The 111,632-nt window shown below is 40.3% G+C and overlaps 8 protein-coding genes and 1 pseudogene across 10 annotated transcripts; 5 read left to right on the plus strand and 4 right to left on the minus strand.

Annotated features, from left to right (window-relative positions):
* Positions 1-398: 398 nt before the first annotated feature.
* On the minus strand, positions 399-9,372 carry stradb (STE20 related adaptor beta). Its single transcript, XM_084921081.1, has 12 exons — positions 9,132-9,372; positions 8,433-8,754; positions 7,781-7,861; positions 5,144-5,246; positions 4,929-5,050; positions 4,728-4,836; positions 4,449-4,572; positions 4,157-4,328; positions 2,885-2,989; positions 2,525-2,781; positions 2,368-2,410; positions 399-2,235 (listed from the first exon to the last, which is right to left on the minus strand). The coding sequence occupies exons 2-12, from the start codon at positions 8,442-8,444 to the stop codon at positions 2,074-2,076; spliced, it is 1,290 nt and encodes a 429-aa protein (XP_084777207.1). The 5' UTR covers positions 8,445-8,754; positions 9,132-9,372; the 3' UTR covers positions 399-2,073.
* A 12-nt stretch (positions 9,373-9,384) lies between these two features.
* trak2 (trafficking protein, kinesin binding 2) lies at positions 9,385-27,266 on the plus strand. 2 transcript variants are annotated; one of them, XM_084921078.1, is made up of 17 exons: positions 9,385-9,513; positions 13,895-14,096; positions 15,240-15,428; positions 18,239-18,298; positions 18,954-19,030; positions 19,129-19,245; positions 20,095-20,310; positions 20,409-20,487; positions 20,595-20,725; positions 20,816-20,890; positions 21,399-21,536; positions 22,185-22,264; positions 22,415-22,555; positions 22,632-22,924; positions 23,145-23,636; positions 23,723-23,822; positions 23,902-27,266. In XM_084921078.1, exons 2-17 carry the CDS (start codon positions 14,042-14,044, stop codon positions 24,680-24,682), a joined length of 3,024 nt encoding a protein of 1,007 aa, XP_084777204.1. In that variant the 5' UTR covers positions 9,385-9,513; positions 13,895-14,041; the 3' UTR covers positions 24,683-27,266. The 2 variants fall into 2 exon arrangements, with proteins under 2 accessions (XP_084777204.1, XP_084777205.1); XM_084921079.1 differs by lacking the exons at positions 9,385-9,513; positions 13,895-14,096; positions 15,240-15,428; positions 18,239-18,298 and adding an exon at positions 15,462-18,022.
* A 1,163-nt stretch (positions 27,267-28,429) lies between these two features.
* On the minus strand, positions 28,430-37,902 carry trim25l (tripartite motif containing 25, like). The gene is made up of 17 exons (XM_084921080.1): positions 37,805-37,902; positions 35,878-36,481; positions 35,384-35,479; positions 34,978-35,211; positions 34,395-34,554; positions 34,282-34,314; positions 34,120-34,155; positions 33,983-34,027; positions 33,812-33,865; positions 33,690-33,737; positions 33,515-33,577; positions 31,874-32,104; positions 31,658-31,771; positions 30,686-30,721; positions 30,494-30,562; positions 30,296-30,361; positions 28,430-29,539 (listed from the first exon to the last, which is right to left on the minus strand). The coding sequence occupies exons 2-17, from the start codon at positions 36,475-36,477 to the stop codon at positions 28,980-28,982; spliced, it is 2,445 nt and encodes an 814-aa protein (XP_084777206.1). The 5' UTR covers positions 36,478-36,481; positions 37,805-37,902; the 3' UTR covers positions 28,430-28,979.
* Positions 37,903-39,427: 1,525 nt separating this feature from the next.
* nudt15 (nudix (nucleoside diphosphate linked moiety X)-type motif 15) lies at positions 39,428-41,084 on the plus strand. Its single transcript, XM_084922301.1, has 3 exons — positions 39,428-39,720; positions 40,498-40,691; positions 40,798-41,084. The coding sequence occupies exons 1-3, from the start codon at positions 39,572-39,574 to the stop codon at positions 40,905-40,907; spliced, it is 453 nt and encodes a 150-aa protein (XP_084778427.1). The 5' UTR covers positions 39,428-39,571; the 3' UTR covers positions 40,908-41,084.
* Positions 41,085-41,155: 71 nt separating this feature from the next.
* cpo (carboxypeptidase O) lies at positions 41,156-49,459 on the minus strand. Its single transcript, XM_084922302.1, has 7 exons — positions 49,359-49,459; positions 49,174-49,278; positions 48,605-48,721; positions 48,158-48,251; positions 44,526-44,728; positions 41,931-42,015; positions 41,156-41,814 (listed from the first exon to the last, which is right to left on the minus strand). Exons 1-7 carry the CDS (start codon positions 49,446-49,448, stop codon positions 41,549-41,551), a joined length of 960 nt encoding a protein of 319 aa, XP_084778428.1. The 5' UTR covers positions 49,449-49,459; the 3' UTR covers positions 41,156-41,548.
* A 7,012-nt stretch (positions 49,460-56,471) lies between these two features.
* Positions 56,472-86,110, plus strand: LOC146360986 (carboxypeptidase O-like). Its single transcript, XM_084922542.1, has 9 exons — positions 56,472-56,603; positions 81,027-81,066; positions 82,706-82,807; positions 82,888-82,992; positions 83,433-83,549; positions 83,837-83,930; positions 84,847-85,049; positions 85,624-85,708; positions 85,801-86,110. The coding sequence occupies exons 1-9, from the start codon at positions 56,536-56,538 to the stop codon at positions 86,064-86,066; spliced, it is 1,080 nt and encodes a 359-aa protein (XP_084778668.1). The 5' UTR covers positions 56,472-56,535; the 3' UTR covers positions 86,067-86,110.
* LOC146360987 (uncharacterized) lies at positions 58,506-59,498 on the plus strand (annotated as a pseudogene). Its single transcript, XR_014799419.1, has 2 exons — positions 58,506-58,558; positions 58,797-59,498. The product of XR_014799419.1 is annotated as an uncharacterized LOC146360987 (transcript).
* LOC146360988 (uncharacterized) lies at positions 61,228-64,089 on the plus strand. The gene is made up of 6 exons (XM_084922040.1): positions 61,228-61,235; positions 61,328-61,373; positions 61,799-61,890; positions 62,261-62,371; positions 62,493-62,769; positions 63,645-64,089. Exons 3-6 carry the CDS (start codon positions 61,802-61,804, stop codon positions 63,852-63,854), a joined length of 687 nt encoding a protein of 228 aa, XP_084778166.1. The 5' UTR covers positions 61,228-61,235; positions 61,328-61,373; positions 61,799-61,801; the 3' UTR covers positions 63,855-64,089.
* Positions 64,175-71,022, minus strand: LOC146360989 (uncharacterized). Its single transcript, XM_084922041.1, has 14 exons — positions 70,780-71,022; positions 68,801-68,946; positions 68,466-68,697; positions 68,297-68,372; positions 67,938-68,215; positions 67,730-67,807; positions 67,566-67,642; positions 67,405-67,470; positions 67,114-67,319; positions 65,994-66,331; positions 65,814-65,917; positions 65,580-65,724; positions 64,648-64,768; positions 64,175-64,479 (listed from the first exon to the last, which is right to left on the minus strand). Exons 1-14 carry the CDS (start codon positions 70,819-70,821, stop codon positions 64,175-64,177), a joined length of 2,214 nt encoding a protein of 737 aa, XP_084778167.1. The 5' UTR covers positions 70,822-71,022.
* Positions 86,111-111,632: the final 25,522 nt, after the last annotated feature.

Here is a 111,632-nt window from a genome sequence, read left to right on the forward strand (position 1 = left end):
CAATTTTCTTGAAGTTCGAAAAATAACCAGCTAAATTTATTTGTTAGTATTAAATATGTCTCTCACAACGTAACGCAGCGTACTCACATTCAGAGTGTCGCATTCACCATACATTCATACAGTGCTTTATTCTACGACTTAAAGCACTTTATCTACTTAACATACACATAACATATTTTATAATCACCACTTAACCTAAGATGCATGTCTTTGGACTGTGGAAAGAAGCTGGAGTACTAAAAGAAAGCCATGCAGGCACAGGGAGAACATGCAGACTCCACACAGAAAGGCCGCAGCTGGTAGGTTTGACCCACCTGGGACCTTGTTGCTGTGAGGCAACAGTGCCAACCATCACACCACCAAAAGACAAAAACTGCAAAAAGATTCATGACCACAAGTTGGCAAAACATTCGGTATCATTTTATAACACGTGTATATATAAGGCTCATACAGCTACCATATTTGATATGTACTGTAAGTCACAGTTTTCATACACAGTACACTTAATCACAGTTACAGAGAGATCACTGTATTCTAAATGCACGGTTCAGTAAAACAGAAAGGCATTATTGGAGAAGTGGTCATAGAGCACAGTAGAAATCTTCTTTCCATGATCGGGACAGGAAACTTTGTTTTTCTATTTCTACCTGTGGTTTCTAACTACTACATGGAACACTAGATATATTCTATTGCTCATGTATTCTATTGTTCATAGCACAGTTTGCCCCCCCCCCTCCCCCTCCCGATGTATGACAGGTTTTAAGGATACTATACAGGAACTCTATGTGCATATATGTTCAAGCCTACAGCAGGAATGTATTTACACAGCTGATTGTGGATGTGTTGTTTTGTTGTTCTGTTCTTTAAACAATGTAACTTGTGGTAAAACCAAAGAGTTTAATTTTTGAATATAAAAAAATAAGTATATGTCAACAATATATATATATAATTTTAGGGAATAACCAAGGCCTCAATTTAACTTTTCTTAAAATTTGGTGTCAACAAAACATTTAATAAAGAGTTGCCATGAAACAAACTAGCTCGCTACAGGCAAGCTAACTGGTATGCAGACTAACCTTTTTTTGGCTGTACAGTATTTTTTACGCTTTGGCAAAACAACCGTTAAAAGCTTGCCGGATTAGATATTAGCAGTGTCTGTTTGCATGAGTATAAAGGCAACTTCTACTGCCTTACTTTGTCACTGAAGAAAACTTGAACATTTCTAACACAGATGAATATATATGCACATATGTTTAAATCTCACGTAGTGTACCTTTCACTATTCACAGTCTAAAAACACAGTGCCTTAAAGTGGACCTATTTTGTTTTTTTCTATTCTTGGATTTGTATCATGTTAAAGTAATACCGTCATCTCAGGTTGTGAACACAGAGGAGTTAACGAAGGGCAGCCAGTCAGAACAAAATAGGCTTATGTAGAATGGAAATGGTCAATTTTAGACACAACATGAACAGAGGAGTAGCACAAAAGCCCAGGATGAGACAAATAAGGGAGACTTTGAACTATGAATCATGCAGAGGAACTCTATGGAGCTGTAAAAGAGCATAATAGGTCCACTTTAAAGAAAATTCAACACAAACATGATATCTTACAAAAAGTGGTTACTATTAAGAAATAACTTCTTGGTTGTACCAGAGTCACCCACCTGAAAGAAAAAATGCAAACATGGATATAACATTTTAAAAACAACAAAATGCGCACAAACATATGCACAACTGTTTACAGGGGGGCTTTTATCTCAGAGGAAGTGCGTGATTATTAGCAAGTAACTTGTTTTTTTTCTTATTCCTTTCGCTCGCTGACGGCCCATTATTATCGTTACTATAAAATCAGAGCAGCTTCTTTGTTCCAGCACTTTCACAATTGCCTCACCACTCTGTGACCCAAAAAGTCACCTTCAAAAAGCATAAAAAAAAGCTACAAAAACAATTTAAAAAGGCTCAGAGAGTTGGGTTAATAATAAAAATTAAAAGCACAGTAGAATTTGGCCTCATTGCTTTGCTTTGATTGTCTCGTGTTTGGCTTGCTAGTCAATGGAAGTGTAGATGCTGCAGTTAGGAGAAATCCCAAATGGCCTCGGTGGAGTCGGCGGTGGCTGACGCTGGAGTGTGACAGAAAGGGGTGGGGGGGCTGGATACTGGAGGGTCCTCAGGACTGGCGAGGGGCACTGCTGGGTACATGAGACTGAGGAAGGAGTCACTGGTGTGCCTCTTCACCTGTAACAGAACAGAAAGTCCCTGTTCAAACATCAAGTTTTCAAAATAAAAGCCTACTCTTTTAAATTTATTGCTTTTGTTCTGTTTTTGGAGTTTTTCCTTCAAAGAAGACGTCCGACTGAAGAAACCCACCTGCTTGAAGAAGGCGTGGGTCAGCAGCTCAGATGCTGATGGCCTGTGGAAGACAAACAGAACCAACACCAGCATTAAAGTCGGTGTGTCTGTGCTGTAGGTGAATGTGGTTGTATTTCTTTTTAATTCCATCTGACTGCTGATTCACTGAAATCACCTGCGCTCAGGCTGCTGCTGCAGACACAGCTGGACCAGGTTGTGGAGGGTGGCAGAGTGGTTTTTGGGTCCGGGGCTTTGAGGTCGGTCCGTGGGAGCAGCGGTGGTGCTGTGCGTCAGGCTCCCCGTGGCCACACTCTCCCCAATGCCGGAGTCCACCCCAGAGCGCGACACCTTCAAACCCCCCAGCTCTCCAAGCGGGAAGGGAGCCACGTCCAGCAGGCAGCAGTGGGAACCGCGCAGCTTCTGAAGCAGCATCTGAGTGGCAAGATTCACACACTGACACAAACTATAGACAACGATGTCAACATTTGTGTGTAGCTACACATTCTTCTAGAGCAGTTTGGGTATAGCTGATTACCTGAGTGGGTGGCATGTCCTGGAAAGGCACCCTGCCGCTGACTAGCTCACAGGCCACAATGCCCAAACTGTAGATGTCTGACTTCACTCCATAACCGTGCAGGTCCTACTGAGGACAACACCAAAGAGGAGACGTATAACAGGCTAAATTTTAGTTTAAAAAAAAACAAACAAAACAAAAGCGAAAGAAAAAACAAACAAACATAATTTTTGATGATTTTTTTGATCCAGTGTTTGGTCCTCTAAATACTGTCATCTAACACAGAACCTTCAACCATCCTACTGATCAGCCAATAGGAACAAAACTCGGCTTAAATGGAGATGGAATTAAAAAAAGAGCATGTGTGTAGGGTGAGGAGCCCTCTTACACACACATACACGTTTGTTTGGCTATTGTTGTGTGGACTTTATATGTAGCCACTTTGACGTTGACCACTGGACTATCTTGGTGTTTAGAAAACTGATGTAACAAGCGAGGAGCTCACTGATGAAGTGGCATGCTCACCTGTCCTTTTTAGGGAACATCTGTAACTTTTAGCTACTAAAACATGTGTTTACACTCTTCCCAAAGTGCTGCACTAGTAAGATCTGATCTGATATCCTTGTGTTGGTGTTGTCTCTGCATCATCATTGGTCATTTTAACTGACCAATCATGTTGTCTGACTATTCAGTTAGGATTAGCCAAGAAGTTAGCTAATGCTATTAAAAACCCAACCGCTCGTGGCAGATGGCCCCGCCCCTCCCTGAGCCTGGTTCTGCTGGAGGTTTCTTCCTGTTAAAAGGGAGTTTTTCCTTCCCACTGTCACCAAAGTGCTTGCTCACAGGGGTCATATGATTGTTGGGTTTTTCTCTGTATGTATTATTGTAGGGTCTACCTTACAATATAAAGCGCCCTGAGGCGACTGTTGTTGTAAGTTGGCACTGTATAAATAAAATTGAACTGAATTGAAAAGCCATCATTAGCAAACCTACATGAATAACCTAAATTTGGCTAACAGGAACCTAACTTGATAATATTTGTATCATATTGTATAAACTAATAAAGAAAACACCAGAAATCATTTGTTCCAGAAGAGAATTTTCTATAAACAAAGGCTCCATACAATCTGATTGGTCAGATGCAACGTTGCAACAACACCAACATAGACACATGAGATAGTCTCACTGACTATTGCATTATTTTAAAGTATGAATCATGCAAGGTATGGCAGAGCAAAAATCTGGAGCTGGGGATGTGCAGAATTCACTTTGAAGCGGAAGCATGACACCGACCTGTCGCAGTAGTTCAGGGCTGAGCCAGGGCAGCAGTGCCGGGCTGTGGTGGGGCATGTCGAACACGGTCCTCATCCTCTTGCCCTCACGCATCATACTGTAAACACTGTGGAGCCCTGAGAGGTAAACACGCCCCTCCCCTGACAGCAAGATATGACTGGCCTTCACCCCTCTGAGAGGACAGATACAGGTGTAAAAAATACACATTACAAAAGATACAAATACTCTTCCCCTTCTAACACATATGTTGTCTTATAGCTTAGCTTTATAGTGTCTTGTACATTCCACTGACCGGTGAATGTAGCCCATCCGGTGCAGGTATTCCAATGCTTTGAGCACACCGTACAGCAGGTACGCTATCAAGGATTCACTCATTCCATCTGGGAAATATGTCCTCAGTAAAGTATCTGCAGAACCTGCACAGCAAAGCAGAGGGAAGAGACCAGTCGAACAGCTGATTATGGAGCTAGTGCTAGAATTATAAAAATCACAGCACAGGAAAAATAACAAAAAAAGCCATGAAAGCTTCTACATTAGGATAAAAAGCTGTGGATGTGTGGTTGTGGCTGACCGTAGGCCATGAGCGGTGTCAGGACCCACAGCTGGCAGCAGGAGCTGAAAACCAGGCGAGAAGTCAGCAGGTTGGGGTGACGGAAGAGACGGGACAGCAGTACCTCATTCTGGGATTTAATATAGAAATATCCAGTGGATAAAGACACGTGTACAACCGCGTATATCTCAAATACATGACAGCATGTAGGGCTCCAATCACCATGAGCTGCAGCAGCTCCTCCTCGGTGCACTCGTCCAGGTTGGTCTGTTTGACGGCCACCAGCTGGCCAGTAGGGATGTGGCGAGCCATGTTCACCTGGCTCAGATTATTGAAGCCCCGTCCTGTGACACGGTGAGTCGGCATGAAGTGAATTGCACTGCTATTTTTTTTTAAAGATCTTTAACTCATTTTTATGCTTGGATGTGTGTCCTTACCCAGCTCTGACAGTAGCTGGTAGTGGGCCGGCTCGGCCGACAACCCTGTGATGTCATCGCCACCTGCTGGGCCCTGCAGAGTGTACTCAGAACCGTCACAGCTCTGCAGAGACGTACACACAAACAAGGCCAGCAGAACAGAAAACAAACATGATTCAGGAGAGAGCATACACAGATTAAAATGTACAGGAAATCATCTGCGACCTTCATCAGTCCTGACTGTCTTCATATTTGGCTCCTCACTCTCAACACTATATGCTGTTTCTGTCATAACTCGTGCAAAGTCTAAGGTTTTTTTTGGCAAATGGCTTTTCAAATAGTGCAGAGGTGCCACTATGTATTTAAGAGGTTAAGAAAAGTCATGCAATACACAATTTCCCCAAATAAATCATTAGTGTTTATAAGCACAAATGTGTATATGTTGCTAACAAAATTAGTTTGTTGAAGATTTTATAAACTTGCGAGTCTTATTAACCTTACGGACATGTAATCGACACAGACTGTATCCTGTTCTCTGGGGCTTATGAAGCAGTGTTGGTGCTGAAATGTGGAACAAGCCTGATGGAAAGACTAAAAAGCTTTTTGACCGAACCATTTTATCCTGAGAAGTCTGACTTTGGGTGTCTCTTCATATCTAAGGTATTTAAATCACTGTGATAGTCCAACAATATACAAAAACAGCAGACTAAAATACTAAAGAGAGGAATCCCTGGAAGTATGTCTGTTCTGTTTCAGATGACATCAGAGTTTAAGCACTGAATAAAATCTACCTTTGTTGATACTAGCATGCCTAAACAGCTATGCGTGAGAAGATAAATAACGCACGCGGGTGTAAAGTCTCTGAATAACAACAGAAGTGTATGAGGTCAGCAGGGACGGAACAATGGTTTATCCAGAAACACCACAGCTAAAGACATCAAGTACATGTTGTGTAGTAAAAAATGCAATAATTGCTTTGAAAAAAATAGAGCAAATCAAAGTCAGTCTTCACAATTTATAACATTCACTACTTTGTACTATTTTTGAATGCATCTCTTCTGCAAAAAAGAATCATCATTATTCTGTTATTTTCACTTTTTCCTAATTATTTCATTTAAATGTAATTTAAATGCAATGATTGCCTGATTCAAGCAATCCCATCTTTGCATACAACTAAATATCTGTAAGGTTTTAAAGGGAATGCAGTCGAGCCCAGAGCAGAAGGAAACATTCATTTACATATCTGACAAGTCTCAAATATGTTTACCGTGAACACAGCACCGATGTGTTCACCGAACATTTTCCCACTAATTTCTGTACTGACTGCACTGAAATTGTTCCAGTTGTGTTCGCAAACTGGAAGCAAGCAGCTAATGTAAAATAATACCAATGGGCAGGATTTCCTCCTGTCCTCCTCCATTTGTTGAGCCACCAGCTGCCACTTAACCCTACAATCTTCTCCATCTACAACCTCAAAGGAGCTGAAGTGTCACAGTGACATTGGGTTTCTATTTTGCTCCACACTGTGTGAGGTGGCTGCCAGCAGGTGGCGCTGTGACACAGAGAGGAACAAAGGGGAGGGAGTGAGGGGAGGATGCTTGGGAGTATTAGTGATGCAGAGGCTTTCTGGGGATGTCTGTTTCACAGAGACACTTGCATATGTCTTGGACTGATTTCAGGGATACACACTCCACCCCGGGATTTACTCTGCATCAGCAAGAGGAAGTGACATCACACATTAGCTGTACATTCATAATTATTATTAAGTTGCTAATAATGCATATTAAATATAAAGTACTCAATATAGAAGAAAGCATCTAGACTGGAAAATGTAAATGTTTTTGGTGAAGGGGTGGGGGTAGGAGCTTTGGAGTAAAGTCTGATGATGTCATAGTAACGCCCCAAAACCTGAGGGTATATTATAGCAGAGCATTCAAAATGTAACAAAAAAAAGTTGCATCATGGGAATCGTAGGATGCTAATTTATTGGAGCCTCAGGTATTATTATTAGAGTTAAAGGGAACCTTTTAAGCTACATATTGATTCACCAATGAATGACCACATTAAATACGGTCTAATGAAGTTTCTAATAATGTGGTGAGTGCATGTACACTTATCAGTGTATTTTTGGCCGTCTAGGAGGCAAAAATCTTCAGACTGATGTAAATGCTGAATAAGAATTTAAGTCAATCATATGTAAATTTAGGCTGTTATAAACATGGCATAATTACTAGCTTGGTATACAAATATTTGAAAGTTGTATAACGTGGTGTAGGGACTTGTACTGCACACTTGTACTGTTCTGCAGGTCTAGTCAGTCTAAATATATTAATGTAGTCATGAGCAACCTCAGTTGCCTACCAGTCCTAAGGCAACATATATATATATATATATATATATTCTACAAAGATAATTACATTGAGACCTAATTTTTCTAATCTAATCTTTCATTTTAATTTCAAACTTCAAAGAGAAAAAAAACGAGGTTAGAAATTAGCATAATAGGTCATCTTTAAAATGATTTCATTCTCTTTTAAAACTGTCTTTAACAAGACTGAGTAAGTAATAAGCAGCTCCAGACAGGTGACAAATGATAATACGATGAAAGAGCATCAGTGTGACGCCTGTCTCCATGCTGACAGAGTCTTGGCTACTGACCAGGAACTGGTGGCTGATGTCCTCATAGCGCTCCTCTATGTCCATGGGCTGGACCTGAGTGTGGGAGATGCAGGAACAGTCCTAGTGAAGGAGGGGGAGGAGGAGCACATGTGAGACATGCTCTAAAGGAAGAGGAGGAGGAGGGGGGTGGAAAGTGTAGGGTGATGTGCTGCCAGGCAGCGCGGGGGATTGAATAGGGTCAGAGTGAAATGAGGCAGAGAAGCAAGCACAGGGGAAGTAGAGGCCGTGGAGGCACTCTCACCGGGGCTTTTATCGGAAATGGTGAATGGAGAAAGAGAGTTAGAGTGATGGTAACAGGCAGCAAAGAGGCAGCTTATGTGTCCCAAAAGAGTGAGAGAAGAGCTGCATACATAATCAGATGCACCATTTAGATGTGAGGGATGTGCACAGGTAGCCGGTATTAATATCTAACCTACTGCTCGTGTTACTCACAAACTAACAAAAAACTGATTTGAAATCGGCTGATGCCAAATGCATTTCTGAATATCTATACAGAAGACTGATTGAACTCAGAATGTCCCAGCACCGGCTTGAGACAACTGATTCGTGACTATACAAGTAACAAGTCACCCATTCAGCTACACCAGAGGGCATCAACCAAGCAAAACCACATGCGGAGCGATAATCTTACCAAGAAAGACATGGAGTCCTTTTGGCGATGGCAAAACCACAGACTTGGGCATTCATCCGCTCGCAGGCTGCAGGAGACCGATCGCGATGGAGGGAGCGCAGCAATGTAATGTGAGACACACCGAGAATCTCCCCCCACCACCTCACACCTCCACTAGACTAGAAAGCAGCCAGCAGCAGCAGCATTACATCCAGCCTCGGCCATTCATCCATCCAGGCTGCAGCGTACCTGGCTGCATCAGCGGATGGAAATGGAAAGAGTGTCCCCGTTCAGGAGAGTCGCTGTTTTAGCTTTGGGGAAAACTGAGGGCTGGGGGGTGATCCTGGAAAACAGAGTGCTCTGTTATTAACGTCTTTGTTTATAGTTCTTTCTTTCTTTCTTTTTTAAAGGTCGTCCTTACGTCATATTTCGCAATCAAATTCATCCCCACTTCAAGGTTACATTCACTGCAGCCATTTCAGTAAAAGCAGTGGATGATTATTATTCTGTTGTCGTCCATTAATTAATATCCCTGTTAAGCTAACTGTCATATTTTAGCTAGATAATTAGTTGTTGCACGGATTAAATATTAAAAATCAGGACATTTATAGGAGCTTTTGTTTTGGTAGCGAAGAACATTCATACAATATATATATTTGGCTGGTTGAGCATTAAAGTAAAACCTGTCAGTTATATGAGGAAAGAAAAGGAGCAGCTTACCTTCACCCCACAGCAGCTCCGCGCTTTCACATAAACAAAGCAAAAACACCAAGGACAACCCGCTATGCTGAAAGACTTAGCGTTTACAGCTCACACCGCTCCTTCATTTTGTATTACTTTATGGGAAAAGTAACGAGTTTTACTGTCAATGACAAACCGCAAAATAAGCCACAGCGAAAATGTTTTGAGAGGACTTTTAATTTGACACAGACTGCTGACGCTGAATAAAGACGTCATTAGGCTTTCTGTCGCCACTTGATGACCGCTTGTTGCCCTCCCTCCTCTCGCTTCCCCTCCATTGTTTGAGGCTTTGGTGAAGGGATTGACAGACACCGCATGTATTGCTGGAACTGCCCATGATTTGGAATATTACTGATATAGGGTAAGCCTCATTGTAACTAATAAAATGTGTTTTAAGCTGTATAATGTATAACGGTCAACGCGGGAGGGATGCTGATTGTTTAAGCTCGCGGTTGTTGGCTAACGCGATATGAGCAACAGTGAAGCTGTCAGCCAGCCACAGGATGGTTAAGCTAGCTAACGTATTTACAGTTTTTTTTGGTTGTTAGTTTTTTTGTTAGCCGATATGCAAAACATTTTGTTAACTTTAGTTTGCATCTATTTATATAAATCTCTTATAACGTTCTTACTAGCCTTTATTACAAAAGTATAACTAAAGAACGGAGTGAGTAAATTTTAGCTAATGGTCAGCTCAACAAACAGACAGGTGTGCAACATCTTACGGTTCATTCGCTAGCTTAACATTTTTTTTTTTCATGTGTCTGGATCCTCTGGAGAGTTCAGCCGATAAAGGTTCCAAGAAAAAGTACTTGATATCAGGAAAGCTTGGGCTAGCAAGAGTTTCATGTCTGCAGTGGCTGAACTAACTATCCCAGCAACTCCCTGTTAAATGCTATCAGCTGAATGAATGATGCCAAATTGAAGAATACCGTAGCTTTTTCATATTTATTTATGTGGTTAAACATTTTAATACTACTAATACTAATACTGTTATTAATAATAATAATAATAATTCAAATTCATGTAGCACCTTGTGTAACACATAATCCGTGGGGTTGTAGGGGAGGCAGTCTGTGCTGTTACTAAACAGCAAAACATTTCAAATTAAAGGTTATTTTCAAACTAAGTTCTGCTTAGTTAACGTGTTCATGGTGAATCATTGGATACTGAGTTTGTTTGGGGTCATAGTGAACTGGATTTATATGAGTTTATCGATGTTTTATGGTATTAAAAGAATCTGAACCTGATATATGCAAAAAAAAGTTTACATATATATCCATAACCTTTGTTCGAGAATGCACTGACAAGGCTGTTTGTGGGGTCGTTGTTAAAAATTTTCTGCATTATTTTACACTGCTTGACTGCTTGCTGTGATTGTGGTGAGGTTTTTATGATCTCGCTCTGCTCCGTGTGGTGCAGACAGTGCTGATAACATCGCATCGTAAACAACGGATGTGGAGCCACTCAGTGAGAAAAAAAAAAAAACTCTCTAGATAATCCCAAGCATCTTTTCATGCATGTTGTTGTGGTTAAGATAATATAATCTTTTAACTGCGTATTGGATGACATACGTTTTGCCAGTATCAGCCAATGAGTATATCTGTCCAGATCTAGATTATAGTTGACAGTCAGATCAGATCAGATTAGTATTTCATGATGCTGTATGTGACTTGGTTTAATTCCTTTTGGCCAGTCATGACAAGGAATGCTGATGTTCCTGTGAGGGATTTCTGGTTATGCATCTAAAGCCCCTGGTGCAGTCAATCAAATGCGCTGCCTCCCCTGTGCACATGCCCTCTCTAGTTTGTCCGCTCTATCACGGGCTCAGTGCAGATGCTGTGATTAAAAAGCAAGGCCAATAACCGGTAAGGGAAAATGTCAAAAGAGATATCATTCTAAGCTAACTTCAACAAAGTCAGGTTGAGCATTGAGCTGAAAGTGTAGATCAGACATGAAGGGGGGTGACGCCTGCGAAAGGCTGATGTAAGCAGACAGTCCCTGTGGAAGAGCTCGGAGAGACTCGTGCTGTGTGTAGTGATGCGGTGATGAGTCTGTTTAAGTGTTACTTTCAGGGCTGCTTCCTTACTGCTGTGGATTTTACATCTTTATACCGTCGCCTCTCTTAAGTAGCAGTGGTCACAGTGAAGCCAGAGAGTGTTGTGTTTGTGTGTATGAGCCTAGCCAATGAACCATAAATTTCCATTTAATTTCTGAGTGCTTAGTCAGGAAGCTGTCTGCCTGTGACAGTTATGAAGTGACTCAGAGGCACTTGGACACCATCAGTCCTGGCATTTTAAATGGGAGAGAAAATAAGAAGCATTTGTTTGATAGAGATTCATATTAATGATTGACACATGCAATATTCTGTGCTTAAAATTGCTCCACGGCCTAATGTGATCATTTGAACCCTAGGATGAGTCAACTGGTCATTAATGGGTAGGTCCAGTATATCTACCAGGTGTTTAGTGGTAAGCAGCATGTTTAGGCTGTAGCGTTGCATGCATCTCATCTCCTTTAATCTCCTCTATTATGGAGATGATTGTTTAAGCGTCACTGTTATGTAAGGAGTGTATGAATGTTGCCCAAGGATTCTGTCCTTCCACAGGCATGCTCTCTGATAAACACCCACATAGAGTTTGTGTGCCTCTGCATGCACAGGCTGCTGATGCAAAAGGTACTCAGCCTATTCCTAGCATGTCTCTTTCACAGACTGTATATGAAAGATAGAAGAAACCCCTGGATCTGAAAAGTTAGGCAATGTGCAATTTCTTTAAACCTAGATTCTTTCTAATTCCTTGTCATGTTGAAAACTACTAAGATAGCAATGCTGAAAACACGCTTCTTGACCTATCTTCTAACCAATGTACTTCTCCACTTTTACACATGTGGATCACTTGACTGGACAGAAGTGCTGCTCAGTTCCTGGAAAGAGTTGTATAACATCTCCTTTGTCCACTGTAGAGGGCTAGAGTCCACAGAAATAACCCTGATGACGTCATAGTCATATTGTTAACAGAGATCCTGTGTTCACATTTTAGAGCTCGAATTTGTGTTCATCTTTTATATAACGTCTATATAAATCAAGCAAACTGGATCATGGGAAATGTAGTCTGGCAAACTGAAAAACTTTTGACTTTTTTATGTTTTTCATGACTCCAACAGCAGCCAGTTAATTGAGATTAAAGATGTGTGTAAGCAAATAAGAATATATCTAGAATAGGGCTGCCACAAACGATTATTTTGATAGTCGACTAGTCACCGATTATTTTTGCGATTAGTCGACTAATCAGATCATGCATCCATTGGACGTACAGCTTATTGCACCAGCATGCATCTGCTCTTATATAACTATCATTAGCTTACAGCTTTAAGTGTTTAAGGTATGTGCTAACTAAAAATAAAGACAAGATGATAGTTTATTAAATTTTAATAAAATTTGCAGATTGTTTCAGTGAAGTTTAATAAACTCCTTGCTATCTAAAATATAACGGGACACCGGAGTATATTCTCGAGCATCTCACACTTCTGATAATCAGTTGTCTGCTTGATGTTTATTCAGCTGTGTAAAAACTTTAATCTTAGCCAAACCGATCGACTCAGGAACAAATAAAATACTAAAAAAAAGTCAAACAATAACATTTGTAAGTTATCTAAGTGACTTATATATGTTTAACCTGAGTAGCGAAAGACAGCGGTGGGTTTGAAAACGATTTGCCGGGAGTCCGGTGTTCTCACGGGCTCTAGTGAGCCTTGCCCCCGGCTCGCTATCGAGCTAGTGGGTAACAGACGTCTCCGAAAACGTCGGAGCGCTTTTGAAAATATGTGGTGTCTTGATAAACCGAGCAGATATTTGAGGTTTACACAGCTACATTCTCGCCTGAAAATATGCTAAACGTTTATTTTGTGACCCAGAAAGAATAATAAGAGTAATATTAAAACTAACTAGCTGCCGCCATTGTTGGAAACTGAGCTGGGCTGCGCTATGAATTCTGGGACACAGCTTCTTCTTCGGGGTTTAACGGCAGCTGGCATCCTGGTACATACAGTGCTGCCATCTTCTGTTTCAGTCCGTTATTACACTCTTAAATCCTACTACTTATTCCTGCGTCTTTTGTGATCTTACAAAGCTTCAAACGACGTGTCGACTATTAAATCAGTCGTCGACGATTTTGATAGTCGACGTAATCGTGACTAGTCGAGTAATCGTGGCAGCCCTAATCTAGAAGCACATGTCCCATCCCTTTAAGACAGCACATCCTGTCTCATTCCTTCGGTTAGGGCTGTGCCATATGACCAAAATCTCATATCCCCATATAAGACATCTATCGTCCTGATAACGATATAAATCACAAAAATTTAACATTTTCTGTAAATTCTGTGAATCTCGGGCAGCTCGACTTGCGGGAAGTGTTTCCAGCTGGGCGTCATGTAGCTGGAGTTGAGTGTTTTAACCGATGCATGAAACAACACATTTTTAGACATAAGCTGTAACGGCCGCCGTTTTCTTTGTGTGCATTTATTACATGGCGTGCTGCGGGGAAAAGCCTGTTCTAACGTTTGAGTCTAAGGTTTATTTTTTAGCACCTGGCGGCTCTTTTTTGCTTCTCATCCGTAAATACTACGTCTGCTTTATTACCAGCTGCACACATTACCTGGACATGTATATTGCCCCTCATTCAGCCTCTGCGGAGGTCACATGTCTTTATCTGTGAGACCACTAACACTTGTTTCTTCTGTTTCAGGTAGCGGTGTGTGTGGGCACACCGCCCTGTCAGCACAGGAACAGGATGTGATGTCATGCCAGTAGCAGCTCCTGTGTTCTGTCCAGCTTTGTCTTTTCACGAGTGGGAGAGCCTCCCCTCCCCACTCCCCCTTTCCAAAGACGGGATATGTTTGAAGTCAAACCCCGGGCGGTGGAGAAGAAAGAGTCGAGCACGGAGACAGGTGAGATGGTCTTCTGTATAAATATCATATATCAAAAGCTGCAGTACGGCCACCGATATGCTTTGTGCACATTTTTAAATGCTGCTTTGTGAGTATCAGGTCTCCCTGAGGTACAGTATGTGGTGCCTTTAAGCCTGATGCTATAGTTAGCTCTGTTTGTCCTAGTAAACCACATATTTGTTCGAGTGGAAGGACATCGGCTTGTACAGTGCCTGAGCCAAGACAATATACACACACACACACACACACACACACACACACACACTGTTCATCAGCCCACACGCAAATCTCACTGGAGCTGCACAGCTTTGCCAAAATAAAAGCTTCCCTCTTCATTTATCAACTTAATGGAATGCCATTGTGCCATGATAATACCTCAGCCCACACACTTTTTGTCTGTTTTTGTGGCAAATAATTGATTTTTCAAATGCTTTGTGGGAAATAAATAACTAAACAGCATAATCAGTATATCTGCACCATCTTAGAGAGCGGTTAGTGACATTGAACATCTCTCTAGTTCAAATCGGAGATCTATCTAGGGCTAAAGGGGATCTGCAGTCCCAGTTGGTACAGTTGGAGTACATCCAACTCACTGGAAATCCACTGGAGAAGCAGTTAGTTGGTATCGAGAACTGCTACAAGGGCAGGCTGGCCAGTGAGCCAGGTGTTAGGGAAAACACAAGATGGGAAGGGCTGCTTGACTCCACACTGCCATCTGCTATTTGTTCTGCACGCACTGCCAGGAGTGCTGTGAACTTCTGCTGGCCCGTCAATGGACTCATACTATTTCTAAATCAGCCTAAGCACCTTGTTGTGATAGAGCAGCTCTTTTGTTTGACTTTTTTATTGTTTAATTCTCAAAAAGTAAGGAATTCATCATATGCCTGCTATTATGGACAATTTTAGACTAGAAGATTATCCATCCATCCACCTTCCATTTATCCAATTCAAGGGCCCGGAGGTGCTGAAGCCTGTCCCAGTTGTCATAGGAGACACAGAGACTTAGTCAACTATTATTGACTAGAAGATTAATAAAAAAAAACCCAAAACAAACAGCAACATTAAAACCCCTCCAACAATAATGACAGTAATGGTTGCTCCACCAGCTGTTGGTGATGAGTTTTTTTGTCTGTCTTCCTCCAGACGAGGGGCTGGGCAGCAGCGGGAGGAATTATGGCTCCGGCTCACTGGGCTCCGGTTCGGTCGGCTCTGGCTCCGTGTACCTGTCGGACAGTCAGGACTGGGTGGTTTCCCCGAGCTGCTCCCCAGACGAAGGTCCCGGGAACAGCGCCATCTCCCCCATGCTGGCCGAGGAGACTTTCCGCTACATGAGTAAGTGTGTACATTTTGGTATATATTTGCAAAGCTGCTTCCTTTTGCAGACTTCCTTTTGATTGGTTAAGCCTTGTACAACAGAACCGAGCAGATGGTGTGTGTGTGTGAGTGCATTAGGCACGTGAGGGATTCTTTTTATGTGGCGCCGTTCAATTAAAGTCGCAGGGATTTAGTGTGGACATTATTTCGCGCAGTGTTCGTCATTGTGTCTGTTTGTCTTTGCTTGTGTGACTGTGGCACTGTGTGTGTGTGTGTGTGTGTGAGAGAGAGAGAGAGAGAGAGAGAGAGAGAGAGAGAGAAAGATCCAGCACAGTTAAGTGCAGCTGAGTTCAAAACCAAAGCCAGAGTGAGTCACGGGACAGTAACCAGAGAGGCGGTGTGGATAGATAGAGGATGAAGACAAGAGAGCACAGAGAGGAGACACAACATGCCAGTGTTAAACATCCACAATGAGGAGGCGTACGATAAGTTTGCTGTGGAAGGTGAGCATGGGCTCAGTCCTCAGTACATGTCTGAAAGACAGAAAGAGAGAGAGACAGGCATGCAGCTTCAGTAAGCATGTCAGCAAGGTCAGGCAAAACGTGACAGCGTAGAGGGCAAAGTGTCTGTGTGTGTGTTACTAGAAAGGAAGTGGGCAAATCTGGTGGTGTGTTTACATTTAAACAGGTTGCAGTATGCTGGAACGAGACAGGATAAACTTCCTGTTTTTCTCATAATTGCCAACGCTTTGTTTCCTGCGTTTGACGATTATTTGATTTAATGTGAGCAGATCTTGATTGTTTCAGTTCACTGAATGTTTTGTGATTTCCTTTTATTAATGTTTGATCTGTATACCTGCTTCAGAATACAACAGTTTGAAAGTCATGCACAAAAAGGGTAAAAGAAAAATAATAACAAACCAACAATTTGAGCATTTCTCAAATAAATAGTAACTTAAAAAAAAAACAAGTAATGAATGAAGTGTTTTAGTTGCACATGTGAGGAAATTGGACATTGGAGGAGTCTCAGTTTAATGGTGCCGTTTGCTCCACTGCAAAGTTAAACACAGCCTATTAATAACATGTGCTGGGGCATGGCATGTTAAGATGTGTGAAAACACTTAGAAAGGTCTGATTTTGACATTCATATTTAGACCTTGTAGTTGATGCTGAAATATTTCAGTACTCCACTATGGTTATACGAGTATCAAGTATCGTGGTTTTAGTGTCATGTTGTGAAATTTGAAGAGTTTATACTGTAATTTAATGGCTGCTGAGGATCTTGTCATTTGGCTCGACGAGATGATGTCCCATCTCTTTTTCAAAGCCTGACAACAAGAGCTGAGAGTGTTTTTACGCTCCAGGATTTGAGTCGTAAAACTTTCTTGTCTGGGAAAAGACAAAGTTGTGAATAAAGGGTACTTATTATGCTCAATTCCAGTAGCTTTGCATGAGTTATTAACTCGAGTTATTAACCTGTGCATTTCTGCTGGCTCATGACGGAGCAAACATAGAGCGACCTAGAATTGATTTGAAAGAGATAAGCTTTTTGAGTTTGATCCAGGTGTCATATTGGTGCGTCCATATGATTGTACCATTTATTCCTCACACTGCATTTTGAAGTTGAGTTTGTTGTATAATCACGTGTTGAGTTTATTGATGCCAAAGGTTCAAGCAGCCATGACTCTGGAGATTCATGTTACTTAACAAGTAACACATTGACCACCCATTGGCCTGTTGTGTGTCTGTAGTTCATGAATTTATGTCAAAATGAAATAGAGGTTGGACTTTGCTGTTATGAAATTTATTGCGGCCAGAGTTCAGTTACTGCCTTGTATAAGTCAATACAACCTGCACTGCTTTCCCACCCTGCGATCAGCATGTGGTGTAAACAGTTTCATTTATTTATGCAGCATCTGATTATGATCAAGCCAGACTATGGACATACATAACCCATACAATGATGGCATGCTTTCAGCAGCAGGTAAAGGTATTAGTGTATGTTTTTGTCTGTGAGTTTGTGTGTGTGGAACAGTAACTTGAGACATTATATGCATTATGTATGCACTGTAACTGTAACAAGGATAGCCGTGCTGGGCAGAGGTTATTTTTACCCGCTGGTTGTTGGAGTGCAGTGTCCAGATTCAGAGGTCATTGTAGGCTTCAGATTACTGGATGGATGCTCTCATCCATTTGAGCAGCTGCCTAGCTCAGCTTGTTACTTTTAATCCCTGCTGAAACGGTTTTATTACACTACATTTATTCAGAAAAAAAGATAGTGAGTCTGATGTGAATCTGTGCAATGCTGTGTCATAGAAAGCAATCGCTCTTTAGGTTAGATTATCGTTAACAGTACTTGGATTACACTTTGTTATTGTAGTTGTAGGTGTTTGTACAGTAAGCAGTAAACTGGGATTGCACAAAGAAGTTGTAATAAGGTTGTAAGTTTTTGATCAAACCAACAGAAGTAAATATTCTAAATGAGTGTTGGGGACACGCATCACTCTGTTAAAGGGCTTCTAGCTGAAACCAGTTGGCTCATTGATTAGGGTTGCCACTTTTCTTTGAACAGGTGGAACGCTGAACTGTGCAGCGCTGGTGACACCCACTCAGGTGCTAAAAGCGGACCAGACTAATCGATGTGTAGATTCTCTGACTCAACAAACTAATGTCTCTACATGATGTTGGTTTATTGAAACTTTCATTTTTCTGCCAGTGTTTGTCTCTTTCCTTTTCCTTTTCTTTTTCCATCTGTCTTAAAACTGGCTGGTTTACTTCTACACCATCTGAACTTCCCCTCTTTTTCTCTCTCTGCATCTCTCTCACTAGCATATCTTGCTTTGGAACCCCCTTCTTATTCCCACCCAGGCTCTCAGAGCCTCTCCAAAGGTATCCTACTCTTCCTACCTGCCTGTTCTTCTCTGGAACTTCATTTAACTCAAGTGTGAGAGAGGGGCTTCTGTCAAAAGTGTGGCCACCGATGGCTTTACTTAAACTTGATCTAGGATCCGTTCCTAGGCCACTGATTGGGAGCCCCTCTCCACTTTTTGCATGTAAACAATAAGACAAGAGACTTGCATAGTAAAGGTCTTCTGCTTCCTACTGTAGTACTGTACTGTGTACTGTAGTCAGCTTGTAGTACAGTTATTAATTTCACTGTAAAGCTAGTGTTCTTTTTAAATTCAGACCACTAGCACGTGTTGCATAATTATTGCTCCAGCAATAATCATTTAGCAATTTAGTAGACATAATTTGGACCACGCGTCCATAATCAGATGCTAAAAAGTGTAAAGAATGGTGATGTTATGTGACTATAATAGCCAAGTAGCTCCTAATGTTGCTTGTGGTCAGAATTCTTTATAATGTAGTAGACCATGCATGTTAAAGACGTGTCCAGTAATTGATTTTATTTTCATGTTTGTGTGGAGTTGCTTGGATGCACAGTGTGCATGCCAGAGTGTGGATTCTAGATTTTTTTAGATGTGTGTGTGTGTGTGTTTTTGCTTGTTTGCTGCCTAAAAGTTAACGTTTTCCCTCTGGCCAGTCCTCAGTGCTGATCGAGTGGAACAGATGACCAAGACGTACAATGACATTGAAGTGGTCACACACCTTTTGGCTGAGGTAGGGCGTTGACCTCATTTGTGATCATTTTTTTCAGCTAAGAAAACAACAGCCAGTTAACTGATTAACCCTGGGTGCCTTGTGTTCTCTTTGAACAGCGGGACAGAGATTTGGAGTTGGCAGCTCGGATTGGTCAGTCACTTCTACAGAGGAACCACCTGCTACAGGAGCGAAATGAGGCCTTAGAGGAGCAGATAGCACAGTCTGTAGATCAGGTAACTGTTTTTATTCACTTTAAAATGTGTAAATAATGTTTTGTGCTACATAAAGAGAGGGTGATAGTATGATCATTTAAATTAGGGGTGAGGGAACTCCAGGCCTCAAGAGCATGGTGTCCTGCAGGTTTCAGATGTGTCCTTGATCCAACACAGCTGATTTAAAGGCTAAATTACCTCCTCAACATGTCTGCATGATCTAGTGATATTGTTGCAATAGGTTTTTAAAAGAGAAATAGAATAAAGCATTTAGACATTTGAATAATAAAAAGGGGCTCTAAAATAGATCCCTGTGGTACACCTTTTCCTAATAGTTAGTTAGCTAGTTAATAGTTGCGGCAGATGGCTGCCCCTCCCTGAGCCTGGTTCTGACAGAGGTTTCTTCCTCTTAAAAGGGAGTTTTCCCTTCCCACTGTTGCCAAGTGCTTTCTTATAGGGGTCTTCTGATTGTTGCGGTTTCTCTGTATTGTTGTAGGGTCTTTACCGAACTATATAAAGCGGCTCGAGGTGACTGTTGCTGTGATTTAGGACTATATAAATAAAATTGAATTGAATTGAATATCTCATGGACCAAAAAATGCTTGATATACATTAATAATGTACTATTTTTTTAAATGCATCTGCAGCCAAAATAACATACCATTTTATTTCAATAAAATGGTATTTCTGCCACAAGTCATGCATGTTTGCTGTATACATACAAATATTCCATTCACTTTCCAGCTTTAAACTAAACTTCAACCAAAAAAAATGAAAGTTAGATTTTTGTATCTCTAGAAAAAGAGAGCTTTAAAATGTTAAAATCCTGTAAACACTAATCACTTTTCCTAAACTGTCCACATCGGTCAGGTTCATCAGCTGCAACATGAGCTCAGTAAGAAGGATGAATTGCTGCGGATGGTGGCCAGCGCCTCTGAGGAGAGCGAGACCGATTCCAGCGTGTCGACCCCACTGCGGCAACCTCAGCTGCTGGGGGGAACCGCCGCTGCTGCACTTAGTCAGCTGGAGTCCCTGCAGAGTAAGCTACAGGATCTAGAGGAACAAAATCTGGCACTGAGAACCGAGGTATGTCGTTCTTTGGGAAGCAAATTTGTGGCACTTGATCAGAAGCAGATGTTGAAGTATAATCTCTGCTGCAAACTGAGCTTTTTTGACTTATCCAGGCTTGTCAACTCAAAAGAGACACCATCACCTATGAGGAGAAGGAGCAGCAGCTAGTGAGCGACTGTGTCAAAGAGCTCCGTGAGTTTTTCTTGAAGTTTGCAAACTTATGTTCAAAAGGAACTTTTACAGATCAGGCATCTGAATGTAATCTTTGGTGTGTTTGTGTATATCACACGTGGGGTCAGGCGAGTCCAACAGCCAGATGGTTTCGTTGACTGAAGAGCTGTCTCAGAAGAACGAGGAGCTGCTCAGACACCAGGAGGAAATTGCTCAGCTGCTTTCCCAAATAGTCGAGCTGCAACACAGAGTGAAGGAGGTGGGCAAGCTTAACTGCTAGCACTGATTACCTACTGTATGTGCTGGCACAGTGTGTGAACGCTCTTGGTGTGATGCTGTTTATCTCCAGCTGGCTCTGGAGAAAGAGGAGCTCAGGATCCACCTGCAGGCCTCCAAAGATGCTCAGAGACAGCTCACAGCAGAGGTACAGTCTCATACGAGTGTTCAAGTTCCTTTTTAGAGCAAGACCAGTTTAATTATTCTATAAAGATGCAAATGTGATCATATAATGTAGATTTTCATTCCTAACATCATTCCTAATACAAGGGAAAATGATGTGTTTCCCTAAAAACTGTGTCCTAAAAGCATAAACATAAAATTTAGCATAAACAGTAAATTTAGGTCAGAGTATTGAGAAATATCACAAACTAACCACCTCCTATTCCCAGTTTTATTTTACTTTTTTTAATAAATTCATATAAATATACAAACTTGTGAGTAATTTTTTGCCCGAGCCTACACTTTGGGAATTACTGCCATGCATACATCTACCAACCTGCCTACTGAGAGAAATTACCATTTCATCAGTAATTATACTAATTCTATAAATCCAGTAATCCAGTAAAATACGCTCTGAACACATCATTCATTTTAATTACTCTTGAAATAATTTCTTTGCTTAATTAATTATTATTTGCACGTGTCTGCTGCAGCTCAACGAGCTGGCCGAGAGGAATGCTGAGTGTGTAGAGATGCTCCATGAGTCGCAGGAGGAGATCAAAGAGCTGCGCAGTAAAAACAGCCCCTCAGCTGGGATGCGCCGGCACCTTCCCTACGGCCTCTACCCCATGGTGAGAGAAACGCACCCTTGAACTTTTATTTGGAGCACACAGAGGAAGATACAGACCCTGGCACATGTGTTCACAAGACATCATACAGCTGCTATTAACCCTTTAACACCCAGTGTGTTGTATTTGTTACATAAAGTTTTTTGTGACTTTTTGAGTTCTACAACATTACCCTTGAAAAACCTAAATAAACTGCACAACACATTTCATATTTCAGGCTTTAAGGGTTTAAGGAGGTAACCGTATCTGGCTTTAGACATGTTCTTTAAAGTTTTTGTTAAGTATAATGTGGGAGTCTGTAGGATATTGGTAAATGTAAATGGTAAATGGCCTGTATTTGTAAAGCGCTTTACTTAGTCCCTATGGACCCCAAAGCGCTTTACACTACATTCAGTCATCCACCCATTCACACACACATTCACACACTGGTGATGGCAAGCTACACTGTAGCCACAGCTGCCCTGGGGCGCACTGATATTGGCTTGCTTTTGGGAGCCAGCCCGAAGTGGCCACTTGAGGAGCTGCAGTTTTTGGCCTGTGTGCATTTATTTTTTAGGCTTGGATGAATTAAGCTGAACAGTGACTGTAAACATTACTTTTGTTGAATCCACAGCATACTTTTAATCCTCCGTATGTGTCCTGTTTTTACAGGAATCCTTGGCAGCAGAGATTGAGGGAACTATGAGGAAGGAGCTGAGTATAGAGGAGGAGACCGCCTTTCAGGACCAAAGGTTAAAAGCTGCAGAATGTGTTTGCTGCTGAGGATGACAGTTGGTGTTGGAGAACTCGTACTTTTTTCCAGACTTTTCATGGGCTCTAGTTTAGGAGTCTGCATTATATTTTAGGTCTAGTCTCTGACCTTTCACCTCATTTTCCTATAGAATTTCCCAGAAGCGAGTCTTCCAAACAGTCCGCTCCGTTAATGCCTCAGTACTACGATCAGCTTCAGCAAACCCACCAATCCCTGGCTCCGGACAGAGCTCGCTGGTGATGACAGCGCAGCCGTTTCAGTCCACACAGGGGTAAGTTTCAAAGAGCATTTTCTGTTTTGGAAGAGATTTATGCTCGATTTCAGGTCATAACATGCATGTTTTGCAGGGAGGAGGGCCGAGTGGGCCAGCCTGGTTGTCCGGGAGGAAACGACCTCACTAGAGCACTCCACCGCCTGTCATTGCGCCGTCAGAACTTCCTGTCTGAGCGACAGTTCTTCCAGGCGGAGCGGGAAAAGAAGGTGCAGGCCCTGGCGGAAGTGGAAGGGGAAGGCAGTTGCTGCAGCTCACCAATGGGCAGTGCGGTCTCGTCTTTCTCCAACCTGTCGGATCTCTCCATCACCTCCACTGTTTTTAAGACTTTCCTGCCTGAGAAGCTCCAGATTGTCAAACCCATGGAAGGTAATGTTTAAGGTTATCCTTTACTACAAGGTGATGTAATCCAATTAAAGAAACCTCCAGCAGAACCAGGCTCAGGGAGAGGTGGCCATCTGCTGGGGTTGGTTGGGGTGAGGGGGGGAAGACAGGACAAGGACATGCAGTGGAAGAGAGCCAGAGATTATTAATAACTAATAATTAAATGCAGAGTATGCAGTAACACATGCTGACATTTCTTTCTCAGGCTCGCTGACACTGCACCACTGGCAGCAGCTGGCCAAACCTCACCTGGGAACCATCCTGGACCCACACCCTGGAGTAGTGACTAAAGGTTTTCGCCCATTGGCTCAGGACGCTGTGTACCACCTGTCTGACATGGAGGAGGATGAAGAAGATGAAGAAAACAGAAGGAATGGTATCCTGGAGAAAGGAGCAGCAGAGCGGAGTAAGGAGGAGGAAGATGAGGAGGAGGAAGGCGGAATCACCTTTAACGTGCGCTGCTCATCTACACCCGAGGAGAAAAAGGACAGAAAGCATGCGGTATCATCTGTCCCCTTGCCGCCTCTCTCCTCTGGGAGTCCAGCTGCTTCCTCCTCCATCAGGTTAGACTTCTGCCCTACACCCCTTCATGCCACAGAGAAACCCGGCCAATCGCCTCAGCCCATTCCAGGAGCCTCTGAAGCAGGACTCCAATCACAAAGCCAAACCTTGACATCGACAGCAGTATCTTCCTCTGGTAAAAATCACTTTTTGTAGCTTGTTATTGCTCATCATTTCCAATGTGCGCGTGTTTGGTTTTCTGAAGTTTTCTTGTTTGTTCAGTCCAAAACCCAGGGAAGTGTCAGAGCTCCACCTTTTCCACCTACACCTTCACTACCTGTCGCATTCTGCACCCGTGTGACATCACACAGGTCACCCCAAGGTGAGTCCTCTTCAAGAAAATAAGCATCCCATAAACACTGTTATTGTTCTAACACAGACTCTCCTTTTCTTACTTTCAGTTCTCAGTCATCCCACATGGCGAACACGCCTAGCTCCATGAGGACGGGTCCCAGCACCCCTGTGACTCCCTGCAGACTCAGTCTGGGTGACTCTTTCCCCCCTCGACGTCTGCCTGCACCCCCCAGTGGCCTGACCAAGCTGGTCCTAGAGAGGGGTATTTCTGCACAAGTCTCCAACCCTCCTCCAACCCAGAGACCCGCCCCCTGGCAGCCCCTCTTCCAGCTTCTGCCAAGCACACCCCCCAACTCCCCCTCCCACTCTCCTGCCCCTTCCCCAGTGCCTACAGAGCCCCGCCAACACCCAGCTGACAATTTCCTGGCCTCGCGGCCCGCAGAGCTTTTTCTCCAAGACGTTTACGGGTTAAACCTGGGCCGCGCTCCGCATCCTGACCTACCAAGCCCATCCCAAGAAACCCCAGCCCTCATCTCATCCGCCAAATCAGGCAGATCCAGGCCCGACCCGGCCAGCGTTGGTTTGGTGGAGAAGCTCCGGCAGCTGGGATTCACTAAGGTGTTGCATGGTTCTGAGTCTGATGCTTCAATGCCACGCCAGGATTCTGCCACATTTGTGTCAGCAGGTGGAGGGAGCCTTTTAGATGGCCTGAGGCGCAACCAGAGCCTCCCGGCTATGATTGGTGCCCGAGCTGGAAAGTCAGCCGGTCACTCAGCTCCTCCTCCTCACCCCAGGACCCTGGCTATCCCCCCACCTCCATGGGGGAACCTAAAAGAAAGACGGCGGCATCTTGCCTCTATCTCCTACCCAAGTTCGGCCAAACGTTGAACTTAACAGAACATCAGTCCCCTCCTTTATTCCTCCACCACATCTCTCCTCCTTTCTGCCTTTGGAGAGAGAAGTCAGGGCAGAACAATCCGTCCTTTTTTGGAACTTAATTTTAAAGCACAATTTAATGATACTGACTGATTTTAGCCACCCTGCATTTTCTGTGTATGTGGATGTCTGCCATGCTGATAGTTAAAAAGGCCTTAGCTTGCGTCTGAGTGGGTCATCCTCTTCTCAGTCTTATATTAAATAGACTCAGTAGTTCTCCAGTGAGGCTCTAGATGTTAGGCACGGGTAGAGGAGGGCAAGAAAGGAAAATGTAAGTGTACGAAGGTTTGTGGAAGTTGATTAGAGAAAAGTAAAGGAAGAAGTGAAAGAAGGGCGAAAAGGGTGTCAGTATGTTTATGTCAGAAGACAGGGTTTCCGCCATATCAGTTAACATAAGGGGTTCAAGCAGCCCAGGCTGGAAAGAAGGCATTTTTCTCTCACAATTGTCATAGAAAGTGTTCAGAAAATTTATATTGTTGTAATAAATGTATAACTGTACAAACTTCGTAATTGATAACTTTTGGTTAACGAACCATTAGCATACACTAGAAGAATGCTATGGGCAAAATTAGCTTTACTGTAAAAAAACAAAACAAAAAGTCATAAATTTGTTCAGTTTGATTCAGTTTGTACATATTAACAATATTGTGTGCAAAGGTTTAAACATACATGTACATATTTTTGACTACAAACAATTATTTTGGCATTACCTGCATTCATTCCTATTCATTGAGGACTGTGCCATGAGCGCCCCCTGCTGCAGCCGTAGTTGAATTGCAAGCACTTTGTGTACAGTAGGATTAAAAGGAAACACACCGTCTCCCATTGACCAGCTGTGACACACCTGTGCACACAACAGGTAACGAGAGACTGTAGAGTTTATTTTTGGCTTTCCAGCTTTTAAAAGCGAGAGCACCAATCATGCTAAACATCATTTGCATACAGTAAAAAAGCCTAGCGGTTCTGTTATTAGTGGACATAAGTGGATGGATATCAACTAGAAAGTAAAACTATTCAATTTGAACAACTTTTTTCAGGCTGGTCTTATGTGTGTAAAGTGGTTAACAGTAACAGTAGGCTAATGACGTATTAGCTAAATTAATATATATAGCTATTGTGTAAAAACAAAAATATCTGGTGTTTAAGGAGCTTGTAATACACTGGCGGAAACCCTAAAAGATGAAAGAAGAAGAAAATGAGGGGGTAGGGGGGCTTCTGGAGTCTTGCTGTTTTAAGGGCTTCTCAGTTATAGAACAACATCCTGCTAGCTCATAGCATAGCAGTTGCTTTCTTGACTTCAAAGAAGAGTGCAAGCGATCTAACTTCATACTTGAGGACAAGCTTAGAGACTTCAACCACTCGCTGGTTTAGCAGCTGAACATGCCAGTATTATTGTAACAGTTTTACAGTGTTGCACGGATGTCCAGTGACCGTCCATGCGCCATGCCCAACGCCTGCATGAACACCACCTTGTCTGCTGGTCCCAGCATGCACCTGTTGGCAGACAGGTAGGATGAAGGAAAAGAGAAAACCAAATGGGACATCAGGCAAAAAAACAAATAGGGTGAAAGTTTTCCTTCAGGTCTTTGTGTTTTGCGTGTGCGTGCGTGTTTATGTTTGTGTGTTTTTAATGGTATGAGGCCATATGTGGAAACTAGCACTGCTCTAGTTTGAGTTCCTTTTTTAAGCTGTATTTGGACATGAGTTGCACTTAGTGGGATTAAGAGGTTTAAGGGTCACTGCTTGCTTTGACAATAGATGTTCAGGTTTGGGCTGTAAAGAGGGAATAAAATCACTCACTTATTATTTTAGCTGTTAACCTAATTCAGATTTGATCAAGAGTTCTTTGCTTTAAAAATATGTTTCTCCTTTATCTCATGGATGTATAGTTTGTGTATCGGCCAGCAGGTGGTAGTGTTCTGTAGGAAAACATCTGACATCATTCTGTACATGTGACACGCTATAGCATTAAAAATAAGGAAACTTAGAGCTTTGTGCTTTATCCCTGTGACCCTTCAGTGCTATTGTTCCCAACCACACCTTGCCCCGCCCCCCATCTCCAGTAACTGCACTTTTAGTTTTTTGTATTTAACCTTTATTTTATTGATGAAAGAGTTTGATCTACATAAATAAGAGACATTTAGCATAATTGTGAATGTTGTAACAATATCAGCTAACATTTTGCCATAAAAATTTGGATAAGTAGCATTTTGTTGTGCTTTTCACATGAAGGGAATCCAAACTCAGTATTATTTTTAATTTTGAATATTCTGGCTTATACATGTGTTTGTGATGCATTTAGCAGCTAATTAACAATAATGCTTTAAAGGGCAACAAGAGCTTCAGCTGAATGTTTAATAGGAGAGCAGGACTGCAGAGAGGAAGGAAGGTACATTCATAAAGTTGGATAACTTCCATCCCCTTGAAGCAGGAGGTTCTCTGGCTATAAGAGAAAATGTCCTGCGATTCCTTCATGTCTCATGCCTATTATTCATGTCTGTCTTTTTAAATAAATAAAAAAAATATATTGCCCGTCTCACTGTTTTGTTATGATTTGATGGAAGAGGTTGACCTAAATTCCAGACAAATGGTTTGCAGTTGGGTGTAAATTCAGTCCACTGTATGCAATACACTAATTCTAAAATGCAAATTTCGTGACAATCCCTCTGTTAGTTATGGGATATTAAAAGTTTGGGACTAAAATGTTTTATTTTTATTATTTTTTTTTAAAGACTGCCATCTAGCTTCAGTGGATTCCATAGACTGTACATAAAAGATAGTTGGGTTAATGGCCGTATTTGGAAGAGAGACTAAAGTGCTAAGCTAATGCTAACTTGCTTAGTTAACACCTCACCATCTGACACAACTGGCAGATGGTGAGGTGAGGGAGACGGACTGTGGAAGGGAGCCAGAGTAATAATACATATTGAGTAAATGCAGAGCTAAATGAGGATTCATGGTGACCTTATCCAGTGCTAACTTTATGCTTTATTAAAACAATGTTTTTAAAAAGTCTTATAAGTAAAGAAAGCATCTGTCTCCCAAATCCAAACTGGGAGCTGGCTCCACAGAAGAAAGGCCTGAAAGCTGAAGGCTCTGCCTCCCATTCTAGTTTTAAATACTCTGCAAACCACAAGTTAGCTAGCTGTCTGAGAACAAAGTGCTGATATGGTAGAACAAGGTTTTTAATATAAGATGGGACCTGATTATACAAGACTTTGTATGTGAGGAGAAGGATTTAAAATTTGATTCTGGATAAACAGGAAGCCAATGAAGAAAAGCCAATATGGGATAAATATGGCACCTGATTCTCTTTCACCAGTAATTCAAAGCAACCACGCCCCTAACTCCAAGCCTTAGTATTTCCCAAATGGAAGAGTTATATTTAAAAAACAAACAAACAATCAAATTGGGACATTTTAACATGAATGTACGTGTGGACTGACTTACTTTTGAAACCAGTCTTAAGTGGCCATTAGAAGAACTGCAATAGTAGTAACCAACATGCCTTAAAAAACAAACAAACAACCCAAAACACAAAAGGTCATACACCAGGAGGAGATGGCTGACTACATTAGATAAACTACTTTTTGCATGCTTGAAGTGCAGTTGGTACTTTGTTAACAGGCAGCACCGTGTCCTGTGCCAGATATCCACATATGCACATATCAGTGGCATTTGGTCATCACACTTCAGTCAAGCATTATTATTACTTTCTTTATTAGGCACAACATTGAAATACCATCTTTTAAAAAATATTTTAGCCCTTATACACTTTGCTGATGCTTTTTACATTCTGATAATGACATTTACTCATTTGATATCTCAGTCATAACCACCACCTGCACCCATCTGGTTACCCAAACATCTTGATCCCCCCCAAGAAACAAAACAAAACTAAATACAAAAGTGGAATAAATAAAGTTAAAGATTATTTTCTCTTTCTATAGAAGACATGGCATCAGCTCCATGATAACTATGCAGTCTGATATTGTGACAGCCTTAACCCAAAATCTGTGGCATTGAAATCTCCTGTTTGCTAAAAGCAGTGCACTCTTTGTTTTTTGTGAATAGTAGAAGCTAACTAAGTGCATTTAAGCTATGTACACATATACACACATACATATATTTATAGATGACTTTGCAAATAATTTCAGTCAGTGTGTCATTCTAACAATCAGCAGGAACACTTGTGTTTTTCCTGTGTTCAGCTCTGAAGTCAGTCAGTGAATTACCAACTCTCTGGTCTTCACAGGGGGCAGATCTTGATGCTCTCAGAACTTGAACTGAAGTCTAGCCCAACCCCGATTCCGCTCCCCACCCAGAAGGTGGCATAAAGCGGCTGCGTAAAGTTGGCTCGGAAGGTGTGGAGGTGGGTCATGCTCTCTGCGACGCTGTAGAACGACAGCGTTCCCGCGGACAGGTCCAGGTAAATGCCCACACGGGGGCAGTACACGACCGGAATGTCCTTTTTCTGATTGTCATGCATGGCTGTGCAGCAGGTGTCCGACAGCTCCAGGGTCCAGGACTGGGCATTGTATCCGAGGCCTGACCTGGCGTCCGAGCCCTTCCTGGCCATCGCCCCGTAAGCTATGCCGGTTGAGGAGCCCCGGCCTCTCCACTCCACCTCCCAGTAGCAGCGTTGGGCATACAGCGGGCTGTCACACATCACCTGGGTCCAGCCATCAAAACGCTGGGGGCTGTCGGGGTGAAGCTGGGCTGTCCCTTGCAGGGCGGCTTTAGTGTTGTTCTCAGAGAGCGTCAGCTGCCTGTGGGCCGTGTTGGAGTCGAGGGTCAAGCTCACTGAGTCTAGGAAAGACATTTCAAGGACAAAATATTTTGACAACTTATCATGACATCATGGCCAATTCTGTACGTCAACATCTATGTTCTGATACACTACAGTGGAACAAGATGCCCTCCGAGAGCACAAACCTCCTCCAAGCTGGCTCACTCTCTGGGCAGTGTTAATTTTAAGGTAGCATGACAGATGTTTAATAAAATAATGGTAATGGATACTAAATAACTATACATGAATACCTTGAGTTTATTATATAATATGATACTACAGTATATTTCTCACTAACAGCACCCTAAGCAGCTCATTGTCTTTAAAAATGCTTCAATGTTGTGACTGATCACAAATTAACCTGGTAACATGCTCATTATATTAAAGGAAAAACATCACAGTCATTAGGAGTTCTTCATCTATGTGACTACAGTTCACTTATATACAAAACAAAAGATTTTTATATGAGAACAAAAATGTGTAACTGAGTTTTGGCCTTCAATGAATGCTCGAGAAATATGTTTTTGAAGGTTTCATGTAAGAATATTGTTTATCTGCTTGTTGTTGTCATTACTTTTTTCCCCCTCTTCTTGGAACATATGGTACTTTTAATGATATGAACCCAGGCCAGACCTATATATGAGCATCTGATCCTATATTATTTGTATGGTCTGTGTAGTATGTGGTGACTGAATGAATAAACTGACTGAATGGTTAAAAAGTGACAGTTTGTGGTCCCAGTTTGTGCTTAGATCTGTCATTTTGTACAGACTTACACTGCAGGAACTCCTCTCTAGTCCTCGGCTCCGGGGCCTGAATACTGTCAAGGCTGATTTCTCTCACTGTAAAAAAACAACAACAACAAAAAATTAAATGCATCTTTATTTTTTTTTCACTGTACATCATAATAGTTTGATTTCCATTTATGTTTCTTCTCTCAATACGAAAATGACTGTAAAGCTTGAATGACTCACAGGCGGGGAAAGCCGGAGCATGATTCATGGAGTCCGGAGTGGGCGTATCCAAAAAGAGACCGGGGTTAACTGACCAATGAGAAAACAGCATTAGTGACATCACTGAAACGCATATTGCTTAACTTATTCAACCGGTTGAACTGTTGATGGGACAATACATTCATGTTATATATAGAAGGGCAATCTTCTTACTTTCTGTGGGAGTTTCAGACAGCTCAGCCATGCCCCCTGTTGAATGCAGAGACAGAGTGATTGCTTCTGTTAATGTCACTAATTGCTCTTGAGTGCTTCAGTCAGTAAACACTTCAACTAGAAGTCAAAGCTGTCTATTTAAATGTAAAACCATCTAATAACTTATAAATATCTAGCACTTAGCCAACTTCTCATTCATCATCATCATCATCTTGTTTCCCACAAAAGCAAAGGCAGAAAAATAACCATAAAACAGCAAGATTCTCTCTCCCCCCTTATTACTGGTACTGAGTTTCGGATCTTTCAACATCAACAGATGTTTCAACTTCTTTAATCTCTCAATGACAATAAAAAAATGCTTTCACTGCTTACATGCTAAACAATATTCATACCGTCATTCCAACACCTCACACCTCGACTTCAAAACATTTCAGGCTCCCTCCTTTGAACAACACTTGCTCCAACTTTCAGTTTTTACACATCAACTGACACTTCCATTCACTGTCCTGTAAAGTACACAGCGATCTGTAACTCCTTTTCTTCCTCTCATCCAGCTTGTTTTATTCTCTACACTTCAATGTCACTGCAACTCCTTTGAAGTCTATTTAAATGATCGACTTTTTCAGCACTTTTACTTCAGCTGATTCCCAGCTTCACTTGTTGCTTGCACTTTTTTCTAACTCAAACTGACACTTCAGCGTTATTCAGCACTGACATTTATGTCTTCCTTCATTTTCATGATCAACACCAAAACCTATCAAAGCCTAAACTGAAACGAAGCGTCATTTAAACTGACACTTGAACTACTTTTACTTTGATTTGAACCTCTTTTATAAAAAGTGAACTTTTTAATGTAGCCATGTTAACCACTTTTTCATCTTTTCTTCAGAAACATCCCATCTACTAGTCACTTAATGGTTTGGTTACTGAGATTCCAAAGAGAGTATGAGTGTTGTTGGAGTCAGGTCCTACATGGATTTCCTCCTGCGGACGGTGTGTTGCTGGCCTGTGTGGCTGGAGTAGCCTGGCTGGTGCCACGGCGATTGGAGCGGAAGATGCTGCTGATCGACGCCATTCGACTAAAATCTGAGAATACCATGAATCAGATGTCAAATCCATGTCATAGTGTTTGTCAAAGCTGTATTAATATTATTAATTTTTGAAAACTTATTTTATAACCAAACATACGTCCAGTAGATGCCCGTGCTGGAGCAGGAGCAGGAGCAGGCGTAGGAGCAGGAGTCAGGCTGGCTGGGACTGGAGTAGGAGTTGTGGCCTGGCTCTGGCTAGACCTACTCCAGAGTGACTGAGATTCTCTGCGGCTGGGGGTGGGGCTAGCTCTGGGGCTCAGTCTGTGGCTGATGCTGGACCCGATGCTGATGTTGGATCTGGTGCTGGCTCTGGGGTTAGGCTCCCTCACTTTTTGGAAGACACATGTAATAAAATTGAGTTTAATTTATCGAAGCCATACGAAAATTAAGTGTTTACATAAACTTTAAATCAAAATTTAAAGTGTCTATGGCAAATATAAGTGATTGGTGACAACATCAGTATGGTATCAGAACGTCATCTGCTTTTATCGGTTATCTATGGTACTTCATGCACAACCGATTTAGCGTCACTTCAAATATGTTCACAGTGGTCACAGAGTCCAGAGTTTACACTGAGATTTACTATTAGCCACTAGTGCTTCTTTGTTATAAAAAACGTCTTATCTTAGAATGTCACTTAAAGGTGACCATTATACCTTTCCCTGTTTTCTGTTTGTTATGATGGGGTATGGTCATATTAAACATGGACAAAGTTTCAAAGTTTTGTATGAGCAAAAAGACTATGAGAGCTGATATCGCTGACATGGCCATTTAAGGCCCCCAATTTAAAAAAGGGGATAGGAATGAAAGCTAAAAGAGTGTCATTAGGCAGTGGATACAATGAATGTCAACACAAAGGACAAAAAAAAAAAAAAAAAGACTTTTAGGAATCTAAAAATCACGCAAATGATTATAGTTCAAGAATAAAAACTGACATTGAAAATGAAAAAAAAGAAAAGACTGAAGTAAAGGTACGTGTAATAATATATATATATATATATATATATATATATAAAAAACGCAATTGAATAGTTCTGTTTGAGTTTCAACAATATTTTTGTGTCTTTCAACAGCAGAAGGCCCTCCTCACAATCACTAACGCGTTCATGGTGCAACATGAACTAGATTTTCATGTGTTACGATGAGAATACCAACACACTGATGTTTATCCGATGTACTCTGTTCACCAGATTTACACCGGTTTACTGTATTAGCGTATGAATGTCTTCCTGTTAGCAACAAAGGCAGCTAAAAAGTCATACCTGACATCCAAGTCACTGTGGATGAGGCTTAATGGAAATGGACTGGCATTTAGTATAATGCTTTTCCAGTCTAATAAGAAAGTGCTCCCTGTGTAATAAGTATGTATAATTGAGTGTCATCTGCATAGGTCTGTGTGTGGCAATCGCAATGCGTACACGCTATCGGCTTTAGCATAGAACAGGTGCAGATGACGGTGTGCTGCTAGCAAGATTAAGCAGCAGAAGAACCACCACCCAGGACTGACCTGTAGACAGCCACCCTCTGCCTAAGTGAGAATACTGTTAGCCCAATGACTCTAATAAAGAGAAACTGAGCCACAGAAAATGCAAATGTCGAGTAACTCTGCCACACAATGTGCCTTGACTAAAAAATAAGGAAGAACTGTCATTTAAGCAGAAAAAACACCTTGCAGTAGGAAGTAAAAGCCAGATTATTATCATGAAGGGTGATGATATTAATGCCAGTGCCAACTCACATGCATCTCTGTCTTCTCTCCTCTGTCTGTCCCGCAGTCTGGGTGAGCTTGTGTTAGCTCTGTCTAAAAACCAAGGAAGAAACTGACTTTTGAAACAAACTTTTCTCTACTTTATCCCTGCTGTGAGTGAAATTTAAATTAATGCTTAAACAGCGGCACAAATACAAACTCTCACCTCGTGCTGTGTCTCTGCTCCTCACATCTTGAGTCCTGAGTCCTACACCTGAATAAAAAAAAGTGACAATGTCAGGGAAATCCTTTGTCAAATGAAGCTTAACAATCATCAGAGTACAGTACCAAGTCCTCGTTTGCCTGTACTTCGCCCTCCAATTGAGATAGTGGGTGTAGAAGCTGTAGAAAAAGAATGAAATTACAAATTATTTCAAATATTTATACAAGATTGGACGACAAGATGTAAATATGCAGTCATGGTAGACAAAATGTGGTCAGAAAAAACACCAAACATACCCTGTGGACAGGCATTTGTGTTGCGGGCACTGAGACCAGAAAACACTAGAGAAAAAGGAAAATCGGTATCTTTCTACCATCATCATGCAAAATGTGAAAACGTTTATTTGGATTTAATAAGAAAATTCAAACCTTACATTTTAAAATCCCTCCTTTCTGTCCGCTTCGGTTGGCTAAATAAGATTAGAAGAAGTTCAATTAAAAAAAAAAAAAAACAACAAAACCCACTAAACTTGAATGCATTAATAATTATGCTGGAAAAAAACAAAAACGAACTACAAACAATGCCTGGAACTTACAGTCTCCCAGAGCGAACAGTGTTGTGTCATTCACTTTAAAAGAACACAGATAATTACATTAAATGAGGAACAAAATAAGACAGAATAAGAACAAAAGGCCTCTTTGGACAGACCTTGTTTAGTGATCTTGCCCAGCTCCTGGTTGCATAGATCTTCCACTCGCTCCCTGAGACCCAGGATGGCATCTCGTACAGGCTCAAAGGAAGCCTCGTGATTGACTTTCACAGCTGGCAGATCCCCAGACTCAAGAGGACTGCACATAGACTCATACGTCTGAGGAAACATGGCAGTTAGTTAAAAAACAAAACAAAAATTATTTAATCAGGATATCAGGAGTCTTGAGATTCAGAAAAAAATGACTGTATATCCTCCTCTGAGGTCTTCCTCTTTTCCACCTGCCTCAAACTCTCCATTTAACATCCTTCAAAATATCCACTGTCGCCTTTGCACCTTAACCATGTCGCTCCAATTTTGTCTCCAAAATGCTCAATGTGAGCTATCCCTCTGATGTTACTCCCAACAGAAACCCTAGCGTTTTCACAGTGCCTTTGTCTCCAAAGGTTTCATTACCATCTAGTAAACTTTCCCTAACACTCTTGCTGCTATCCTTCTGTCATAAGTCGTGTAAAGAATAAGCAATCACTGCTGAGTCCATGACCAATATTTCCACTCAGTGACCTTCACAGTCCGGCCTACCTGCAGGTAGTAGATGTTGTCTTCGCAGCTTGCCAGGTCCTTCATCTCCGTGTCTCTTTTCTTCAGCTCCTTGATCTCAGCCTCCAGACTATCTGTAACTTCTTGTGCATGGCCCATCTTCTCCTGGTTGGCCTGATCCATCACCTCCTCCAGCAGCCCCTGAAGACGTTCCATGGAGCGCAGCAGCTCCGACAGCACCTGCTCCGCTTCATTGTGCACCACATCAGCAGAACGCTGCGCACACAAGGAAAACACAAAACTAAGTAAGGCCCATCAACCACCATCATATTACTTAAACCCTGTAGAAAACCTGTTTTCCCATTTAAAAAAAAAAAAAAAAAAAAAACCCCACAAAAAAAAAAAGAAACAAAAAAAAAGAAAAAAGAATTGTCTACCGCTGACCAACCTTCATCTGCTCCATCATCTTCTTCATGTCTTTCAGCTCCTGCTCTCTCTCTTTCAGCTTCTGTTGGTTCGCTGACTGCAGGTCGGACAGCAATTTCTGCAGAGACGCATGCCGTGACACGAGATCAGAGAAACAATCCCACAGTCAAGGAAGCAGGTGTGTAGGTGACACAGAAGACAACGTGAGAGGGTGGAGCATTATGAATGACTAGGCTAGGAATGTTGTTAGGAATGTCTTCAGCCTGGCTGGACCCGGCGTCGCACACAAAAGGAAATAACTGACTTCTTTCAAATAAACCTTTTATACACAATAATGGACAGCACAGAGAAGGGTGGATATGCTTTATTTATAGAATATTGACTGTAAACTTCCATTTACAAAATTATAGAGATTTTTTCCCAACACCCAAACCAGTCATTTTAATTTCACTTTAGATCACCCTGGTAACTGTCTGACTGGCCCCAGTCATTATGTAGCACCCATCCTCTGCTTACCTGCTTCTCCAGCCTTTCGACCTTGGTGGACACGCTCTCGTGGCCTTTGTGCTGGTTGCTGGTGCACAGCCAGCAGATGAACATCTTGCACTGTCGGCAGAAGAACTCCTGCAGGTATTTGTGCTGGGTGCAGATCTTTTCAGCCAGGTTGCCTGTCGGTGGGATGAGCTCGTGCTGCTTTAGGGATTTCTTTGTCTGGTGAGGCTTCAGATGGGCCTCGCAGTAGGAGCTCATACACACCAGGCAGCTCTTGACTGCAGCTCGTTTTTCATTTTTGCACATGTCACATGGTACGACTGAGGAGGAAAGCTTCTCTTTGGCGAGTCGCATGGATTCACGCACTTCAGATTTGAGGGCTCCTTTACGGAGCTGCTCCACAGCCTCTGCCAGCATGGTGTTCCTGGACAGGGAGGGCTTGGGGCAGAAGGTCTGACGGCACTGGGGGCAGCTGTAGATCCCTTTGGGGTCATCTTTAGTCCAGTAGTCCTTAATGCAGGCCATGCAGTAGCTGTGACCGCAAGGGATGGTGACAGGATCATTTGGCAGATCCAGACACACGGGGCAGTTAAACTGCTCCTCTGTCCACAGCTTTGCACTCATAATGCTGTTAATGAAAAAAAAAAAAAGAGTCAAGATGGTTAGCAAGTCAGAGACTTTTAAACACGCAAAGAATGGAAGAACAAGCTCCAGAGATTCAGAAGGTAGTGTGAAGCCTGGGTTCACAGGAGGGAAGTGTCTGTCGCTCTCAGGTGAGCTGGGCGGGACCAGAGCCACCAGGCAGGTCTAGCGGGGAGAACGGGTGTCGGTGGAAAACTGTGGAATGCCAGGAAACCAAAGGTGTGAGTGGACAAATCAGTACATCACAAAGTATGGCACAGATATTCGGGCTCTTTATGGAAGTAAATATTACTACATGTAGTAGCAAAATCTACTTGAGTAGATTATTCCTTTATTATCAGGACAATTTAACATTATTAGATTGTAACACTGAGGTATTAAACTCTAAGCAGCATATTACTCTTATTTAATTCTAGTCTTTTCAGTCTAGTAGTAAATGACCTTGCGCTTAAGTCCCCCTATACGGCCACAAGATAAATGAGATGATTATTGGAAAAAGTCAGTCCTTGCTTTGTGGTAAACATTAGAATAGATGTGGTTACAATATAGAAAAAACTGACCTATCATCAGACAAATCAACAAAACCTCTGCCACAGAAATACAGAGAAATGCAGCAACTGTGTGATGCTATCATGTCAGCAGGGACCAAAATGTCTGGAGGATTTCCAGAGTTGATGAGCCGTACCATGTATTACCAGACTTTCCAGCCCCTGGATGGATCTATGTCATGGTCTATTAAGGCAATTCTGAAGACAAATGGAGGGCCCAACCTGGTGCAACCAATAAAGTTGCCAGTGAGTGTACATACAGTTAGAATGTTAGATGTAGAAGTTTGTTTTAAAAGAAAATGAATTAAAACATCTTATAAAATGAACTACACCTATAAATAAATTTAAAAACAAGACACTTAAATGTTGTTTCCAAGACATCCGTGTGTTGCTGAGATATCAACTGATGCTGAATTAAGGCCAGGGCTTTACATTTCAACGGTGCTAGTCCCGTCTTCCCTGAGTCCACCTGAGACTCAACATTTTTACAGTGTTCACGTTGCTATCACTCATTCAAGTCATTTGTATTGCTAAATGTTTACAGGATATTTATTAAAAAAAATAAATGTAGAAATGTCAGAATAGCTGAAAGTTGTCTGGGGACAGAATATATTGTTTGTTAGTAAAACAGTGTGGTAAAAGTTTTCATTAACCAATGAGTAGCTTTGAACACAGAAAGTGTCTACAATGAGTTATGTTCAATTAATCCCTGCAAAATTCATGCTGACTGTTCAGTTTCAGTATTTCCCCCCCATAGTTACCTCTGTGTGATGTCAGTGAGATGGATATCTCTAATATTTACATCAGTGTTGGGGAACTCCAGGTCTCAAGGGCTGGTGTCCTGCAGGTTTTAGGTGTGTCCTTGATCCAACACACCTGATTTAAATGGCTAAATGACCTCCTCAACATGTCTTGAAGTTCTCCAGAGGCTTGGTAATGAACTAATCATCTGATTCAGGTGTGCTGACCCAGGATTATATCTAAAACCCACAGGACACCAGCCCTTGAGGCCTGGAGTTCCCCCACCCCTGATCTTAGGAAGCCCCGCCCACCTGCTGTTGAAATATTTTGTTTGTGAAAGACAACACGTCAGTTTAGCTTTAAGGAAAGGTCAAGGGAGTAAAAAAAAAAAAAAAAAAAAAAAAAAAAAGGATACTTGTAGAAGTCTCAAAAACACATAAAATCTCTATGTATCAAATATGATACAGGGGGTAGCCCACTGAAGCACTGTGGCATGACCTAATAAGGCATGTTCAATTAATACATCTGAGAAATACTGACAACCTAAAACAGTTTTGTAGGACTGTCCAAAATATATCAGCATCTTTCTGCAAGTTTCATGAGCACAGTTACTTTCCCAAAATGTCTCACTACCAGCATCAGCCTCCTTGAAAATAGGCACAAATAGTGCAAATCCAAATCCAGCTAATTTGTGTATTTTAACCAGCTTCCTTTCTGCCCATTATGCACTGTTTATTTTGGCCTCATTTATTTGGGAGGTTGCTCTGACTCCTTTTAATCTGCAGGTTCACAAAAGCTTTTACTGGATAATTACAGACTTCCTTTTGATCAGACAGTAAATGTGACACTACAAAGAATACTCACCAACAAATTTTCACCGGGAACAGACTGGAAAGTAAAAAAAAAACCCGACACGTTTGCACGGTCATCTTTAAATAAGACTTAACTTTGGGTGAGGAACATGTCAGCTAAAGCAGCAGTAGGCAGGAGAGAGGGATGTGGTGGGTATCTTTGGGCAGTAATTTTTTTTTCTTTAATATAAATGTTTTGTGCTCAGAGTCTGATGACTTTTCACACCATAATTGATGTCTACATGCTGGAAAAACAGTGGTAATTACAACGCTAACACAGTGTGAGCCTGTACCATAATCGGAAAAACCCATTAAATATATTTGTTTTCCTCTCCACATGAGGATTTAAACTTCTGTTGCACATATCCAGCTATTATCTTCCTGACCTTTTCTCTGCATTGTGTTTGCCTTCAAGTAACTGAACTATTTGTCAGTTGAAATCTTTTAAATAAATGAAGACCGCTGAACTGTAACTTTATCATGAATAAAGTCGTACAACTCCACTGTTGTACACTTTTATACCTGAACTCAGGTCTTTTATTAGTGTAACCACAACCACTCACTAGATGGCAGTGCTGCACTCATGTTAAAGCAATAGCCTGTAAATAACCCGTTCCACTTGCTGAATGTTGACAAAAGTGAACAATGTGCGAGTCATTTCTATTTAACTAAATTAAAGAGAAGCGGATAAATAGAACTAATAATATAAGGTAGTATATCGGCTTATCACTGTTGCTACCCAGATTGACGGAAAAAAAAAACGACTTAACGCTAACTCAAGAACACAGACGCGGCTTGCTTTAAGCGAACACGGAAGTACAAGGTGGAGACGCTTCTTGTGTCATCCAAAGAGCTTCTCTACTGTGTAGCATAGCGGTGTTGCGTGATTTGAGCTAACTTGTTTTCATTTCGGAGCCATTTTTCAGTTTCGTTCAGATGCCAAATAATGTCGTTAAACGTCCTGGAGTCGGGGTCGGGGTGCTGGTAACGGACTCGGCTCACCCAGGCTGTGTACTCTTGGGCAAACGGAAGAGTGCGGTGGGAAAAGGGACATACCAGCTCCCAGGAGGTCACCTGGAGTTCGGGTATACATTGACGTTGTAGACTCCATTCATAAATCTGACATAGTTTTCTTCTTCTTCTTTCTCTTTAATTAAAGTGGTTGGCGTGCGACAACCAGGTGTAGTTCCGTCCCCTAACCGGCTGAAATATGGGGACGAGAGGTTCCCACACCATCTTTATCCCATTACCTGTGATATATGCTAATGGGGCATTCTTCTCTGCTTGATGAGCTCAGATTTTCCTTAAAACTTTATGGTGAAAAGTTTTGATATATGTAATGATTGCTGCTAAATTTTTAGCTTCATTTATCAAATAGTTTTTACGTTATATTTAATTAAAAATGGTCTCTGGACCTATTTCCAATATGTTTTGTTGCACTTTAACGTCTGACGCAATGTTTGAGCATAAATGCGTCTACTGTCATACCAACCTTCTGCACATCCTCCTTCACAACAGCCACCAGTCATATTTGTGGTTTTCCTCTTTTCCTCCTGCCTGGGAGCACAATCTCTACCACTTCATCCAGCTTACTCTGCAATTCCTCTCTCTCTTCCATATACATCCAAACTTTGGACCAAAACATTTTTTTGGCAAATTGGAAATTGTGAACAGATTACATTTTCTCAGTATAAAAATGAAAACAAAACAACTCAGGAGTGCTGCTAATTTTTTTTTTTGCACTCCCGTGCATGCAGACAATGGAGACAGAAAGACCTGAAATAGCCTTAGAAGCCCATTAATGTACTTTAGCTAATGTTAAATAAGATGGTTTTTTTTTGTTTTTTTTATTTCATTCAAAGGGAGACTTGGGAGGAATGTGCCCACAGAGAGGTGCTGGAAGAAGCTGGGGTGGGTTTGGTGAACACCCACTTTGCATCAGTAGTTAACGCCATCAAGCTGGAGGAACAGTACCATTATGTCACCATATTCATGCAAGGAGAGTTGGACAGGCAGTCAGGAGAGCCACAAAACCTGGAACCAGACAAAAATGAAGGTATGTGAAGTGGGACTGCTGTTTTTCAGTGGGGGGAAAAAGCACCTCCACTCAGCACCCAGTGAGCAGCTGATGAAACAAAATGTGTTGCTCTCTCATTTTGCAGGCTGGACGTGGACACGCTGGGATGATTTTCCTCCAGAGCAGCAGCTCTTCATGCCACTGGCCCGCTTGAGGCAACAAGGCTTTCAACCATTCAGGAACAAAGACAGTTGACCCTGAAACTTCCAGTTATATTATGAAAAACTGTTACTCCACAAGGATAATACAGGAACACTGTTTAAAAACTGCTGTTGTCTCACATGTCTTCTTTTTTTTTTTTTACAGTACATACTGTATTTTCTAAAATAATGCAATAAATCTCAGTGACCCTGACCTCAAGGTCAGAGTGAAGTTTTGTGAAAATCTCGTGAATGCAATAACTTGAGAAAAAGGCAAGGCAGGATTTTGAAATTCATACCAGAGGTGCAGCTACTGGAGGCTGAGAGGTTGCACTCGCCACTGCCAGTATTTTTATTTAAGGCATTCAAGTTTCTCAGTTTGTTAGCCTTGACAAACAAACAATGCAAGAAAAAAGTGCATTTTACACAATGTTTATGTCCTAATATTATTGGGGAGAATCAGTTTCTTTAAACCTTGTGAAAAAGGACATTTGCTGAGGAGATGCTCTGTAAGTACTTTTCTATTTATTATAAAAGAAAATTTGAGCACAAGAATTCTACATTAACTGTTCTTTTTCTTTCCAGCAAATACTGAATCTTTAAAGCTTATCCTATTTCTAAATCTGACTTCTAGGTGAAGAACTAAATATGAGTGCCATATACAGCAGGATGGCTGAAATCAAACAGCTCTCCACCTCACATGAGGGTGGCTCCAGTGACACCCGCTGCTAACAGTATGGACCAAAGGGTCACAGCAGCGTTGGCTACAGCACCGCTAAAGGTCTTGTCGTGGGCATAGGTGATGATGTGCAGAGCCCCGCTGTAGGCCTCCTCACAGGTAGGCTGGATCTGGTCTTCAGGAAGCTCGAAACTGTACGTCCCGTTATCTCTGAGCTCAAAGGTGAAGGTTAAGGGGATCCCCTGCATTCGAGCCCAGTCTCTGGATGAACCAGAGTTGGCGTCTGGAGAAAGAGTTTAGCAGTTACATTTCTGAACCACCTAAAAATCCTTCAAACATAATATTTAAAGATATGGGCAGTTTATTTTATTATAATTAGCAGCTGATTTGTAAACTCACATAGTACATCAGGCGAGGCTCCTACAGTGTAGTCCATCCCGTGAACCTTCCAAATTGCTTCTGCTGCACCCTTTCCGACCATCATCTGAGGAATCAGAAAGGAATTTTTGCATACAGTCATTTAAACATGAGTCCACAGAATCTGGAGTTGTATGTTTTCATTAATAAAAGTTCAGAGAAAAGATATGAGATGCCACTAACTGTATAAGGCAATCAATACAGTTTTAAAAGTTATGGTGCTCCATGAGTATTTGTGACCTACTGTTCCCTTGTCCTATTCTATATGTTTATCCTTTGATTCTGCTGGAGTAGCTTTGCATGATTTATGGTTCATCTTAATCCTTTTTGTACAGAAGTTAATGCTGGGTTTGGAAAGTGAAGATCCCCAAGTATAGATATACTGAAATCAGACTAGTGTTAATAAAACTTCCAAATTAATTTGTACTGTAAGCTCCAGTAGATTTATTGGACAGGCTGTGATCAGTTCAGCTGTGTTGTTACTCCTCTTAAGGTTTACTGTTCTTTGTGGACTTTGGGTTTTCATGGCTCTATAATGGCTGCTTTCCAGCCTCTACTCAGTTAAAAGCAATTAAAAGTACTGAATCATCAACGCAAGTTAGAGAGCATTATTTTTCTTTATATTTTCTTTTGGTAACTAAGACTCAGTCGTGTAATTTTAATATCAGCTAGCTAAATAAAATCTAGCAAAGCCAGACATATAAAAATGTCTTTACATTATCTGGTATGGGATGGCTGAAATAACAAGTGTGCATGGGACATGGTGTCACATGGTTTATATTGTGATTATTTTTCACCTGCAAATGTTCCACATCAAAATGGTCCTACTAGATTCATCTTAAAAGTTTAAAAAATATATGTAATCTCAGAAAATACACTCTCCAAAACCAAAGTAAGTTTTTGTACCTTTTAAGAGGTAATGCAGAATTTCACTGCTGTACTTATTTGTATTTTACAGAGATCTTTCCTAAAGCTCTGTTGACAATTTTGTACCGCAAAGTAAAGGTAAAACAACGAACTCTATCTTTTTTCTTTTTTTTTAAAGTAGAAAATTGGTTACATGACAATGCATTAATTTATTTTGATGCAGTTAAAAAAATATATTATACATCATACTGTTGGAAACAGATTAGTGTTTATATTAGCTCTTTCACAATCTTACTGAACGCTAAAAGCTTTATCTAACCTATATCTAAAGTCAGCTTGACCTACATGTCTTTGGAGGGTGGGAGGAAGCTGGAACCAGTCACCAGGCACCGGGATGAGCGTGACAACACTAATGTCTGCCCCACTAAGCTGCCATTATACAAGACTGATATGAAATGAAACTTGTCAGAATGCTATATATATCTTTTATTTAACAGCAAAAACTTAAAACCTTGTAGCTGTTCTATATATCTGCGATTCACTGATGGGTGAAGTGAATAGCAGTGATTATCTCTTCATCATGGCACCTGTTTGTGGGTACAATGTATTAAGGAGCAAGTAAACAATTTGTTCTCAGAGTTGAAGTGTTGGAAGCAGAAAAGTGGGCACGCTTAAGTGAGTAATTGAGTAACTGGCCACACAACTGGGTAATCTTAAAACTACAGCTCTTGTGGGGTGTTCCTGGTCTGCGGTGGTCAGTATCTATCAAAAGTTGTCCAAGAAGAAAACATTGGTGAAACAGCAACAGGGTCATCGGTGGCCAAGTCTCACTGAAGCATGTGGCTTCAGGCTGGCCTGTTTGGTCTGCTCCCACAGACAAGCTACTGTAGCTCAAATTGCTAGACAAATGTAACACTGATTCTGATAGAAAGGTGTCAGAATACCCGGTTCATCACAGTTTCTTTTGTATGGGGCGGCATAACTGTAGACCAGTCATGTTGCACCAGGATGCAGAGGCAGACAGAGGCAGTGTGATGCAATTTCCTGCTGGGAAACCTTGGGTCCTACCACATGGATGGAAGGACTGACAGTACTATCTATCTACCTACCTACCTAAGCATTGTTGCAGGCCATGTACACCCTTTCATTTTATGGTTACAGTATTCCGTGGTGGCTCTGGCCTCTTTCAGGAAGAACAATGGAAAACTTGTTCAGGAATTACTTGAGGAACACAACAATGAGTTTGAGGTTTGGGCTCTGCCTCCAAATTCCCAAGATCTCAATCCAATCAAGCATCTGTGGGATGAGCTGGACAAACAAGTCCAATTCTTGAAGGCCCCACTTTGGAACTTACAGGAGATCTGTTGCATCTTGTTGTCAATCTGGGAACAACTTTGGGAAAGATGAGAGTCTTTATCAGTGATTTATTTTGAGTGTTTTGGATTCCTAACAAGATTAGAAGAATTGAATCCCTAAACGACCAACCAAAGTTTGGTATTTTGGCTCCAGATTTTTGACCCAATACCTCATCTGCACTGTTCTTTCTTGGCACATGAGCATGAATTTAATGTCCTAGTGCATTTACCCATTCCCTTACTTGCTATCCTCTTTATTAATGTAAATGCACACAGGTATAACCATTGTCAGGCTATAAAGAGTGTCTCAGAAAAGTGTAAAAAAATGCATCACTATATTTGTTGATATAAATACCAGCTCATCATAATTGGGGGCAGTGTAGTTGGGGTGTCCATAGGGAACCAGGATCAGCTGGCCGTAGGAGTGGATGGTGAGGAAACACAGGAAGATGTCCTTTCGGCTTCCCACAAAGTCAGTTACAGCTTTGGCCTCAGGCTCAGATGCCGGTTTGGTTCCAGGGTAGGTGTTTGAGCAACAGTTAAATGATACCCCAACGGCTGTGCAGGCAAAGAAGGAGAATATGAATTGCATATAATATTAACATGATTATTTTCACATTCTATTAACACAAGTTTACCTTTTGAAGTAGTAGTAACCCCTGGACTGAAGAATTAGGATACAAATTACAGTTCCTCTTGAGGCTGCTTCCCAAAGTGAGTCAAACCTCATAGACTCCTGTTTTAATTGTTGTTGTTTTTTTTTTTTTTTTATAGACAAGTAGTTAAACAGTGTCTCACCGTTGCTAATTCAAGTCACTGAACTGGATATCTCTATTGTTTTTGCTGTTTGTTGCTGTTGCGATATTTGCAATGGAATTATCTAACAGGTAATGTAGCCTGGTATGTGGATGAGCGGTGATTAAAGTTCTGGTATTTTATCAGTTTTGTTGCTTAGTAATAATTGACAGATATGTGTGTCTATACTTAATGGAGCTTGCTAACAAAGCTAATAGCTTTAGCAGATAACTTTGCACTCTACCCTCATCTTCAAATACTTGTGACTCTAAAAAAAAAAAAAAATGGAAGTGACCAAATGCTGAGGCTTCAAAATGGAGTCCAAAGTGTCTAGGTGATGTCATGATATACACTTTGACCTTTGGAGCATATATCTATAACTTATAAACTTTTTTTGGCTACTTGGTTCAAACATCAAACAAAATATGAGTCTGTTAACATTGTTTCCTATTCACGGATGAGGTTTAATGGTTTTTGTATAGCGTGATAAGCTAAAGCTACATTAGCATTAGCATCTTGATTTTGGCAAATTGGAGGAAGAAAAGTTTAGTGTTTTCTTTGCTTTCATCTTTACTTTTAGCATGTCTTTCTCCACTAAGCAACAGTGAACTTCAATACTAGCATGTATGTAGATACAGTCACTGTAAAAAGGAAGTTGTCATGATCCTGGGTTGTGTACCCAGCGTTTTCTGTTTGGGACTCCGTTTTCTGTTTGATTTTTCCCATTTGACTTTGTTGTAGTGTTCAGTTCAAATATTACCTTTGGTTAGGTTTTCATTCTGATTTTGTATTGAGCCCTCCTATGTTCCCCAGGCCTAGTTTGTGTTTCTGATATGTCTGTGTTTAGTCAGTTTTGTCTTTGTGTTTACTTTGGCTGTCAAATTCCTGTGTTTTAATCTTAGTGTTAGTTTCCTGTTTTATTTTGATAGTCTCTTGTCCTTCAGGTTTTGTGTTCCCCCTTGCTCTTTAATTGATTCTGTTCACCTGTGCCTTGTTTTCCCCAGCTTTGTCTCTTTCCCTGATAAACCTCATGTCTATTTAAGTCCTCAGTTTCCCTTTGATCTTTGCCATGTCATCATTCCTGTTGTCAGTTTAAGTCGTGTGTCTTGTTGTTTTGTATTTTGTTTGCGAGCTGCAGCATTAAAGCTGTTTGAGTTCAATTAAGCCTGACTGCCAAGTCCTACATTTTGGGTCCTCTCGCTGCCTGCGACACACCCTCGCTTGACAGAAGTAGTCTTTTTTTAAGGTTTTCTAACTTTTGCATATCAAAGTATAATAAAATACATATAATCTGGTACTTAGCAGGTCTTCAAACTAGGTAGATACTGCCTTAGATGAACAACGATACATGACATATTACATTGTTTCATTATTTATTTTACAAAACGTAAGCCAAAATGCAGATGCAGTGTTTGAAAAATTTAGAACACCCTGCCTGGTAACATAAGAATTAAGAGAGTAAGTAGCAGCCAGGCCCTGCTAATCAGATTCACTACATTAATTGGTCATCAGCAAGTCTGAGCCCCTCTATAAAAGTTGCCAGTTTGCTGGTTTGGAGAAGGTGTGTGTTACCACAATGCTAAGAACAAAACACATCAGCAGTCTTCTTAGAGAAGTAATAGTTGCTGTCCATTAATTTGGGAGAGCTTATAATAGCATTTCCAGAGAGTTTGAAGCTCATCATCCACACTGAGAGAGATTATTCACAAGTTAAAACATTCAAGACCGTTGCCAATCTTCCCAAGACATCCCAGCCAATTCACTACAAAATGGGAGGTGATGATTTGGGCTTCTTTGGCAGCCACAGGACCTGGGAACCTGGCAGTCACTGAGTCAGCTTTGTTCATCTGACATGTAATAACTTAGAACTGACAGAACTTTTTTAAATATTTTCTTCACCATGACTCCTGTGTTGTGACAAACACACAAAATAGATGTCTGATTAATGAAATGTGTGCACTTTATTGTCATGTATATAGGAAATAAGAGTAATGCGCACTTAAAGATGTGTGTTTAAGTCTGTGAAGTTTCTCAGTCATCCAGGTCACCGTAGTCTAAAGAGCTTGGAAAGAAAAGCATCTGGACTTCTTTAAGTGGAAGTTGTTGAAGACGTTTCACCTCTCATCCGAGAAGCTTCTTCAGTTCTAAGAGCAACTGGTGGAGCGTCCAAGATTTTAAGCCCTATGGGAGTGTCCCTCCAAGAGGGACATGGATCCTCTATTGATCCTCTACCTAATCACACGAGCCAAGGTGTGAAGACGGGTGTAGGTCAAAATCAGCCAAGGTTTTGGGTGGAACCGCTGTGAAACCTAACCCCACCCTATCATAAATTCCTGAGGTCAAAAGGCCCAGGATGTGAGTGGGCATTAACATTGGCGTCCTCAAATGAGAGGACCTTTCGAGGAAGCCGATGTTCTCATTTTGGACAGAGAAGACAGACGGTTTGAAAGAGGAGTAAAAAAAGCCATTTATGTCCACTGTGAACGACCATCTTTGAACAGAGGAGGTGGTTTACGACACCAACTGTCTGCCATCTATAATCCAGTTTTGAGATCCCTTCCCAGATGGTTTAACGCCCACTCACACCCTGGGCCTTTTGACCTCAGGAAATCACATGATAGGACACCTGAAACCTTGGCTGATTGTGACCTACACCCGTCTTCACACCTTCACTCATGTGATTAGGTAGAGGATCAATAGGGGGTCCATGACCCTCTTGGGGACACTCCCATAGGGCTTAAATCTGGGACTCTCCACCAGTTGCTCTTAGAACTGAAGAAGCTTCTCGGATGAGAGGTGAAATGTCTTCAAGCAGCTTAAAGAAGCTTTTCTTTCTAAGCTTCTTAGACTACAATGTGTATTTAAGTTATCTCAGGCAGTCTGTCTTTCATTTTTGATGTTTATGTAGTGTCTGAGTTTAGCTAGGAACCAGTTCTTTTGAGAAGACACTGATGAATCTTAGAATTGTACATAAAACTGTGATGCATATGGTTTAAGCACAGATTGGTGGAAAAGAGTTTCATTAATAAAACCAGTGAGTCACAGAAATAAGGTAAAAGATGCCAAAAGTTCTCCAAAGACCTGAGGAGAGTTTCATGCTTGGCCATAATTTCAAAAACAGCAATAAAAAAATAAATAAAAAGGAAAGACTGCAACGATCAGCTTTCACTGAAGAACAGTTACATCACTCACTTCCCCAGTTGGCATCAAAGTTGCGGTTGAGATCGGTGCCATAGCAGCTGCAGTCCTCAGGACCTGGTGACCTGTTCTTCCTCCAAAGTCGAGTCTGAGTGGAGCAAAATGTTCAGTCAGTCATAAATAAAATGGCAGCACAACATTTTTGTAGATATTAAATGCTTCCTGTGATTGATGCTGTTTGTTATTATTCCATGTGTCTTACTGTAAAACATTTGATTATTTTGTACTTGAAGGTTTTTGAGCACAAGAAATAAATTTCTTCAAAGATTGAATTATGGCTCATTTAATCAGTTACATCTTCAGTTACTCAGATAATCATCCTATTATATCCTGTTCATCTGTGGTTTGAGATCCTGAGTGCACAACCCTAGAAATGTAATTGGATAAATATCTATCTATTTAATATTTAATTTAATATATCTATTAAATACGAGGACTGACTGTCTCATTTTCCCACGTGTAGATGTAGCCGTCTATATTGAGCACTGGAGTGACGTAGAAGTCCACGTTCTTCATCATCTCTTCCATTTTGGCATCTGTTTTGTATGTCTGCAGAATCTGTTTGGAACAGACGAACACACATCAGGGGCAGGCTGACACACTGGAGGACATTTAGTTATTAAATTATATTCATTTTGTCAGACAGGATGTTTTCTCCTCACAACAGAAAACAATCAGGACAACAAATGAGAAGATTTGTTGTAAATCTTAATTTTATTTATATATTTATTGCCTTTTAACATCAATCACACTCAGGTCAGGTCACTGGCAATCAAACTAAGGGTAGGGTTAGGTTAATCTCCACCCTTTTTAATAGAATTTATGCATGTTCTGGAAAATTCAAACTTAAAATACTTAAAAAGAAATACTACAATACCAAATACGTTATTTAAAATGAAATGTTCTTGTTTCTACAATAAATGTGGCTAACAAAATCCCCTAGCACTAACTTTACCCCTAGAAGGGTCCCACGAGTCCTGGTGGAGGTATATTGACAGCAGCTCTCTTACCTCTCTAACAAAGTACTGGCAGAAGGCTGGAGCGATCCATTCTCTGGCATGTATTCCACAGTCCATCCAGATAGCTTTCTTTTCCTTTCCAGTATTCAGGCCAATCTGGAGAACAAATATCAAACATCCGTGTGCATCAGTATCCGTTTGGCATATGCCAGCTTGTGATCTGAAACTTTGTTTACCTTGAGCAAGCTAATATCCCTGCTTTCATAGGTCTTTCCATAATTCACCACGGTTACAACATCAGGGTAATCCTTTACCATCTGTTCCATCCAGCTAGTGATCTGTAAAATGGAGTACCAACATATACTGCAGTCACACAAACTTTTGACTGGTTAGCTGTCTTTCTCTAATATCCACACACACACACAAACATGTATCAAACCCCTCATTTCTTGATAATTTGCTTCCAGACTTAGGGTCTTTAGCAATAGTTCTGCAGATTTTCTGGATATCTTTCAAAGTTTTTCTTCGGTAACTTGCTTCTTTTTCACCCATTTTCAGTCCAGTTCTTGTATCTGGCCATTTCAAGAAGAGTATTGGTTTTTTTTTGTGTGTGTGCATTAAACAACTGTTAAATCACCATGAACTTATGGAAATATGAAGTTAAAAAAGTCACATATCTAAAAGGATAAACCGGTGTTGCATCGCTATAATAGACAACTTAGCAAAGAAAGCGCCTTTGGCCAACTGTTGTGATTTGGTGCTATAGAAATAAAACTGAATTGAACCAAAATTGGTCTTATGGAGTGATGAGGTTGATTTGGTTCAAATCGGGATCAATCTGTACGGAGGAGTCAGGGGCGAGGTGCAAAATTATCACAATTCCATAAATGTTGCATGTTCCAGTAAATTATTGCATCTGTTTCCTGTTTTTATTGGAAAACATTAAGAAAATGAGGGATAGCTCAAGACTTTTGTACAGTGCTGTATAAACAGCATATTTTAGAAAATGTGTGTGTGTGTGTGTGTGTGCGTGTGTGTGAGAGAGATGTGGCATCTGAGTTATGTGTGTCTCACCTCTGACATGGGGTGGTATTTATAGTAGTCATACTGGGCTCTGTTGCACAAAAAATACACGAGAATCTTGAGAAGCAGTTGACGTTAATCATACCTCAATAATAGTACGCTCTTTTATCTGGGTTGTAGTTAATAGTTTTTAAAATTACAAGCCTGCAATAATCAATTTTTAACTGCTTCAAAGGCAGTCTATCCAGCTGTTGGTCAGTACAAGCTAAAAAGCCAGCATCAGTGATGGTACAAGGGTCCATTGTCAAATTTTTCACAAAACCACATTCTGCACAAATTACAGCAACATAGGTGTTTAGTAAAGGAATCTGTTCAACCATGTTTGACACATTATGAAATAAAAAATTAGAGAAAAGGTGCCATGAACTACTGAGCAGCTGAAGTGCTATAATAGGAAAATGCTTTGCTCTAGAGCCGGGGTCTCAAACTTAAATGAGCTGTGGGCCACTGCCAGCGCTGACATCTCATGTGAGGGCGACTTAAGTGTTCAAGCAGTAAAAAAAGAAAAAACTTATTTTAACATTGCACTCAATAACAAACAAATCCTCCCTAACAAAAAAAGTAACTTCGAGGGCCAAACTGAATTATATTTCTTCATGTCAATATACGGGCCACAAGTAGGGGTGACGTGGGCTGCAAGTTGCTCCCGGGACCCCTGCTCTAGAGACTACAGCAGCCAGCCTCCTCCATATTATTACAGAGAAGAAGGATGAAGATGAGCATGTTTAAACTTAAAAAAAATCTTGCTGCCACCAAATGAAAAATTATTATATATTTAAAAGCACAATAAAGTTTCTTTCACCAGGCCGTTGGATACTTTACAACCCTCCACGCCCTGCTCTCTGCTCAACTGTCTTACAATAGCCCATATTCAGCCCATAGCCCATATTGACCCCCGTCCCCAATTCAAAACCCTTTTGTATATAGTTAGAATATATGTGTATTTATAATAATAAAAATTTTACATCAAGACAACTTCCTTGTTTGTGTACACATAAATATACAAAATTATCTCAGTTTTAATATTTATTTGTTGTCTTTAAGCTATTTTTAGTTAAACAGGTTGTAGCTGAGTAGATCTTTTTTACTCTTTATAAATACTTTAAAATTCTCAACACCATCTTAACGTCTTGAACGCTTTCCAGCCGTTAATCTTCAGTGTACCACTTTAAACAATTAAAGTCAGCAAATAGTGAAGAGTAGCAGAAATGAAGGAAGTAGCAAAAGTGAAAGCTTTGTCCAACTTTTACCAATATCACAAGGATTTGTATGCTAAGAATATTTTAAAGGTAATTATCTATTTAAAAAAAACAACAACCCCTGATCAGATCTATTTAATGAAGAAAACTCACCTCTCCACTGTTGCTGATCCCACTGCTGAGAGCAGCAACACAAAACTCATTCCCACACAGTCAAGCATTGTCTCTTTGTGAAAGTAAAGTCCTTGTCTGTACTGGTCTGCTTTACTGATCCCAGGGAAGCCCAGTAAAGAGATACATGTGTTGCATGCTACCACTTGTTAATATTTGATCTGAAATGACTAAGTGAATTACTTTACAATGGAAAGTAATGTATGCGTCATCTATTTATATCATTAACTGCCCATGATCATGGCCATAAAATTCGGTGATTGTGCTGAAATGTAAAGTCGCTCTGTTTTCTAAATGCAAACTTCTTACTTTTCATTCTTGACTGCTGCTATCAGCCTTATTATCTTGGCCAGTGTCATGTTTTGTCTGCATATTTTCTGCAAGAACTGACACATTTGTGGAAGTTATGTGGAAAAAATATAACACGATGGAACTGAATGAAATTCACCCCCCTGCAGAAGTAATAATGAGATGTAGAGAGAAATATCTAGGACATATACATGTATATAACTAGATGTCAACTGTCTGTCTTCCAAAGTTTATCTTCCTGCAGAGTCTTTTTAATCCTACAGAAAAAGAAACAGAGTGAGTTATCAGCTAGATTGCCCTCGAGTCCCTTTGTAGAGGCCGAATGAAGAATCAGGTCAGCATTCTTTCAGGTATAAAGTGGGATCACAGTGTTACACACACCTGGCAGGTGTCTCATCTGTTATAATTCAGAAAACAAGTAAAACTAGTATCTGGTGTTTTATATATTTACCTTGAGTCTGTCTCTTTAAGAACAGGTTATAATGTCTCAGTCTGGCAGAGAGCTGCTTGAATGTCATTGTGTAAGTTTGAGAGTTAAGGTTTACTATACTGATGATAAAAATCTGGAAACTGTTATGACGCTATAAACTGATAAAAAAAAAAGAGCAAAGGTCTTCAGAAATTTCACAATAAACCTTCAGAAAACGCAACAGTACATCAATAAGAAATTACAATGTTACCAGGGACTTCCTTCCACTCCCAAACAACACTGGACAGAAGAACATGCCTGTTCATATATCTGGAAAAGTCCTGTCACACACTTTTAGTATCAGCTGATGCATCAACAGCTCCAGAGTCAGAGCTGGCTGATGTTTCACAGCTTTCTGATGATGCTACAGTTTTTATGTTTGATGTTTTATAGGTATTCAGTTATCTGCCTTGTTCACAAACATTAGGCAGCTTGTGTCTTCTAGTGATGTGTCAGTCGCGAACGAGAGCTAGGTCTTTGAGGTGAACGAAGTGAGCAGTGGGGTTTTTTTTCCCTTTCTCTCACCCTCTCTCTCGCACTTTCTTTCCGCTTCACTCCACACATAAGCCTTGTGCTTTGCGCTGGGCAGAGGGGGGAGGGGCGGTAGTTACACTCGCAGTTAGTGATGGGATTTCCGGCTTTTAGAGAACCGGCTCTTTCGGTTCGGCTCACTAAAAAGAGCCGGCTCTTTCGGCTCCAAACCGGCTCTTCAGGTTGTTTTGTTGCTTTAATTTATTTATTATTAACAATAATGTAAAATTATGCACAAAAGGAATTACTAATGTAAAAAAAAAGTGGTTTTATTTATATATACATATATGCGGTGGCCCCTAGAGACAAAACACGTACAAACTCCAAAACACATTTCTAGCATGAACTGAACTCCCAAACAGAGCTACCGAGATCACTTAAATTACACAATTGAAAGCATGAAAGCATATGTGTATTGTTTGTGTATTTATACACAAGCATTCATATATAGTCAAATAATAATAATAATAAAAAAAGTTCATTTACCTGTTATTACCACACACCAAATCCAGTCGTTGGTACTTGCTGGCTTGTGTAGCCACTAGGTAACAAAAGTTCAACACTGCCCCTAGCATCCTGGAGCACTTCTGCTGTCTTTTGTACGTGTTTTGAGTTTTTATGTGCTTCTGAGTTTGTACGTGTTTTTACGTGTTTTGGAGTTTTTACGTGTTTTGGAGTTTGTACGTGTTTTGGAGTTTTTACGTGTTTTTACGTGTTTTTTATGTGTTTTGGAGTTTGTACGTGTTTTGGAGTTTGTACGTGCTTCAGGGTTTGTATGTGCTTCAGGGTTCGTACGTGATTTGAAGTTTGTACGTGCTTTGTCTCTAGGGGCCACCATAAATATACTTTTATTTATTCACTCCACATAAAATGTAATAAATAAATCATATAATACAAAAATCAACTATTCACATGTCAACTTTTAACTATTTAAATTTTCAGCTTTTTCCTTTTACAAATTTAAAGTGAAACAACACAAAACACTGCAAACCACAACACAATTAAATATAAATTATAATATGAAAACAAAAAGAACATGCATATTCTCTGTCATATCAACCTGCATGAATAAACTTTCTGAATCCTTTATCATCTGCAACTGAAAATAGTTGTGGATGATTACTATACCTTTCTAATGTGACGTTGTTGTCCCTGTCTCTCTTTCTCTGTCTCTCCCTCCTGCTCTGTTCCTGTGCTAATGAGTGTAACTACCGCCCCTCCCCCCTCTGCCCAGCGTAAAGCACAAGGCTCGCATGCTGAGTGAAGCAGAAAAAAAGTGCGAGAGAGAGAGAGAGAGAGAGAGGGTGAGAGAAAGAAAAAAAAAACAAAAACGGCTTGCGATAAGGAGCCGGCTCTAGTCGGCAAGCAGCCGCATAGACACCAGTAGTTTTCCCTCACTCTCGCGTCCTCGTGTGATGGATTGTGTTCATCTTCATCTAAACTAAGTACTGATTGACTATTTTCATTCTCTCTCTCGGATTGCTCTGGTTCAAACTGGAAAGGTTGAACAGAAGCCATTTCCAGTGAGCTGGTAACTGTGAACTCTATGCGGTGCAACCGTGTGACGTCACTGCCCAGAGTGCATTGAGAAGTAAATAACAATGGCGGCCTACTGGTAAATTGGTTTTATATAAAATGTGCTTAAAAGGAAAACATTTGGTGTATTTTAATACCACATATATGTTATTGAAAGCACAGTGCATATTTTAGCGCAAATATGTGTTAATAGCCGGGGTTCTCTTTAAGTTCAACCTGCTGTTTCTGAGTCCTTCATTTGGGCCCTGTCACGGCCGAGGCCGCCTCAAAAGAGAAAGGACTCAAATGCTGGACGCCGAACAGCACGTAAGTAGTTTTAGAGATGTTTATTTTCTCAGTTAGTGTTAAGGAAACTGGAATGTGCGTTTAACAAGTGCAAAATGCCACAACTAAACCAAAGGGGTTTTAAGCAGCCTGGGCTAAGTAAGCAATCTGGTGTTGGTCAGTGGAAACAGCAGTTCCGGGGATTGGGCTGGAGGGAGAGTCAAACTGGGTCCGGGGTTAGGGTCAGAGTCACTGTAAATAGAGTACAGACGTTCAGGTATGGTTCAGGAGGAATATGGGCAAGCTGTTCGTTTTGAATTTTCCTTAGCACTGCGTACTTGCAGTGCTAAGTCTGTAGTGGCGTGGAGGGGTGGGTGGTCCGGGTGAGTGGTCCGAAATTCCTGGCGTTGATGCAGGGAGGCAGGCAGGTGAGTCTGGTAAACAGCCCCTGGGACTGTCAGGTGGTCCAGCGTCCGGATTGGAGCTCTTCGGCGGAGATTTGTGTCTGGCAACTTGGTGCGTGGCTGTGAGAGAAACACACAATGAGACAAGGTAGTTTACAAAGCGTGTGCGACATCACAGTGGTGGCCTGCACTAACTAGGGTTAGCTGAGAATCTGGCGAAGAGAGGTTGAGTGCGCTGGCCTTATGAGTCCCCGGCTTAATTACCCACAGGTGTGAGCAATCAGCAGAACACTGAGGCCCCTCCCAGGGGTGGAGATGCCAACTCGGAGGGAGACACCCTGGCACACACCCAGACCATGACAGGGCACTCCCTCCTGCCTGCTGCGTAGCACTAACCATGACATTCTTCTGTTTTTGTGCAATCACACAATTGACTGGATTGGTGGAAAGGTATACTGGACCTATATGTTTGGGTGTTCCAATTTTTTTCCCATTAGGATTTTTTTTTCTCTTAAAAACATCTGGTATTTAAAGTGCTGCCTGCACAACAGTTGCATTACTCAGGCCTTAATGCATTGACCTCTGTAGACCCTTTTCTTCTCCATGCACCTCTGAACGTAGGTGAAGTTATGCTAGAAGTCTCTGTTTTGTTTTCAGTAGGCAGAAGACTGACTGAGTAACTCAAAAACAATAAATATAAAAATGTTAGCATCATCGGTGAAAGGCACAGTGGATAGGTAGGACTTCCACAGATATATGAACCTGCATGTTCTTGACAGACTGACCGCTGTCCAGTCCTGTTTGTGACTGGAAGAAAATCCCTGTTAACAGGGTAATGTGGTGTAATACTTACAGTTGTGTTTTTTAAAAGTTCATTGTGACATTTCTGAAAAGACCTTTGCTCTTTTTTTATCAGCTTGCAGCATCTTTGCTGATTCCAGCTTTTCCAACAGACAGACTCAACTTAAAATATAAACCAATCATTGTTCATTCGTGAATAAAGGACAACCTAGTTAATCGGTCACTCTGTGTCCTTTTCTGGAGGATCAGGAAGACTCTCTGCATCTCATTATTGCTTCTGTAAGAGGGTGAAGTCCATTTTATTCCATAATGTTTTGTGCACATATTTCACTCCATGTTTAATATTTTTTCCATGTTACTTCTGGAAAATATGTGCATAAAGTATAAAACTGAGAAAGAACGTGACAACGGCTGATGGCAGCAAAAAGTTTACACTGGAGTTAACAGTTTTTTTCGACTATGGTTTCATGCAGTTGATGATTTAAATGGATTACTCATCCATAAAGGACTGTTAGTTCAGATCAATTATTAACAAGTGATAGTATGCTTACAGTGGTCTGTGTTGAAGGCAAATGTGTGTCTTTTTATAGGGCTTTCCTGCGACCAGTATAGCCGACTGTTACAAGGACTTTTTACTTTCACAAAGATGTTTATCTCTGTAAGGCTGAGCTTTGTGGTGCTGCTCTCAGCAGTGGGCACAGCAACAAAAGAGAGGTGAGTTTTCTTCATTAGATAAGTTTGATCATTTTTGTAAATAGATGAACTACCTTCAAAATATCAGTTACTGTACTTTCAGGTTTTTAGCAAAAAAAAAAAAAATCCCCACTCGCCCCTGTGGACGGTCAATCCTTCAAGCTCAGGTCCTCTACCAGAGGCCTGGGAGCTTGAGGGTCCTGCGCAGTATCTTAGCATATATATATATATATATATGTATATATAATTATTTTACTCGTTATTGTACTCAACCCCAAAAATCTTAGAAACATTGTCTAACCACACTGAATGGAATTACCATGAACTCCAGTAACACTGTGAGGAATCTTCTAGTGATCATTTATCGAGGATATATCATTCAATGCGCATAAACTGTATATAAAAATATGTAGGACCTGTTTTCTAGTGTTTATTTAAGGAGCTTGGAAAGAAAAGCTACGACTTCTTAAAATTTCTTGAAGACAATTGTGTGACCTATTGAGATCAACTGACGCAAGATGTGAGTGGGCTTTAAGGTGCCTGGGAAGGAATCTCAGAACTGGATTGTAGGTGGCAGACAGTTGGTACCGTAAACTGTGTTTGTGCAATATCTCTACAACTGGAAGCATCCTGCCTCACGGTGATGCTGAAAAACTAGTTCATGCATGTATTACTTCTATAGGCTGGACTATTGTAACTCACTATTATTAGGTTGTTCGAAAACCTCCATGAAAAGCTTTCAATTGATCCAAAATGCTGCAGCAAGGGTAGCTGCGGATGACAGCTTTTTTTTTTTTTTTTCAATGAATTCTAGGTTCTAGCCCTCTGGGCTACCTGGAGCCATTTTTCATCCACAGCGTTTTTTAATTTCAAGCCATTTTCACTGTGTTGAATAGAATATAGCCAAACTTTCCAAACATTTTTTATTTATTTTTTTACTTTAGAATTGCAGTCTGAGTTCATTAGATTAGCTTAAAGTGGCTAAGCTACAAAATTCCATCCACTTGAGGTCCTAGAGCCAAAAAACGCCCCATTGAAACCCATTATAAACGCTATTTTTCACTGCCCAGTCATTACCATCAAATTAAATGTCATCTTTCCACTTTCACTCAGACTCTGAAATAGGGGCCTTAGAATTGTAATTTTTTTTATTTGTCCACCAGGTGGCCGTATGGAGTTAAATCAGGGCCATAATGTTTGTGTAGTTAAAAGAAAAATTTGAAATCGAAAATATGTAAACTGAAAGCAAAAGTCACATTTTTAGAGTGAACTTTGAAAAAGAAAGAGTTGGATTTAAAATCAAATCAAACATTTTGAATATTTGTATTAACTGAAAACCCAATGGTTCTTTTATCTATAATTTCTCTGAGTAAACTTTATTTAAAAATTTTCAGTAATCTTTTTTTCATTATTATTATTTTTAAAAAATCTATTCAGTCTCAGATTACATTTTTTCAAATTCAGATCTTTTAAATTAATGTACAAAAAAAAATTCTTCAGGTTCGGATTTTTCTCTCAGCTTCAATTTTTTTTTTCACTTTCAGATCTCTATTTTTCAGTTACAGACTTTTGGCCCTGTTTTGGCCTGGTGGGCGTGGCTACACAGAGAGGGGCGGGGAATCATGAGTGACAGCAGACCGCTGCAGGCTCAAGATGGTCCATTTTTCATGTTGCCTTCAGGAAACCTGGGAATGAACATAATTTATCAAACACCTCCTGCACTGTATTATTTGATAATGTTTAGAAAACATGTCATGCATAACTGCTAAAACTCAGTTACTAAAGCTCTTTCAAGCAGTAATGTGTACAAATTACGCCGTAACTGATCAATTATGAGACGTTTTCCCAGCCACTATGTGAGAAGTGGTCATTTCCCATGCTCTCAAAGTAGCGCGCATTGTATCGGGTGGGGGCTGCTGTTAACTCAGTGAACGATGGCGTCGTCTTCCAACAACACTGCTGGCGCGAACAATCAGGTGAGTGTTTAAGTTTGGAACAATTACACTGCAGTCTGTGAATACTACGAATTTAAGAAGTGGCTATTGTTACGGTTAATTTTTCGGCTATTCTGTTTTTTTATTTTATAACGTTTTTTGCTGAAATGCTAGCTCAACAGAAACGCCTCGCTATCATTTTCGGCTGAAACTTACGTCCTAGTTGATCTGTAAGCTTGGAGAACAACAAAGTTTGTAAAATTCTTTGTATTTAATTTAGGAGCAGCTAAAAAGAGAGATGCTTCAGCGACTACTGCATAAAGTTTCCCAGGTCATGCACAGACAACCCCTCGATGTGGACTATTTCCAGTTTGTTATCGACCATGAGATGGTCCTTTTAAGATCTTTGTCCGATCAGGTTGAGATCCCTCAAAGTATTATAAATGCTCTGATAGAGCTGTCAACTGTGCTCAGTATGGAGGACGTCAATGAACAAACCCCCTCTCAGATGTCAGTGTCAGAAGGAAAGCTGGGACGTCCAAATTACAATGTATCGCCTGTACAGCTCCAGATACTGACAGAAATGTTCTTATCAATCACCCAAATTGCAAAACTTCTTGGAATATCTGTGAGGACAGTGAAACGTCGCTTGCATGAATATGGCATTTCCATAAAGCAGTGCTACAGTACAACAAGTGATGAAGAGCTGGACAATTTAGTAAGATCTATAAAGACAAGAACACCTCATGTTGGATACAGGATGATGAAAGGGATGCTTCAAGCCATGGGCCACCATGTACAGTGGAAGAGAGTGTACTCGTCGATGCACCGTGTGGACTCTGCTGGTATTTAATCAAGAATGACAAGGCTGGGATTTGTGGTCCGAAGGACATATTCAGTGCAAGGTCCTCTTTACTTGATGCATATAGACACAAACCATAACAGGGCTCGCAAAATCGCTAGCCCGACGTCCCGGGGCTAGCGATTTTTCCAGTCGGGCTACCAAAATCTATCTCTGCCCTGCCCGTCGGGCTATCGTAGGAAGAAAAAATATATGTCAATGCTTTTGCATTCTTTCGGAAATGTAGCTGGGTAATTATGTCATTGGCATCGGTAAGCCACTGTCAATATGTGACATATTGAAATCGCGTTTGAATTTGCGCTTGTTTTTTGCTTTCACTTTGCGAACTGTGTATAGAGAGCGACAGTACTGATTGGTGAGTGACGATAATTTGCGCACCAATTCCTCTGACATCGTCTTATCAATCGTTAGCTTACTACGCAAACATGACAAGTGAAATCTCCCGCAGCAAACTTAAACATGTGAGAGGTTGATCACGCAGAGAATCGCTGAGCGTTATGTGAGTGTGTGTGTGTAAAAGCAGCAGGATATATATTTTAGTTCTGCTGAGTCAAATAAAACAGGTCAGGGTGAAGAAGTGACAGCCAAAGAAAAGCTTACCACAAAACGGAAAAGTTATGACAAATCAGACTATAAGGCAAAAAGAAAGTGCAGATTTATGGTTTCATGGACAAAAGAATTTCTGTGGCTGCAATATGACAAGCTAAATAACCAGGGCTGCACATAAGTGGTCCGCAGGTGCGCATTCGCTGTCAAAATAAAAAACGCGCACAAGATAAGAAGTTGCAACGCGTGTTTGTGTACATAAGATTTTCTGGAGGAGGACAGACATTTGTTTAGAACTCTTAAAGATGTCGAAGAAGCAAGCTCCTTTAAGCAATTACTTCGGTGTTCCTCCACCTCCAAAGAAATGTCAGAAGGAGTCCGAACCACAAAAGAAGCGCGTATTCTCGGAAAAGTGGTTGCAGGAGGTGAGCTGGCTTCAAACAAATGATGAACGCACAGAGATGTGGTGTGGAATGTGCCGTGAAAATCCCACTCTAGCGGACAAAAACAGTGCCTTTTTTATGGACGCAAACGCGCGTTGCAACTTCTTATCTGGTGCGCGTCTTTTATTTTGACAGCGAATGCGCACATGCGGACCACTTATGTGCACCCGTGTAAATAACATAATGTTCTGCCGGGTGTGTTGTTGGTTTTCCCTCGATTTCTGAGTCGACAAGCGCCTTTGTTACTGGGACCAGTCATTTTAAGAAAGGCCCCCATTAGAACCCATGAGAAATGCAAGAAATGCATTATTGCTCAGTCTGCAATATCTTTCCCAGAACAAACACCAATTGCAAATAACGTACTAAAAATAAACCTGAAAATCAGTTTAAAACAGCGTACTACGTTGCAAAGAGTGAACTACCACTGGCAAAATTTAGCAGTCTTTGCAAACTTCAAAAAGCAAATGTCCTCGATCTTGGTTCCACTTGCCTCTTACCCGTGACTTCAGTGGAAATTTCAAATTCAGGATCTGACACAGACTGATTCATGTCCTACACAGTTCTTACAAGTTCATAGAAATTTCTGTTAGAACCAAGTATCTGAGTTGATGATTGTAATTTTTATACAATGTTGTAATTTGTTTTTCAACAATTTTTTGATTAATGTTTTGTTTCCTTTACAATATTATACTTTAATGTATAATATTGTAAAGGAAACAAAACAGGAAACAAAACATCAATCAAAAAATTGCTCTCTTTTTTATTCGGGCTACTTTAATTTATTTTGGGCTACCAAAAACTGAAGAGTCCCTGCCCGAAGGGCTACCAGGGATTTTGAAATTTTGCGAGCCCTGCATAAACTAATAAGGTAGAATGAAGTCTGACAATACTGCTAAATACTGAATTATGTTTTATACCTGTTAATGCCCTAGTTGTTGTTTTTTGTTGTTCTTTTTACAGATTTGGCCTGGTGATATTCGGAGGGATAGATGGGTACTCAAGAAAGGTGATTTTTCACTTTCAAAATTGAGCTGAATGAGATGTTAATTGAAAAGTGAAATACTTGTGTTTTGGTCTACCATAAAACTTACCATATACTGTAATATAGAGATCCTTCTGTAGAACAAAATGTTCCTAATCTGTTTATGTTTGTCAGTATTTGGTGACTATAAATGCTTGGTAAACTAATTCTTCAAGTTGCTAAAAGGATTTTTTTTTTACCCTTTGCATTTGGGTGAATAGTTGATTACAAGTACTGCTACATCTCATGGCAGCTTGCTACCTTGGGAATTATGTAGCCTGCTTTTTTTCTTGTACTTATAAATATAAAATAAATGTACCAAGCTACAATACCTGATAAACATGTTTCTATCTTTAATTATAGTAACTTGACTTGACCAAGTTTCCACTTAATGATATTTACATCTCTAGATCATGTACCTGGGTGCTGCTGCCAACAACAGAGCATCAACTGCACTTGCTTTCTTCTTGGAGGCTGTACAAAAGTATGGCTTTCCATTGAGGTAAAATCTACACAAAATTAATTTTCACAATGATTGTGCAAATGTGTAAATATGATTCCCCCCCCCCCCCCCCCCCCCCCCTTGATTAGCAGTGTAATTATTTTGACATGCAATATGTAAACTGTAGCCTATATGATCAGTTGTTTATAAATCCCCATACACTTGTTTAAATGGTTCAAACATTTAGAATTCTTGAAAGGTGTGCTTATACAGAGCTGCACACTGTTGAATGACCAAAACAATAAACTTCTAATAACCAGTCTAAAGTAAAATTATATTAAAAACACAAAGGCTGCAATAAATTTTAAGAGTGACATGTTTTTTTTAGATTTAAAACAAATTGTACTGTCGATGTTTAATTTTGTTTCAGAGTTCGAGGGGATCAAGGGGTGGAAAATGTTGGAATAGCAAGATGCATGTTCACCATCCGGGGCTGTGGAAGAGGAAGCTTTCTGTCAGGCAAGAGTGTTCACAACCAAAGGTATGTGTAGTATTTGTATAAATGTCCCATGGAAATAAGAAAAATGTTCTTATATATTTTTCAATTCAGTGAATTTCTGGGTAAAATTCTGAAAACGTTGCCATATTTTGATGTTGAACAGAATAGAGCGCTTGTGGCGAGATGTGTGGATGGCTGTTTCAAGCGTGCACTATGAAACCCTTCACAGCCTCGAGGATGAAGGCCTTCTGGATCCAACTGATGGTGTCCACATGTTTTGTGCCCAACATACATTTCTTCCACGTCTGCAGAGGGATCTGGATGTCTTTAGACAGGGTTGGGATAACCACCCTCTAAGGACAGAGAGGAATCTGTCCCCACAACAACTGTGGACACTGGGACTCCACCAGAATCCAGTTGATACTCCAGACACAGTGGAGGTACTAAAACAAATCTAAATTATACAATCCCTCTTTAATCAAGTTTCAAAAAGTGCACTTGGAGATGTTGAAAAAAACACGGTGTGCTGTCACTGCAGACTATCAGCTTTAAGTTGAGGGTATTTGCATCCAAATCAGTTAAAAGTTGTAGGAGTTACAACAGTCTGCATGTGTACCCCCCACTTGTTAAGTTACCAAAAGTAATGAGACAGAACATTAATCATAACTGAAACTGGATCGCAGAGACTTCAGCAGATGTTGGGCTTCATACCTGCTGATGCTCTGTCAGGCCTCTACTGCAACTGTCTTCACTTCCAGCTATTATAGAGGCATTTGCCCTTCAATTTTGTCTTCAGCAATGAAACACTGCTCCGTCAGATTCAGGTCAAGTGATTGACGTGGCCACTGCATAACATTCCACTTCTTTTAACTATTTGTTTTTTTTCTGCAGAATGCTTTAAGTGATTGTCCATCTGGACCATCAAGTGCTGCCTCATGAGTTTCGAAGCATTTGGCTGAATATGAGCAGATATATTGCCCAAAACACTTCAAAATTTATCCTGCTGTTTTTGTCAGGAGTTGCTTCACTAAATACAAGAATATCACATCCCTGGCCATGGAACATCAGAGAAGCCAATTGTTCCATTACTTTTGGTCCCTTAAGTGGAAGGCACATATGAAAACAGTTCAAATACCTCTGCAGTTATAGCCAATCGTGTTAGTTTCATTTCAAATCCATTGCGTGGCATATAGAGCCAAAAGTAGAATTCCCATGTTCCAATATTTATGGAGCTGACTGTTTGTCTTGAATTTCCCAACACTGTTTTTGAATTGTCATTTGAAATATCTTTTTTTTTTTTTTTAAATCATCACAGGAAATCGAGGATGCGTACTTGGATGTCAACTATATTGGTGAGCTGGATGGGAGCAATCCTGGAGTAATTCTTCCATCTGTTGAATGTCCTCTATCTGAGGAGGACATGGCAAGACTAAGAGACACTGTCAATGTAACAAGGCCCTCTCAGTCACATGGCCGAGACATTTATTTGGATGTACTTAACTTTGTACTAACTCACCGTTCCTAGGCGGCAACATTTTTATTTTGAATTTTCAACCCAGAGAAGGTTCATGAATAGCTCAGACTTTTATTTGATGTGATATACATGTAAAATGAACCTGCCAGGAAATTTTTATGTGAACACTCAAACATCACATTACAAACTATTTTTTTTTGTCTCTGGCACATTTTTCAACAGTAAACCTGTATGTTTTTGTGTGCTTCATGCCACTCATTAAAGAATTCTGGCTGTCAATCTCCAACTTTGAAATGTGCTTCCTGAACATTAAATGGAAGGAGCAGCATTTTGAGTTACACCTCAAAACTATTGATAGACAATGCTATGCTTTACACATTGTTAAATTCCTGGCCAAGATGAAAAGCCTCCAGCAGAACCATTCTGAATTGACTATAGGACTTCATATGTTTCACAGGCAGGACAGTGGTCTTAGCACAGGATGACACAACAGGATAGCAGATGCTGTGATTTCCAAAGTCAGCTTCACAATTGTGATTACATTTTACCACCACAGCAAAGTCCTTCTTTTCTGAGGGGAGGAGAGGAACATGGCCTTGACCGGTGATCCATTGCAGAAACCTGGCAGGTGTGATAGATCTTGGGCCATCTTCGTCAGCTACATGTTCTTGACCTTCTGTTAGGATAAGAGTGAATTTTAAGACGTTTTGAAGAACCCTGGCCTTTTGGACAAAAAAAATATCTAAATATTTGAATTCGATACAAGTGTAACTTTTGTCACAAAAACCTTAGAATATAATTTTGGAATGTGACAACTATAAACTAGACAAAAATAACCATTTACCTTCTGACTCATAAAGCAAGTCCTGAATGAAGTTAACCAGGTCCAGCTCAACCTGGTGCTTGGAGGTTCCCTTCTCACTCAGCTGAGGGTGAATGGACGCCATGACAAACTCGGCACTAACCTATGATGATATTAGAAAGCAAAGCAACCCAACGGCTTGATTACTTCAGGGCTGCAGTATTCAGGCCCTAGAACTTTTCCACAGTTTGTCACATTATAGCCACAAACATGAATATATTTTATTGGAATTCAACATAAAAGACCAATAAAAAGTGGTAAACAATTGAGAATTGTAACAAAATTCATCCATGATTCCAAACATTTTTTTACAAATAAATAACTGAAAAGTGTGGTGTGTGTAATTATTCAGCCCCCTCAGTCAATACTTTTTAGAAACACCTTTTGCTGCAATTACAGCTCCCAGTCTTTTAGGGTATTTTTCTACCAGCTTTGCACATCTACAGACTGACATTCTTGCTCATTCTTCTTTGCCAAACTGCTCCAGCTCAGTCAGATTAGATAGACAGCGTTTGTGAACAGCAGTTTTCAGATCTTGCCACAGATTCTGGATTGGATTTAGATCTGGACATTGACTGGGCCGTTCTAACACATGGAAATGTTTTGTTTTTCTATTGTTGCCCTGGCTTTACTGTATGTTTAGCAATCATCAGGAAATGTCTATGGGCAACTGACTACACTGAGACCAAAGGGGGCTGAATAATTACACACACCACACTTTTCAGTTATTTATTTGTAATAAATATTTGGCATCATGTATGATTTTTGTTCCACTTCTCTAATGTACACCACTTTGTGTAGATGTTTCATTTAGAGTTCAAATAAAATAGATTCATATTTGTGTCTGTAATGTAACAAAATGTGTAAATGTATGTAATACATACATGTAAAACTGAAAATACGTTTGTACTCACTTTCACATCTCCCCCAAGGACGAAGAGAGGCTGGCAGATTTCTGGGTATTGCTTAATCAGCAGGTGGAGGCCATACAGCTGCAAACCCTCCTTGAGTTGTTCCAACATTGGCTGCAATCTAAGCACAGCATGGAGTGTAATGGCTCTGTGGGTACAAAAAAGAGATTAAACAACATCTTCAGATGCTATTTTTCTTACATTCATATAGAAAAACGAAAACATGTCACAGCATACCGGACAATCGGTTCCTTGTTTTGAACCGAGATGGCTCCAGTGAATCCACAGTTTAAAATCTCATCAGTAAGGCCCTGAAGTGACTGCTCAGTTGAAGATTCCACCTAAAAGTAATTTAACAGATGAAATTATATAGCTGCAATGTGTACTAAGGCAATATTTTTACTAGTTATACAGCACCTGGTCAATCAGTAACCGCAACTGTGAATCTGCCACTGTATTTTTATCCAGCTGTGTTGGGTTGATCTGCCCATTGCAGAGGTAACTGTAAGCCCACTGGCTGAAAAATGTAGGGGCAGGACCTCCTTGTGCCAAACTGACAGCCAGAATCTCACCAACAGTCCTACTTATACAAACAGCATGAGTGTATTGCTTATAGTATAAAACATGACAGTTTTCCCTTTCTTTAAAATAAACATGCCTGAAGAGTCCACTGTCAAAGTCAGTAAGGGAATAGCGTGGACTTTTTTGGTGTGGTGGTCCTTCAAAGAAACGAGTATCGATTCCGGCGACCATTTCTATTGAGAGAAGAAAGTTATGAATTATCCGATGTAAAACATTCATTTAGAGCTGGGTGAAATAAGATTTTTTTCATATCACAGTATTTTTTTCATTTGAGGCAATACTGATATATATATAATAATGTGTCTCACTGATTTTGAAGGCTTAACATGACAGATGTACTGAAGGAACATCATACATCTGTTCCAGATATGTAAAAATTCCATTCAAAATGAAAATATTGATTCAAAAAAGATGCCCTGCGATGGACTGGCGACCCATCCAGGTTGTACCCCGCCTCTCGCCCTGTGACCGCTGGAGATAGGCACCAGCACTCCCCGCGACCCCACAAGGGATAAGCGGCCAAGAAAATGGATGGGTGGATGGATGATTCAAAAAAGAAATCATAGTATACAGAAAGGTGTACTTGAGACAATAATATTGACACCTTTTATCAACACCAAACCAGTAAGCTCATAACACAACATAGTCACATCACAGCCATGCTATGGTTAAAAAAAAAGACTATTTTCCCTGTGTTACCGGTGTTTTGTTTTTCGACCTTGGTTTTCTCATTTTTGGTTCCGGCCAAGAACTTTCATATCAGTCCATCCCAAATTATAAACATGATTGATGTATAGTTTAGTAAAGGAGAAATATAGTCATATTTACAACACAACTGGAGCAGAGTTCACTTAGAAGATAAAATATATATTACAGAAGTATAAAATTTAGGGATTGGTCATTTCTTCAACATAAATAATACGAATGGAAAAGTAATTGATCTCTTTAAGTTCACCTGTGAGAAATTCTTTTCGAAGGGCACCAGTGTCGATTCCTGCTTCCCCAAAGAAGGACACCTTCAACATGGCAGTGGGTGAATTTTTTTTTTGACGTTGCCACTGCAGAAGGCCTCTCTCCAGAATGTTTGTTCTTGAAATAAGGATGCTGAACTGCTTCTCCACATCAACTCTTTGACAAATTGCATCCAACAAATCGTCGACACTAAAAAAATCCATAAATGAAAGAATAAACACTCTTTATTCAGTTCAGAGTATTAATAGTCATCTGTGTGTGTGATGTTTTTTACCTTTTCATATGGTCCTCTTCTACTATGTTCTCCTCAATTTCATCCACGTCTATTACATTTTTGCTTCTAATAAAAATAAAGAAAAAGTTGGTGTGTCAATGGGAAATTCTCAAGATGTTATATCCTATATGTAATTTTAAAAGCCCTGCTTTTTCAACTACCTTTCTCCACATGTGCTTGCATGGATTTCAAGGAAATAAGGTGCAAATTTCAAGTTACAGATAAGACACTGAAGTTTCTAAAACAGAAATGAGAGTTAAAATATTGAATAGAGTTCCATTGTAGTTATGTTAATGGTCTATACTCATTTCTATTAAGATATTACTTCTTCATCCAATTCCTCTGTGTCGGTGTGCTCTTCAGAAGGCTGCACGGACACTATTTGGACCTCGGTTTGACATGCCTATCATAATTAATAGACATATAACATTGCTGATTAAGATAAAAAAAAGTGGGACAATTTTTTTATTGCCATTTCAATGCAATGCAATTTCATTAAAATAAATGCATATATTGTTCTAAGATGTATGTACCTCTGTGTCCTCAGCTGAAGACCCAGACTCTGTGCACTCCTGCACATGAAGAGCCAAAATATGCAATGGCAGACTTACTTTGCATGTTTGGCATTGTGCTTTGGGCATATTTTTAAATTCAACTGCATCAGGAGGTAACGGAGTAAGGTCAAATTCTTGCTGTAAAGGTACTATATACAGCAAGTTTTTCCCATTTCCTGTCATACTGCGTATTAGGGTCCCTGTGTAACCTTCAGAATCAGGAGGGACCAGTGTCAGTTTCCTTTTACCCTGACCGCCTGAAAAAAGTAGAGCCCAGATCTAGTTCACATAGGTGCAAATTATGGGACTATCATGTAATAAACATTTGTTACCCCTACCTGTAGCCTTGTAGAGCAACCATCCTCCAGTCAGACCCTGCATTTTAGGATATTCACTTTGAAGAAGTCCAAATAACTGCAGAAGAAGATCAATATTGTGATGCCTGCAGACTTGATGATCTTTACAGAGACATATAAGTCTGAAAATCTATATATTTATTCCTTTAACCTCTTCATGGTTCATGTCCCTGGACATTGTGAGATGTCTTTTACCCAGTCCTGCCTGTGCAAGCTGAAATTCCTCAGAGGAGGTAGGTGTTGTTTCTGCATTACAGTTCAGCAAGTATACATAGAAACTGAAAGGCTTCCATGCTTTAAAAGGTGGTGTCACAGGGATCCTTGGATTATGCATCTTTCGTTTTCCAAGAAAACTATTTTTTCCAAAGAAACCAGGGAAAGATCTGAACGGAATTAGAAAAATACATGAAAATGACAGCACAGTTATAACACACCAAAAAGGTTAAAAACTTTTTAAATAATTTATTTTCATATTTAATTTAAAACCTTGCCATCTCTTGATCTACAGAGGGAGGTCCCTGTTCCTGCCTTACTCCCTGTGCTGCCTGGTGCTGTCCCTGAGAAAGATTCTGAGTTAGCACAGTAATAAGATTCTGTGCAGCGGCTTCCACTGTAGAATTGTAGTTCACATTCTAAAAAACACATATATAAAAAAAATTAATAGGTAAAACATAACAGAAATTATGAAATATGTTAAACATAGGGATGCACCGATACCGGTATCGGCCTCGATACCAGATTTTCTAAAGTACTCGTTAAAACTCCCCCGATACCATGGTTTGAGAAATGTCTATGTTTGAGCGTCATGTGAGGGGTTAATCACGTTTTTTTTCTCTAAATAATTAGTTATTCTATAATATGTTACGTACAACATGCTTTAGTTTTCATTTTAAATAAATGTTCTTAATTCCATAATAGTCCCTTGTTTTTCTGTAAAATCATATGACTATGTGACTGTAACTTGTAAATTTAAATCATGTTTTTATTAAGTACTCGGTATCGGCATCAGCGTGTACTGAAATGCAAGTACTCGTACCCGTACTCGTTTTCCAAAAAAGTGGTATCGGTGCATCCCTTGTTAAACATAAATAAGTATGCATCAGCATGATAGTGTATAATGCTAGCACAAACAAAAATCTGGGAGACACTCAAGAATGTTTGCTTCCACTTAATTAATGCTTGTTTTTAATTGGCCTTTCATTTTCTATGTGATGACCAGTGAATCACCAGTGCTGTTTTCACATGCTCTAAAGTAATAATTGCAAATAACATGTTGACACATCATCAAAAAAATTAATTGTGTTAACAATAAATGTAAGTATATAGGGCTTGGCATTACGCTTTGAATTCTGGTATGTGGGAGCCATGTTAATTGTGTAAGAAATGTAAATAAACCATAGAAACAAACAGTACATCAGAGAAACAGCCAATTTAGAAGAGGGAAGGTAAAAACAACATATTAAAATTCCCAAAAGTATGCTGCATATGAATACGTGAACGAAGGAAGCCTGGAATTTGTATGTGGACAAAAATCTGCATTATGTACAGGTTGGATCTATATGAAACAGCCAATAATGAGCACATAGACAGAAGAAAAACTTCTTGCCACCGCAGTTTGCTCTCTCTCTCTGTTACGTAATAAATTGTAAACTCCTTTAGTAGTGCCTTTATTACTTAATTATTTTTATTATTATTATTATCATTTATTGTTATTTACTTAAACATGACACATAGTTTAGGGAAGATTTTGCAGTTGTGTCATTTCAACTGGAATCATTCAGCTGCACATTACTTGGGGGAAAAAAGGCCTTCTGAAAAAGATCTCTTACTTCTTGCTTTAGAACATGATACTATTATTGCTTTTTATCTATAACTCACGCATATGTATATTGTAGGAAAACCGTGAAAATTTGACACGTTTTTCCCTCGTGATAATTTGTAGCATCGCAAAGGCGTACATTATTGAGTAATAACAAATCAAATGATTGATTTGATTAGATTTAAGCATCAAGACCGAGAATGACCAGGACACTGTTTGAAGAAACAAGGATTCCTCCTGAGGAGCAGGCTAAAGTGGCTGGGGAGAGGGTAGTCTGGGTCTATTTACTGAAGCTGCTGGCCCCGCCAGCGGAGCCCGGAATCAGATAATGGATGGATGAGAGTCTTGCAACATTGCCGTAGCGCAGGTGATGAAGACTGCATCCCAAGCCTGATTAGTTATGGAGTCTTTTAAAATGTTTTCCATATTTTTGGGGAAGGATCAAATTGTTAATATTACTTTACCTTTCGAAGTAAGTTTCAGCCGAAAATGATAGCGAGGCGTTTCTGTTGAGCTAGCATTTCAGCAAAAAACGTTATAAAATAAAAAAACAGAATAACCGAAAAATTAACCGTAACAATAGCCACTTCTTAAATTAGTAGTATTCACAGACTGCAGTGTAATTGTTCCAAACTTAAACACTCACCTGATTGTTCGCGCCAGCAGTGTTGTTGGAAGACGACGCCATCGTTCACTGAGGGACAAGTTAACAGCAGCCCCCACCCGATACAATGCGCGCTACTTTGAGAGCATGGGAAATTACCACTTCTCACATAGTGGCTGGGAAAACGTCTCATAATTGATCAGTTACGGCGTAATTTGTACACATTACTGCTTGAAAGAGCTTTAGTAACTGAGTTTTAGCAGTTATGCATGATATGTTTTCTAAACATTATCAAATAATACAGTGCAGGAGGTGTTTGATAAATTATGTTCATTCCCAGGTTTCCTGAAGGCAACATGAAAAATGGACCATCTTGAGCCTGCAGCGGTCTGCTGTCACTCATGATTCCCCGCCCCTCTCTGTGTAGCCACGCCCACCAGGCCAAAACAGGGCCAAAAGTCTGTAACTCTGAAAGTGAAAAAAAAAAATTGAAGCTGAGAGAAAAATCCGAACCTGAAGAATTTTTTTTTGTACATTAATTTAAAAGATCTGAATCTGAAAAAATGTAATCTGAGACTGAATAGATTTTTTAAAAATAATAATAATGAAAAAAAGATTACTGAAAATTTTTAAATAAAGTTTACTCAGAGAAATTATAGATAAAAGAACCATTGGGTTTTCAGTTAATACAAATATTCAAAACGTTTGATTTTATTTTAAATCCAACTCTTTCTTTTTCAAAGTTCACTCTCAAAATGTGACTTTTGCTTTCAGTTTACATATTTTCGATTTCAAATTTTTCTTTTAACTACACAAACATTATGGCCCTGATTTAACTCCACAGGGGGCCTGCGAGAAGCGCTGATGTTTTGGTTTGAAAAGGTGAGACGAAACGGGGCTGCATGTCTGTCCGCATGTCTGCCCCGCGGACACCGGCGCAAAAACTGCTCGCTTTATTGTGAAGCAAAAACGCTGAAATCGGAGAAATAAACCTTGCGAGGGGGACGATAACGACGACAAAAGTCTCTCGATCGTTTACTCTTGCTGTCCTGTGAACAACATCGGCGTGGTGTTACTTATTTGCTGTTTTCGCGATCGCATTGCGCATGAGGAAATCTCCAGGTAAACTCGCCACATTTTTAAACATTTTGTTGTTCAACAGCATCAAGACTGACGGAGTGTGTTTGAGATAACCTCACAAGTGTCACAGATGACACGTTTTTGTTTTGTTTTTTTGCTGGTTTGTCGGTAGCAGCTCCTGAAACGCAAGACGGCCACAAATTGGAACCGCGTGGAATCTAGCGTTCCGCTCTTTTTTGATACATTTCAGTGCGTGTTGTACTTGTATAACTATGCATGTGACAAAAAAAATCTTTCTTGCTATCGTGCTATGTGACCTGCCGTGCCAAATTAGATGTTGGAAAATGTTTTGGGATTATGCGACACAAAGACACTATTGTGTCATGAAAAACTAAAATGAGACATTAGTATCGTTACGTTGTAGCCCTCAAACGGAATGTAATATTACATATTTGTTTTCACGTGGTATAAGACGTTTCGTGCTGGGGAAACCGACACCGGGACCCAAACACTATGCTGAAGCTACTGGCAGCGAGGGCTAGCGCAGCTCCATGCCCGTGCTGGAGTCACTGCCTGGGGCAGCTGGAGCCACTGACAGCCGCCGCCGGACGCACAACTTTCCCAATTCCCAGCAACACATGTTTATGTTCATCCTTGTAAAATAAATGTTTTTCTGGTTCAAAGTGATCTTGTATTGTTATTTAGACATTTTTTTATTTTATTTTATAACAAAACGAGGTAATAAGCATTTAGTGTAAGCAAAACATGAAAAACCTGATATGGCACTATATGACATTTAGTGTGCTTCTGCCAAAAAATAGTAATGTATCAAAATGAATGTCGATGGTAATCTTCGGACCATCCAAAGGCCTAATTATAATAACAATAAAATATTACTTCAAATGTATTTTATGGAAAATATTCAAGTTTTTTGTTTTTTTCCGCTAAAAAAGCAGTGCGCTCATGTGACGAAACTGGGATATAAAGGGTTAAAATCCCCGAAATATAATTAAAACTTTACATGAATATTTCAAGGAGAAGTAGTTCTAAAAGATTGGCTAATTTAAAGTGGAAAAAAATATTAATATATAATCTTTTTATAGCACTTTTTATGGCGTGGTCGATTTTTGGCTCTAGGGCGTCGAAAGGGAGTCTTTTTTTACATGAGCTCCTGCAGAAAAACTAACGGCCGATCAAAATGAATGTCGGTGGTAATCTTTGGACCATCCAAAGGCCTAATTATAATTACAATAAAATATAACTTTCAAATGTATTTTATGGAAAATATTTAATTTTTTCATTTTTTTCGCCAAAAAAAGCCGTGCGCTCATGTGACAAAACCGGGATATAAAGGGTTAAAATCCGCGAAATATAATTAAAACTTTATATGAATATTTCAAGGAGAAGTAGGTCTAAAAGACTGGCTAATTTAAAATGGAAAAAAAATATTAATATATAATATTTTTATAGCACTTTTTATGGCGTGGTCGATTTTTGGCTCTAGGGCATCGAAAGGGAGTCTTTTTCTAAGGCGCTCCAAGGGCTAGAATAATCAGAGTAATCAACAACATTTGGTATAAGAAGCCGTAACGGAAATCTGCCTTAGAGCTAATATTGATGACTTTACATAGTGCTCATCTATTTAATCTACAACTGTGAATCATTTATCATTTGTTAATAATTTCACCTCCTCACTACGTACGACTCTGGATACTGTAGCTCCAGTGAAAACTAAGGTCTCTAATCAGAAGTACCTGACTCCGTGGTATAATTCTCAAACACGTACCCTAAAGCAGATGACTCGTAATCTGGAGAGGAAATGGCGTGTCACAAATTTAGAGGATCATCATTTAGCCTGGAGAAATAGTTTGCTGCTTTATAAGAAAGCCCTCCGCAAAGCCAGAACATCTTACTATTCATCACTGATTGAAGAAAATAAGAACAACCCCAGGTTTCTCTTCAGCACTGTAGCCAGGCTGACAAAGAGTCAGAGCTCTGTTGAGCCAACCATCCCTTTAACGTTAACTAGTAATGACTTCATGAACTTCTTCACAAATAAAATTTTTATCATTAGAGAAAAAATTACCAGTAATCATCCCACAGATGTAATATTATCTACAGCTACTCTTAGTACCATTGATGTTAAGTTAGACTCTTTTTCTCCAATTGATCTTTCTGAGTTAACTTCAATAATTGCTTCCTCCAAACCATCAACGTGTCTTTTAGACCCCATTCCTACAAAACTGCTCAAAGAAGTCCTGCCATTGATTAATTCTTCGATCTTAAATATGATCAACCTATCTCTAATGGTCGGCTATGTACCACAGGCCTTCAAGCTGGCTGTGGTTAAACCTTTACTCAAAAAGCCATCTCTAGACCCAGCAGTCTTAGCTAATTATAGGCCAATCTCCAACCTTCCTTTCATATCAAAAATCCTTGAAAGAGTAGTTGTCAAACAGCTAACAGATCATCTGCAGATGAATGGTTTATTTGAAGAGTTTCAGTCAGGTTTCAGAGCTCATCACAGCACAGAAACAGCTTTAGTGAAGGTTACAAATGATCTTCTTATGGCCTCTGACAGTGGACTCATCTCTGTGCTTGTCCTGCTAGACCTCAGTGCAGCGTTCGATACTGTTGACCATAATATCCTATTAGAGCGATTAGAACATGCTGTAGGTATTACAGGTACTGCACTGCAGTGGTTTGTATCATATCTATCTAATAGACTCCAATTTGTGCATGTAAATGGAGAGTCCTCTTCACACACTGAGGTTAATTATGGAGTTCCGCAGGGTTCAGTGCTAGGACCAATTCTGTTTACATTATACATGCTTCCCTTAGGCAGCATCATTAGAAGACATAGCATACATTTTCACTGCTATGCAGATGACACCCAGCTCTATCTGTCCATGAAGCCAGATAACACACACCAATTAGTTAAACTGCAGGAATGTCTTAAAGACATAAAGACCTGGATGGCCGCTAACTTTCTGCTTCTTAATTCAGATAAAACTGAGGTTATTGTACTCGGCCCTGAAAATCTTAGAAATATGGTATCTAACCAGATTCTTACTCTGGATGGCATTACCTTGGCCTCCAGTAACGCTGTGAGGAACCTTGGAGTCATTTTTGACCAGGACATGTCCTTCAACGCACATATTAAACAAATATGTAAGACTGCTTTCTTCCATTTGCGCAACATCTCTAAAATTAGAAATATCCTGTCTCAGAGTGACGCTGAAAAACTAGTTCATGCATTTATTACTTCCAGGCTGGACTACTGTAATTCATTATTATTAGGATGTCCAAAAAACTCACTGAAAAGCCTTCAGCTAATCCAAAATGCTGCAGCAAGAGTACTGACAGGGACTAGAAGGAGAGAGCATATTTCTCCTGTTTTGGCTTCCCTTCATTGGCTTCCTGTTAAATCCAGAATTGAATTCAAAATCCTGCTCCTCACATACAAGGTCTTAAATAATCAGGCCCCATCTTATCTTAATGACCTTGTAGTACCATATCACCCTATTAGAGCACTTCGCTCTTTCCTTTTTGCTAAAGCATATAGTTAGGGCTGGACCAGGTGACCCTGAATCCTCCCTTAGTTATGCTGCAATAGACGTAGGCTGCCGGGGGATTCCCAAGATGCATTGAGTTTTTCCTTTCCAGTCACCTTTCTCACTCACTATGTATTAATAGACCTCTCTGCATTGAATCATATCTGTTATTAACCTCTGTCTCTCTTCCACAGCATGTCTTTTATCCTGTCTTCCTTCTCTCACCCCAACCGGTCGCAGCAGATGGCCGCCCCTCCCTGAGCCTGGTTCTGCCGGAGGTTTCTTCCTGTTAAAAGGGAGTTTTTCCTTCCCACTGTCGCCAAAGTGCTTGCTCATAGGGGGTCATATGATTGTTGGGTTTTTCTCTGTATCTATGAAGCGCCTTGAGGCGACTTTTGTTGTGATTTGGCGCTATATAAATAAAATTGAATTGAATTGAATTGAATCATTTCAATTTGAAATAGTCAAGTAAGTTTCTTAACATTAAAATTAAGAACAGTACCTAATGTAGAAATGTATGATATTTTAATGCCTTTAAAACTTTTAGAAATTGAGTATTGCAGCCTTGTAACTAAAAACTACAATATTGATAAAACAGCAGACTATAATGAGGTATGATCAGTGTAGGGACTAACGCGTTATTAAGTAACGCGTTACAGTAACTACGTTATTATTGTGGTAACGAGCACGGTAACTAGTTATTATGCCAAAATCAGGAACGCGTTAATCGTTACTGGGATTTAGATAGGGTCGTTATTCGTTACTTCGTGTGGTGGCTATCGCGGAGCTTCCACAGATTCAGTAACATTAGCAAGTGGTGGAGGCCAGCAGGTGGATGAGAGAAAGGGGAGGCAAGAGGAGAGACCCGAAGCGGCCTCCGGTGCGAGTGTCAGGTGAACTGAACTTCAGGTAAGAAGTTATGACCTGCAGTCTATCTGGATCAGATATAAACCAAGTTTAGGTGGAGTTTATTTTCGTTGGTACTGAGGGAGTTTCTAAACAGCTGGGTGGGTGCTATGATGTTACTGATGTTGAACTTTATTTGTTCATAAGGTTAATTATTAGAGGTGCCAACCATCCCAAACAGAATTGTCTCATATTCAGAGAAAATATTACGCGTTTCGTAATGAGGTGAAAAGGAACAGTTTGTCCCGGACTTCAACTACAATGAAAAAGACACAAAGCTGGAGTTATTCTGCGTCTTTACGCTGCACAGCTGCCTCTTCTTCTCTCATTCTCTCCCCCTCCCTCTCTTCAATCATGAAACTGATCAATGATCAGCTGATCGGCTTTTCTCTCTTGTTTGTTTATTGCCCACTTTGCGCCAGAAAGAAGAAACCAGGGATGTCGCGCTAAACAACAGCAGCGCGTTTAAGCTTGATCAGCTGTTGTTAAAATTTATTTAATATTACTTTCTAAGATCAGCTGATGTTTGCTGGAGCCACAGCTGTAAAAGCTTCTGCTCATGATATCGGTTTGGTTATCTGGTGAGAGGAAAACATGAAGATGAAACCAGGAGATGTCCTTACAGAATCATCAGAGCTGAACAGGTGATGGAGAAACAGGTTTACCTTTTAGGTGACATGAATGAGTTGAAGGGAAGTTATGAACTGTTTCTGAGAGACAAATAACACCAGGATCCTTTTCTAAGTAGCTGACAGCTGGTAACTGTGCAGGGGCGGGTCTAGCAAAGTTTTGCCAGGGGGGCAGGTAGGGCATTAACAGGGAAAGGGGGGCACAAAGAAATACTTTTCTTTCTTATTCTCATTTAAAATATCTAGCTTTTAAAAAATAATTATCTGACTCTTACAACAAACGATTGATAGATTGATACATATATACCATCAAAATAGTGTACATCACTGTCACAACAGCATTTGTTTTCATTTAAAGGCTTTATGATTACAATAATGATTACAATTGAAAAGCACCACGACTGCAGTTTTTGTGTTGGCTGTAAAAAGCGCACATGACGCTGTGACGTAGGCTAGAATCATGGCGGCGGTCAACGACGGTCCAGGCGTGGGATTTCTCTCGTGGAAATATGCACATTATTTTTTTCCTTTCTATTGGTAGGTGGCACAGTGCACTTGTGGCAAGTAAGCAAGCTAGAAGACTGGCAAGCAACACATTAACAAGAGAATTCTGAGTAAAACCAAAGTTACTTTCCCTAGTAACTAGTTACTTTGAAAGTAACAAGTAACTTGAAGTAACTGAGTTACTTTTGATAGAAGTAACAAGTAATGTAACTAAGTTACTAATTTAAAGTAACTTACCCAACACTGGGTATCGTTTAGGTTTTATCCAATACCAGTGCCAAACCGGTACTTTTGAAACGGTGCTGGTGCTTAAACGGTGCTCGAACCGGTGCTCGAACCGGTGCTTAAAGAATCAAGAACACAAACTTTGTCCAAAAACCTCTCATGTTTAGCTATTTTTTTGTAAAAAGATAACAACGTTAGCCTTTTCTGCAGCTATAGGGCATATATGGTATCACTCTTGGCTTGAAACAGTGCTTAAACAATGGAAAAAACAAACTTTGTCCAAAAACCTCTCATGTTTAGGTGTTTTCCACTTTCCATCCATCCATCCATCTTCATCCGCTTTATCCGAGGCCGGGTTGCGGGGGCAGCAGCCTAAGCAAAGAGGCCCAGACCTCCCTCTCCCCAGCCACCTCCTCCAGCTTATCCGGGGGAACACCAAGGCGTTCCCAGGCCAGCTGAGAGATATAATCTCTCCAGCGTGTCCTGGGTCTGCCCCGGGGCCTCCTCCCGGTGGGACATGCCTGGAACACCTCACCCAGGAGGCGCCCAGGGGGCATCCTTGTCAGATGCCCGAACCACCTCAGCTGGCTCCTTTCGATGTGGAGCAGCAGCGGCTCTACTCTGAGCCCCTCCCGGATGGCCGAACTTCTCACCCTATCTCTAAGGGAGAGGCCAGCCACCCTTCGGAGGAAGCTCATTTCTGCCGCTTGTATCTGCGATCTCGTTCTTTCGGTCACTACCCACAGCTCGTGGCCATAGGTGAGGGTAGGGACGTAGATCGACCGGTAAATTGAGAGCTTCGCTTTTACACTCAGCTCCCTCTTCACCACGACGGACCGGTGCAGCATCCGCATTACTGCAGCTGCAGCCCCAATCCGTCTGTCGATCTCCGGCTCCCTTCTCCCATCACTCGCGAACAAGACCCCGAGATACTTGAACTCCTCCACTTGGGGCAGGAACTCATCCCCGACCCGGAGTGGGCACTCCACCCTTTTCCGGCTGAGAACCATGGCCTCAGATTTGGAGGTGCTGATCCTCATTCCCGCTGCTTCACACTCGGCTGCGAACCGTTCCAGTGCGAGCTGGAGGCCCTCACCCGATGAAGCCAACAGAACCACATCATCCGCAAAAATCAGAGATGAGATTCTGAGGCCACCAAAGCGAAAGCCCTCCGCCACTTGGCTGCGCCTAGAAATCCTGTCCATAAAAATTATGAACAGAACCGGTGACAAAGGGCAGCCCTGGCGGAGCCCATCACCCACCGGGAACGAGTCCGACTTATTGCCGGCAATGCGAACCAAGCTCTTGCAACGGTTGTATAGGGATCGAATGGCCCGTAGCAATGGGCCAGACACCCCATACTCCCGCAACACCTCCCACAGGACATCCCGAGGGACACGGTCGAATGCCTTCTCCAAGTCCACAAAACACATGTAGACTGGTTGGGCAAACTCCCATGCACCCTCAAGTATCCTCGAGAGGATAAAGAGCTGGTCCAGTGTTCCGCGACCAGGACGAAAACCGCATTGTTCCTCCTGTATCCGAGGTTCGACTAGCGGACGAACTCTCCTTTCCAGCACCCTGGCATAGACTTTCCCAGGGAGGCTGAGGAGTGTGATCCCCCTGTAGTTGGAACACATCCTCCGGTCTCCCTTCTTAAAGATGGGGACCACCACCCCGGTCTGCCAATCCACGGGTACTGCCCCTGATCTCCACGCAACATTGCAGAGGCGTGTCAACCAGGACAGCCCTACAACGTCCAGAGCCTTCAGGAACTCGGGGCGGACCTCATCAACACCAGGGGCTCTGCCACCAAGGAGTTGTTTAACTGCCTCAGTGACCTCGCCCCCGGAAATTGGCGGGTCATTCCCCTCATCCCCAGACTCTGCTTCCTCCTCGGAAGACGTGTCAGTGGGATTAAGGAGGTCCTCGAAGTATTCCTTCCACCGCCTGACAATTTTCTCAGTCGACGTCAGCAGCGCTCCACCAGCACTATACACAGTGCAGGTAGAGCAGCGCTTTCCCCTCCTGAGACGCCTGACGGTTTGCCAGAATCTCCTCGAGGCAGTCCGAAAGTCTTTTTCCATGGCCTCTCCGAACTCCTCCCACACCCGAGTTTTTGCTTCAGCCACTGCCCGAGCCGCATTCCGCTTGGCCTGTCGATACCTGTCAGCTGCCTCCGGAGTCCCACAGGCTAACCAAGCCCGATAGGACTCCTTCTTCAGCCTGGTGGCTCCCTTCACCTCTGGTGTCCACCATTTGGTTCGGGGATTACCACCACGGCAGGCACCAACCACCTTGCGGCCGCAGCTCAAAGCAGCAGCTTCGGCAATGGAGACGCTGAACATGGTCCATTCGGACTCAATGTCCCCAGTCTCCCTCGGAATGCTGTTGAAGCTCTGCCGGAGGTGTGCGTTGAAGATCTCGTGGACTGGGGCCTCTGCTAGACGTTCCCAGCACACCCTCACTACGCGTTTAGGTGCACCAGGTCTGTCCAGCGTCCTCCCCCGCCACCTGATCCAACTCACCACCAGGTGGTGATTAGTTGACAGCTCAGCCCCTCTCTTTACCCGAGTGTTTTCCACTTTTTCTTTGGTCATTTTAGCCTTTATGGCCAGGGTGAAGGGAGTATCTGCCATCAAATAAGAAGACAGCCGCATGTAACTATGGCGGTGTTTGCTAGTTTAACTTACATGCATTAATTTAATAACGTGGTTAGCCTACTCGTAAATTAAACACGAACAACATTAAGCTACTCGCCCAGAGAAGAACGGCTACTGCTGCCATCATCATCCGTCATCATTTCTGCTACACTGGCAGGGCTAGGGGCCAGGACTCTACTCTTCGGGTCTTGGGGGATGTTGCTCACTCCGGGTCCGATAACAGGCACCACACCTGCAGTAGATGTGCTCAATGTGAGGTCTCGCAGCAAGCTATCAAATACGGTGCATTTCTCGGCATTTAAAAAACGCTATGCGTTGCCAGGTTCGTCGTCAGATTCGAGGAGTTACCTCCTTTGCACAGTATCACCTTAAAGCACTTGTTGCAGGCTGGTGAGTTTGCATCTTTTGCTGTGAAGTACAGCCAGACTTTTGACCACTTCGCCTTGGGCATTTTTAATCTGTAGATCTGCTCTAAAAGAACGTACGTACCTGGGCCCACCTACTATCCTTGCAAAGGTAAAATGATTGGCTAGAATCCAAAGTGTATGACTTCTCAGGAAAAAAAAAAGCACCGAAATAAAGCACCGAAATGTGCGCTGCTTTTCGGTCTGGTTACTACCGTTTATGTCAGAGCCGGTACCATAATGGCACCGGATACCGGTACCTATCCCTAGGTATGATCCACTTCCACTGCTTCTCATGTTTCTCTTGTTTTTTATGTGCAACAGAGTGCAGTACGACCACTATAAATACCACCCTTTGACAGAGGTGAGGTGGCTGTTACACACACACACACACACACACACACACACACACACACACACACACACACACACACACTTATATATATATATAATATCATTTTATTTATATATATGTATATATTGCAATAAAAGTCTGAATATATTGAATGAAACCAGAATATATTGAATAAAAGCTAACTACAGAGGCTCTGGTGCCACGCTGTGTTTTAGATGTGTATTATAGCATGTTATGTGCCCCCACCCCCAATAAGTAAACAGGTAAGGAGCATTCAAATAACAATAATAATAATAAGAAGAATAGTAATAACAGGGTTCACTGTTGTACTACTGGTGATGAAATTTAGTCAATAAATCAGTATATTCTTCATCAGACCAGATGTACAGATTTATTCCCAGTACCTATAACTAACTAAAGGTACTGAAAATATTGACTGCAATACACAGACCCCATGAATTCTCTTAACTTTTAACCCTCCCTAGCCGTTGAGCAGGCTAGGGAGGGTCCAACTTTACATAGTTCTTATTTTTGCATGTTTAGCACTTCCCTCAGTAAGGTAAACAAAAGGTTCAGTACATTCGGTCTTCCATGATTAAACAGCACCTAAATTTTGTCGTCTGCAGTACCATACTGTACCCTGTTACTCGTATTAGTTTGTACATTACATGCATTTCTATAGATTTATGTCTTCTTTACATAGGAATACTGATTCCCTGCTAACTTATTCACAGAGCTACTTCTTGCAGCAACATCGCATGCTATAATATTACACATCTAAAACACAAGATGGCGCCAGAGCTGCTGGAACATCAGTTTTCATTCAATATATTCAGACTTTCATTCAATATATTCAAGATTATAATAACTTCTTAAATGGCATATACAAACACAAACAGGCTTCCGTGTGTTCTCCAGGCTTCACCAAAGACATTTAAAGCTCTTCGTTGGATGTTGGTTGTCTTTTATTCCATCAAGATGATTCCACACTGCTTATATAAGTTTCAATTTCAAGGTCTGCGGACACTAGTCCATGACTGATAGTGTTCTATTGTGTATTTGTCTATCCAGGTATGCTTGACTGCAATGGCACTGTGTTCGGGATTATTTGGGGGCAGAAAATTTTTTTTTCTGATGGTACTTTTCTGCATTTAGATGTTCATTCAAATCTGACAAGATCACCAATAACACTGGCTGAAATACAACTCCAAACCACAACAGAGGCTCCTTCACATTTTTCAGATAGTCCAGTACTGTTGTATCTCTCTCTTGACCTCCTCTGTATAGATTGATGACTATTTGGCTTCAGCATTCCATAAGTTTAGTTTAAAACTGGTTCTTTGCTAATTTGTTTATTCTAGAGATGCAACGCTGGTTTACCCTTTGAGTTAGGCGTCTTGTTATACTTGAATAATTTATATTGGCTTAGACTGAAAATGCGTAAAAAAAAAGAATCCATTGTCCAAATGAAACTTTGAAAGACCTTTGGAAAGTCTGCAGAACTATTAGTCAAGATCACTCCAAAAGTTTCAAATAAACTCTTGAATCAAAATGTATGTATGATGGATGTGCAAATTCATGGATAAATAACCAGTGAAAATTTAGTAGAGTTTTCATATGCTGTCAATGTTGGTACTACACTTTGCAGATCACTAGCTGGATGGAACAGATGGTAAAGGATCACCCTGATGTTGTAACCGTGGTGAAATATGGAAAAACCTATGAAAGCAGGGATATTAGCTTGCTCAAGGTAAACAAAGTTTCAGATCACAAGCTGGCATATGCCAAACGGATACTGACGCACACGGATGTTTGATATTTGTTCTCCAGATTGGCCTGAATACTGGAAAGGAAAAGAAAGCTATCTGGATGGACTGTGGAATACATGCCAGAGAATGGATCGCTCCAGCCTTCTGCCAGTACTTTGTTAGAGAGGTAAGAGAGCTGCTGTCAATATACCTCCACCAGGACTCGTGGGACCCTTCTAGGGGTAAAGTTAATGCTAGGGGGTGTTGTTAGCCACATTTATTCTAGAAACAAGAAAATTTCATTTCAAATAATGTCTTATACATTTTGGTATTACAGGTTTTCCAAACAGACCAAGCTTCTTTCTACTTTTAAATGTTCTTTGAAATATTTGAAAAAAAATTAACATATGAACTTATAGTTTGGTCGCCAATGCGGATGTGTTGGACGTTAAAGAGTGAAACAAAATAAAACACACACACAAATCTCGTTATTCCATTTGTTGTCCTGATTTTTTTTTCTGTTGTGAGGAGAAAACATCCTGTCTGACAAAATGAATATAATTTAATAACTAAATGTCCTCCAGTGTGTCAGCCTGCCCCTGATGTGTGTTCATCTGTTCCAAACAGATTCTGCAGACATACAAAACAGATGCCAAAATGGAAGAGATGATGAAGAACGTGGACTTCTACGTCACTCCAGTGCTCAATACAGACGGCTACATCTACACGTGGGAAAATGAGACAGTCAGTCCTCGTATTTAATAGATATATTAAATTAAATATTAAATAGATAGATATTTATCCAATTACATTTCTAGGGTTGTGCACTCAGGATCTCAAATCACAGATGAACAGGATATAATAGGATGATTATTGCTCAAAAACCTTCAAGTACAAAATAATCTAATGTTTTTACAGTAAGACACATGGAATAATAATGAACAGCATCAATCACAGGAAGCATTTAATATCTACAAAAATGTTGTGCTGCCATTTTATTTATGACTGACTGAACATTTTGCTCCACTCAGACTCGACTGTGGAGGAAGAACAGGTCACCAGGTCCTGAGGACTGCAGCTGCTATGGCACCGATCTCAACCGCAACTTTGATGCCAACTGGGGAAGTGAGTGATGTAGCTGTTCTTACTTTGACTGGACCATTGAAACATCTTGATTCTTTTCTTTTTCAGCTATTTTTACTAATTTGCCGATGTGCTTGGAATCACTGTCCTGTTGCATGACCCAATCTCATTCAACCTTTAGCTTTCAGATGGAGGTCTCATTTTCACTGTAGAATACTTTGGTATACAGGCGTGTATGGCTGACTCAACTCAAACCATCACCTCCCTGACCATGTAGTGAATTAGCTAAGATGACTACTTCTGGGAAGATGGCAACACTTATGAATGTTTTACACTTGAATAACCTTTCTCTTTGTGTAATGGTGGATTTCAAATTATGTGGAAATGGCATTATAACTTTTCTCAATAGATAGGAACAATTACTTCTCTAAGCTTATATCTTAGCATTTTGTTAACACACACATGAATGCTCCAGCAAACTTCCAAAACCTCTGCTTCTTTAGAGGTGCTTGCACTTGCTGATGATCAGTGTGAATTTGAATAGCAGGACCTTGGTGCTAGTTACCATTCTAATTCCACAGAAGCAGTAAGGCATGCTTCTTATTTTTACACACTGCTTCTGCATTTTGGCTTATTTCTCATAAAATAAAGAAAACGTAATGTGTTGTGTATTGCTGTTCATGTGAGGTAGGTGAGACACTGTTTAACTACTTGTCTCTTTTAAAAAAAAGGAGGTGGAAAAAGCCAATATGGTTTTTAATGTTCTGGACATTTTAATACAGGAGTCACACATGAAGCAGCCTTTAGTGGCTATTAGAGGAACTGCAGCTTTTGGCCAAATTTTACAACCTAACGGGTCACACTATGTAAAAAGGTTAACCTTTGTTAAAAGAATTTGAAAACAGAGGTATTATTGTTACATGTCTTTCATATTATCCTCCTTGGCCTCTATTCACAGCTATTGGGGTTTCATTTAACTGCTGCTCAAAATTCTACCCTGGAAGCAAAGCTATGTCTGAGCTCGAGACCAGGGCTGTAACTGACTTTGTAGGAAGCCGAAAGGACAGCTTCCTGTGTTTCCTCAGCATCCACTCCTATGGCCAGATGCTCCTGATTCCCTATGGACACCCCAACTACACCGCTCCCAACTATGATGAACTGGTATTTATGCCAACAAATGCAATGATGCTTTTTTTTTTTATTAACATACACACACATATGCATCTTTATAGCCTGACAATGACTAATCGTGCATGCATTTATATTAAAAAGGCAAACAGCCAGCAGAATGAGTAATTATTGTTAATTCATCTGGTAAAAGAGTAATAGATAAAAGTGGAATGGCAAACAGGTAAATGGACGTTCAATAATGACGATAACAAGATTCCACACAAACTATAGAGTTTAAAATATACATAAGGCCTAGTGCAATCATGTTTGAGTGTGCATGCGGACCAAAACACAGCAGGCAGGATGAAAACATAACCAGTGCCTTTAATAAGTATGTGCAGAGCAGTCCAGAAATTCCAAAAAGCTAATCAGCTTTTTGGAATTTTTTGGAAGATGGAAAACTACTAAGACAACGGGATACTCAAGGAACTGATAACATTTAAATCTGTATTTATTGCCTACTGAAATCTCCATATCACCATTACATTTTTCATACAGAACAAGAACAAGGTTGTCTGGATCCATATTTCATTGACTGTATGACAAGTTCTTTGTGATTCCTCAGATGATGGTTGGTCAGGGAGCAACAGAAGCAATGTGGAAGGTTCACCGAACAAACTACACTGTAGGAACCCCGCCCGATGTATTATGTGGGTTTATATATCAATTGCTAGCCAGTTAAATTTATTGCCAGTATCTCTGTGTTTTTAAAGAAATATAACTGCTGCTTTTCTTTCTCCAGACCCCATAACTGGTTCAGCCACTGACTGGGCTCGGATGCAGGGGATCCCTTTAACCTACATCTTTGAGCTGAGAGACAATGGGACATACAGGTTTGAGCTTCCTGAGGATCAGATCCAGCCTACATGCGAGGAGGCCTACAGAGGAGTTTTGTACATCATCACCTACACCCACGACAAGACGTTTAACGGTGCTGTAGCCAACACTGCTGTGACCCTTTCAGGCATACTGTTAGCAGCAGGCGTCACTGGAGCCACCCTGAGATGAGAGCTGTTTGATTTCAGTCATTCTGCAATTTGTGGCACTTATATTTAGTTCTTCAAGTAATTTTTCAGAAATAGAGTTTTAAAGTTTCATTGCTTTCTAAAAAAGTGCAGTTGATGTACAACTCTTTGTGCTCAAAAATTCTTATAATCCATGAAGTGTACTTGCAGAGCATCTCCTCAGCCACTGTACATTTTCACATAGTTTAAAGAAAATGATTAGAAGTTATAGCAGTTTTAATTAGTTGCCAATACTTGGTGTGTTGAAATATTCCCAAGACTATCAGGACTTTTTTTGTGTCCATCTAAGTCTTTTGAATGCCTTATATAAAAAGAATGTAAAACAAAATAAAACTACATAAAACTTATTTAACAACATTGATATTTACATGATATCTTCAGACAAAGGAGGGACATTTGAGACAACAACAGTTTTAAAACAGTGTGCCTGTAATTATTCTTGATGATAGATATTGTTTTATAAAATGACATATAGAAGATATACAATTAATCTATGTATATTAAGAGGCTCCAAGCTCTTTCTGTCTCCTTCATGTATCATATGTTCTGTTCATTGAGTGACTAAGTCTAAAGGAATGCACAAATGATTAAAATAGACATTCTGTACTGAAAACAGATTTCAGGAGTGATGCAAGGGACCGATAACATAACCGTCAGCACAGTGACTGCAGATTTTTGTGTTTTCTTTTACATAAATACATTTTCTAACACAAAGTAAACAAAAGATAAATGAAGCATTCAAGTGAGTCAAAATTCTGCATAAAGTTTCCAGGGTGAGCATCCCTCTGTCCCCACTTAATGCCCAGCCTCCTAATGTGCAAACAAAACCTTCACCCATGGCTGAAGACAGTTACTAATTAATATGAATCTACAGCTACACTGTAAAAGCTAATTTGGCTTTATTTGAAATGTTCTCCCATTTTTGAGTTGATGAAACTGATTGTTGCTAAATAACTGAAGCTACTTTGTAGATTAAACAAGGCCCACTTTAATGTGTGACTTCAGAGAATGTATTTGTACTGTGTGCATCGACTGCACTGTAGCGCTTCAGCTTCTTAAATGCATTTCCCTTCAACTTCCTATAGTGTGGAATTAAAGATTAAATATCATAGTTTATTCACTGAACAACAGAGTTTTTGCTCAAAATGTGTCATGTTTGATGTAAGCTGGTGGACTCAAAATGCACGACGATCATTCTGCTTGGAGCTTCAGTCACCGCTATCTCCATTAGCGATCATCCTCTTTTTGACTCTCCACAAGACAACTCTCTCACGAGGTCTGGTTTCCTACGCAGGAAGGAACAGAAGGTAAGTTAGAATCAGAGCCAAAGCATACAAACATGCAAACACCAAGCACCAATCAGCACCAATCCCACTAACAGTTTCCAGTTTAACAATCAGGCATCAACTGGCTGTCTGGCAGTAAGTGTCTGATCGCACATTTAGTCACAGGTGGGTTAATTATACAGACAGAGAGAGAAAAAAATGGAAAACTGAGTGAGAAGCTGGGTGATTAATTAAACACATGAGGATTTTTTTTTTTAAAAAACCCTCCTGATTGCAAATGGCTTTGTGGTAAAAACACAAATCTGACACAGTGTGGGGATAATGATCCGTAGGTAAAAGTGCATTATTTAGTGTTCTGCATCATCTAAGTTAGGAGATGAAATTACATTACATTAGGTCTACTGATTGCATTTTTTAACCAGGGAATTAGTCACTAATCAGTTTGTAAACTGAAGGAAAACAACACGATTAACAAGAAATGAAAGCTGCTTTTTAAAAATAATCACTCATATTTAGTTTTTATGAAAAGATCAATATTGAACAATATTGAAGAGGAACGAAGTTAATAATAATAATAATAATAATAACATTAAACACAATAGGGTTTAACACCTTATCTGTTTATACCGGGTCTGGGGCCAGGTGTTGGTGCCATCTGTAGCAGTTTAACACCTCAGCCTGGATGATTCAGATGTGGAAAACTGTGTGCTCTTACCTCTGGCTCTGGCCGGTCTGCTGAGGACGGAGCGGTTCGTGTTGCTCACGTTGTAGTCGCTAACTTCCACGCTGAGGTTCCCCCACTCCGTCACAGTCCCGTTCCCCGGCCGCAGAGCCATCCTCTCTTCGCTTCTGGTTTCACACCTGCGCTGAGTGACTGAGCCGATCAGCCCGCCAACAGCTGGAGAAGGGGCGTTTAGGAAACTTGGAGGCGGCCCAGAGTTCTATTTGCTTTTCTTTTCCTTCTTCTTCTTCTCTTTTTATCAGATTTTTATAAATCTCGAGCACGATGGAATAAATGGAGACCAGGCGGAGTGTGACAGGGTTAACTGATGGGGAGCCGTGAGGGAAGCCCTGTGAAGCGCGCAGTACAGCGGACTGAAGCCCGACTGTGGAGGAATGAGGCTGCGCTGCTAAGGCAACTGAGGAGCTCTCACAGTCTCTTCCCCTCTGTCTCTGTTCACATTACACAATCTGCAATGGCCTCCTATATGCTAATTTCAAAGTTCACTGCTGTTCAAGTTACACTGTAGAGGGCCTGAGCTGGGCCTTTTTTTCTGATCAAAACCAAATATAATGTTTTTTCCCAGGTACAAGTTGTTTGACGTGTTAATTTACAGACTATTTTTTTTGTAATTGTATTGATGTTTCACATATTTAAAAATAATAGGAACAGTCTGTACAAAATTATATGGGAAAAAAGTTGTTAATTTATGAATATTTTTTACAGCGTAGAAAATATATTACCAATTTAAACTTAAAGTGAAGCATTTCTCTTTTTAAAAAGTAAGACCATTTTTAATTTGGCATCCAAAAAGTTGGAACAAGGGCTACAAAAGGTAAGTAAGTGACACTAAAAAGAGCCCGTTTGTGGAACATTTTGCACCTACTTTGGTTTATTGGGAACAAGAAATTAACATAACCAGACCTAAAAAGAACATCTTAGAGAGGCAGAACATCTGAGGAATAAGCTCACCAATCTCCAAAAATATCCATCTACAAATAGTGGAACAAATTCAAAATAATGTTCCTCAGTGTAAATTCTGAATATCATCTACAGCATTAATATTATCAAAACATTCCGAAAATCTGGAGAAATCTCTTTGTGGAAGGGTGGAAATCAATATTGGATGTTTGTGATCTCCGAGCCCTCGAGAGGCACTGCATTAAAAACATATCCGTAAATGTTGGCTAAAGTTCTGTCATCTAAAGAAGAAACCATAAGTGAACATGATCAAAAAATGCTTCCTTCTTCTCTGGAACAAAGATCATTTAGAGGCAAAACAATTTTTGTGGACAGACAATTAAATTGACATTCTTTTTAGAAAACATGAATTCCACCTTCTCTAGATTTAAGGGCAGAGGGTCCATCCAGCTTGTTATCAATGTTCTGTTCAAAAGGCTTTATCGCTGATGGTATGGGGGTACACTGCCCACCCCCTGCCCCCTCTGAAGGACATCCACTGGTCCAGATGCGCCAGAAGAGCCACTAACATCATGAAGGACACCACATATCCCTGTTACAGTCTGTTCTCTCCTCTCCCCTCCGGGGAATGGTATAGGTAACTAAATTCATGCACTGCAAGATTGAGGAATAGCTTCTATCCACTGGCTAACACTGAACGGACTCAATGTTATAGGACTGATGAGCAGCTGGCATCCTATTTCCCATTCCTTCTCAGACGTCAAGCAGCTGATCTCCTCGGTTCACAAATGTTTACAGACATTTTCAAAGAAGAGGAGATGCTACAGGTTAAACAGTCCTGTGCCAATTTTCTGAAAATTTGATGGCAGCAAATTCTAAATGAGCCAATATTTGTGTTAAAGAGGTGCATTTTGAACCTTTCATTGGTTTTCTATGTGCTTTCATCAATAAAGTGTGTTCATGAGATTTGCAAATCATTGCATTCTGTTACAGAAACACTGTTGATGTTTTAGCTTTTGTCAAATAAAAACTACAATTTATTTACTTGTGGTCTGTCATGTTTTGGCCCCAGTCTTTGGACCATGCAGTGATATAGAAACCTTTATATTTTGAGCCCAAGGACAGAGTATGAAAGCATACCAGACACTTTTCCAAGTGTACATCAAAATAAAGATGATGACAGTGATGAGGAATGAGTGAGGTCAAATTATTGGTGCAACTGCTCCTTTATACCAAGAGAGAGTCTGCTATTTAAAGAGGTTATGCTATGGATCAAACTATCATTTCATGATCTAATCTAATCCACTTACAATAATTTCAAAGATCATCATCCACCTTTGTTCTGTGGACAAACACATACTTGCACAAAGGCGAGTGCAGCTCGAGCAGGCACTTGACTTCCTCAAGCTATCTGACCTATAAGAACCCGTCTAGGAATGTGCATCAAAAACTTGCCTGTCTTCTCAGCTTTTGCAGGCTGCCCAGATGTTGACACAGCTTTTCTTCCCCACATGCACGCTCCAAATTAATTGCCCCACATAAAGCAAAGAGTCCAAGGCTGAGATAAACTGTTGGAGTGACCAGAAAATGTTTGACAGAAAACTGTCAGGCAGTGCAAACTTTGGCTGAATGTGCCTCCTGAAACGAGTCCCAAATACCCTGAGTGTTTTAAGCATCCAACTTAATGCAGCTCTAATCCTCAAGATTAATCTTTTTTCTCAGCTCTGCACGAGCCAAACTTTGACATATCACTGGACTTGAGGTACCGTGTGTTTGCACACACACACAGTGTTTTTAAAATGCTGAGGCTTGTGTCTGAGTCCAACTGAACTGCCTGCCTCGCTCATCCAAGAGTAGTGCTTTCATCTATCATAATGAAGAAAGAGAGCATAATGTGAGCTTTGATTCTCTATCTGGGACACACATATATACTGAGTTTGAGGCCAGAGCTCAGACAGGTCTTGTCTCTACATCTTATGAGCAGTAGCTCCCAAATAGACACAATGCACTTGTCAGCAAAGGCGGGAACAAAGGCTCGGGTTGCTGGGGTGTAGTTAACATGCAAACATTTTGCTGTCAGTGTATAACCACACAGCAGACAGACTGAGACAGAGAGAGCTCAGAATAAAGAAAATACGGCATTCCTACTCTAATTAATCTCAGCGGGCTTAAAATTGAATTAAAAAAACACATTGGTGAGCATTATGCAACTTTAGTTCTTTATGACAATATAACAATTATAAACACTCAGGAGACCCTGTTTGAGAGACCTTTAACTTTTGAACTTCAGATGGTGATTTTAGTTAAAAAAAAAAAAAAGGTCAATTACAAATTTTCTCTGGCCTGCTGCAGTGGAGGGGTGGTACTCAAGGGGCAGCAGATATATATCTATCTATCTATCTATCTATCTATTTATATATATATATATATATATATATATATATATATATATATATATATATATATATATATATATATATATATAGATAGATAGATAGATAGATAGATAGATAGATAGATAGATATGGGGGAGATATGTCGATGAAGGTTCTCAGTCATCCAGGTCATCGTAGTCAAAGGAGCTTGCAAAGAAAAGCATCTGGACTTCTTTAAGTTGCTTGAAGACGTTTCACCTCTCATCCGAGAAGCTTCTTCAGTTCCAAGGTCAAATGGTGGGGAGTCCCAGATTTAAACCTAGTGGGAGTATCCCTCCATAGGTTGATATGGGGGAGACTGACGGAGAGAGTGTGTGCAGTGGAGGAGCTGCGAAAAGACCTGATGCCTGGCCCAAGAGAGCCATACCCTGAGCAAACTGCTTAGCAAAAAGAATAAAAGCAAACAAAAACACATCAAGTGCACTCTCTGTTACAATGTGCATTTTCAGGCCTGGACAGGCCCACCCTCTGCTCTCTCACTGCTCTCAATATCAGCGTTAGCTCAGAGTAGATAATTTCAGTGATAATCATTATTTGATTCAGATTTTGCTATGGTCCCCCTAAACTGCTTTAATAAAGTATCCTGCATTCAAAAACTCTAAATTGTGGACATAGACAGTAAAGGTAAAAGCCTGTATATTATAACAATATCACTCAAAGGGTTCTTACAGGTTACTCTAGCTTTAAAAATGAACATATCCTTGGGTCCTATTTTCCAGGCCACTAAATTTTAACTCACTTATTAAGTGCATGGATTACAGAGTAGACCTGCGTTTAATGAATATGACTGGAGCATTGTACTTGACCGTCAAGGCCACCCAGGCCATAACACCTTCAGAGGGAACAGGATAAACATTCGGAGGCTGTTCAGGGGGGTTCTAAATCACGGCTCCCTCCAAGCTCTGTATTGCCTACTGGCTGATACTTAGAGAATCAGATCACCTGTGCCTGACACTGACATGCCTTTGTTCATGTGCATCATTGCTACCTTAATAAATTGTATATTGCAACAAAATGCATTATTCTGCTTTTTTTTATTGTGAGAGTTAAGTAAGCCATGTCTGTCATCTACATAAGAAATCATAATATTTTAAGGTTTAAAGAACAGCTGTGCTCACTAACCAGAGCTGCTTCAGTCTGCAATCCCCTCCTCTGCACTAGCCATCAGTGTTGATAGGCTATTACTCATGATATGTAACCAATCAGATCCAAGACAGGACAGTGCTCGCGGCTACAAACAGAGAGAAGCAGCTGCATTAGGGCCAGAGTAGTTCATTTTTTAATCGCTTTAAAGGGGCATCAAAACAAAACACCAAGTATGTTCCATTGCATTGCTAAAAATAAATTAAAAACAGGATGCAAACACTACATTGAGGACTCTACAGTGGAGCTTTCAGGTTATACTGAACCCCGGGGATTCAATAATGGCATTACTTTGAAAATGTAAAGCCTCATTGGATGAAGCCAATAAATGCCTTGTGTTCCAGCTGAGCTCTGCAGATGTTGACCAGCTTCATATCAGACATGAGGGAAAGGTTGTTTATGCCTGTGGTATACTATACCTGAACTCTGCTGTATTTGAAAGTATTAGAACCTGTTTTATATTTTTTATCACAGTTGCTGCTGTGGTTCGTCAGTGTCTGCCTGCTAATGTGAGGCTGAATAACACTGAAGCTTAATCTTCATCCCAGTATAATGTTCTTATGTAATAATATTTTAACAACATTTTTTTATTTTACACCTATTTTTTCACTTTTCTTTTTAACTTTCATTTTTGTGTGTTCGTTAAAGTGGACGTTTGTAACATTAGATGAGGAAGAACTTGAAACTCCACCCCAGATTTATGCTCTTTATGTATAAATCTTATACCACATGACCACACACCCAGCCCATCTTTCTTGGTGCTCCATTGGTGAATAAATACTAATGACTGGGAGGGTCCGGGGCAGTATCCAGGACACACTGGAGAGATTATATCTCCTGACTGGCCTGGGAAAACCTCTGTGTTTCCCCAGATGAGCTGGAGGAAGTGGTTGGGGAGAGGGAGGTCTGGTCTTCTCTGCTCAGGCTGCTGCCCCCACATCCTGGCCCCAGATAAGTGAGTTCTCTCACTTATCATGGATGGATGGGTGTTTAACATTTGTTTTTCTTTTTTCCAGTTCAATCACAACAATTGAGTGGATTACTTTCTAAAGGTTAATTGTGAAATTTCTGAAAAGACCTTTTCTCTTTTTAATCAGCTTACACTGTTTCCAGATTTTTCTAATGCATTTTCTTATCTAACCTTCTCCCTGTTATGCTCATAGAGTGACAACATGTTTATTAGGGGTGCAACGATACACAAAATTCACGGTTCGGTTCGGTTCGATACTTTGGTGTCACGGTTCGATATTTTTTCGATACAAAAAAAAATATTCATGCCTTTTTAATTTGTCATTTATTAAAATTATAAATATATATTTTAACTCAAAAGTACAGTTTTTAAATTTAATGTTGCTGAAACAACAAAGTAATAAAAAAATAAATCTATCTGATCGAGAAATCACTCATCTTTGGAAAAGAGAGTTTATTACAGAGAAATGGCTCTTTCCAAAATAAAAGCTATACTATACGCTTCTTCTGGGCTATATTCTCAGCAGCATATTAAACATATCAGGTCCCCATAAGGAGAATCATGTGCTAACGGCTGTCTAAATGACTCGGGTAAAGTTTGTAGCATGCGTGCTTGTTGTTTTTGTCTGCTTCCACTTGTCTTTGCACTAGGATGATGTCGGCGTAAATGTGCAGTCATATTCATTGTGTTCCCACTAGTGCTGTCAGCGTTAATCTCATTGAAATGACGTTAACGCCACAACACGGCAAATCTCTGTTAACGAGCTACCGCGGACCGCCCCGTGCGTGGGGCTGGACGGCGTCAACACGTTAACGAGCTAACTGCGCTAACACACTAGTTCCCACCAATGTAATTGAGCATTGCGTGGCACATCCGACATACTGTTTTACTTTTGTCCATGACGCGATAAACATCTAGTTAACTCTTTAACTTCTGAACTGAATAATGCATTTCAAAGAGCTCTCTTCTAGAGGGGAATGTTGACATTATGATTTAGAAACTCAAGGAGACAGACTGACCTGACTTGATCTTTCTTCATTTGTGAGTAAAGGACAATCTAGTTAATTGGCCACTCTGTGTCCTTTTCTGGAGGTCCAGGAAGACTCTCTGCATCTCATTATTGCTTCTGTAAGAGGGCGAAGTGCATTCTATTCCATAATGTTTTGCACACATATTTCACACCATGTTTAATATTTTTTCCGTGTTACGTCTGGAAAGCATGTGCATAAAGTATAAAACTGAGAAAGAATGTGACGGAGGCTGATGGCAGCAGTCAAGAAAAAACTTTGTACATACATAATTCTGACTAAGAAGAGGTGGCAAAAGTACAAAAGTACTGTCTCTTTTATTGGCTACATCAACAACTGGTCCAATCAGGGCAGACGAATCTGCTCAGAAGGCATTCAAGAGACTTAAGGAACTGTTTGCTTCTGCTCTGATCCTCACTTAACCAGACTCATCCAAACAGTGAACTGTTGGTAGCCACGTAAGTTCTGGAGGAATGGTGGCATTGGCTAGAGGGCACTGAGCAAACTGATCACAAGGTCCTCACCTACCTGAAAGCAGTGAAGAGGCTCAACATCCAACAGGCCAGACAGGTTCTGTTCTTTGCTCGGTTTCATTTTATCATCACTGACATGGGAAATTCAAAATTCACCTGTCATTCCGGTAAAAATTTAACATTAACTTTTTGCTTGCATTTTGTTAGAGAATATCTGTCTGCTTCCACCATCTGTGCAAGAAAAAATGGTCTAAAACTCCTTCACCTGGTCTACTGCATCCATTTCCAACACCTGGATGCCCTTGTACCCACACTGTACTGGATTTCTTGACCAGACTTCCACCATCTGTGGGTAATACTGTCATGCTTAACATAGTTGACTGTTTTTTAAAGTGAGTGCATTTTGTTGCTTTCTTAAATTGCCTTCTGGCTTAGAGACTGCTCAGTTGATTGTGTTTTCATCTGCATGGGATCCCTTGAAACACCCCACACTCTATATCCCGCATCTGAAGGAAGTTCTGTGCCAACCCAGGATAGTCTATGCTCTATTTTCCATCAACAGAATATCAGGCAGACAAAGCAGGTCAACAAGGAGTTGGAAGCGGCTGGAGGATGCAGTTGTAGTTTAATTAAACTGAAGTACATTTAAGTTGTTGAATACAGGCCTGGAGCACCAAATCCAGATTTACTGTCAACGAGATCCAAGAATGCAAAATAGGGACTCCCATAGGAAGGCACTGTATGCATCAGAGAAGCTATGGAGAGATAAAACAGGAAAGCTTAACTGGAACTCTGCTGTCACTTGTAATTCAGATGCACTGACATAAGGGGCAGTGTTTCACAGCTAGAGCTAGTCGATCTCAGAAGATCTCAGAGCTGCCCGAAATACAGACTTTGCTATAAACAGTGTTTTAGCTCTGAAGAGAGCTCATAACCATTTGAAGCAAAAACTGGCAGAGATATTATATTATTAATACTGACTGACTACAGCCAGGGTTGTACATGAACTTGCCAGTGCTGACACAGAACATAGAAGACACTAGTGATGGGATTTCTGGCTCTTTTTACAGAACCGGCTCTTTCGGCTCGTTCACTAAAAAGAGCCGGCTCTTTTCGCTCCGAACCGGCTCTTCGGGTTGTTTTGTTGCTTTAATTAATTTATTATTAACAATAATATAAAATTATGCACAAAATGAATTACTAATGTAAAAAAAAGTGGTTTTATTTATATATGTTTATATATAAATATATGCGGTGGCCCCTAGAGACAAAGCATGTACAAATTCCAAAGCACATTCCTAGAGTTAACTGAACTTCCCAAACAGAGCTACCTAGATCACTTAAATTACACAATTGAAAGCATATGTGTATGGTTTGTGTATTTATACACAAGCACTCATATATATTCAAATAATAAAAAAAAAAGTTCATTTACCTGTTACTACCACACACCAAATCCGGTCGTTGGTACTTGCTGACTTGTGTAGCCACAAGATAACAAAAGCTCAACACTGCGCCTAGCATCCTGGAGCACTTATGTTGTGTTTTGTACATTTTTTGGAGTTTTTACGTGTTTTGGAGTTTTTACGTGTTTTGGAGTTTGTACGTCCTTTGTCTCTTGGGGCCACCGTAAATATACTTTTATTTATTCACTCCACATAAAATGTAATAAATAAATCATATAATACAAAAACCAACTAGTCACAGTTCAACTTTTAACTATTTAAATTTTCAGCTTTTTCCTTTTAAACAAATTTAAAGTGAAACAACACAAAACACTGCAAACCACAACACAATTAAATATAAATTAAAATATGAAAACAAAAAGAACATGCATATTCTCTGTCATATGGACCTGCATGAATAAACTTTCTGAATCCTTTATCATCCGCAACTGAAAATAGTTGTGGATGATTACTATACCTTTCTAATGTGATGTTGTTGTCCCTGGCTCTCTTTCTCTCCCTCCTGCTCTGTTCCTGTGCTACTGCGAGTGTAACTACTGCCCCTCCCCCCTCTTCCCAGCGTAAAGCACAAGGCTCGGGTGTGGAGTGAAGCAGAAAAAAGTGCGAGAGAGAGAGAGAAAGGAAAAAACACCCCACGGCTTGCGATAAGGAGCCGGCTCGCGTCGTTCACGTCAAAGACCCGGCTCTAAGAGCCATTTCGTTCGTGACCGACACATCACTACTTTGCTGCACAGCTGCCTCTTCTTCTCTCATTCTCTCCCCTCCCTCTCCTGTTGCTACTTTAATCATGAAACTGATCAATGATCAGCTGATCGGCTTTTCTCTCTTGTTTGTTTATCGCCCACTTTGCGCCAGAAAGAAGAAACCAGGGATGTTGCGCTAAACAACAGCAGCGCGTTTAAGCTTGATCAGCTGTTGTTAGAATTTATTTAATATTACTTTCTAGTATCAGCTGATGTTTTCTGGACCCACAGCTGTATAAGCTGCTGGTCATGATGTCGGTTTGGATATGTGGTGAGAGGGAAACCTGAAGATGAAACCAGGAGACGTTTTTACTGGATCATCAGAGCTGAACAGGTAATGGAGAAACAGGTTTACCTTTTAGGTGACATGAATGAGTTGAAGGGAAGTTATGAACTGTTTCTGAGAGACAAATAACACCAGGATCCTTTTCTAAGTAGCTGACAGCTGGTAACTGTGCAGGGGCGGGTCTAGCAAAGTTTTGCTAGGGGGGCAGGGCATTAACAGGGAGGGCACAAAGAAATACTTTCTTATTCTCATTTAAAATGTCTCGTTTTTAACAAATAATTATCTGAATCTTACAACAAATGTTTTCATCTGATGTAAAATGTATAGAAATCCATTATTGTACATAGTAATTTTTTTAGGGTCCCATCATAATTTCTTCAGAAGTAGCTAAGTACTGTATATGATGCCAGTATTTCCCACATTTTCTAGATACTGTACCAGTACTGTGTGTAAAATGCCATCAAAAAGTCAGTTAAGTTTTATTCTTTCTCACCTGTCTTTCTATCTCCTTTCACTTATTAAAGGTTGCTATGTTAGAAAAAATATTTTGCCCTGCCATGCTGTTTATTGATGTGGCAAATGAATGGTTTATGAAAATATATCTAAATCTGTCATCAGTAATCAGTAATGATCATGTCTCACCTCTAGTCTTCTCTGTCTTAATTTCAGGTTTTCACCATGTGTTGTAGATAGTTCAGGAGGTTAACTCGACCAAGCAGTCTACTTTCAGGTACTGTTTAGAATACCAGAATAGGGAGGATGGTGTAGGTTTAAGTTTATTAGACTGATATATACCAACAAGACTGTGTACATCACTGTGACAAGAGCGTTTGTTTTCATTCAAAGGATTTATGGGTTTTCCTATAATGGTGGGCCGGTCTCTGTATCGGTGCGTGCGTCGCTTTAAGAAAAAGTCACCTGAACGATACAGCTGCTGTATCGATCATTGCCAATGCGCCAAGCTGTGTTTAAAAGGTACCGCATCCGCATCTGCCAACAGAATGAGTCGCCACCAAAAAACAAACAAACACAAAATTACTCTCGCAAAGATAAAAAAAACCAAACAAACAAACATATCTCTCCATAACAAAATGGAGCCCGAAAGAAAAAAAATGTTTCTGCTGTGTGGGATCATTTTGATCTTTTAACTGCAAATAAGGTAATAGTTTGTCTGTCTTTGTTTCAGTGTAATCTATCAGAATAGGAAACACAGCAATGTGACTTCCAGTGTAAATTATTTATTTCATTTTATGCAGGCTAAATGTCACATCTGTTCTGTGGAGCTTTCTTACACAAACAAAAGCACCTCCTCAGTGTTTAGGCATTACAGAGCCAAACATGAAAATGAGGAGACAAACACACTGAGAATGAACACAGGTCGGGCTAATTGACACTGAACAGCTTTATCATTTCTTTTTTTTTTTTTTTTTTTTATTAATATGTGTTTTATTATTTTGAAATCAAGCATCTAGGAAGACTGTTCTGGACCAGGCAGTCCTGAATTTTATTATAAAGGACTGCCAACCCCTTAGTATTGTGGAGAGTGTTGGAGAGAAACATTCAAAGATCAGAGGATCCTTTAACGTACTGGGGGAATAGGAAGACATCTTATCCAAACCTTTTCCACCTGGCTTTACAGTTTCTGTGTACCCCAGCTTCATCTATGCCTGCGAGTTTTCCAAAGCTGGGAAAATGGTGTCAGAAAAACGCAATAGACTGAATGCAAAAACATTGGATAAACTTATTTTTCTGAATAGAAATTTATAATAAACTCTTGAGTCAATTACATTTAAATGGGTAATATTACATTCACAATACTTTCATTTAAATTTTCGCTTAATGTCATTCACAATATATTTTAAAGATGTTTACAATATTTGCAATGTAAAAGATATAAAATGATTCCATGGAGTGTACAATACCTTACAGTGTATACAAGTATGACTAGGTATTTGAATCAGGGTCTGTTGAGTCTCAAGTAAGTTGCCTGCAATGATATTTAAGGTCCAGCAGGTGTCAGTATGGAGCAAAACAGCAACACTGTGTCAACACAGTATTGATACAGGGAATGTGCTGAAACGCTTCACGAGGCCTCATCTACCCATCACTACTGTAAACCGAGCAGCATTCACTGACTTTCAGCTTGTTGTGTTTGTGGATATATGACTGACTTTAATTATCCATAAAATCATCACATTCTCTGTAAGATTAAGGTCGACTATTGAACGGCGTATATTTTACAGTAAAGGCTTTTAGACCAAGTTAGTACAAACATCGCTAATGTTTGTAACTTTGCCGACATGTGGCCAACAGTAATTTTTTAACGTTCTTCATTATTAAACATTTTCACATAAATAAGTGACATAATATTCAGTACTGTACTTACTTTTGAAAGTTTACTCTTCGGCCGCTCCGCTTCAGCCGTTTTATTCGCAAAATAAAATTATCCACACCCACCGCCGCGCTATGAATTGTGGGATATATGGGACCACGAAGCGTACACCGGACAACGCTTGAAATCGACGGCACTTTTGGAGTACACTTCGGATTGGGACAGCCGTCGTTGCGTCGCTGTGATGTAATAGGCCTCAAAATGCATACTCCGGAGCGTGCGGTCGCTGGATTGGGACACAGCCAAAGACACGGCTTCACACAGAGACATGACTGACTAGGAACCAGAGGGAACAAAGTACTAGAAATCACAGAACCATGAACCAAAAGACTAGTAATGATAACCAATGAAGAAATCAAAGCTTAATAATTGTACAAAAAATCAAAACACTAGGTCACCCACCCAGGAAAAAAAAAATTAAAACACCCAATCATCAGTATTTATTCCCCAAAGGAGCACCAACAAGGATGGGTTGGGTGGCAATCACAATTACATTTTTAATGGACAAATGTCATCAGACACAAATAATTGTTGTTGTTAAAATATTATTGTTACATAAGAACATTATCCTGGGATTAAGAGTGAGCTTCAGTGTTATTCAGCCTCACATTAGCAGGCACACACTGACAAACCACAGCAGCAACTGTGGTAAAAACAAACAGCTTCTATTAGTTTAAAATACAGCAGAGTTCAGGTACAGTATACCACAGGCATAAACAACCTTTCCTCATGTCTGATATGAAGCTGGTCAACATCTGCAGAGCTCAGCTGGAACACAAGGCATTTATTGGCTTCATCCAATGAGGCTTTCCATTTTTAAAGTAATGCCATTATTGAATCCCCGGGGTTCAGTATAACCTGAAAGCTCTGGTGAAGAGTCCTCAATGTAGTGTTTGCATCCTGTTTTGGATTTATTTTTAGCAATGCAATGGAACATACTTGGTGTTTTGTTTTGATGCCCCTTTAAAGCGATTAAAAAATGAACTACTCTAGCCCTAATGCAGCTGCTTCTCTCTGTCTGTAGACACAAGCACTGTCCTGTCTTGAATCTGATTGGTTACATGTCATTGGTAATAGCCTATCAACACTGATGGCTACTGTGCCACACAGGGGTGCAGGGGAGGGGCTTTGGAGACCGAAGCAGCTCTGGCTGGTGAGCACAGCTGTGCTTTAAACCCTAAAATATAATGAATTGTTATGTAGATGACAGACATGACTTACTTAACTCTTACAATTATTTTTTAAAAAAAAAAGCTGAATAACGGATTTTTCTGCATTTTACAATTTATTAATGTAGGAGTAACACAAATGAACAAAGGCATGTCAGTGTCAAACTGAGGTGGAAGAGTTGGTCGCCTTCCAATCGGAAGGATAGAGGATCGATTTCCAGATTCTCGTGTCCATCCATGTGTCGAAGTATCCTTCTGCAACATCTTAAAACATAATGTCATATATGAAAGAATGTATGAATGTGTGCGTGATTTGGTGAATGAGACTTGTATTAGAAAGTGCTTTGAGTGTGCAAAACTGAATAAAGACGCAATGTAAGTATCAGCCCATTTACCATTTTTCACTCTCATTCTACTTGAGACTAATCATCGATAATCCCGGAAAAGCTGTATCTGTCAAACTTAAAGTCAACATTTACAGGTGCTAGAAATCGTCAGAAGTGAACACATGGTGATTTACATTAGAATACGAACAGGAGTACCTCATCCCAGTGTTGGAGGAAACCAGCATGGAAAATCATGTGGAATGGTTCGTAGATTATGATGTAAATGAAAGTGAGTTCAGTATTATGACCAGATGATCGATAAAAACCATGGCCATAAAAAGCATGAAAATGTGTGGTATTCAGCATTTGTGGCAAAGTGTTATTTCAAGCTATTGCATCATGTTTTGGTATGTGAAGAAAGTTTTTTTTTAAATCATTTTGTCCTTGTAAAGTGAATGTTATGTTAACGATGTTGCTCAGTGCTTTGATCTCAGTGTTTTTCACTACCTCATGGTAGTAGGGGATGGGTATTGATAAGATTTTCACGATTCCGATTCCATTTTCGATTCTGTTTAACGATTCGATTCTTTATCGATTCTTTTTAAAAAAGGAGAACACTGAGGCCGATTAGCTTAGAACTTTGTTTTACATCTTCTCTTTGAACAAGATAGAAATTTAGGAGTAACATGGCCTTACAAACCCAACAGTGAGATCTTAAGAGATCCACAGCCTCTTCAATGGGGTGTCACAGGGTCCCCAGGAAAAAAAATTATAAATGTAAAATAATAAAATAAATATTCTTCTGTAGCAATAACAAAGTATAACATAAATTATTCTGTAGCAATTACACAAGAATATCCAGTAATGTCCCTGCCTACAATTAAACACATTCACTTTCCGAAAATCGGGGGCATCTGCTGTGGCAAATGGGTGCAAGCCTTTTACCACAAACTTATTCACTGCTCGGTGACATTCGTCTATCCTGGCCTGAAAGGAGACGCTACCGTTAGACTGCAGTGAGAACTGCCAGCATCTGAGCCAACCAGACTCTGTTTTAGGGCTGGGTATCGTCACTGATTTCTAGAATCGATTCCGATTCACAAGGTCCTGAATCAATTCGATCCACGATTCGATTCAATTCGATTCGGGAAAATTTTGCCTCAGACAGTCAGAAATATTATAATTCAGATCATGCATCAGTACATTTCCATATTTTTATATCTATAAAAAGAAAGCTGACACTTGCGAGACTTAATCAAAGGTGTAAGCATCACAGCAGATGCCTTTGTGTCAAAGTAGCTGAGGATAAAATACAGAAAAACGTGAAGGTGATTTTCCTGGCCTGGGATTTTATAAAAATATTCTGCAGTAGATCAAAAATGAAAGAAAGTCATTAATCAACATATGAACAGTACCTGATGCTGCTGAAGTGAAGCAGAGCAAAGTTACAGAGGTTTTAGGCTACGTTCACACTGCAGGCGAAAGCGCATCAAATTCGACTTTTTTGAACCTATGCGACCCATATCCGATCATGCTATGACAGTGTGAACGGCACAAATCCGATATTTTCAAATCCGATCTGGGTCACTTTCGTATGTGGTACTGAATCCGATACATATCTGATGTTTTAGAAAGCGACTGCTGTTTGAACGGTCATGTCGCATTAAATCCGTCTTTTACGTCACTGACACAAGACAGACGCCAATTATCAGCGCCCGAGAAGACATCGCGAACGCTTCCTGGACATCCACCGTAGGTGTTAGTGAAACTGTTGGGAAGACAACATTGGAGAAACGTGAATATTTAATTGTACTGTATAATCTTCAGATTCTGACAGAAATCTGCAACTATCCTTTGAAGCACTGCTCCTCTTTAAAACAGCAATAAGGATAATTATCAGGTTATCTACATTATTATGTAAATAACAAAATAACTTAAAGCAAAAATTGGGAAACGTAAAGTCCAAAGTCTTTATATTAAGGGCCATCAGTCAAACAATATTGTTTGGTCTGGGTCTAAACAGAGCGCATTGTGTGTGACATCTTATTTTGCGCATGCGGGCCGCTTTGAGTGTTCACTCTAGAGCGCGTTTGCTGTTGCATTTTATTTGTAGTGTGAACAAGCAGACAAAAAAATCGGATTTGATCAAAAAAATCGGAGTTGAGCATTAACACCTGCAGTGTGAACATAGCCTTTGAGACACAGCTAAGCGTTTTACAATTTTGCATAGTTTTAAAAAGTTTAAATTTGTTCAGTAGCCTATTGAATGGCAGAAATTAGGTTTTCTTTTCGGAAGTAAGTAAAAGGAAAAAAAACAGCGGACGACAGCGCTGTAAACAACGGTAGACTTGTGCATAACAAGCAAGCGAATAATGCAGAAAACAGATTTTTAGATGGGAAACTGTTCTTGAAGTATACAGAGAGAGAGAGAGAGAGAGAGAGAGAGAGCTGTGCATGAAGTGTGATTTTATCGTGGTGGAAGCAAAACAGCAAAAGTAAGAGGCAATTCATGACGATGTTTATGTGAAGCGAAGTTTGGATCTTCTTTTGCGGCTCGTTCAGTCAATATTGTTTGGAGAGAGATAAAACTAACAGCTTTAGAATCAGCGAAAAAAGGGCGTAAACACAAAGCGCCGTCGGGTGAGAAAGGCGACATCTGATTTTGATCCGCGGTCCGCGCTTTGTGTTTACGTCTTTGTGCAGAATCCGTGTTCCTGCTCTCATTTACTGTTTCAGCTGTTTGGTGGTTGTTGAAATTTAGTGAGGTTTAACCTGAGATTCTGGCGTTTCGGGCAAAATAAATTTATATTAAATAATCGATTCAGGATTTTAATGAATCGATATCACGTTATCCAGAATAGATTTTAATCGATAAATCGATAATCAAAACCCACCCCTACTCTGTCTGTCTCTCTCATCATGGTCACCTAAATGCACAGTAATGGCAGGTTTTGTAATAAGGCAGATCGCGCTAACATAATATGCACTGTTAGTTGATTATTTACCTGCCGCATTAACGGGAGAGGACGTGCAAACGTTACAGCTGCTGCTGGGTTGAGATTCACGAGTCCGGAGCGGAATTAAAAACACGACATTCATTTAAGGTCATCGTGTGTTTTGTGAGCAAATGCTTTTGCATATTCGTAGTGTTTCCTCCCTTAAATGAAATATCTACTTTGCAAGTATTGCAAGTTGCCCTGGTGCCATCCGTTCTCCTAAAGTATAACCAAACTTTTGAGCGTTTGAGCTGCCATGTTTCCTGCCAGGTAAATGACGCTCCGCAACGTGGTGACGTCATTCGGGCGACTGGAATCGATAAGGGAATCGTTTGTAAAAATGACAAACAATTCCAAGGAATTGAAACAGTGGGAACCGGTTCTCAACAAGAACCGGGTTTCGATACCCATCCCTACAAGTGAGAATTTGGTGAAATTGTAAATATCATACATGAAGATTATGCTGTGAAAATGAGAAAACTAAACTTTCATAACCTGATTGACTTTAGCTGTTATTTCAACATGAGTATGTTATCAGCATTAAAAATAAAAACAACATGTGGTCTTCAGGCGCTGCTGCAGGGTAGGGGTGGTGCAGCGGGCTCAAGGGGCACTGCCAGGGAGGCTGAGGGGGCAGGTGGAAGTAATTTTCTTCCAGTCTTCAGTGACGCCGGGGACCTGAAGAGGGAGGTATGTTGAACGTGAGGTCTGCTGGACAGCTGGCCTAACTGAGAACGGGTGCCGAACCAAAGAGCACTGTGTTCAATCAAGCAAATGTAAACAATCACCTGAGCTTCGTGTGGGGTCTGGCTCAATCGCATAAATATTAACAATAAAATAAACTTAAGAATCATAAATAATATTAGTGCAGTTGATAATTTATACTTTACAGTAAATCTAAATCTTAAATCTTACAAATCTAAAAGACAAAATGAAAACAAAACAAAAAATGACTAAATGTAACTTTGTTTCAGAGTTAATAATTGAGTAATTGAATAGATATTTACATTTTTTAAAAACTTTTTTTCAAGCAATCTTTACTTTATATGTCAAATGTTGCAGATGACATATTAGCTGTTTGGCATTTTTTGCACGTGAGAACAGAATTTTCTATTTAACGATAACAACTTAGCAAAAGGCTTAGGCTATGTACATTCAATTTTGTTCACCTAATGATAAAATACTCTAAATGAACAGTTTTTCTGACTAAAATAAGACACATTTTGAAATTATGGTCTGTTCTTTACACAAAACACTTATCATACATGCAGATTCTGACCAGCAGAGGTCGCTAAGATGCTTATTATAGAACACAGTTTCTATGACAAGCTTATATGTGATGAGGCAGAAGTGCTTTCAAACAACAGCACCTGTGCACCCAGTACAGAATGATGCGCTCACCATCTGAAGTTCATGGCAGCCTCGCTTCTGTCAGTCTGCCCCAGGGCAGCTGTGGCTACAACTGTAGCTGCCTCCACCAGTGTATGAATGTGAGAGTGAATGAATAGTGGTATTGTAAAAGCGCTTTGGGTGCCTTGAAAAGCGCTAAATAAATCCAATCCATTATTATTATTATTATTATTAAAAGTTAAAGGTCTCTCAAACAGGGTCTCCTGAGTGTTTATAATTGTTATATTGTCATAAAGAACTAAAGTTGCATAATGCTCACCAATGTGTTTTTTTAATTCAATTTTAAGCCCGCTGAGATTAATTAGAGTAGGAATGCTGTATTTTCTTTATTCTGAGCTCTCTCTGTCTCAGTCTGTCTGCTGTGTGGTTATACACTGACAGCAAAATGTTTGCATGTTAACTACACTCCAGCAACCCCAGCCTTTGTTCCCGCGCCTTTGCTGACAAGTGCATTGTGTCTATTTGGGAGCTACTGCACATAAGATGTAGAGACAAGACCTGTCTGAGCTCTGGCCTCAAACTCAGTATGTGTGTGTGTCCCAGATAGAGAATCAAAGCTCACATTATGCTCTCTTTCTTCATTATGATAGATGAAAGCACTACTCTTGGATGAGCGAGGCAGGCAGTTCAGTTGGACTCAGACACAAGCCTCAGCATTTTAAAAACACTGTGTGTGTGTGCAAACACACGGTACCTCAAGTCCAGTGATATGTCAAAGTTTGGCTTGTGCAGAGCTGAGAAAAAAGATTAATCTTGAGGATTAGAGCTGCATTAAGTTGGATGCTTAAAACACTCAGGGTATTTGGGACTCGTTTCAGGAGGCACATTCAGCCAAAGTTTGCACTGCCTGACAGTTTTCTGTCAAACATTTTCTGGTCACTCCAACAGTTTATCTCAGCCTTGGACTCTTTGCTTTATGTGGGACAATTAATTTGGAGCGTGCATGTGGGGAAGAAAAGCTGTGTCAACATCTGGGCAGCCTGCAAAAGCTGAGAAGACAGGCAAGTTTTTGATGCACATTCCTGGACGCCGTAGGGTTCTTATAGGTCAGATAGTTTTAGGAAGTCAAGTGCCTGCTCGAGCTGCACTCGCCTTTGTGCATGTATGTGTTTGTCTCTAATTCTGTGAAACACTCAAGGCTTCATTACTTTAGCAATGGGCCCCCATTAGTATTTTTTTCCTGTTAGGGGAGGTGGTTATTTACTTTGAGAGAAAACAAAGAAGGGAATCTCCCAGAAAAACAAAATGGTTTTATTTGCTTGGCAAAGACTGAAAAGCAAAGACAAACAGCTAGTGAGAGTTTATAAAAAGGTAACATAGTCTGTACATAAACTTAGTAAATTGCTGTCAGGACCACTTTAGTTGAAATAAGATTGTTTTTCCATCTGCAGCTATCCCTTCCCTGAACAGAGCAGGCATCTGTGACACTGGACACAACATTTATTAAAACAGAAATGGTAACTATTGTGCACAGGCAGCAGCAAATGTACTGTATATCTTTCAGTACTTGCTATATTTGTGAATATTCAAAGGGGTATTTGCAGTGCTCCGTCTAACTGATGAAGTTTAAAGGTTTTGGTCTGTGTTTCTGGATAGAAGCCAGTCTCTGTCTGTTTTAAGTTAAGGTAATTATGATAAGAAGAATACCTTTGGGTGAAAAAGAAAGTGTAGTAAAGAACATGTAAAACACTTTTTGTGTTAATAACCTTTAAATACACACACCTAAGGCAATGCACACCTGTACACCTGTTAGATAGATGCTCTGTTATATAAGAGGGATTAAGTCGGTCGTTATTTGTCAGCTACATCGATGGAAGAAATAATACTGGCCATAATGAAATCAGTAATTATATCACTATGGAGGCCATATTAAAGAATTTTGATTAAATTCAATCTGAGGAGAGAATCTGAAACCCTTTAAGGATCCTGGAAGTGTAAGAGATTTTAGTTTCAGCTGGTGTCGTAGCTAGCTTTGGCAGCTAAGACACCTTCTCAGACCTGTGAATGTGAGAAGCAGAGTGCAGAGAATACATTTCACATCATCTATGACAGGGTTTCCTAACTGATCACTTGCCAGACAGCTATAAATAGATAATCAGTAGAAAAAAACTACTGAAAAAAATTTGGTGTTAGGTGTTTAAACAGATTCCAAACATTGTCCACCAAAAACTGAAAGGGCTCAGATCTAAATGAACTTTTGGTTTTTATTGAGTTGACAGGATGTTTTCAGTATCATAATAGTGATTGTGAATTCCTGTGCTGATACCAGTATTTACAACAATCTGTCCGATAGTCGATACTTTTTTCTTTTTTCTTATTTTTGTTTTATCCGAGGGATACAAAGAAGTCTTTAGTGTAACAAAATAATTAGAATGTTTTAAACTCTTTTAGCTTTTAAAGATTTTGCCAGCACAAAATTTGTGTAACATAACACATTTCGGTCACTGATCCTGGTAAATACCACTATATTTGCTGATATGCTGGTATCAACAAAGGCTATATTGGTCTATGCTGATATTTCTCTAAAATATCTTCGTGCATGCATTCTATGAAACATATATTTTGAACTTGCAAACATAACAGATCTACCAGCAGAAATAGCCAACAATCAACTGGAAAATGGTCAGCAGGAAGAGAAATGGTTCTAGGATTGATCCCTGTGGAACACCAGCTTACTCTTGGATCTAAAATGTACCATTAACATTTATTTACTGAGTAATTAAATAAATATGTTTAACTCATTTAAAAACAAGATTATGACATGCTTATATGGCTACTGTTATGTACTGTACAGGAGGTTTTGAAGATTAGTTACATGGTTTTATTTAAACTGCTGTGAGTAGATCTGTAACTGGAAAGAAGTAAAGCTCACAAATGCTGTTGGTTTTAATTGGGAACTAAAACCAAAGTAAAACCAAACTAAAACCTTTTCTACAAAGAATCCAAACACACTTAGATGCAAAGCAGGTGAAAACTGATTTAAGAAATACAAAAGGATGGAAATACTACATGCTCTCCTGCTATTCAGTAAACAATTTGCTCTGAAAGGGAACCCGTGGTCAAGAACTCATTATAGAGAAACCAGACAAGCCGTGGTTCAGTGAGTTTAACAATCTGTAAATGCTCTCCAAATAAGACCAATAAGGCTGGTAAGATCCAGCTACTCAAATCCTGGATGCAGCTGTACAGTGGGCAGCAGATGTGAATGAGCCAGTAATTGCAGACCATGTTTACATGGCTAAACATAAAAATACTTGGACAAATAAAACAGAAAAGAACCACATAATGAAGGTGGACGATGATCTCTGAAATTACTGTTAGTAGATTAGATTAGATCATCAAATAGCAGTTACATGGGTAACTTTTAAATAGCTCTTTACAAAAAACTCTCTGTTTTTGTTGGTACAAATGAGCAGTTGCACCAGTTTAACCCCACTCATTCCTCCTCATCACTGTCATCATCTTCATTTTGACGTACACTTACAGTAATCTCTGGTTTGCTTTCATCCTTGGGCTTGTAAAGTAATCCATGCTTATGGATCATTTTATGGAAATGGTTTGGACCAAAACTGCTCAAGTCATTTTAGAGGCCTCAGACTGAATTGTGACATAAACAATAACAGCCAATAATTGAAGGGATTTTAAAACTAAGACCTCCTCAGTGTTTCAATATCAGATTTAAATTTCAGGCGCTACGATAATGGTAATATAAGCTTTACAAGCTATACAGGGTTCCATTTTAATACATCACACTGATCCCACACAGCAAAAATACTGGCTCATTTACAATTTGATGGCAGCAACATGTCTCTGAAAGGTGGCAGAGGGCCATGTTTACCACCCTGTGGCATCCCCCCTTCTTTGAAGATGCCTGTAAACATCTGTGAATTGAAGAGACCAGCTGCTGGACTTCTGGGAGAGGAATGTGGCTCAATTCTTGCTTTTGCAGCCATGCTGTTGTAATAGCTGTAGTATTTGGTTTGACAAAGAACCCATCTGGAGCATGTATTGCTCTAAAACCTATATATACCGTTCAGCATTGATAGTACCTTTCCAGTTGTGCAAACTGCCAATGCCAGGTTTTGATTTTTCTGACCACAGAACAGTTTTGCCTCAGTCCACTTTTAATGAGGAGGTTGGTTTAGAAAAGAAGGCAGCATGTGTAGATCATGTTCACTTATGGTTTCTTCTTCGCATGATAGCCGGCATTTGTAGGTGGCACATTGAACTTCGCAGACTTCTGGAGGTGTTCTTAAGCCTATGTGATGATGTATGTGACAGGATCATGTCTGTTTTAATGCAGTGCCACTTTAGGGCCTGAAGATCACAGCCATTCAACACTGATTTTCAGCCTTTTTCCTTGCACACAAATATTTCTCCAGATTGCACAATTTGTAAATGGATTTCTTTTTAAATTGGTGTCTTTCTCCCCATCTTTACTTACCAGAAACTCTGCCTCTCTAAGATCTTTTTGTTACACCCAGGCATGTTACTGATCCGTTTCCATTAACCTAGTTAGCTGCAAAATGTCCCTCCATTTGTTTCTTTTTAGTACCACTTACTTACCTTTTGTTGCCTTTGTCCCACCTTTTTATGAGACTTTTTGCCGCCATCAAATTCAGAGTGACCTTTTTTTTCTTAAAATGGTACACTTTGTCAGTTTAAACATTTAATATATTTTCTATGTTCTATTTTTGATACAATATGAGTTCATGAGATTTGCAGTATTTACATTTTAGACATGTTATGACCTGGCTCAAAAGCTGCAATATAAATAAACACCAGAATTCCACAAAGAAGAGGTTTTATTTTAAATTACATAATAAGTTAGCTAAAACAGCTGGTACCACTAAGACAAAGACTGGTGCGCCTTCCTGAAAACCTGCCTCAGGTATGCCTTTATCCACACCTCACCAGGTGTGGTCAATTAACAGCTGAACACTGCAAAGAGGTTAGGGGCTGCAGAGGGGCGTAACAGACAGCATACCAACTTTTTCAAATTGGGATTGTATTATGACATCATAATCATGCTTCATTCAAAATTTGTTTCATCTTTTTTTTTTTTTTTAGCTTTAGGGAAGATTGGTCTATGCTCGTTAATATTCACTACGGTGTTTTCAGCTACTTATGAAATCTTACAATAGGTGGAATGACAGAGGCCTGTTTGCATTTCTCAGGAGCTTGAGTGCTTTAGCTGAACTGCATTTTCTTTCAGTGAATTTTCACTCCACCAGTTTTACTAAAAGGAAGAGGAGGTTCTGACACTCCCGTGTATCAAAAGGCAAATCCCCCATCTCATCAGACAGGCTGATCATGACCTGCGTGAAGACCTTTATCTAGTGAAAATCAATGCAGAGCAGCTGCCAAACTCTCAACACTGAAGGCTCCAGAGGAAGAGGAAGGGAGAGACTTTTGGCATTACTGTAATAAGCCGTTATCCTACAAAATGTGGAAAACCACCAACACATGTTAGCCAAGCTGGAGCACACACACACCGCCCACACATAGGAGCAGCACAAAAGCAATAAGAGTACTTGTAAAACCATCCCCGGGACTAACAGCAACCACATAACAAATCACAAACACAAATAGTGTAGTCTTCCTCCCCCACAGTGCAAACTAAGTCCCCCTCCTCCCCCGCTACCTCCAGACACTTTTCAAAGCATCATTTCTCAAGCAGCAGCACATGAACTAAACGAAACCCAGAGGTGCTTATAGATTGTTCCTCATAAACAAAGCCATCACGCTGCCCATCAGGGGTCTCAGAGTGTCTCACCTTTCTCC

Source organism: Perissodus microlepis, chromosome 23, assembly GCF_051167445.1.
Source record: "Perissodus microlepis isolate ML-2025 ecotype Zambia chromosome 23, ASM5116744v1, whole genome shotgun sequence".
Classification (NCBI taxonomy): Eukaryota; Metazoa; Chordata; class Actinopteri; order Cichliformes; family Cichlidae; genus Perissodus; species Perissodus microlepis.

Bases quoted from the DNA above. Each gene is read 5' to 3' on its own strand.
- stradb (XM_084921081.1), bottom strand. The intron at 4,837-4,928 runs GTGATTGGAGCC...ATTAAATCCCAG, and splicing joins AGGAGCTGCTGCAGCTCATG to AATGAGGTACTGCTGTCCCG. The intron at 4,573-4,727 runs GTCAGCCACAAC...TTTGCTGTGCAG, and splicing joins GACACCGCTCATGGCCTACG to GTTCTGCAGATACTTTACTG.
- trak2 (XM_084921078.1), top strand. From the start codon at position 14,042: ATGTTTGAAGTCAAACCCCGGGCGGTGGAGAAGAAAGAGTCGAGCACG. The intron at 20,311-20,408 runs GTATGTCGTTCT...TGACTTATCCAG, and splicing joins ATCTGGCACTGAGAACCGAG to GCTTGTCAACTCAAAAGAGA. The intron at 21,537-22,184 runs GTGAGAGAAACG...CTGTTTTTACAG, and splicing joins CCTACGGCCTCTACCCCATG to GAATCCTTGGCAGCAGAGAT.
- trim25l (XM_084921080.1), bottom strand. From the start codon at position 36,477: ATGAGTGCAAAGCTGTGGACAGAGGAGCAGTTTAACTGCCCCGTGTGT. The intron at 33,578-33,689 runs GTGAGAGTTTGT...CTTGGTTTTTAG, and splicing joins GAGCAGAGACACAGCACGAG to ACAGAGCTAACACAAGCTCA. The intron at 30,722-31,657 runs GTAGGACCTGAC...TGCATTCAACAG, and splicing joins GTCCGCAGGAGGAAATCCAT to GGGGCATGGCTGAGCTGTCT.
- nudt15 (XM_084922301.1), top strand. From the start codon at position 39,572: ATGCCAAATAATGTCGTTAAACGTCCTGGAGTCGGGGTCGGGGTGCTG. The intron at 39,721-40,497 runs GTATACATTGAC...TTTCATTCAAAG, and splicing joins GGAGGTCACCTGGAGTTCGG to GGAGACTTGGGAGGAATGTG. The intron at 40,692-40,797 runs GTATGTGAAGTG...CTCATTTTGCAG, and splicing joins GGAACCAGACAAAAATGAAG to GCTGGACGTGGACACGCTGG.
- cpo (XM_084922302.1), bottom strand. From the start codon at position 49,448: ATGGAACAGATGGTAAAGGATTACCCTGATGTTGTAACCGTGGTGAAT. The intron at 49,279-49,358 runs GTAAACAAAGTT...TTTGTTCTCCAG, and splicing joins GGGATATTAGCTTGCTCAAG to ATTGGCCTGAATACTGGAAA. The intron at 42,016-44,525 runs GTATTTATATCA...CTGATTCCTCAG, and splicing joins CCCCCAATTATGATGAGCTG to ATGATGGTCGGAAAGGGTGC.
- LOC146360986 (XM_084922542.1), top strand. From the start codon at position 56,536: ATGTTTATCTCTGTAAGGCTGAGCTTTGTGGTGCTGCTCTCAGCAGTG. The intron at 82,993-83,432 runs GTAAGAGAGCTG...TGTTCCAAACAG, and splicing joins GCCAGTACTTTGTTAGAGAG to ATTCTGCAGACATACAAAAC. The intron at 85,050-85,623 runs GTATTTATGCCA...GTGATTCCTCAG, and splicing joins CTCCCAACTATGATGAACTG to ATGATGGTTGGTCAGGGAGC.
- LOC146360988 (XM_084922040.1), top strand. From the start codon at position 61,802: ATGTACCTGGGTGCTGCTGCCAACAACAGAGCATCAACTGCACTTGCT. The intron at 61,891-62,260 runs GTAAAATCTACA...ATTTTGTTTCAG, and splicing joins AAGTATGGCTTTCCATTGAG to AGTTCGAGGGGATCAAGGGG. The intron at 62,372-62,492 runs GTATGTGTAGTA...GATGTTGAACAG, and splicing joins AAGAGTGTTCACAACCAAAG to AATAGAGCGCTTGTGGCGAG.
- LOC146360989 (XM_084922041.1), bottom strand. From the start codon at position 70,821: ATGGCGTCGTCTTCCAACAACACTGCTGGCGCGAACAATCAG. The intron at 68,373-68,465 runs GTTAAAGGAATA...CTTCTTCTGCAG, and splicing joins GGGACATGAACCATGAAGAG to TTATTTGGACTTCTTCAAAG. The intron at 65,918-65,993 runs GTGCTGTATAAC...AATTACTTTTAG, and splicing joins TGCGGTTACTGATTGACCAG to GTGGAATCTTCAACTGAGCA.